This window comes from Lygodium microphyllum, chromosome 2 (assembly GCF_053477565.2).
Source record: "Lygodium microphyllum isolate KBCC chromosome 2, Lygodium_microphyllum_v1.1.10, whole genome shotgun sequence".
Lineage (NCBI taxonomy): Eukaryota > Viridiplantae > Streptophyta > Polypodiopsida > Schizaeales > Lygodiaceae > Lygodium > Lygodium microphyllum.
In genome coordinates this window covers 184,805,191-184,949,369 of record NC_141136.1, presented here as the reverse complement: position 1 = coordinate 184,949,369, position 144,179 = coordinate 184,805,191, and positions in this window count along the sequence as shown.

Genomic DNA, 144,179 nt, shown 5'->3' with positions numbered 1-144,179 from the left:
AATGCGTAGAATAATCTATGTCAGGATTGTATTGATGACACTAGGGCATTCCTAAGATAATGTCACTAGACTGCAAAGGTACAACTAGGAAATTTCTTCGTTCAGTATAATCACCAATTTTAATTTCTAAATTATGCACCTCTTGTGTTCCATTATATCTCATGCCTAGGAATGCAGCCTTGATGCGACAATGTGTAGAAACAGTTTGTAAATTCAATTCTTTGACTAATTTTGCAGAAATAAAGTCATGTGTGCTCCCATTATCATGTAAAATAGTCTTTTCTTTACCATGCACAAAACATTTCATTGTTAATAAAGAATGGGGAGTTGGCATACCTGACAAAGTATCCGAAGTAGTACCAATGTCGTCATCATCTTCCGTAAAGTCCAGCATTTTCTCACGTTCTTCTTCTTCTATTGCTCCCAAATAATTGATATGTATGGATGGCTCTTTGGATTGGCAATTGGCTGCTAGATGTCCAGATTGATGACATTTGTAACAAAATATGGGTTTTTCTTTAGATACATTATTGGTAATGGCAGGAAGTTTAGGAATGCTATGATTTGACTGTGGGGATGGCTTAGGATTTGGATTGGTGTTTGATGGCAAGATAGGTGGTCGTGTCCAAGATTTACGGAATGAAGATGGAAGAAAACGACTTTGATTGAATCTTCAAAAATTTGAATTGAATTGTTTGGAACCAAAGTTACCATTAGTTGGAAATTGTTGTGATCGCTTGTCTCGTCCACAAATCTTGTCTTTAGTGTCATGGGCCAAGGAAATTGCATCTTCAAGGGTTGTTGGCTTGAACATATTGACTTCCGCATAGAAATGTCCAAGTAGGCCAGACATAAACTTGCATTTATGAGCTGCTTCAGGTACATCTTCGAGCATTCGTAGTTGAAATAGAGCATTCTAGAAACGTTCAGTATATTGGGAAATAGGTTCACAATCCCTTTGTTGTAGAAGATCCCATTGCTTGATGGCTTTTTCATGGAATTGAGGAGCAAGGAAAATCTGCAAAAATTTCTTTTGGAAAGTCTTCCATGTAGTGGGGCAATCAATGCTCTTGCGAACCACAGTCCACCATAAGGATGCTCGGTCAACTAAATGGTTAGTGACACATTTAATTTTGTCTTTCTCGGCATATGTTTCTTCATGGAAGTAATTATCAAATTGGCTAATAAAAGCAAGTACAGTCTTTCCATTGCGCGATCCATTGAAAGTACGAAATTTGAAGTTTCTTTTACTTATCTTTGTTTCTTTGCGGATGGATTGGCCTTCAAGTGTTGCATCGATGGTATGTCGTATAAGATCTTCGGGTTGCGATCCATCTTGGTCGGTGATAGATCGTTGCAAATTGGCCAATTGAACTTGCAAACCTTGTCAGGCTCTTCGTTCTTCTTCAAGTTGCATCATAATCAAATCCAACTTTTGCTCCATCGTTGGTTTGGGTAAATCACCTTCAACCATAAGATCTTCCATGTTTTGATTGGTCCTCCTGCAAAATTCAAAAAGACCTCACACTCTCGAAATCTTATTAGCAGGATGAGCGTAGCTCAAAGGTGGGTTTACAAGGCTTGTATATTTTGTTTGGCTTTTGTAGTATCTCTCCTTTACAATTGTGAAATTCGTTGTCACACTCCTATTCCAAGAGAATAGTGTTGTGTATAGATTGTGTATAAACTGCGTATAGTCTGTGTGTGAACTTCTGCTTTTGCTGAAACTGGTTCAACAAGACTGCAAGTGTGAACAGGGTCTCCCAGAGAGCAATAGACTGATTCATGTGCTTCTAAGTACGAACTGCCGCTATGGTAATGGTTGAAGATGACTTTTGTGACTTTGATGACTTGGAGAACTTGGAAAACTTAAAGCTTAAAGCTTTATTGTCTCTGCGTAATTTTTGTGGACTTCAGTATGTTTTCGCTAGCGTTGATGGCAGTCAGTTTATACTAATGTCGTAGGCAGAAAAATTCGTGTAATTAAGCTTTTTAATAAGCTTATTGTAAAGCTTAATAAGCTTATTGTTAAAGCTTTGAAAGCTTTGAGCTATGGAGGAAAGTTTTCTTATCTGTATCACGACTTGATGAAGGAAGTATCCGCATGGTCCTCCACCTACAAAGACTTGTCTCTTGCGATCAGAGGGTGCAGAAGGGGGTTCTTGACTACCAGGAACACGCTGGTATCGATGGTTCATGACGAGACTGACTGTAGAGCTTGATCAATCCAGGAGCTCCGCCTTCACGCAAGATGGTAATCGATTGAAAGCTCTCGATCTCAGCTTTGCTCTGATACCACTACTACACAGATTGGATGTTGTATGCACGTGTAGTGAGCGTCAGAAGGTCCCCAAGAACAAAAGAACTCTACTTTTTACACAAAAACCAATGAAAAAAGCTTACACGACATGAACAAGAGACCAATTGGGTGCAATCTCCCCCCATGCCTTGTGTGAGCGCTCCGCAAAGCATGTATTTAATATATTATTCATCTTCAAGCTCAAATAATAGCCCAATTTACAAAATAGCATGCTTTAGCTTTTGAGTTTACTTTTGTGCCAATAAAGAATTAAAGCTAATGGGCGCCCAAGAAGTCAGGCGATACCCAAATACAATGTCCAATACAAGTATTTAAATCGTGCGCCCATGCGCATAAAAAAATAATAAATAAATATCAAATGCTTTGATAAATAAGCGCGTCAAAATATAGGCACCATGCCTAAGATACGCACCCATAAAAATTTGATGATAATTTGAATACATGCTATCCTCCAATGCTTCCTAATCTCATCGTTGCTCACTCTACACATCAAACTGAAGCATTCACAATTATTAGAAAAATAATACAATTAAACCGACAAAAGTGAATACCTAGCAGTCTTCAGCTCTACAAAAATAAATTGGTTAGAAATCAATCCTAAACTTAATTTATTACGAGTATGCACTCTAAACTCACAAACGTTTATTAATTTAAATATGTATTTTGCGGAATCACATGCTATGGAATCACCCATACACATAAAATTAACAAAACGCCCGAAAAGGATAGGCGTCCCCATCGACTTTTCGCACAAAGAATGCACTTTGTATATGAGCCCCGGTAATAATAAAATTTTATGGAATCCATTGCAAAACCTCACGGAATCCACCGTGGAATATGCCTTCTAGCATCATCATCTTGAAGCAATCAGATCATCATAGCCAGACAAGCATTCTTCAGCCCCTCTTCTTCTTGATTTCTTGCACATGAATAACCTCTATGCAGGAGAGAGAGGGAGGAGAGAGAAAGATTGATTTTTGTTCTCCAGAATCAGGCATCCAATTGATAGGCGGAAACCGGTGATGGAGAGCGAAGATAGGAAGAAGATCACCCATGAGATCAGTTGGGGGGGTTGTTCACAGGCCCAGAATCCATCTCTCCATCCATTCGTGATGATGTGCCCTCTTCCCTGATCTCTTGAAAAAAAACACAACCCCACCCCCTCCCCCCCCCTCACAATTTTTCAAATTTTGGGCTCCCAAGGGGAGCCCCAAAGGGTCACACCCTTTGGGCTCTCCTAAAGTCCATTTCCATCTATTGCCAATTTGGGCTTAGTCTCCCGGGCACTCCCTCTTCCACATCCGATGTCTGATTCTAGATCTGAAAATTCGTGGGCGTCCCTCTTGAAGTCCTCCACTGCCGGGCATCTCCCAGGGTCTTTTCTCACACACCAAAAAATTATGAAAATTCTCCGACCGCCGTCCAGTGGCTCTTTTAAGCCTTTCTGGGACATTGCCTCTTAAAATCGTACTGATTGCCACTGCCGCCTTCGACGAAGTTTATTTTTCCCTGGATATTCGTAATTTTTGGCTATTTTTAAGTACTTCTCAGCATAAAAAATCATATGTTCAGTGTTCATCAAGATTTAGCTATAAGTGGTGTGGTGTTCAGTACTTTCCTAGAAATTGCCCTATTGTCAAATGCAATATATGTGAGAAGACTACCCACTTAGCTAGTTTTTGTTGGAGTAAGATCAGCTCCCTTCAGCAAGGAAGTAAGTAACTAGGTCTAATTAATCATTGAGCAAAAGGAAATAACCTTTAGTAAGATGAGGGACCAAAGAAAATATTGCAGAGAGAAAAAGCTATTGTAGAAGACCTACCTAGTGGTAGTGGTGTTTGTTAGCAGATATTAGTCAGCTCATGGTGTGAGTCTGTGTGCAGAGGCTGGGCATTTTATGTAGCATTTTATGCAGTATTTTATGGCACATTTTTGTGGCCATTTATGATGTACTTTTAGCATTTATTGCTGGCCGACCAGCATTAAATGCTGGCCAACCTACATTTTATGCTCCCCACTTTTGTGGCTATTTATAGGGCTCCTCCTCCACAGTCTGTGGTACTTCAGCCATCAGTGGAGATCCTTCTGGGAGAGAGGAGCCGGTGTTGAGGAGCCCACGCAGCCAGTGACTCACCGTTGTATGCTGCTGTCTCGTGTTCGATATGGATTCTATTTCCCGAGCATACATGTGAGTTCTCATCTGTCTACTGTGTTCATTCTTTCTTCTGTCTTGTGTTTCAGCATTTATTTCAGCATATTCTTTACGCTTCCATTGCTGCACCACTTCTGACAGTGTTAGCCTTATCAAAGCTGTGTGTGTCAACACTAGTGAGGCTTCCAATTTAAGAGCCATTACAAGAGGATACAAGGTTAAAGAACAAGAAGGTGATAGGGATAATGTAAAACTTGTTGAGGCAAACCCTAAATAGGATGATAAGGGATGCAAGTCCTTAACACTGATGTGGAAGCCAGTCCTCTAAAGCCTGCTAATGGAAAAGTTGACTCCAATAAGGAACTTCCAAATAAGAAGGTAAAAGCCAAGAAAGAGGCACCTAAGCCTATTTAGTGTAACCAAGAGAAAAAATGGTTTTGCAAGAAAAGAGAACCATTGCTAATTATCATGAATTTGACTTAGATAACTCTCTCTGTGAGGTAAAAGCCTTATGTGAATCTCCTATAGCTGATCAAGTTATCTCTAGGAGTGTGCAAAGAGTTTAAGAAGATCCTTTGTACTGGATATATTGTCCAATCATTGGGAATAGACCATATGGGAGATGACTAGTTTGAACAAGTTGAAAAGCATTAACCAAGGGTGGCAGCATATGTTGATGGGATATTAATGGGAATAGCCCATATGGGAGATGACTAGTTTGAACAAGTTGAAAAGCATTACCCAAGGGTGGTAGCATATATTGATGAGATATTAATGAATCATGCCATTGTAGATACCAGATCCTCTATCAATATTATGAGTTTAGAATTGATGGAAAGGCTAGGACTCGAAATTCAAAAGGATGCCTCCACAATTCTGTGGATGGCTGATATGATAGTTTAACTCAAATATTGCAATACCAAAGTCCATGTGATTGTTGCTAATGTGAAATGCGTTTTGGAATTTAGGGTTATTAGGTTTGTAGAGCAAACAAGCTATCAAGTATTATTAAGAAGGCCATGGATCTTGCAATTTGACTGTCAAGTTGATATATCCGCTAGTCATTTGACTTTCAGCAAAGGTACCAGACGTGTAATAGTGGATGCATATTCTGAATCTCCTCAAAGAGATAGAGTACCCTTATCTTCGACAAAATTAGAGGCATTAGAGGATCATTCTAGTAGTGAAACTTCGTTAAACGATGAATCAAGAAAATAGTCCACTAACAAAAGATATCTACTAAGTGACTTTGAATGAGCCAATAGAAGCTTAAGATAGAATCGGAGACACATATGTGATTGAGCTACATTTTAGTAAATTGAATGAGCTACAGCCAATTAAATTAGGATCTATGCTTAGTTTGAAAGAGAGGAAGGACTACGTGTCCTTGATCCAAGAATTTTGTGATATTTTTGCTTAGAGCTATGATGATCTAAGGGATATTCCTCCTAGTTTGGTTGTGCATACTATTTCCCTAAAGGAAGGTAGCCATCTTGTTCAACAAAAAGTGAGGTGTATGCCTTGAACTAAAGGATGTATTATCGAGGAGCTATAACAATTGCTTAAGATTGGCTTGATATTTCCTGTACAACACACATAGTGGTGTTCTCTCCAATAGTTATTAGAAAAAGAAAACTAATCAAATCTAATTTTGCATAGATTTTAGGGAGCTTAATAAATAGATGATTAAATATTACTATCCATTCATTGATCAAATATTAAAATAATCGGTTTATTTTTTTGTGTTTACATTGTCCCGCAAGTGGATTTTTATGTTTTGAGGGGGCAAACGAACTCTGATTTGCAATCTGATTGGACAGATGACTTTATGCGTCAAACTCCATCAATCTAGCCTCTCGCATGAACTTTTTGGCTTCCCGATTTGGTGTTTGCTTTATAACGCCGAACCTTGTGGGGATTGAATTGGGGGTCAAACGACCTCCGATTGACAAACCGAGACTTGCATTGGGTTCCTGATGTCGAAATGCATCTAGGAAAACTCTAGCTCTACCATCCGCCCCCGTTTGATTTTTCATAAAAATGGGCTCCTTAATGCCTCTCAAGCACTTTTTGGCTCCAAACTGGGCTCTCATTGGCAACCATGGGATAGGGCGACTCAGCACGTCAAACCCCACGAACATATCTACATATCAACACAACCACAAAGAGCATCCAGTTGATACAAAAAATACTCAACAAAACACATCACAGCTTTCACTCTACCCCTTGACAAAACCAAGGCATGAAATCCATGAGGAGTAGGCCTAGCATAATCTGATAGAAAGCCCAAAGCTAGTCAATAATCAACATCTCCAACACAGCCAAGCTAAAAAGAATTATCAAAGAGTTCATCCTAAGTGGTGGTCTGAACTACCTACCTAACTCAGGACAACTCAACCAGGAGCTCCTCCTAGGCGAGGAATCCTATAGCCTGATCAAGAAATATTATCTTTTAGCACATTGTCCATTTAGCCATTTATTTTCCATACTGAGGCATGTAAAAAGGAGGGAGCTAAGTGTAGTGACCCAAGGAGAACAAGGTATTGACCTCAGGTCCTGTCTCGGTACCCAAGAACCTACCATGTCCTTGCAAGGAGACACTTAATCATTTTCTAATGCTCACTTTATTTTCGCTCCAAACATGTTGTATTCTTATTCTTATTTTTATAGCTAGCTGCCACCCGTAGGAAGACAAGGCATTAGCCTCGGGTCTGACTTGTCCCTAGGAACCTACCAAGCCTTTGCAAGGCAATGAATAACTACTCAAGGATTTTACTTTCGTTCCTTTTCTATTTCTATAGGGGTTAGAACCCCTTTTTAAACACCTCCGTATATTCATATATTTTCAGCTATTTAGGATTTTGCTTCTTTGCATCATCATTTTGTATGACAGACTAGGTCTTTTAATGCTTGACAATGCCTTTACAGGCGGCAACAACTACTCAGACCTCCCACATATATACTAACCTATACCTAGGACTTCATGCCTTGATTGCCAATCCCCAACAAGAAAACACAATCCCTCACAAGTACACAAATGCATATAACATAAAAGAATGGTACTCGTAAAAGGAAAGATATCACCTGGATTGGGCCACAAGAAGCTTTGTCATAGCAAAGGCTCCCGTTGGTTCCACGTAATCTATTTGGCACAACACTAAAACAAGAAACCATAAAATGCACCTACACTATAGAGACAAATGGCCCTCTTAGCCTAAAATGGATAGGTCATTCTAATGCATGCAATACATGGTCTTCTTGGCATATACACCACATCCTATCAAACTAATTAGGATACCAAGGATAGCATACAATAGGACAGCTAGCCCCATACTACTCATGCCACGCAACTCAAGGTTTGATCTTGGGCTCTTGTAAATCCACTAGCCCAAGCCTTTCTACTGATATAACCTTGATATGACCTATCCTTCCTTGGGTACCATTGGCTAGGTGAATGACATTATTGGACTCGCATGTCCCATATTTATTGTCATGTAAATGAGCTGGTCTTTCAAGCAGCTTAGAGGCTCCTTCGGCAGAAAGAATCACAGCTTGGTGCTCATTCAAACCTTCCCTATTTGGGTTTTGGCAAGTTAGTGTTGTAACCCAAAATAGGTAGGATTTCAATCTGAAACCCATCACATGATTGTATCCTAGAGGGGTGCATATTGTTTGATGTATCATTATGGCCTTTTATCACACCTACATGAGAATTGATCACAATATATCCGCATGGTGTTATCGACCTTGTATCTAACACACTAGCAACATTTTGAGAGATCTTGGGTTTCCAACCCCATCTCGCATCCGTTCTTTCATTCTTAGCCTGCCTTGACTGCCCACATTGGTCGAATGGACTCACTTTGAATTTATCACTATTACCAAATGGCCTCATAGCCTTATGGCTTCTATTTAGTACATGTGGCCCTTTGGCATGCTGCATCTTCTCTATGCGAGATGTCTTTACTTGCCTTTGTCCACTCTACAATTGCCTATTTATAGAAACCATGCTCTTACTAGTAGGAACAACATCTACTCGAAAGCATGACTCATTAAAGATGGAAAAGGTCTCTCTAGAGCCTTTCCACTGGCAAAACTACAGCCTCTCATAGGATACTTATCCACACTCATAGGCCCAATGGTTCTATCAATGTTAATGTCACAATTATCTCTCATGGAAGCATTGCAAGCCTTGATGGGACTTACTGGGCTTGGAATATCTTGATCCCCAGGGGGTATATTATCCCTACTATTGCCATTTTCTGCTTGGAGATTTTGGCTACCAAGGTTCCCCTCATAGGTTGCCTTGGTATCAACAAGTGAGTTATCTCCATGTAGAAATGGTTGGAAGCTGGAATGCACTTGTACTGAGCAGAGAAAACTCCAAAAGTTTTCCCAATATCTCCGAATATGTCTATCATAATCAATGGCATGCATCTTTGCTTCCCGTAATGACTTAGGATTCTGCATTCCCACTTGGATTTTCATGTTAATCCCTAAGCCACTCAAAAAGATCTCACATAGCACATCACCTGGCAATGCAGTAGCTCTTTTTGGCCAAAGCCTTAGAATATCATCAAAGTCTCTAGCGTATTCTTTAACAGAAGGGTAAGACTCTTGCATTATCTACATAATCTGCCTTAAGACTTGGGCCAGAGGCACCTTCTTTTCATATTCATCTAAAAATTTATCATGCAGCTCCTCGAATGATTTAATTGACCCTCTTGGGAGGCTCCAAAACCATTTTCTAGCCTTGCCCTTCAGGGTGCTAGAAAATACAAGCATCCGATGAATATCATTGAACCCACTTGTAAGGCAAGTTAGGCCATATTCTTTTAAGTGCAACATTGGGTCCTCATTTACCAACCCATGAAATACTGGAAGATCCCTATAAGGAGGAGGGAATTTAGTCCTCTCCTTTGGGATTAGCACTGGGCCATTAAAATCTTCACATTCATGACCTAACTCTAGTGTCTTGGGGTCTCCAACCTCTTGTTGAGATATCGAGCTCCACTCGTGATACGCCAGGGTGACCGTTGTGTATTTATGTCATCGACTTGTCAGTTTGCAGATGCGGTTGGTACACCGCCCATGAATAATAGCTACATGATAGCTATCCTTATCTACTCTAGTTCGTGGCTCAGTTAGTATGCCACCTTAGTTAGTTGAGTTTGGTTTGAGACCCATATATAGGGTTCTTCTATTTCTTTGTACTTGAGTTCTTTTGGCTTACACAACTAAGAATAGGAAAATTGTTTTCAGCCTCCACCTCTGTGTGTATTCCCCCATTGTGCAAGCAAGAAAGCTACAAGTGAGACTCCTTCCTTCTCTCCCACAATCTTGACATGGTATCAGAGCCTTGTTCATGGTAAGGAGCTCAAGAAAGCAAGCCAAGCTCGCGGTGTTCTGGTAAGAGGAGCAGTGTTGCTTTCATTTTTTGTTTTGGGAGCAGATCTCTGCAGGTAGCACAGCCGAAAAGTGCAGGAGTGCATTGTCTCAGGTTGAGATGCCCTTCGTGGTAAAGCAAGAGGGCGACCTTGTTTTTTTGATTTGAGGCCATTTCGGGGCCTATTTTGGAGGTGGAAGTTTTCTGCACGCACTCAGGAAAAGGCCCAGTTTTATGCTGTGCAGCCACTGTTCTACAGATTGGTGAAAAGTTACTGTAGAAATTGCATCATATGCTTGTGCGCAGAGACATTGGGAGTTACAGAATCATCCCTATTGCCTGTTGATGCAAAATCGTCACTAGGAAGTGACTGTGTGGTCAAATACCACTTTCGTCAGTTTTGCAGATTTGCCTTTGTGAGGCTGAAGCTGTGTTCTTTGCAGTGACATAATTTTTTGCAGTGTTCTATAATGGCGTCTGATTCTCTCTCACAGATTGTCATTGAAAAGCTTGACAAGAACAATTTCCAAGCATGGAAGTTTAGAATGACGAATTTCCTTATGGGAAAAGGATATTGGGAATTTGTTGCAGGAAATGAAGAAGAACCAATTCTTCCTAATGTTCCCAATCAACAGCAAATGCAGGCATTTAAAGTGTAATATTTCCGCGTACTGCCTACCGTAAATATTAACTCCCCGCTCTCATCGTAAACTCGTGCAAAGATTATCACCAGTGCCAGCAGCCATACGCGGGAAATGGAGACACTCCACCTTAGGAAAATAAGGCCGGGGATTCAAACCGCATAGCCGCGGGAAAACAGCCTCTTGGGAAGAGGTCAAGAGGATAAGATAATTACAAATTTTTTTATTATCTTCCCCAGCCGATGTGTGGCTGGGGGAAAGGGATGGGCTGGTATGGGCCGCATGAGGAGGTGGGGGGAGAGAGCCATGCAAAGGGCCACGTGGGGAGGACCCCTCTCCCCCCTTGGACTATAAGAACCCCCTCTTGGGGGGGGGGGTGCAAAAAGGGGAGACGGACGTGGGAGCTGGAGGGAGGTGCCGGACGTGGGGGCTGGTCGCCGTGCTGGAGAAAGGACGGGCTGCTGCCGCCGTTGGGAAAGGGGAAGGAGACCAGGCCGTCGCCACGTGAAGGGAGCCGCCAGCTCCCAGCCACCCGCCTGACTGCCCAGTCTGCCGCCGCCTGGAATTTGACTCCCCCCCCCTGGGACGTGCTGAGAGAAGCTTCTTAAGAAGCTTCTCTAGGAAGCTTCTAAGGGGGCTTCTTAAGCCCCCCTTCCCACTACCTTTTCCCCCCATAAGTCTATCCACACCCCCGGGACTGTGAGAAGAAGGAGGCGACGAGCCTTCTCACCTATCACCCAATAAGTCCACCCCGGGACTTTGAGGAAGAGGAGGCTACAAAACCCCTTCCCACCAGTCATCCATGGGCCAAGATTTTGAAGAATAAGAGAGGAAGCCCATAAAGGCCTCCCACTAATCACTTACAAGGCCGGTCCTTGGATTTTAGGGAAGGAGAAGAAGAACTCTAAAGTCTCCATTCTTGCAAGGCCCACTCGCAAGAGCCCTTTTCCGCGAACATCATCGTAAGGCCCACACAATCCTTCCTAAACCCGGAATTTCAAGGTGGATTAAAGCTCTCAAATCTCCATTGTCCAAGGGACCTCATAAGAACCCTAAGGCCTTCCCAAGGCAAATTCCGCAAGTCGGAACTTCGGTCAAGGAAGCCATATATCAAAGAGAGTTGCGCATACAAGGGAGACGGACCAAGGTCATAAGACTGCAAGCCAAGGCCAAAAGTTGAAACCCACAAAGGCTAACTGGAGATCGAATTCGCGATGGCCTCTAAAAAGATCACAAGGTGCGATGCGGAAGGTTCACCCCGAGCATACGTGGATATTTCGTGGAGTCCGCAAGTCCAGGTTTTTATCTATTTGGATTCCACACAAAAGTATTGAATTATTCACGATAACTTCACGGATTAGGAAGCACTCATGCATGTTCGAATTCAACTAGTCAAGTTAAATGCAGTTGGAAAATGAATTGGCTATTTGAACATTTATTAGAAATAGCTTAAGATATGAAAATTGATCATTGGTACATTCAAAGGAATGAATGAAAAGAGCATAAGGTGTCTATGCATTTGTAAGACCTTATCAGCAAGTTTTCCTTTTGTGTATTCAAAAGCGACGAGCCTAGGACAACCGTTGCCTCATTACAAGGCTGAAATTATTGAGGTACACCTTTTTACTAGGCATGGAAAGATTAATGGCATGTCCCATTTCTAGATAGATCTTCCTTGTAATGATTCAGGAGGAAAAGTTAACACCCATAAGACGTTATTCCAAAAGGAATAGAGGGGCACGAAAATGACCTATGGACTTGCAAGTGGCATGACTATTTGATGTAAGTCCTAGTAGGACCTAGGAAAGTTAGTGTCTAGATTATCAGGCATTTTTACCTTACCAAGGAAGGATAGGGTTACTGTGAACCATGTGATGCGTAGAAGCAATGAATCGCATGTTTATACGTATTGGAGTAGTTGTAACTATTGACCTAGTTTATTACCTTTGGGATAGGTTCATCCTTGTCGCAAGAGAAGTATATTGTGTTGTCTAAGTCACCTAGACCACAAGGGATTCATTTGGGCATGGTTCAGTCAATATGATAGGTAGCCCAAGTGCTAACTAGGGTTTAGTGCGGTGAGAATTCGACCTAGTTTTACACTTGTTGCCAAGTCTAAACCCGCAAACCCAAAGATCTTACACACGTTCACGAAATGTCGAATCAATTGGATGTTCATGCATAAAATGATCTAAGGTTTTATCCTAAGGATCATTCGAGCTAATGATGAAACTCCGACTGAGTTGGAAATTCCTAGGGCCGTGGGCCAATATAACTAGGAATGGATTGGGTAAGAAGATACCCTAAACCCTGTTACTCGGCTGGAGGTAAATTCCGTGACCGGAAAACGCTAAACAATGGGTAGAATAATCCCGTGGAATAGATGCAATACATGTGCAAAAAGCTGCAACTTTGTATAGACTTGAGATTTGTCCACAAGAGAGTTTTGTCATCTCTCGAAATGAGGTTGGCAAGTTATTGAAAGAATTTAACTTACAAGAGGATGAGTAATCATCCTGTTACTCACTTTTCTTGGGGGATAATTGCCAAGGAAAAAGGAAAGTTAGGTACTTGCCTTGAAGCAAATAACCAGACAATAAACTAAAGCGACATGGTCACTGGAACCTACCACAACAAAACCTAAAGTATTGGTAGGGTATGACCCTAACCCAAGAATGATAGGAATCTTGCCAAGTTGCAATTGATTCCGGATCGAATGCGGGTTGCATTCGGGGAAAAGGAGTCACTCCTTAACAGTTTGCCAGCTAAACGACCATTGAAATTGATTGTGTTTGTAACAGTTTAGAAAGGACTGTTTGCATTGTTTGCTCAATGAACTAAAGGATGAAAAGATATCTAAATACTTCAGGTTGAAGCCTGAAGGGAGAGGCAGCTTCAGTTACCCCCGACTGCCTGCCTAACCCTAACCAAGGGGGTTGTTAACCGCGCCGGGAACGTGGACCGAACCCGCCGTGAGAGGTCTCTCCGTTGAGTTCTACTTGGAGCAGGAGGACGCTTGGGTGCCAGGGGGGGCTCTGGCTGTAAATCCCTCGCCTTCCGGGCCCTGCACAAGAGGCTAACGTGACTCGGGATTGGATCTCGAGGCCCGCATACTAGTCTACGGGCGGAAACTTGGATTAGTGATCCCTGGTGGATTACTGGATAGCCTTCGGGCGGATTATGAATACGCCTACGGGCGGGAACTCCTTGTATTTCAAAGATAAAATGATAAAATGATAATAAAGGAGTTGTTTGACATTGTTTTCTTTATGTCCTGTGATAAGATTACGTGAAGGAACCCGTGCTTAACAGGGTTAATCAAAGAAGCTGTTTTTATATGTCAAACTAATGTGGTAGGTAATTACATAACTAAAACAAACCGAGAAAAGTGCGGAGGATGGACCATGGGTCCGTCCTATGGATGGGTGGTCCCGGTTAGCCGGGAACTTTTCTCAAAGTCTTCAACGAACAGAGGATGATCGTCATCACCGAAACAAGAAACGAGAACAATGACTTAGAATTAACTATTGCCCGATTCGCGCTGTTTTAGGGGAACGGAATGGGACTATGCCTTGTGGCAGAGAGGTCGAGCCTTGCATCCCTCTCATTTCCCATTCTCCTTGAACCAAGTGTAGCTTTAATCCGCTTCAGACCGGGCGTTTCTACGTAAAGTAGTTCGATCGGGGCTGACGCTAGTTGCTGCTAGCTAATGACCAAACAGGAAAACCCAAATTCAGGTCGATCCTAAGTGGGAACGGCCAGGATACTTCCGCTACGTGGCAGACGCGGGAAGACCTAGATCGCAAGTCCCGTAACATTCCATGGGAGTGCCGGGCGGAGCTTTCTAGACATCCTTCCCGATGGACTGCTAAGACGTGTCCGGGATGATTCTAGTGGACACGTTACAGTTGGTATCAGAGCAAACCAACAAAGGACTTGTTTTTAGGAAATTTTAATAAGAGGAAGTAAAGCAAATGTTGTGTCCCAAACATTTCCTTACTTTGATTGCTGTCTTCCAGAATTATGAAGCATGGAACAGGTTCTTAGTGTTCCAAGTCATGTTTATGACTGCGATGCATTCCACGAATTATCGACAAAGGGTTGAGATGATGAACATCCTAGACCGCATTTACAATCCATCACCTGTGTACGTGGAATGGAGATGGATGGGTGTTACAGGGATCTATTACATAACTGCCTATCAACCTGCGTACCTTCAAATTAACTTGAAGAGAATCAAGTGGATGGAGGATTTGAAGATTGTAAAGCTGTTCGTCTTTATTGAGGCTCACGCAAACGCGACCCTACAGGTTGGAGGTCGAAGGGTTAACCAGAATAAGTATGTGTACGGGGAAGTGATTCAAAGAATCCCTGCCGATCGAATCAAGGTTTTGGGGCGTCGTGAGAAGAATGGATATCGAAGGAAGAGATACCCTAATCTTCCAATGAACTATCGATTCCTGAAAATCAATGACCCCAATCCGTACTACTACTCAGTTCCTGTAGCTGAATGCAATAATATCTTATTCTCCTCGAATTAATGTATTAACTTGTTCCATCGGCCCAAGAAATAATTATACCATGAAAGGGCTATGCTGATATGAATGGAATAAAACTTTTTCCCGATTGTCTTGACTGTGAATATTGATAAAAGTAGTAAAGTGAATTGGTCACTTGGCTGAAGGAATACGTGGACGTAGTTCTGAAGAGTTAACAGAACTCCCGCTTTAAAGAGAAGTAAATCATGGGATCAAGCTAGTAATAGGAGTTGCGCCAATTGCGAAGAGACCCTATAGAATGTCTATATCGGAAGCTATTGAGTTAAAAGAACAACTCAAGCAACTATTAAACCAAGGCTACATTCGACCTAGCAATTCACCATGGGGAACTCCAGTCCTATTCCAGAAAAAGAAAGATGGGACACTTCGACTATGTATTGATTACCGTGGGTTGAATTAATCAACATTCAAGAACAAATATCATATTCCTAGAATAGATGAGCTTCTTGATAGCCTTCAGGATGCTAAGAACTTCTCCAAGATTATCTCAGGTCAGGCTACTATCAAATCAGGATCAAGGATGAGGATATTCCAAAAACGGCCTTCAATACAAGATATGGGCACTTTGAATTCTTGGTTATGTCATTCGGGCTTACAAATACACCTGCCACCTTCAATAGATTAATGCAAGATATTTTTAGACCATATCTTGATGATTTCGTGCTTGTCTTCTTCGACAACTTTTTAGTCTATTCTAAACAGGAAGAAGATCATGAACCTCAACTACGGATTGTGTTGGAGACAATAAGGTCTCATAAGTTGTATGCAAAAATGAAGAAGTGTGCATTCTTCAAACGTCAGATCGAATATCTAGATTTCATAGTATCATCAGAAGGAATATCAGTAGATCTAGCCAAAGTCAGAGATGTGCTTGAATGGCCAAATACCAGTATCTGTCAAAGAGATACGTAGTTTTCTTGGCTTGACAGGGTGGTATAGGATCTTTATCAAAAACTATGCCTTGATTGCGGCACCTTTGACAGAATTATTGAGGAAGCAAACGTCCATTGCATGGTCAACTGCCGAACAAACTAGCTTCGATAGGTTGAAGCAAAGTTTGGTATCAGCATCAATCCTAAAACTTCTAGACCACAGTAAGGAGTAGAGGTAGTAACTGATACTAGCATGCTTGCCTTAAGATATGTGCTCATGTAGGAAAATCATCAGCATATTCTTCAAGGAAATTGAAGAGTCACGGAAAGAATTATGCCACGCATGATTTGGAGTCATTAGCTGTCATCCATGCTCTAGAGCTTTGGAGACACTACCTGTTGGGTAACAAGTTTACTCTAGTAACAGATCATAAGAGTCTCAAATGGATTTTTACCCAGAACGAGCTCAACATGAGGCAATGTCGATGGATTGAAGTATTGGAGGAATATGATTTTGAAATCAAGTATCGACCAGGGGAAAAGAATGTAGTTGTTGATGTACTCAATCGCAAGGCATTCCTTAATTCACTAATCTTGAAAAAAATCTATCAATAGCTAGATCTCTAGCTACAGAGGTGTCCATGCCAAACGATCTAATACTTGAGCTAGCTAGAGAGGAAGGATGCCATGACTTAGCCTACCAAGCAATGATAAAAGAAATATCTACCAAGGATCAGAATTTGAAGCTACAGGCCAAGTATCATGAATTTTCTGTTGACAATGGACTTATTTACTATAGAACAAGGCTATGTATACGAGCAAGCCCGTTATTTAAATAGAAGATATTGTGCGAAGCTTATGATTTCACTCTATCGGGACATCAAAGCTGCGAAGGATAGACAGAAGGCATACACGAAATTGAAGTGTCAAGATAGAATATTTGAGGAACGAGACATGGTCTTCATTCACGTATGCCCAAAGAAGAGTTCTCTATCCTTAGGAGATTGCAGGAAGCTAAGTCCAAGGTATTGTGGACCATACAAGATCCTCAAGTGTTTAAGACCTAATGATTATAGACTGCAATTCCCTGAAAACGTAAAGGTTCATAAATGTATTCCATAACAGTCTATTGAAGAATGAAGTATGTACCTAATCCTAGTCATGTACTTGATGACCAACAAATTGTAATGCCTAGTCAAGGAGTTCTTGAACTAAGGCCGGACAAGATTTTAGATGCTAGGGTGAGACAACTGAGATCCAGAACCTTGAGAGAATGCCTCGTCCAGTGGAAAAATTATCCCAAGGAGGATGCTACCTGGATGGATGAAAGCTCTCTCAATCTTGATATCCCCAGTTTATCTCGAGATGAGGACATCTCGATTCTTCTAAGGGGGAGAGAATGTAATATTTCCGCGTACTGCCTACCGTAAATATTAACTCCCCGCTCTCATCGTAAACTCGTGCAAAGATTATCACCAGTGCCAGCAGCCATACGCGGGAAATGGAGACACTCCACCTTAGGAAAATAAGGCCGGGGATTCAAACCGCATAGCCGCGGGAAAACAGCCTCTTGGGAAGAGGTCAAGAGGATAAGATAATTACAAATTTTTTTATTATCTTCCCCAGCCGATGTGTGGCTGGGGGAAAGGGATGGGCTGGTATGGGCCGCATGAGGAGGTGGGGGGAGAGAGCCATGCAAAGGGCCACGTGGGGAGGACCCCTCTCCCCCCTTGGACTATAAGAACCCCGTCTTGGGGAGGGGGTGCAAAAAGGGGAGACGGACGTGGGAGCTGGAGGGAGGTGCCGGACGTGGGGGCTGGTCACCGTGCTGGAGAAAGGACGGGCTGCTGCCGCCATTGGGAAAGGGGAAGGAGACCAGGCCGTCGCCACGTGAAGGGAGCCGCCAGCTGCCAGCCGCCCGCCTGACTGCCCAGTCCGCCGCCGCCTGGAATTCGACTCCCCCCCCCTAGGACGTGCTGAGAGAAGCTTCTTAAGAAGCTTCTCTAGGAAGCTTCTAAGGGGGCTTCTTAAGCCCCCCTTCCCACTACCTTTTCCCCCCATAAGTCTATCCACACCCCCGGGACTGTGAGAAGAAGGAGGCGACGAGCCTTCTCACCTATCACCCAATAAGTCCACCCCGGGACTTTGAGGAAGAGGAGGCTACAAAACCCCTTCCCACCAGTCATCCATGGGCCGGGATTTTGAAGAATAAGAGAGGAAGCCCATAAAGGCCTCCCACTAATCACTTACAAGGCTGGTCCTTGGATTTTAGGGAAGGAGAAGAAGAACTCTAAAGTCTCCATTCTTGCAAGGCCCACTCGCAAGAGCCCTTTTTCGCGAACATCATCGTAAGGCCCACACAATCCTTCCTAAACCGGAAATTTCAAGGTGGATTAAAGCTCTCAAATCTCCATTGTCCAAGGGACCTCATAAGAACCCTAAGGCCTTCCCAAGGCAAATTCCGCAAGTCGGAACTTCGGTCAAGGAAGCCATATATCAAAGAGAGTTGCGCATACAAGGGAGACGGACCAAGGTCATAAGACTGCAAGCCAAGGCCAAAAGTTGAAACCCACAAAGGCTAACTGGAGATCGAATTCGCGATGGCCTCTAAAAAGATCACAAGGTGCGATGCGGAAGGTTCACCCCGAGCATACGTGGATATTTCGTGGAGTCCACAAGTCCAGGTTTTTATCTATTTGGATTCCACACAAAAGTATTGAATTATTCACGATAACTTCACGGATTAGGAAGCACTCATGCATGTTCGAATTCAACTAGTCAAGTTAAATGCAGTTGGAAAATGAATTGGCTATTTGAACATTTATTAGAAATAGCTTAAGATATGAAAATTGATCATTGGTACATTCAAAGGAATGAATGAAAAGAGCATAAGGTGTCTATGCATTTGTAAGACCTTATCAGCAAGTTTTCCTTTTGTGTATTCAAAAGCGACGAGCCTAGGACAACCGTTGCCTCATTACAAGGCTGAAATTATTGAGGTACACCTTTTTACTAGGCATGGAAAGATTAATGGCATGTCCCATTTCTAGATAGATCTTCCTTGTAATGATTCAGGAGGAAAAGTTAACACCCATAAGACGTTATTCGAAAAGGAATAGAGGGGCACGAAAATGACCTATGGACTTGCAAGTGGCATGACTATTTGATGTAAGTCCTAGTAGGACCTAGGAAAGTTAGTGTCTAGATTATCATGCATTTTTACCTTACCAAGGAAGGATAGGGTTACTGTGAACCATGTGATGCGTAGAAGCAATGAATCGCATGTTTACACGTATTGGAGTAGTTGTAACTATTGACCTAGTTTATTACCTTTGGGAAAGGTTCATCCTTGTCGCAAGACAAGTATATTGTGTTGTCGAAGTCACCTAGACCACAAGGGATTCATTTGGGCATGGTTCAGTCGATATGATAGGTAGCCCAAGTGCTAACTAGGGTTTAGTGCGGTAAGAATTCGACCTAGTTTTACACTTGTTGCCAAGTCTAAACCCGCAAACCCAAAGATCTTACACACGTTCACGAAATGTCGAATCAATTGGATGTTCATGCATAAAATGATCTAATGTTTTATCCTAAGGATCATTCGAGCTAATGATGAAACTCCGACTAAGTTGGAAATTCCTAGGGCCGTGGGCCAATATAACTAGGAATGGATTGGGTAAGAAGATACCCTAAACCCTGTTACTCGGCTGGAGGTAAATTCCGTGACCGGAAAACGCTAAACAATGGGTAGAATAATCCCGTGGAATAGATGCAATACATGTGCAAAAAGCTGCAACTTTGTATAGACTTGAGATTTGTCCACAAGAGAGTTTTGTCATCTCTCGAAATGAGGTTGGCAAGTTATTGAAAGAATTTAACTTACAAGAGGATGAGTAATCATCCTGTTACTCACTTTTCTTGGGGGATAATTGCCAAGGAAAAAGGAAAGTTAGGTACTTGCCTTGAAGCAAATAACCAGACAATAAACTAAAGCGACATGGTCGCTGGAACCTACCACAACAAAACCTAAAGTATTGGTAGGGTATGACCCTAACCCAAGAATGATAGGAATCTTGCCAAGTTGCAATTGATTCCGGATCGAATGCGGGTTGCATTCGGGGAAAAGGAGTCACTCCTTAATAGTTTGCCAGCTAAACGACCATTGAAATTGATTGTGTTTGTAACAGTTTAGAAAGGACTGTTTGCATTGTTTGCTCAATGAACTAAAGGATGAAAAGATATCTAAATACTTCAGGTTGAAGCCTGAAGGGAGAGGCAGCTTCAGTTACCCCCGACTGCCTGCCTAACCCTAACCAAGGGGGTTGTTAACCGCGCCGGGAACGTGGACCGAACCCGCCGTGAGAGGTCTCTCCGTTGAGTTCTACTTGGAGCAGGAGGACGCTTGCGTGCCAGGGGGGGCTCTGGCTGTAAATCCCTCGCCTTTCGGGCCCTGCACAAGAGGCTAACGTGACTCGGGATTGGATCTCGAGGCCCGCATACTAGTCTACGGGCGGAAACTTGGATTAGTGATCCCTGGTGGATTACTGGATAGCCTTCGGGCGGATTATGAATACGCCTACGGGCGGGAACTCCTTGTATTTCAAAGATAAAAGGATAAAATGATAATAAAGGAGTTGTTTGACATTGTTTTCTTTATGTCCTGTGATAAGATTACGTGAAGGAACCCGTGCTTAACAGGGTTAATCAAAGAAGCTATTTTTATTTGTCAAACTAATGTGGTAGGTAATTACATAACTAAAACAAACCGAGGAAAGTGCGGAGGATGGACCATGGGTCCGTCCTATGGATGGGTGGTCCCGGTTAGCCGGGAACTTTTCTCAAAGTCTTCAACGAACAGAGGATGATCGTCATCACCGAAACAAGTAACGAGAACAATGACTTAGAATTAACTATTGCCCGATTCGCGCTGTTTTAGGGGAACAGAATGGGACTATGCCTTGTGGCAGAGAGGTCGAGCCTTGCATCCCTCTCGTTTCCCATTCTCCTTGAACCAAGTGTAGCTTGAATCCGCTTCAGACCGGGCGTTTCTACGTAAAGTAGTTCGATCGGGGCTGACGCTAGTTGCTGCTAGCTAATGACCAAACAGGAAAACCCAAATTCAGGTCGATCCTAAGTGGGAACGGCCAGGATACTTCCGCTACGTGGCAGACGCGGGAAGACCTAGATCGCAAGTCCCGTAACATTCCATGGGAGTGCCGGGCGGAGCTTTCTAGACATCCTTCCCGATGGACTGCTAAGACGTGTCCGGGATGATTCTAGTGGACACGTTACATAAAGCATGGCATGAGAGAGCCAGGAAAGTTATGTACTGGCTGTCTATCAGCATTTCAGACTCTATGATTGTGCATATTCAAGATGCAAGTACGCCAACGGAGGCATGGGATACTTTGTGAAAAATGTATAGCACAAATACGCAAGCCAGGAAAATGCAGCTCAAGCAAGAGTTGCATAATGTGCAAAGAGAAAATATGAGCATCAATGACTACCACATGAAGGTGAAGAAGATTGTAGATGCACTTGCTTCCATTGGGTCCCAATGGAAGATGATGATTTAGTTTCTGTGACCTTGAATGGTCTAGGAAAGGATTATGCACAGTTCCGAACATCCATTTCCGTCCGTGAAAGATTTCCTGATTTTGAGGAGTTGATTGCTCTTCTAATTTCTGAGGAGCAGAGAAATGGTGGTGCATCTTCTTCAAGAGGAACTTCAAAAGAAGTTGTCTTCTACTCAAATGCTAGAAGAGGTAGAGGCAGAGGTAGAGGAGGCTGATATGGAGGCCGTGGTAGAAATCAGAATATGCAGCAAACTCAAGAAAACCAGTCCTATGGAGGAGGACGTGGTAACTCTAGAGGCAGGGGGAGCCAAAGAGGTCGTGGTGGATGGCAAAGAGGCCAAAATACAAATAGTAATATTGAATGCTACTACTGTGGTAAAATGGATCATATGGCTAAAGACTGCTATAAAAAGCAGAATGATATCATGAATGGAAAACTGCAACAAGGGAATTATGCATCTTCTAGTAGACAGGGTGATGACATAAATGAGCACTTGTTTATGGTGCGGCACATGAACAATTCTATGACAAGTGCAGAAGAAAGCAATGATGTATGGTATGTTGACTCAGTGCATCAAACCACATGACAGGTCATGCAGAATGGATGGAGGATGCAAGAAAAATGGAAAAACCAGGATTTGTGGAGACTGGTGATGATACTGCACATCCTATTGTGCAGATTGGAAAAATTCCTTTGTCTATGCAGGATGGGAAAAAGAAATACCTATCCGATGTATTTCATGTCCCAAATATCACCAAGAATCTAGTTTCTGTTGGTCAAATGGTTGAGCAGGGCTTGCAGGTCAGATTTAATCCTCATGGATGCTTTGTTGAGGATATGAAAAATAAAGGTCGCTTGATAGCAAAAGGAAAGAAGAAGGGCAGAATGTTTACATTGAATGCAGACATGTCTTAATTGAGTGCAGCAATGTTTGCACATGGGACCAGTGTAGTTGCAGATATTGATATCTGGCATAAACGCATTGGTCATGTTAATGTACAGTGACTTAAATCAATGCAGGCCCAAAATATTGTTGCAGGTTTGCCTAAATTCAAGGTTGCAAAAATGCATAAGGTATGTGAAGCTTGTCAGTTTGGAAAACATGCAATGAAACCATTTCCTAGACATGTTCAAGAGAGTGAGAAGCCATTGGAATTAATCCACTCTGATGTGTGGACTACTAAAGTTGCATCTCTTGGAGGCTGTCATTATTTTGTCACTTTTATTGATGACTATAGCAGAAAAGTTTGGGTATATTTTATGAAAAAGAAAAGTGAAGTTATTGGGCATTTCAAAACCCTTAAAGCTATGGTTGAAAAAGAAACAGGCCTGCGAATAAAATGCCTAAGGTCAAATGGAGGGGGAGAGTACCTCTCAAATGAGTTTGCAAGGTTCCTGCAGGAGCATGGCATAAAGCAGCAATATTCATGCAGTCATACCCCACAACAAAATGGAATTGCAGAAAGGAAAAACAGGCATATTGAAGAGGTATCTCGTGCCATGCTCAATGAAAAAGACTTGCCAGATTTTTATTGGGCTGAAGCAGTTGCTACAGTAGTCTACATAATGAACAGGACTCACACTGCAGCAATACATGGAATGACTCCAGAGGAGAGGTATACTGGTAGGAAACTAGATATTTCTCATTTGAAAATTTTTGGTTGCATTGCCTATGTACATGTGCCAGATGAGTTGAGATCCAAGTTGGATCCAAAAGCTGAGAAGTGCATCTTTATTGGTTACTCTCTGCAGCAAAAAGGATATAGATGCTATAACCCTTCTACTCGTAAGTTTACAGTGAGCAGAGATGTTGTTTTTGATGAGATGAGTAGCTGGTATAAAACAGTAAATGTGATTGATGATGTAGATGCACAAAATAGTAATGCTGCACAAAATTCACAGCAGCAGTCACAAAATATTAGTGGACCTGGAGCGTCCTCTAGCAGTGGTTCACATTCTTTGCCATGGACAGGCAGATTGAGATCAGGAGAATCTTCTCAAAGCAATGCAGATAGTGGTATGCAGGTATCACAAAAAGGAAAAGAGAAGGTTGATCAGCCTATGTTTGATGTGAATGCAGGTCACTCTTATGTGGATGGTGAATCCAGTGGCTCAGAACAAAGCATTGATGATGAGTTGGGTATTCCTTCTATTGTTACACCTGGAGTAAGGAAGACTAGGGATGTTTTGAGAGCACCTGGGAGTGAACCTACTTTGCGCAGGTCTACGAGAGCTAGGTATCCTGTGGATGGGCTGAAATATGATGGATTTACAACCATTCACTATGCATATATGGTCAAAGTGATACAGGAACCAGAACCCACTTCTTTTGAGCAAGCCATGGGAAAAGAAAAATGGGAGAAAGCCATGGATGAAGAAATGGATGCCTTGGAAGCAAATGCTACATGGAAATTGGTACCTTTGCCTAAAGGTAAAAATGCAATTGGCTGTAAGTGGGTTTATAAGGTGAAGCACAATGCAGATGGTTCTCTGAACAGATACAAGGCAAGATTAGTAGTCAAGGGGTATGCACAAACATATGGCATTGACTATGAAGAAACATTCAGTCCGGTTGCAAGGATGGCAACCGTAAGAGCAGTCATTGCTATGGCTGCATCAAAGGGATGGTCTTTACATTAGATGGATGTAAAGAATGCCTTCTTGCATGGTGATTTGCAACAAGAGGTCTATATGGAGTAGCCACCAGGTTATGTGCATGCTGTTCATCCTGAGTTTGTTTGCAAGTTGAAGAAAGCCTTGTATGGCTTGAAGCAAGCACCTAGAGCATGGTCTGACAAGATAGGACAGTATCTTGTCACTATTGGCTTTCAGATTTCCAAGGTAGATTTCTCACTTTATGTGAGAAAAACAGAGAAAGATATTATGCTACTTGTCATTTATGTTGATGATTTGATTATGACAGGTGACAGTGATGAAGATATCCTTCATGTGAAAATGCTATTGAAGCAGAAGTTTGAGATAAAGGATTTGGGAGAGCTGCATTATTTCTTGGGCATTGAGGTGATTAGATCACCAAGTGGGATACAGCTGTTGCAGAGGCAGTATGGATTGGACATGCTGTCCAAATATGGGATGATAGGCCGTAAGACTATTTCAGTTCCTTTGGAGCAGAATGTGAAGCTGAGCACATATGCAGGTGAGCTTCTAGAAGACCCTACTATGTACAGACGCATAGTAGGAAGTTTGATTTATATGACTATTACCAGGCCAGATTTGAGCTATGTTGTTGGATTGGTAAGTCAGTTTATGCAGGCTCCAAGGAGACTGCATTTGGATGCGGCTAGACGCATACTCAGGTATGTGAAGTCCACATTGCAGTATGGACTATTTTATGAGACTGGGGTTCAGATACAGTTGCATGGATACACTGATGCTGATTGGGCTGGTAGTATTTCTGATAGACAATCTACCAGTGGATATGTGTTCTCTTTTGGGAGTGCTGCAGTCACTTGGAGCAGCAAGAAACAACCTACAGTTGCCTTGTCGAGCACAGAGGCTGAGTACAGGGGTGCAGCAATGGCTGCATGTGAGGTAGCTTGGTTGCATAATCTACTTTATGATATGCATCAATCTACAGATGGGCCAGTTGTCATTTATTGTGACAACATGAGCAGTATACACTTGGCAAATAACCCAGTCTATCATGCTAGAACAAAGCACATTGAGGTGCATTATCACTTTGTGCGAGAGAGGGTTTTACTAGTTCTTATTGATCTAGTTTATGTCAGCACAGAGGATTAGGTAGCTGACATATTCACGAAGGCATTGGGCGCAGAGAAGCTGCGCAAGTTCAGAGACCTGCTTGGTGTGCAGGAATTGGGATTGAGCTCGAGGGGGAGTGTTGAGATATCGAGCTTCACTCGTGATACGCCAGGGTGACCGTTGTGTATTTATGTCACCGACTTGTCAGTTGTAGATGCAGTTGGTACACCGCCCATGAATAATAGCTACATGATAGCTATCCTTATCTACTCTAGTTCGTGGCTCAGTTAGTATGCCACCTTAGTTAGTTGAGTTTGGTTTGAGACCCATATATACGGTTCTTCTATTTCTTTGTACTTGAGTTCTTTTGGCTTACACAATTAAGAAGAGGAAAACTGTTTTCAGCCTCCACCTCTGTGTGTATTTCCCCATTGTGCAAGCAAGAAAGCTACAAGTGAGACTCCTTCCTTCTCTCCCACAATCTTGACACCTCTTCCATTTCCACCTTTACTGGTATAGGGAGGTTAATATTATAATTGCCATCTATTTCTACCAACTCAGAGAGTGGTCTAGGGAGTCCTATAGCTCTTAGCATGTCATTCCGATCATTTCTTAGAGGATCTTCCATATCTTGCCCCTTCCTAGAAACTTCCATGATGCCTTTATCCAAGAACTTTGTCCCCTCATCAAAAGAAAAATTATCCTTAGCACTTAGGACTTGGGGACCGTGCCTTTTATGTAAGAAGCTGGGAAGAATAAGGATTTAGTGTGTAAATAATATTGATGTTATGCCATGCCACATTGACATTGGTATAAAAGGAGAGGACATGTAATTTTTCTCATCTTTTGACACATTAATACATTAATGTCCTTCTCCTCTCTCCTTGCTCATAGCTTATATGGCTTCTTTCTCTTTCCTATCTTTCTCTCTCCAATTCTCGTATTTCTCTCTCCTTGTCACTCTCTTTCTCTCTCTGCCTACAGTCTTTCTCTCTTTTCTACACACACACTCTCTCCTCTTTATCTTTCTCGAGTTCTCTTCTTGACAAGTGGTAACAGAGCATTGGTCTTTGATCCATTTTTCTTTCTATTTTTAGTCCTATTTTCTCCATCAAAAATCAATTTCAAACAAGTATTTGGTAAAGAGAATGACTAATGAAGGGTTGCAGACCGTAAGAGACTACATTTGGAGATCTTCAAGGTCAGATATGGCAGAATAAGGCTAAAGTAGAAGGCCGTCATCAAAATTTCATGCAATTTGGAGGTAACTAGGGTAAAGGAGGATTAATTGGGCTTAGTTTGGGAAGAGACTGTGGTTACTTTGAAAAGAGGGAGTTCTCTTTCCCCTTTCTTGGAGCTTCCTACAACTTTCTTTCAGCTCAACCATCGTTCTTTCTTGATTCTCCCTGCTTTAAAGGTCACATTGATTACCAATATTGCTGGAGATCTTGGCCACGTGGACAGTAGTCTGTTGGCGCAATTTGCGGTGATTTTCAACCCTAAAACTCTTGCTGAGATGCTGCTCTTCTTCCTCCTGCCCATTTTGATCAATCTTTGGGCATTTGTAACTTGCTTTTTGAGGTCACTTTGGTCTGGATGTTGAGATATCGAGCTCCACTCGTGATATGCTAGGGTGACCAAACAGGCATATTGGAGAGGTATCTCGTGACATGCTCAATGAAAAAGACCTGCCAGATTTTTACTAGGCTGAGGCAGTTGCTATAGCAGTCTACATAATGAACAGGACTCCCACTACAGCAATACATTGCATGACTCCAGAGGAGAGATATACTAGTAGGAAACCAGATATTTCTCATTTGAAAATTTTTGGTTGCATTGCCTATGTTCATGTGCCAGATGAGTTGAGATCCAAGTTGGATCCAAAAGCTGAGAAATGCATCTTTATTGGTTACTCTTTGCAGCAGAAAGGGTATAGTTGCTATAACCCTTCTACTCGTAAGTTTACAGTGAGCAGAGATGTTTTTTTTAATGAGATGAGTAGGTGGTATAAACCAGTAATTGTGATTGATAATGTAGATGCACAAAATGGTAATGTTGCACAGAATTCACAGCAGCAGTCACAAGATATTAGTGGACCTAGAGTGTCCTCTAGCAGTGGTTCACATTCTTTGCCATGGACAGGCAGATTGAGATCAGGAGAATCTTCTCAAAGCAATGCAGATAATGGTATGTAGGTATCATGAAAAGGAAAAGAGAAGGTAGATCAGCCCATGTTTGATGTGAATGCAGGTCACTCTTATGTGGATGGTGAATCCAGTGGCTCAGAACAAAGCATTGATGATGAGTTGGGTATTCCTTCTATTGTTACACCTGGATTAAGGAAGACCAAGGATGTTTTGAGAGCACCTACAAGTGAGCCTACTTTGCGCAGGTCTACTAGAGCTAGGTATCCTGTGGATAGGCTGAAATATGATGGATTTATAGCCATTCACTATGTCTATATAGTCAAATTGATACAGGAACTAGAACCCACTTCTTTTGAGCAAGCCATGGGAAAAGAAAAATGGGAGAAAGCCATGGATGAAGAAATGGATGCCTTGGAAGCAAATGCTACATGGGAATTGGTACCTTTGCCTAAAGATAAGAATGCAATTGGTTGTAAGTGGGTTTATAAGGTGAAGCACAATGCAGATGGTTCTGTGAACAGATACAAGGCAAAATTAGTAGTCAAGGGGTATGCATAAACATATGGCATTGATTATGAAGAAACATTCAATCTAGTTGCAAGGATGGCAACCATAAGAGCAGTCATTGCTATGGCTGCATCAAAGGGATGGTCTTTACATCAGATGGATGTAAAGAATTCCTTCTTGCATGGTGATTTGGAAGAAGAGGTCTATATGGAGCAGCCACCAGGTTATGTGCATGTTGTTCATCTTGAGTTTGTTTACAGGTTGAAGAAAGCCTTGTATGGCTTGAAGCAAGCACCTAGAGCATGGTCTGACAAGATAGGACAGTATCTTGTCACTATTGGCTTTTAGATTTCCAAGTCAAATTTCTCACTTTATGTGAGAAAAACAGAGAAATGTATTATGTTGCTTGTCATTTATGTTGATGATTTGATTATCACAGGTGATAGTGATGAAGATATCCTTCATGTGAAAATGCTATTGAAGCAAAAGTTTGAGATGAAGTTTTTGAGAGAGCTATGTTATTTCTTGGGAATTGAGGTGATTAGATCACCAAGTGGGATATGGCTCTTGCAGAGACAGTGTGGATTGGACATGCTGTCGAAATATGGGATGACAGGCCGTAAGCCTATTTCAGTTCCTTTGGAGCAGAATGTGAAGTTGAGCGCACAGATGCATGTAAGCTTCTCGAAGACCCTACTATGTACAGACACATAGTAGGAAGTTTGATTTATATGACTATTACGAGGCCAGATTTGAGCTATGATGTTGGATTGGTAAGTCAGTTTATGCAGGCTCCAAGGAAACTGCATTTGGATGCGGCTAGACGCATACTCAGGTATGTGAAGTCCACATTAGAGTATGGACTATTTTATGAGATTGGGGTTCAGATACAGTTGCATGGATACTCTGATGCTGATTGGGCTGGTAGTATTTCTGATAGACGATCTACCAGTGGATATGTGTTCTCTTTTGGGAGTGCTGCAGTCACTTGGAGCAGCAAGAAACAACCTACAGTTGCCTTGTCGAGCACAGAGGCTGAGTACAAGGGTGCAGTAATGGATGCATGTGAGGTATCTTGGTTGCATAAGCTACTTTATGATATGCATCAGCCTACAGATGGGCTAGTTGTCATTTATTGTGACAACATGAGCAGTATACACTTGGCAAATAACCTAGTCTATCATGCTAGAACAAAGAACATTGAGGTGCATTATCACTATGTGCGGGAGAGGGTTTTACTAGGTCTTATTGATCTAGTTTATGTTGGCACAGAGCATTAGGTAGTTGACATATTCACGAAGGCCATGGGTGCCGAGAAGCTATGCAAGTTCAGAGACCTGCTTGGTGTGTAGGAATTGAGATTGAGCTTGAGGGGGAGTGTTGAGATATCGAGCTCCACTCTTGATATGCTAGGGTGACCGTTGTGCATTTATGTCACTGACTTGTTAGCTGCAGATGAGGTTGGTACACCGCCCATGAATAATAGCTAGATGACAGCTATCCTTATCTACTCTAGTTTGTGGATCAGTTAGTATGTCACCTTAGTTAGTTGAGTTTGGTTTGAGACCCATATATAGGGTTCTTCTATTTCTCTGTACTTGTGTTCTTTGTTGGCTTACACAACTAAGAAGAGGAAAAACTGTTTTTAGCCTCCACCTTTGTGTGTATTCCCCCATTGTGTAAGTGAGAAAGCTACAAGTGAGAATCCTTCCTTCTCTCCCACAATCTTGACACTGGAGGGCTGTCTATTTTTCATCCTTTCACTCTCTTGAAACCCTATATGAATAGTCCATGGGCAGCCATGAAAGCTTTAGCCCAAGCTTTCATTCTTCAACAATTTCTTGAAGAATCTTCATCTTTTCAGCCTGTGGGATCATTTTTGTAAGGATTCTTCAACAAATTGCAAGGATTAAGCACGATTGAAGCTCAAGAGCTTTCATGGAGCTAAAATTTTGGGGGAAACGGGCTTAATGCTTCAATATCAAGCATCTAAAGCTTCAAGATTCTCTCAAGCATTAAATACACAAGTCTTGAAGATTTTTTTGGCAATGTTGGACTTCTAGAGGCTTTATCAAGCATATGAGGATTGATCAAGTCATCATCAACCATGTCAAAGGTACTCTTCTTCAATTCTTAATCTCTCTCATTAATCCATTTACTGAGCTTAATCCACTTGATTGAGAGATTAAAGAATTGAATAATCTCTATTAAATTTCACCCAATCCTTGCTTGAATCAATCTATTCATGCAATGCAATGTTTGCTCTATGTATATTAGTTCTAATCAGTGAATTAGAGGCTTCAATCTAAAATTTCTAGCATAACATTTGAATCTAGTTGATTAAATCGATTGATTGATGAGTTTACTCTAATCCATTGATTGGCTGAATTCTTTCACCCAAGCTGAAATATTGTAAAAGGATAAGTACTAGCAAGCATTGAGTCACTGAATTGCATTGGTAAGACCCTTATCCTATCCAATTTTTCAAGATTCTATCCAATTGCATCTCACGAAAGGGGATGAATGAATATTTTAGAAATGCATTTCATGCTGATTGATTAGCATAGAATGTTACTGCCATGTTGATATACCCACCGAGGAAAAAGGTGGATGCCGGGGGAGATAGTGGGACAAAAGAGAGGTGACCCTTCCTCACTATCAAAGATCTCGAAGGGATGCAACCAACCGACCCAGGGGGAACTTTGCCCATCTCCCAATGATTTGGAGCCCTGTAGGGAGCCTATCATGCTATTTTATCCCTAACATAGGTATAATGAAGGGAGAATTTAAGATTAAAGAGTTTGCAAAGGCTCAAGTACCTTCAGGATCAAAACATGGTAAAATAGGGATTTTACAGGACATTGCAAGGCATTTATAGGTCTAAAGTACAGGTGCAACTACTATAGGGTACTCACAAGTCCTACTCAGCCTTCTATAGGGTTTGGTAGCCATTTGGGGTTACTATTTTACCTTATAGGGTGTAAACAGGGCATGCACTAGTTAAAATAGGATGTAGGCCTGGACAATTTAGACTCAAAGATTGAGTTGTAGAATTTTCTATCCTAAACTTGTTATAGTGTGCTATAGCTCATCTCGAAGAGGGAATTCTTAGCTTTGATTTGAACTAAACAATTTTGGAATCAAAGTTTCATAGCCCAAGTTATAGACATTTTTCTCACAGGGGGTACTGCAGGACTGCACTATTGTGGCAGGGCATAAAGGCAAAAATAAGATCCAAGATGATTATGCTTAGTAAATCACAGATTCCATATTGGAGAATGTGCCCCAAGAGAACCCTGAAGAGCCTCAACAACACGGGAAATTTAGTGTAATCAATGATACCTTGTGTGCACATTAATGAAGGCATAGAGAATGTCATGAGGCCCTATTATCAAGAATGGAGCAAATGGTTTTATCTCTACTGATCAAAGAAAGTCTTCCATTGAGAAGTTAGTGGATTCAACAACTCAAACAAAGGCTTCTATTGACAAGTTGGTGGAATCCAGTGCTCAAATTATGGCTCAATTCTCCCAATGGATGCAAATGCAAATGGGATCTAAAGAAGCGAAGGAGAGAGCTTATTCAAATAGTGAGCCTTCAGTTCCACTTCAGCCACCTTACCAAAATGGTAATGGTCATGGAATTATTGGACAAAGAGGCATCCCAAATAGCCAATATGAAGTAGTTGAGACTTCACAAAGGCATGATGACTATTTGGGTAGTTTAAATGGAGCGAATTCTCAAGCTTTTGGGCTGAATACTCAACTTCCTAGGGATCCTCTAGCAATGGGAAGATTGCATAATGGTTCTTAGCCACCTATTGAGAGATTTTCATCTCACTTTGGGGGCTCAATGCCTGGAAATCCTGATCAGTCTATTTTGGGACAGCAACCATTCCATGAAAGGGAACTGAAATACAATATCTTTTTGGCCAAGTTCAATGGTCACTCATCTTTACCATCTGATTTAGAGGAGCGGATCTCTAAAATGGAATCTTACTTTGACATATTCCCTAGAACTGATGACATGAAGATTCATTTTTCTTCCTTGAACTTGGAGAGATTTTCTCATACTTGGTGGAGGTATATTAAAAATAGAACATACTTCCACAGAATTGGGAAGCTTTCAAGACACTCATGGCTGAAGTCTTTGTCTCCCCTCTTGAAAAAGAGAAATTGGCATGGAGATGGTATGGTTTGGAGCAAAGAGGTCTAAGTGTAAGAGAGTACACTAACCAATTTATCAGCCTAACCATGTATGTAGAGAGCATCAGTGATGAGGCTAAGCTCCACAAATATATGTATGGCTTAGAGCCATCTTTATCAGCTGATGTCATGGCACAAAACCCTACTTCTTTCTTTAAAGCTATTGAGCTTGCGGAGCGCTATGGAAGGAAATATAGAAGAGAATCTTCATTTCAGCCTAGTTTTGGATAGCCAAGGATTTTTTTAAAATAGGGACAAGTTAATAAAATTTATGGCAACAATCATGTGCCAAATGGGGGCTTAAGAGTGCCAACTTATCCACCATTCAATGCTTCAATACCTCAAAGCGATTTCAGAACAGCAAGTAGTCCTAGAGTTGACTTCAAACAAGGGGACAACAAGCCTAAATCCATTTCAATCAATATGAATCCTAAGTCTATCCCTATGGATCTCTACAAAGAAAGAAAGGAAAAAGGCTTATGTTTCAAGTGTGGGGAAAAGTATACATTTGATCATGCCACAAAGTGTGTATACAAAAATGTCAAACCCAAGCTTCAGAGTATGTTAGTCTTTGAGGATCTTGAAGATGAGATTGATGAAGCTAATGCAATTGCACCTACTGCTAAAAATAAAGATCTTGAGGAAGAAGTTGGGCAAGAGTATTTTTATGATCCAGTCGACTCTTTTCCTTTTAATCTAGGTGGGAGTGTTCCTTTTGATCATGATAGGACTTCTCATGAGCCACTTGCTGCCACTAGTTGTTCCATTTTTATGGATGCATCGACAGGTTCTAAGAGCCCTAGTACACTCCGTATGAAGGGTAACATTCATGGAAAGGCTGTGTTTGTTGAGATATTAGCAATCACACCTAATGTAGCTTCTTTGTATGAGGTAGTTTGGGATAAAGACATGTAGGCTGCAGGAATCTCATATGCACAGAAAGGGAAAACTCTACCCATCCAACAACTATAAAGCATTGTACTTGACTAGCACTTTTGATAGATGAGTGAATACATGATGATGCTTTTCTTTATCAATTAGTGTCAGTCTTGTAATTGTCAGCTCTCCACAAGATTGTATTTATGAGTCCAAGCTTCCATCTTGGAAGCTAGTTCACTTGTGTAACAGTTGTGGTCTTTAATCAATGTCATCATGAGTTTAGTCTCTGCTTATAAGCCGCTATAGCCATGCTCTAGATTTAGCATATTTTCACATGGTATCAGAGCTCAGTTGAGCATGGCCCAATGCTCCTTTCACTCCTCTCAGCTCCTTTCCATCTTTGCTGAGCTCACTTTGAGTACTGGACCCTATCTCCAACTTCATTTGCATTCCTACCTTCAATGAAGCTTCCATGACAGCCATAGCTAACAAAACCCTGTCACCTTGAAGCTTTTATATCTCTCTCCATAGGCCAAATATCTTTGAACTTCCTTTTGGAGAAGTGTTTTTCTACTTCCAAAGCTCCTCTTTGGTACCTCAATCACTGAGATTGGGCAACTATAGCTTCAGCATTGCCTCTTTTCAGAGTCGCTACCATAACTGTGTCTGTGGACAGCACCTACCTACCTCTGTTGGAGCAACCATATCTCATCAACCAAGTCATATCTCTTTAAGATTTCTTCTCAAGAGTTGTTTTTCAGGTCAAGATGCAACATCTTGACACAAAAATCAAGGAGATTGATGCACACCATGCCTGGCATTTGCATTTTTCTGAATCTGGGTGCAGTTTTGATAGCGACCACTTTGGAGGCTTAGATCTCTCAACTTGGGCAAAACGAGTACAAACCTTTTTAGAGGGAGTTAGATCCATTAGTGAGGGTCCTCTACCTTAAAGGATTTGAGCATATTTGACTTGTGGAGCTTGTGGGAGCTCATTTACCAGTCTCTGGTCCCCGTTTTGATAGGACAACCATAGCCACTTACCTTCAAGCTCATTTTTCATTCATTTTCTCTCTCCTGCCACTTAAACCAAGCCAATGCCACTCTAATATGAAGTTTTCAACAAGTATTCAAGCATTAAATCACCAAGGAGGGAAATCTACGAAGAGTTTTTGAGGATCATCAAGTCAAACTCAAGCAACAAACATCAAATTTCAAACTAGTATCTTTTGATACTTCACTGCCATTGCTTGTGTCTTTTGACACATACAAAGATCAACTCATTGCTAGTTATTATCAGTCATTTGAAGCTGATTTCCATAATGGGAATGACCAAAATCAAGACTTTTATGAGGATGCTTCTCATGAAGGAAGAGTAACATTACTCTTGTTGCTCAATTCAACTACATGGAAGACCTGTTTATTTCACTTGCAGGGAGGAATGGATTTACTTGTTTTGAAGAGCAATCGATTAATTTATTTGAAGATTTTGAAGACATTCTACTGTCTCAAAGATAATGATACCTTTTCTTGAGGGGGACATGGACATAAAGACTAATGCAACTATTGCAAGTAAAGTCAATGAAGAAGCGGATCAAGAGGACCAAAAGAACAAGAATAAGAAGAAGAAGCAAAAAAATCATGAAGACTTTGAAGTGGCAAACAAAGTGAAGTACAAGTAAAAAAAGATAGACAACAAGAACTGCAATGAGTCAAATATCTATGTCAAAAGAAATGCTAAAAACTATAAGGGTCTCACGGTCCTTGATCTTATTTTTTACTGAATTTTTTAGCCTTGTAATGTCTAGCCCAAATGTCTTTATCATAAGCTTGTAAAACTCCTCAAATAGCCTTGTCCTACAACCTCTGTAAGGCCCTTGCTACAGTCTCTCGATATCCACCATGTTTGTGGTACCCACACTTAGCCTTTTCTGCGAGAGTCTCTAGTGTTTTGCCATGTTCATGGTGTGCCCACACTTTGCAAGTTTTACTTTCACTAAAGCCTCTACACACTTTCTACTTTCTAGTTATGATTGAGGAGGGGTGTTGAGATATTAGCAATCACACCTAATATTGCCTCTTTGTATGAGGCAGTTTGGGATGAAGACATGCAAGCTACAGGAATCCCATATGCACAGAAAGGGAAAACTCTACCCATCCAACAACTATAAAGCAATGTACTTGACTACCACTTTTGATAGATGAATGAATACATGATTATGCTTTTCTTTATCAGTTAGTGTCAGTCTTGTACTTGTTAGTCCTACACAAGATTATGTTTATGAGTCCAAGATTCCATCTTGGAACCTAATTCACTTGTGTAACAGTTGTGGTCTTCAATCAATGTCATCATGAGTTTAGTCAATGCTTACAAGCCACCATAGCCATGCTCTAGATCCCGCGTATTTTCACAGTGTTTATCCTGATAGATAGTGGCAGTACCCATAGTTTTGTGAATAAGTCCATTATGGACAAGCTGAATTGTATTCCCACTAATTTATAGCAGCCCATTAGAGTTCAAGTGGCCAATGGTGAAGAAGAAATCAGCACACAAATATGCCCATAGGTTCAGCTGGCTAAAAATTTTCAAGCCAAAGTAAACCTAATTACTTTGGAAATGGGGCCTATAGACATTGTACTCGGTTGTGATTGGTTGATGATATTAGGCAAAATCACTATGGATTTCGCACAGTTGTATATGGAGTTTATCTTCAATGGACAGCTCATCCATTTACACGGATTTCCTAGTACATTAGATTTTCAGCTTATCACCATTGAACAACTCAAAAGGGAGTACAAGAGGTGTTCAAAAATATTTGTTTTGCATTTGAATAAAGAGATGGATGATTAGTCCAATAATTCATCAAGTCATTCAACCTTGACAGCTCTTCTTGAGGAGTATAGGGATTTGTTTGAGGTGCCTACTTCATTGCCTCCCAAGAGAGCAGTAGATCACCCTATTGATTTGGAACCCAACTCAAAGCCAATCAATAAGCCACCTTACAGATTATCCAAATGTGAGAAAGAGGAAGTGGCTAAGCAAATCAAGGAGCTTCTTGAGATGGGATTCATTGAACCAAGTTCTTCACCCTATGCATCTCTAGTTTTGTTAGTCAAAAAGAAAGATGGATGTTTTAGAATGTGCATTGACTACAAGGATCTTAATAAGATCACAGTGAAGAATAGGTATCCGATACCTAGGATTGATGATTTTCTTGATGAGCTCAAGGAGGCTCAATTCTTTATGAAGATTTATTTGAGGTCAGGGTATCATCGGATCAGCATACGAGAGGGTGATGAAGTCAAGATTGCTTTCAGGACTAATCGTAGGCTCTATCATTTCTTAGTGATACCATTTGGACTTACAAATGCTCCAGCTACCTTCTAGAGCTTGATGAATCAGATTTTGGATCATTTCCTGTGTTCTTTGATGACATTCTAATTTACAGTAAGACTTTACAGGATCACTTAGCACATATGAGGAGGGTTTTTGATATATTGAGACATCAGAAGCTTTCTGCTAAGGAGAATAAATGTTCTTTCATGCAAACTGAAGTGGAATACTTGGGACATATTGTCAGTGAAAAAGGGGTATAGGTTGACCCCAAGAAGGTGCAATGTATCAAAGATTGCCCAATACCCACTACTACTTCTCTTAGAGGATTTCTTGGTCTATCTTCATTCTATCACCAATTCATCAAGTATTATGTGGCTATTGCAGCTCCTTTGACTGAGAAGTTGAAGAAGGAGGCTTTCTTTTGGGATGCTCTTGCAGATAGTAGCTTTAACCAATTAAAGGGTGTTGGGGGTAAAGGCACCTCCGCTGTTCTGCCCCGTATATTACTACACTGACAGTACCTGCCACTGCACATTGTAGGTGGCGGGCGCCCGTCACGTCACTTTATTCTTTATTCTTTTAGTGACAATTTGAATAAAGGAAGGCCCGGTCACACATTGTGACTGTTGGAGTTCCCATTTCTTGTCTCTCTCTTTCTTGCTCTTGCTCTCCCGCCATAGCTCGCGTGCAAGCTTCGATCCTCCTCACCTTTCAACTGGTATCAGAGCTTGGCATTCTCTTGCTCGAGCTCGACTTGGTGCTTCCCGACCTTTGCATCGACTCACTTCATGCTTTGGATCTCCATCCCGGCAGCCATATCCGATCTCCCCGAGCTCCCGTCACTCCCCGGCTTCCCGAGCACCTTCCCAGCCTATTGAGGCACCTTCAAGGCATTGATACTGAGGTATTTGATCATTCTTTTAGGGTTTTATTTCAGTCTACAGGTTGCAAATAGCAAGGGCAGCCATGGCTTCAAACCCTTGAAGCTTATTCCCCTCATATTGTGCCTTACACCTATCAAGGCTCAAAGAGGCTTGTCATAGGCCTTTGATAGGCCCTTCTTGAGCCCCCCATTACCCCCTTTTCAGCCCATGTGGAGCAGCAGCAAGTTCAGCACCAACAGGGCAGATTGCATCATTTTTTTTCCAGGCTGTGAGCACTCATCTACTTCAGCTCCACACTTGGCCATTGCTTCTTGCTCTCTACCTTGATCAAGAGGGCTATAGACTTCATGTTTGATGTCATTCAAGCTTTGGGAATTGGTCTTGATCATTCAGGGCTGATCTCTTCAGATTTGGGACTGTCATAAACTGTCATAACAGGCCGAAAATAGGGCAGCACCATTGGCATTAGCATTTGTTACTTATACTCCATTCCGGTTGTGCTATTTGATGCCCGTATGCGGTCTACATGATGCCTAGTGCCTTGGGAATGTATGCACATGATTATGCCGTGATTTTGGCCTAAAATATTGGCTGATTTGGGACTGTTATTTACTGTTATACAGTGCTGGAAACAGGGCAGCCACACTTGGCACTGGCATTTGATGCTTATACTCTACTCCGGTTACCTTATTTGATGCCCGTATGCAGCCTACTTCCTACCCGGATGTATTGGGGATGTATGCATTTGGTTTGACCATGATTTTGGCTTGAATTTGGGGCTGAAATCTACTATTTAGAACAGTAAATACATGCTGGAATAATAGTGGGCTGAAGGTACTTTACATGCTTTGGCACTTACCTACCGATACCAGATGTATGCTTTAAGCTTTGGCATGATGTCTCTGACATTTGGGGACGACTTGGAGCATATGTATGAGATTATGGGATGCTTTTGAGCTTCGCATTAGCTCCATCTTCACTGGCATTTGGACCGACTTGGCATGCTCGTGGACCGCCTATGCCTCATGTCTCTGCTTGACAGTTAGGCTTTTGCATTACATGCTTTGGTTCGTGACATATGTTATTTGGTTCGTGTATTCCATACCAACATTTGGAGCTTGGATTTGAATGTATTTGAGCATTCCCAGCTTACTTGATGACTGATCTTGGTTGCTATTTGGATGTCATGGAGTTGACCGAGAGCTTATTTGGGCTTATGTATTGCTTCATGGTTAATACGACCGGTGCTTCATGTATGTCATGCTCTCTTGGATGCGCTTGATGCATTGACAGGGTCACTTATCACTGGTGCTTTCTCTTGGGTTGTTTGAGCTTCTGAGCTTGCTTTGTACGCCTTTTGTGCCAGTGGGAGCATTTTACATGCTTGCTTGACCTTTGATAGTTGCATGCTATTGGAGCACTTACATGTATTTGGAGCAGTTTATGTCTTGAGCAGCTACATACGCATTGAGACTTTGGGATCATACTCCGATCTTTATGGATATGCATTGATGTACTCTTGGTTCACAGGATGCTTATGAGTTGAGTCTCATATTTGGATCTTTCTCTTTGAGCAGACACCTATTTGTGTCAGGTTTTTGCAGTTACAGGAACACTTTGCCTAGAGTGTCTGGGGGTGTGCCTTTCACTGGCAGATGTTATTTTGACATGCTTCGGTGTTGAGCTCATGTTCTTTTCACTATCATTGGCCTTGCCTATGTTCGTTTCATGCCGGCTTTGGACCTACCATTGTTTGCTTGACATTGGATCCTATTTTGGGACAGTTTGCTCTCTAGACTGCATACCTGCAATTTATTACAGCAAGCAATTATTGGTGGACTGAGGTGTATATGCCTATATGTTATGGGGTCTCCCTCTGAGGAGAAGGGATGGTGAACATTGGACTATGACTCAATACAAACACAGATCGATTAGTGTAGAGTGAGGCTCAGACGCTCCTCGCCGTGAGGCCGCGTGGTGGGGTTGTCTGGTGTGTGCATGTGTCCGACTAGTGCCATAGCTAGTGCCGGCCCATTTTAGGTCCCATCAATGGTGCATTTTCCAGGAGCTACCTATAAGTGGCGGTTTCTAAATCCAGGTTGTAAAGGGACCTAAGTTTATAATTTCCATTAGTAGTGTGCTAAGTTGCCCATAAAATGGGATTCGTTCAAGGATGGAAAACCTTGGCTTTCCCTATACAAAAATTACTAATGGATTTAGTTAGTTATGTAGAGCATGAGTCCTCTACGGAAGATAATTTAGGTGATGAGAAGAGTAACCAGTTAGCAGTTACCCCATCCTCTAATGAGATGGCATGGGTCAAGGTTTGCCTTGGTGTGGTCTCTACCCAAGAGAAATCATGTATAACCATCCATCAACTTAGAGGGCATGGAACAAGTATGTTGGAAGCTATGGCAATCATGGCATCAACAAGTGATTATGCTAAAGCCGTAGTGCCATGGGAAAACTCGACATACAGTGGAGTGCAGTTATGACTGAAACATCCCATGTGGTGGGGCATCATGCCAAAATTTTAGGTATCACAAGGATGCTAGGAGCCGTAGTTGTAAATGTCAAGAAGAGAACTAGAGAGAGAGAAAGAAGAGAGAGAGAGAGAGAGAGAGAGAGAGAGAGAGAGAGAGAGAGAGAGAGAGAGAGAAAGATTGCATGAAGAGAGAGAAAGAGAGTGATGAGGAGAGGGAAATACTAAAATTAGAGAGAGAAACACAAGAAAGAGAAAGAAGCCATAGAAGCTGTGAGCAAGAAGAGAGGAGAAGGAAAATAATTGTATTAATGTGTTAAAAGATGAGAAAAATTACATGTCTTCTCCTTTTATACCAATTTCAGTGTAACATGGCATAACATCAATATTATTTACACACTAAATTCTTATTCTTCCCAACTTCTTACAAGCCATCCCGTCCCAAAGGTTTTTGCCCTCAAAAACAAACTTAAAAGACTAGAAAAGGATGGATAGAACAGAGTACTACTCTGTTTTGACAGCTTTACAAATAGAAAAATGACCAACATATGGACTAGAATGGAAGAAAAAGAGTGAGCCTCAACTATATACATGATCATGAATGCTGCAGAAGTATATGGAGGCATAAAATCTTCAACTGATGAACTCAAAATGTAGTAGACAGCTTACTATGAAAACAAATCCTACTGGACCAAATCTTCCATAACTTCTAGTAGAAGTGTCCAAATGAGGCATACCACATGTCAAAACATAGCTCTTAAAAGAGTACTTTAACCTTATGTAAGTGGCTTAATTCCAAAAATTAGACACAATAAAAATTGTTCTAAAATAGCATGCTGTCTTGACCCTGTTTGCACCATAACTAGCTCCATAAACATTAGGCTTCAGCCACCAATGTATCTGGTAGGAAAGGAAACTCATCTAATATAGAATCAAGCCTCCAAGAAGCTTCCTCAGGTGGTAAACCTCTCCATTTAATCAAATGTTTGATGATAGAATGAGATCAAAGCTTCTTCTCATGTTGACCTATAACAGCCTCTGGAATGTACTGAATAAAACCTTCATCAATAGGTGGCAGCTCATCTATTCTATCAACTGAATCACCATAGAAAGGCTTGAGCTGACTAACATGAAAGACATTGTGAATCTTTGTGGAAGAAGGAAGCTCTAATCTGCATGCGAAGTCTCCAATGCACTTTAGGAAATCTGTGAGCAAGCTTGTTACTAGGCACCTTCAACAAAACCAACTCTCCTTCTTGGAACTCTAAAGGCCGCCTCTTCTCATTAGCATACATCTTCATCTAGCCTTGAGCTTTCCTAAGATTTATTTTACATTGCTAAAGAAGGGTTTGCATTCTTTCCAACTCTTCCTTCCCATGAGGGTTGATCCTTTCACTAAAGATGACTGTGGGTAAGGGCGCTTTATAGCCATACATAACCTGAAAGGATGAAACTCCAATACTAGCATGAGTAGAGTTGTTGTGGGCAAACTCAGCCAAGCGGAACCAAGAATCCCATGAATTTTGGACATCATAGAAGAAATGGTGAAGATAAGTCTTCAACCATTTATTTACTCTTTATGTTTGTCCATTACCTTGTGCATGATAGACCATAGAAGGAGCCAATTTAGTACACATAGATGTAAATACCACTTGCCAAAATTTACTCATGAACTTTGAGTCTCTATCATGAACAATCACCTATAGTAATCCATGTAATCTAAATATCTGCTCCATGAACTGACTGGCCACTTGTGAAGCAATAAACTATGTATTGGTTGGAATGAAATGGGATGCCTTGGTGAGTCTATCCAATACTACATATATACTATTCCATCCCTTTTTGGTAGTAGGCAAGCCAGTAATGAAATCCATGGTAATGTGCATCCATTTTCCTATAGGAATGGGTAATGGCTGCAACAAATCTTGTGGTTGCTGATGGGTGCTATCCTTATTCCGCTGGCAAGGCATACACTTCATGACAAAGTCCTTGACATATTTCCACAGCCCTTTCCAATAGAAACTTTTGCTAATCCTATCATAGGTCTTGAAAACTCCAAGATGTTCAGCTATAGGTGAAGAATGTAGTTCCTCCATAATTTTCTGTGTAAAAGAAGAGGTAGAAGGAATGACAATCTTGCCATTTAACCAAATAAGGCCATTTTTAAGTTGATAATGTGAGTTTTCTTCCATGAGACCTTCCTGTAATTTTTGAAAAATATGGTTGAGTTCTTCATCCAAAAGATAAGCCTCATGTAGTTCTTCAATCCAGTCACTATGCAACTCAATCATTGCTAAAACTTTGCAAGCCCACATACAAGAAAGAGAATCAGTCACTATATTGTCTTTATCTCTCGTATGAGTGATGTCAAAGTCATAATTTTGTAGTGTAGCTACCCACCTATGGTGCTTAGAAGTAAGATTGGACTGGGTAAGAAAATACTTAAGAACCTTGTGATCACTTTGGACCTTGAATCGGCTACTATACAAATACTGGGGCCATTTCTTTATTGCATGCAAGATACCCAACATCTCTTGGTCATAAACATTCATGGTCATAAACATTCATGGTCATTTCTTTATCTGTAAGCTTACAACTCTCAAAGGCAATCACTCCATCCTCCTGTAACAAAACATCCCCAATGCGACAACCACTAGCATCACACTGGATCTTAAATTCTTTGGAGAAGTCCAGGCATACTAAGATAGGAGTAGAAGTGAGGAGTCCCTTTGAAAGGTGAGAAGGATCGAAGCTTGCACGCGAGCTATGGCGGGAGAGCAAGAGCAAGAAAGAGAGAGACAAGAAATGGGAACTCCAACAGTCACAATGTGTGATCGGGCCTTCCTTTATTCAAGCTGTCACTAAAAGAATAAATAATAAAGTGACGTGACGGGCGCTCGCCACCTGCAGTGTGCAGTGGCGGGTACTGTCAGTGTAGTAATACACGGGGTGGAACGGCGGAGGCACCTTTACCCCCAACAACCTCCCACTTAAAGGTGAATCTGCCCTAGTGAGAGAGAAAAGAAAAAGAAAAGAGAGTACAAATGTACATAGGTACAAGGGATGAGGAAAGGCGACATCTCATCCAACGCCCATCAACCTCTTGAGGAAGGCAAAGCGCTCAGTAGTGAGGCTCTTCGTGAGCAAATCTGCAGGATTCTCGTCAGTGGAGATTTTGACAAGGTCAACAAACCTGTCCTCCACGACACCACGTATGAAGTGATACCTCACCTCAATGTGTTTTGTCTTCGCATGGAAGACCGGATTCTTCACCAACTGAATGGCACTCATAGAATCCGAATGCAGTGTAGGTGTAGCATCAATCCCAAGGTCAATAACTAGACGGCCTAACCATATGGCCTCCTTGCAAGCCTCAGTGGCTGCAACATACTAGGCCTCAGTGGTAGACAAAGCCGTACACTTCTGAACCCTAGACATCCAAGAGACAGCCCCTCCACCATAGGTGAATACATAGCTAGAAGAGGACTTCCTACTATCTGCATGTCCTGCATAATCGGAGTCAGTGTACCCCAGGACCCCTGTATCTTGGCTGCCATAGCAAATACACATATCTGTTGTGCCCTTTAGGTACCTCATGATACCCTTCATGGCATCCCAATGTCTGCTGCCAGGTGTAGCCATATAGCGTGCCTCAACACCAACTGCATGCGCAATATCTGGACGAGTGGTTATCATCACATACATCAAACTGCCCACGGCTGAAGCATAAGGGATCTTGGCCATCTCGGCCCTCTGCTCATCTGTCTGCGGACAATCGGCCTGTGATACCTTCACATAAGAAGGTAATGGACAGCCAATAGGCTTTACGTCCTGCATGCGGAAGCGCTCAAGGACTTTATGAATGTACTCCCGCTGTGAGAGATACAAAAGCCCATGATGCCTATCGCGCTTAATGCGCATCCCAAGTATATGTGAGGCCTGTCCCAAATCCTTCATCTCAAAGCTCTTCTTCAACTGAGATTTAAGAGCATCTAGCTCATCATGAGCTTTCCCTGCTATCAGCATATCATCAACATAGAGTACCAAGATAAGCAAACTGCCATCACGGGCTTTCTTCGTGTAAAGACATGGATCCAAAGCACTCCTGCTGTAGCCGTGTGACTGCATAAAGGCATCAAACTTATGATACCATTCCCTAGGTGCCTGCTTCAAGCCATACAAGCTCTTCTTCAACTTGCACACTAGGTGCTCCCTGCCAGGTTCTGCAAAGCCCTTAGGCTGATCCATATAGATCTCATCATGCAAGTCCCCATGTAGAAAAGCCGTCTTGACATCCATCTGATATAGATCTAAGTCAAGCTGTGCAACCAAAGCTAAGACTAAGTGCAGGGTGGTCATCTTAACCACAGGAGAGAAGACCTCATCAAAGTCCACACCATGTTCCTGCTTAAAACCCTTTGCTACCAATCTAGCCTTATATGCCGGCTTGGGGTGTCCAGGGGTACTTTTCAGCTTGTACACCCACTTGCATGGCAAAGCCTTCTTGCCCTTAGGCAAGGCAACCAAATCCTAAGTCTCATTCTTATGCAGGGAGTCTATCTCAGACTGTATAGCCCTCTCCCAGGAGTGACTGTCACCCCTGCGCATAGCCTCATCATAAGTGAAAGGCTCTCCTGCATCTGTAACCAAAACATAATGCATAGAGGGCTGAAATCTGTCAGGTGGGCGTCTGTCTCTAGCAGACCGTCTCACCGCAGGCTCTACTGCCTATCTAACTGCCTGTCCAACACCCTAGCCCTGTGGAGGAACTACTGCAGGCTGTACAACAGGCTATGCTGGAGCTCTAGGCTCCTCCTGAAAGATCACTCTGCGGATCTCAACCACCTTCTCAGGCTGCCTGTGCATCTTGTCTTCATGGAAGACGACATCATGGTTGCGTACTATTTTCCGCGCCTGCGGATCCCATAGGCGATAGCCCATCTCTCCTGACTCACCATAGCCAAGGAATATGCATTTAATGCTCTTTGGATCCAATTTACTCCTCTTGTCCTTGGGCACATGGCAGAATGCCTCACATCCAAAGACACGGAGATGCGCATAAGAGGGTGGCTTACCAGCCCAAACTTCCTCTACAACCTGGAAATCCAATCCATTGGAAGGCGATCGGTTTATGACATGCACTGCCGTACTAACTGCCTCAGCCCAAAAACTCTGGGGTAGGCCTGCATGGCTAAGCATAGAGCGCACACGCTCTTGAATAGTCCTGTTCATGCGCTCAGCCAAACCATTCTGGGGTGGGGTGTAAGGGGCGGTCAACTGACGCTTAATACCCATGTCATCACAAAACTGCTCAAAAGCATGCAAGACATATTCTCCCCCACTATCTGTCCTAAGGCATTTCAGCCTATACCCAATCTGGTTCTCAACAAGAGCAAGCCTTCTCTGAAAAACTGCCAAGACATCAGACTTCTGCTTTATGGGATAAGCCCACACTTTACTAGAAAAATCATCAATGAAGGTAACGTACTTCGCGCCACCCATAGACATGCAAGGCATAGGCCCACAAACATCAGAATGCACCAATGCCAAGGGCTCAATCATGCGTGGCCTACCCGATTTCTTATATGTAGACCTATATCGCTTACCATAAAGACAATGATCACACGAGTCAAAACATGCATAATCCAAAGGCGGAAGATACTGCAAACTAGATAACATTTTCATTCCCTTCAAAGACATGTGCCCTAAACGAGCATGCCAAAGTGATACATGTGGGATAGAACCCACTGCCAAAACATGGTCAACTGAGGACCCAGATACAACAAGAGGATAGAGGCTGCCAGACTTGGCGCCTCTAGCAAGCACAAGTCTGCCACAAGTAATCTTCCAGGAAGAATCCCCAAAACATACATGAAATCCTGCATCATCCAGCTGTCCTGTAGACATAAGACTGCGCGTAAGCGCAGGTACATGATGTACATCCCTAAGTAAAAATGAACTGCCAGTGGAAAACTGCAACTGAATATCACCCATGCCCACGATGTCAAGAGACCTGTCGTCTCCAAGTCTGACTGAACCAGATATAGTGCGGTAAGAGTGGAACCACTCACGGTAAGGCATCACATGGAAGGATGCTCCGGAATCCAATAACCAGCACTGTGCATACATACTAGATGTCTCAGTCAAGTGTGAAGCATCAGAAGAACTAGCTGCAAGTATAAGCTCATCACCACCATCGGACTCCTCAGTCTGTGTGACATTAATTTCCTCAATCTTGACGCTGGACTTCGCAGGTACTATGCTGCAATCAGAGGACTTCTCCTGCACTTTATCTTTCCCCTTATCCTTGCGCTTCTCATTGCGCAACTCATGACACTGTGGTCTAATATGGCCCTTTTTCCCACAATGATGACAAGTGACATTTGCATTGTGCCCACGCGACTTACTACGCGACTTGCCACGAGATTTAGACCGACCCTTCTGCGAGTCACGACCACGGTTATTACCACGATCATTCCTGTCATTCCTGCCTCTAACTATCAAAGCATGACTACCACGAGAGGCATCCAAGTTTTTGCGATTCACCTCTTCCTGAAGAAGAGCACTCTCAACATCTGCCAATTTTAGAGTAGCACTAGAGGCACAAAGAGCAGTACGAAAAACATCCCATGACTCATTTAGAGTCCCAAGCAAGAAAAGAGGAGTTACTTCCTCTCCAAAGGTGATATCCTGCGAAGTCAGGTTCTTCGGTATAGCATGGAACTGGCTCAAGTGAGCAGACATAGTCACATTATCCTTCATGCGCAGATCCATAAGCTGCTTCAACCAGTACATCTGACTCGTCGGACTTTTCTTATCATAAAGATTCTTGATCTTATTCCATATATCCCATGCACTCTGTGCTTCCTCAAATACATTATAATGTACCTATTCAGTGAGAGACAATACAATCATGGACTTGCATAGCTCATCAAGTTCAAGCCAGTCGTCATTGTCCATAGTTTCAGGCTGCTCCCCACTCAACCGAAGTGGCTTAATCTGAGATTTCTGCACCAAGACCTGCCAAATTTGACTCTTCCAATAAGAGTAGTTGGTACCATCCAACTTTGTAATGTTAAAGATGGCACTATCATGCGAAGATGACGCCATTATGCGGGCTGGAAATGCCCAAACAGTCAAAAACTGCTTGCTGTTTTACTGTAGAAACTGCCCAAAAATGACCAAAACGGGGTCCAAAGGGGGAGCAAAGTGTGCCAAAAGTTGCTGCCCACTTAGTACTAGGTGCGGTACACGATACCATGGTTGATATGCACATGCAAAAGTGGATGATCCTAATGTGCTCAACCATAATTTGCAATCAGAAACCTATCGTGCACAACTAGGCTTTTCAATGCTCATTCACTAACTCGTTGTGGCAATGTAAGGATAGCACCGAGACAATGCTCATGCTACTATCCTCTTAATTAAAATACTACAAATCCTATATCATGATATGCATAAGAAAAATTAGCAATAAATAGCACCCAAATCGCATCATTCAAACACTCCACCCCCTACTTTTAGGTAGTGCTTCCATTGCATAGATGTAGGGGTTCATTTTGTCATGTTTTGATGCATGAAAAGCAATAAATCATGAACTTTGACAAAGAGATAGGGCAAACTGAGGCTAAGCAATAAAAATAAGGAAAAACCTCATGCTCCACTACCATACGGCTTCCCGATTGGATAGATGGCTTTGTGGTGTCGAATTTCATCAATTTGGCCTCTCGCACGCACTTTATGGCTTCCCAATCTGGTAGCTACTTTATAATGCTGAACCTTGCGGGGATTGAATGGGGGGTTAAACGACCTCCGATGAACAAACCGAGACTTGCATTGGGTTCCTGATATCCAAATGCATCTAGGAAAACTCTAGCTTGGCCATCCACCACTATTTGATTTTTCATGAAAATTGACTTTTTAATGCCTTTTGGACACTTTTCGGCTCCAAAACGGGCTCTAGCACTCCAAGAACAAGTCCAAATCGTGTCCTAAAATCTAGCTCTCATAGGATGACTCAGAGACAAATAAACCCCCTTATTGGTTCCTATGTTGCTTTTGGCCACGATAAATCCAAAAAAACCTTGGAGATATCACCTTTAACCATGATACATCTTGATGTTAATACAAGAAAACTCGAGTGTCATACCAAGACAAGAACCCTGGACTAAAGGCCAGCAAGGTAGGGTAGCTACCATCCAAGAACTATTGAATATGGATCCATTCGCATAATTTCTTGCTCCTATCACATAGGAGTGGGGTTGGAAAGGGGGTATTCTCTATCCCTCAGAGGATAATGGAAGTTAACACCAAGGCAAGAAAGACCCAACAAGGGCAAACACTAAGCGTCAATGATAGGGACTCCACCTTAGCAGATGTCATAAGCACTCACCAACCCTATTGTTTGTGCTTATAAATCTAGGAACACTATCTATGAAAGGATTATATGACCCAAAGCTCACAAGAAATTGGAATAATGAATCAAGTTGAACTCATGGAGGGGGTGCCAAGCCACCCCGAGTTGGCCACCAACCCTAACCAAGCGGGTTCCAAATAATCGTGTTGGGAAGGTGGACCGTCGATCCCGCCACGAGAGGTCTCTCCATGGGATAGTTTGAATGTGGGTAGATGCTTAGATGCCAAGGGGGCCCCTAGTTGTAAATTCCTTACCTTCGGGTCCTACTCAAACAATCTACGTGACTCGAGATGGACCCTCGAGGCCCTGTTACTAGTGTAAGGGCCGGAATTTGGAAGAAATAAGATGCATCCTCATGGATTGCGGTAAACGTCCTTTTTGGATAAGATTTGTATCTTAGTTAAAAATGCTAATATAAAGTTGTTTCCAAGGAACCTATTTGATTTGTTTTCATGTTAGTGCCGTAAGCTACGTAAACAAACCTTGGTTCTCTAAAGGGCTTAATTAAGGAAGCTAATTTTAAATGTCACCCTCAAATGTGGTAGGACCTAATTAGATAACTAAAGAATGCCTATTGAGGGAAGCGGGTGGCGACAGGTCCATCCTACGGAAGGGTGGTCCTAGAAAATTGGGAGGCTTCTCACAAGATTCTACAATCGTACGAGCTTTAGATAATATTAGGTTAGAACTTGATTTCATGCTATTTTAGGGGATTGGGATGGGACTATGCCCCATGGGCAAAGAGATTGAGTGGCACAACCCTCTCATTTCCCATTCTCTTTGAACCAAGTACGGCATGGGTATCTTTGCATAAAGTAGGATGTCCGGGTTCGCGATGCTAGAATACTGTTAAGAGACCTTGGCAACTAGGAACCTAGATTTCAGGTCGATCCTAGTTTATTCGGCCACAAACATTCTATTGCGAGGAGGACTTGAGAAACCTTAGGCGACAAATCCTAAAACATTCCATGGGAGTTTCGGGCACAGCGACACTTAGATTCGTTTCTCAATGGACCACTAAAAACGTGCCTGGATAGTCGGCACATTACATATGATTTGTAGTTAGATTAATTGAGATTCCAAATCGTAGAATCATGATGCAAATAGTTGTAAGAGTTTATTGCACATTTGACTTTATGTGCACTTGATATTAGTAAAATCACTCAATATAATTATTGTCAAACGTAACAAGGTTAAGTGTTGACTAATACTTAAAAAGTGAAACTCTATTTAAAGGAATCTGTTAGTCATCTCGTTAAGTTATAGGCACAATATAGTTCTTGAAGGAAGTTCAGTTATGTTTGGTAAGATAGCCCAAACGCGAAATTCATTCCTTGCTTAACATGTTGTAAGAGATGTACTCAATACTTCTTTATGGGGAGAAGAATCCTCATTAGAATGTAAGGTTACCTTAAGATAGGGGCTACCTTGGCTATGGAAGCTATGAATTGCACAATGGTGTTCTTGTCATTGCATCATCTGATATACATTTGAAAGGACTATTTGTGTTTGCTAGAATTTAGATCTTTGGTTGAAAATATCAACAAACAAGATAATAGGAAGGATCGTGCTAGGCTACCCCCAAGCTAACTACATACCCTACTCCAAGGGGGTCATGGTTATGGCTTTGTGAGGCTTAGACCAGCTTCATTAGCAAAAGGTCTCTCCGTAGGGATAGTCTCAAGTAGTAGAAAATGTGGGTGCTAGGGGGGCTCTGGCTGTAAATCTTGCATCATTCCGACGAGCCCCTTTGTGACCCAGGATGGGATCCTTGAACCCTAAATACTAGTTACAAGGGTGGAATATTGGTGGATAGAATACCTTGTGGAATTTTGTGTATCTTCTGTAGGGTCGAAAAGATGAAAATTGTAGTAAGCTTTCAAAATATAATAAATAAATTTTCTTATTCAAGGATTGTTTGAATTGTATGTGTATCAGTGAGATAAATTACATGAAGAAACCTATGATTTAACAGACTAATGAAGGAATTTGGTTGTATATGTTCCAATAAATGTGATGTAGGTAATTGAAAAACTAAAGATGATTCTGTCATCAAAGGAAAGTGGGTGGGTGTGACCCTCGACGGTGGGTCTGTCCAATGGTAGGGTAGTCTCAATTAGCTGGGAGCTTTTCTAAATTGGCAATAGAAATAGGAAGACGATAAATTGACTAACTAGTCGTTAGGTAGAACCAAATTGCATTGTTTTAGGGGGCCGGAATGGGATTTTTCCTTATGGGCAGGAGGGTTGATCTACCGCAATCCCCTCCATCTCCCATTCTCTTTGAACCAAGTGCAATGGCAAGTTTGCTTCAAATCGTGTAATCCTATAGAAGTGGGAGCTCGAAATTACTAATGCTAGCTAGTTGCTAGGAGACCCATTTGATTTCAGAAACCCAAAAATTGAGGTTGATCCTAGTGGGTTCGACAGTCGGAACCCTTCCGTTGCGAAGAAGACTTAGTAGCGCCTAAGTGACAAACCCTGTGATGCTCCCAGGGAGCGTCGGACAACATCATTTTTGGAAAACCTACTAATGGACTACTTAAAGGTGTGTTGTGGATTGAGACTGGCCAACACATCACAATTTTGGGGAAATGTTTAGGAGAATACATGTGAAAAAAATGTTATAAATTGTCAAGTGCTACCATTATATTACTCATAAATATTATCCTAAAATTTATTTTATCAATATAACAATAAAAAAGTTTCAAAATTAATGTTAATATCATTATCCAACTATACCAATGTGAGACCAATGCCTATTTAATCAAGTATACTTATGAATATAGAAAAGCATATAGATGCTAATACTAATGATTATAGAGAAAAAAAAAATGTAGCTAGGCTAGGTCCCTATTTTTGCCCATGTCTTCTATTCTATCAAACATGAACTATCTGTTTGTTAAATATAGAAAGGACAATATCACATTTTGAAATAAATTCAATACAATGAGAATTAGATTTATAATATGTATTCACTAGTTAAAGATTGCTACTATACATGCACATATGACAAAAATGCTAAATCTTGTATACACCTTGGTAGCACATGTAGAGCTCACACTCCACAAAGGACTTGCTATTGTAGGTTATGAGGATCCCCTTCTAAAGATGTATACATGGTGCATGGTGTGGCCGCTCCAAGTGGATGCTTAGACTCTCATAAGCTTCTTGTATGAACAAGCTCAGAAGACATGCTAAATTGGCACAAATAAGGATCACATCAATGATGCTATAAAATACCAAATCATCCTTTATGTGCATGTATTAGCACCTTATATGCGTATGTGTATATGCACTCTCTCTATCTCTCTTGCTCTGTCTTTTTCTTTCTCCCCCTTCACTCTCTCCCTCCCTACTTGCCTCCCTTCCTCCCTCCCTAAATGTGTCTGAATGTGTGTGTGTGCATGCAACATTTTGGAAAAATCAGAAAGGAAAAGCTTAAACCTACCTACATTGCATCATCATCTTACACAATAACGTCAAAGTATCAATGAAGAAAGAATGAGAAATGGAATGACGAGGTATATATATATATATATATATATATCGTAAGGAATCAAATTGAAAAACAAGAAGACAAAGAACTTGATTATTTATTACAAGAAGAGGCAGTACAAAAATATAATTATTTGTACAAGGTTGGTATAATTACGTTTACAATAAGACTAGATTCTTCATACAAGAAAAGATCCTAATAAAAGAGGAGATAAAATACAAGACAATATAAGAATTGAATATACATGGCTTGAATTGAAACTAGAGGGGACTTACCTTACAAGAGCCTCGTAAAACTAACACTGGAAAACTTGAAAGGCTTGTAGCCTATTGGAATTGCAACAAGGAGAGTGGAGATTACATACATAAACATAGAAGGCACTATGTTTGTGATGATACCCCCAATAGTTCTCTTGTGAGTAGCACCTTTTTGCACTATCACTCAAAGGATAAAAGATAAGTGACTAGCCAGACAGCCATGTTGGTGTTTGCTCCAATAATCTCCCACTTAAAGGATAATGTGCCTTTAAGAGATAAAAATAATGAGAGAGAATGTGTGAGGTATAATACATGTTACCCTCACCCAAAGCCCATCAACTCTCTGCACTATACAAATGTTTCGAAGCATAGGCTCTTAATGAGAAAGTTTGTAGGGTTATTATCAGTATACACTTTGATAAGCCCAACTTACTTATCCTCAAGTACCTAATGAATGAAGTGATACCTCACTTGTATGTGTTTGGTTTTTATATGACACACAAGTTCACTACAAGATATAGGCCTTATACTGACGTTAAAGCGACGAAAATGTAAATAACAAAATTTGCCCCCATTGTTGCAAAAAGCGTCGTTATTGGCAATGCCAAAGAACAGTCGGTATCAGCGTCGTTATTTGCATCGGTATCAGCATCATTATTTGCAATGTTGATACCGACGCAAATAACGACGCTCTGCAACGCTAATAACAATGCCAATAATGATGTGTGCAGTAAATTTGTGATGTTAATAGCAACGATAACAGGGAAAAAAAAATTTGTGGCAGGGTAGTATAGCATTGTGTGCTTTATTTGGGCCATACAAAATAGTCTCTACACTGTGTATAATGCTAGTGCAAACAAAAATAAAGTATACTGAAATCATAACACTGATATATGAAATAAATATATGATCGCATAATGAAAGCGACTGGTACAATCATGACAAGATATCACTACTACATAGAAAATGTCTACATAGATCAGGTGACCAAAAAAGAAAGGTGTGTGAGCTCCACGGATCCAAGGGCGAGCTACATATCCTCGCCATCCAAAACCTCGTCCCACCGCAAAGGAGCATCAAATGGAATCTCCAAAAAAAGAAACAACAAGACATCAGTCCACCATACAATAATACATTCTAATTAAACATGCTAACTACGGATAAGAAACATGAGTGACTTACAAGGCCGCCACATCTATACAATCAATCGATCAATGTAGTGAGACCATGCCTCTCTTCATATCGAGTCTCAAGGCCGGTCGGATCGTGATTTGTAATGGAGTGCTGCAAAGAAAACAAAATACTAACTATTAGAAACATGATTGCTAGTACAAATAATATTGCAAAAAAATAAGCAAGCAAAATAAAAGAAAAACTTACAAAGTCCTCCAGATATGTTCTACGGCCTCCACTCCCAAGATGATGGACAACTCCGGCCTCTAGTCATGCCCTCGCCTCCTCACACTGCTGACTCCAATGTCCTGGAGAATCTGTAGCCTCCTCCCTTAGTCAGCGCCACTTGTCCGCATCTAGCCACTCGGGCTTTGCATGCCCACTCTTGAGTGCCTTGCATGCGTTCGATCGTCTCTGTGACATATATGCACGCATACAGTCCATCATTTAGCCCATAGAAAATCTATGTATTGAGGCTAGAACCAGAAACTCCTCATGTAAGAATGCTACTATGTAGTCCTTGCTCCCCTTCGGTATTTTTTTCCAATGATCTAAGACATTGTGCCAAAAAACTTGTTGGCCCAATGCAACTCTCTCATGCAAGCCATCACTCTCCTCCCCTCATTATTCATGATGATGGATCCTGACCTATCATCTTCAAGATAGGCATATCCCCTTGGGGTATGCCTAAGATGGGTCCTCTCCCACCTGCGTCCATGCTCCTGGGCATATCTAGGAGACCCTTGTACATCCCGTGTACCAACCGGGGTAATATCTATCCGAATGGCACCCATAGGGCCACCTACAGACAGCGGAGTAACTAGAGTAGACGTCCCCACAGGTATGACAAATCCTGGAGGTGATGCAACTCCAGTAGAAAGACAAGACGGAGACACCGCGTTCATGCCTCCACGGCATCCACCTGAGCCAGCTCCTTGGAACCGCCACGAGAGCGAGGAGTTGCACCTGTATCATGTGCCGACCGTGGGCTCATTGTCTCCGTATCTCTACAACATTCCCATGACCCTAAAGGACTCCCTCCCTCTGGCCCAAGTTTGGAGCGCCGACCTCGTCTGCTCAAAGCTGAAGCATCTGATCGTGTCGAAGTAGATCTAGTAGAGCGGCCTGACGATGTCCGAGATAGATCCTTGTCAGCCCCATGTCTTTGAATCTCGCAATTTGATATGGAGACATGCGCGTGAAGATATCCTACAACTCCTCATTGCTCATCCCTCGACTCATCCTGAAAATGTCACCTACACAGACAAAAAAAGATGTTAGCATAATCAATTTAAATCATACAAAGCACGATAATATAAATCCTTAAAAAATGATCTCACTTAAAATGCATTTACCCTTATAAGCGATTAGTCAATGAATTGAGTAAGTGGATGCTCCAAGTATGAAGTATCCTATGGTCCCATGTCAATCTCCTGATACAACTCCGCATACACTAGAAGGTCGATAGACATGTTGCCACAAAATGATGAGTCCATCTCGTTCTCAAAGAAATCTTGGACTCTTGTATTTCCATCATTGTTAACTGATGTTGGCTCCTCTACATGCACCAAGCTTTTGGTGGCCTCCATCCCTTGCAATATTGACCCCTCTATTTGCATATTTTTGTCATCTATGCTCGGAACATCTGATGGGACCTCAAATGGGCCATCACTAGCTATGGCACTAGCCGGACCTCATGCTCATAATAGACAAACACACCCACATGGCCTCGTGGGCCAGGAGCGTCTATCTACTGCTAAAGGATGAACTGTCCTAAAGCCTAATCTATGCGTTTATAAATTTGTAGTCCAACATTTCCCTTTCTATAAACTCCACAGAGGGAGAACCCATACACATTGCCAATAAATGCCACGATAATCACGTACATGGGAGGCAACCTCTCGGTTGAATCACTGCGGCTCCACTGCAGCTCTCCTACATCGCATGGATTAGCCCCTTGATGCGCTGCTCAACATATAGAACAAACAAACAAACTCCACTCTTTCATTTTGAAAGTATTCTAGGAGATACCATGTGTCCTTACCAAATGATTCCCCAAGAAACAAACGTCTATCCTACAGCTTAGGTTGCCTCTCCACACTCAAGCGTGGATCATCATAATCGAAAACAAGTGCTACGCATCGAGTCCTTTGTATTTTGATACCATGGTTGGCATGCACATGCAAAAGTGGATGATCCTAAAGTGCTCAAACATAATTTTCAATCAGAAACATGTTGTGCACAACCAGGCTTTCCAATGCTCATTCACTAACTCGTTGCAGCGATGTAAGGATAGCACCGAGACAACACCTGTGCTACGATCCTCTTAATTAAAATACAAAAAACTCTATGTCATGATATGCATCAACAAATCAACAATAATCAGCACGCAAATCACACCATTCAAACATCCCAACCCCCCATGTTTAGGTATTACTTCTGTTGCATAGGTGTAGAGGTTCATTTTGTCATATTTTAATGTATGAAAAGCAATAAATCACAAAATTTGACAAAGAGATAGGGCAAACTGAGGCTAAACCTCATGCTTTTCCACTACCACACATCCACAAACAATCATTATATTTTTCCTTATTTTTGTGAGGCATATTTCTATTTTTCCCTTATTTTTTCTATTTTCTTGATTTATTTGCCAATAAAATATGCTATTTTCTTATTTTTCTTGTTCCAATCACATCAGCATACTAAAATTTAATTTATTTTTCATTTTTTCCCCATAGGAACACATTTCATCCACCCGAAATGACAAAACTGCCATTTTACCGCTTAAAAACTACATTTTGGGTTTACGGGATTTAAACAGCACATGTATATCATTGCAAAATCAAGATTTTCTTATAAACAACAATTAATCATGATGCAACCATTACTCACACAAATTTTCATCCAATAAGAACATCATTACCATCATAAAATACCAAAAAGCCTTCATTTTCTTCATAAAAATGGTCATATTGTGTTTTTACGAAACCCAAGATATATTAAATGACTGCATGATCAATGGACGGAGCCTCCATTGCTCTCAATCCAATGCTGCACATTAATCTTTAGCATCTCCATCAATCTCCATCACGGTTTCCTTCAATCTCTCTCTCGATTCCTCCTTCAAGATAGTGCACATGAACAGCCCATAGAGAGGAGAGAGAGGGAGGAAAGAGAAATACTAGATTCTGATCTCTCCATTCAGCCAACCATATCTCGCGCGAGGACCGGCGATATGATTAGGGAAGAGGGAGAAGTTGGTGGCCAATGTCTGCTCCATGGGTTCTTTGTAGCCCCAAAATCGAGTTGGAGGAGAGGGGGGGTCCGATTTTTGCGCGCGCTAAGTGTAGCCGTTGCCATATCTCCACGCCATGAGAAAATTGAGGGAGGGGGGGTTAAGGTCCCAAAGGGCACCCCCCCTTGGCCTAAGATTTGTCCACCTTTTCAAATTTGGCCCATTTTTGGCCTCTTCCGTGTCCGGGCTCCATTTCAGTCTCTAAAAAATCCTGCACGTTCGTCTCGGCATCCCGCATTGACTGGCATCTCTCGGCATCCTACACGACAGTCAAAAAAATTATCAAAAATCCACAAGTGTCGCTCGCGCACCTTTTAAAAGCCGTCTTTCACTTGGTGCTTAAAATCGTCCTAGCTACAACTGCCGCCTTCGATGTTGAATATTTTTTCCCTAAATTTTGAAATTTTTGGCAAATTTTAGGCACATCCCAGACTCAAAACTCCGCTCTCATTGGCGACCATGGGATAGGGCGACTCAACCCATCGAATCCCACAACAGATCTGCACAAAACAACCAAAGGAAGCATCAAACTGATACAAAATAGAAACATATTAAAACATAGCACAATGCTCACCCTACCCCCTGACAAAACCAAGGCATGAAATCCACAAGGAGTAGGCCTAGCATAATTTGATAGAAGGTCCGAAGCTGGTCACTAACCGACTGCTCCAACACGGCCAAACTAAAAAGAACTATCAAAGAGGACACCCTAAGTGGTGGTCTGAACTACCTACCTAACTAAGGACAACACAACCATGACCTTCTACTAGGCGAGGACTCCTATAACTTGGTCAAGAAGTCTTTTCTTTTAGCACATTTCTTCTTTTATATTTTTTATGTTTCCATACTTGGGCGTGTAAAAAGGAGGGAGCTGAGCGTAGTGACCCAAGGAGAACAGGGCATCGGCCTCGGGTCCTGTCTCGGTACCCAAGAACCTACCAAGCCCTGGTGAGGCAACACTTAATCCTTTTCTGACGCTCACTTTTATTTTCGCTCCAACCTTCCTTACTTTCTTCTTTTCCAGTGAGATGCCACCCCTAGGAAGACAAGGCATTGGCCCTAGGTCTGACTCGTCCCTAGGAACCTACTAGGCCTTCGCAAGGCGATGAGCAACTGCTTATAAATTTTCATATTTCTATTTTTATAGGGGTTAGAACCCCTTTTTACACACCTTTGTATATATTTATTGTCTTTGAGATATTCAGGGTTTTTTTTCCTCTCTATCTATCATCATCATTTTTTCCTCTTGTAGGCTTCTCTAACTGCCTCACAACTAATAAGAACTCCTACAATGGCTGCCTAGTAGGCTAACAGAACATGGTTACTAGAACTGCCTTCTAAAATAGGTCTTTCGGTGCCCTGGCAATGTCTTTATAGGAGCCAACGACTACTTAGCCCTCCCTTAGACAGGCCTAACCTAAACTTGGGACTTCATGCCTTGGATGCCGGTCCCCAATCAAGAAAGAAAAATCCCCTACAAGTACACAAACACATATAGCATAAAAACACCTGGATAGGGCCATGAGAAGTCTCCACGCGACATAGGCTCCTCCCAAGCTCTGCTTTAAACCTATCTAGCACAAGACTAAAATAAGAAACCATTAACTGCACCCGTACTAAACAGATGATTGGCCCTCTTGGCCTAATGAAATAAAGCATTTCACTATAAAAAAAAAGATCGACCCTCTTGGCCTAGGAAATAAATCATTACAACCTCGCAAAATTGGCCCTCTTGACCTAATGGGATCAAACAGAATAGCATCTACACATCCCTCCCTGAAATAGTATAGATATACAATAAGATGCTCCTTTCCAAGGACAAAAAATAGGGCTCACAGCCCTAAACTAAATGCATAAGATTATGACCCATCCCTCCTACATATATAGCAAGAGGCGTACGCATAACATGTTGTCTAATCAACTTATGGGTCCAGGATAACAATGGTAGATGGGTCTCGGCTACTCTTTGCATCACCCATATCAACCATTGCCTACCATATATTGTATGCTCTGATAACATTCCCCACAAGCGACCAAGTCCTGTCTCATTATTGATAGCAATATCCAAACTAGAACCACAGTTGAAGAAAATGTCTTCTTCATAAGCAAGGTTTGCCATTGAATCCGCAAATTGATTCCAATAACGTGGAATCAGCTAAAGAGACACTCTCTCAAACTCCTCAAGTAGGGTCATGGCAATTCAATGATACATCCAAAGGATGGGATTCCGCATTGTCTATGTCCCATCTAGCTGATTCAAGATCAACTGGGAATCCCCTTTTACTAACAACTGTCGAATACCACCTTGCTTGGCAATATGCAGTCCCATAATCAAGGCTTTATAGTCCGCCATGTTGTTAGTGAATCCTACCCCGAGATAAGCAGCTAACTTCATCGTAACTCTATGTTGGGGATCTCGGATTACTACTCCAACACTCCCTTTTTTAGTAGGGCCCCTGGACACTCCGTCAAAATATAATGTGTACGTCCACAATGGGTTTACACAGCCTACCATCAGGAACTCCTCTATTCGAAATTATGATAGTCAAAATTTAGCATGTTTAGAGGATGAACTCAAGACTCCATCCCACCTTCTTCATTAAACTCAACAGGGATACTTGTCAACACTCGTAAGCAGTGATGGTAGAAGACTTTGATCTCCCACACAAAGGTTCCATCTTCTTGCTCAATCACTTTATATCCTTTGCTCCACAAAATAAGTTTCCCCTGATGGTATCTCTGCTCTAGATATGGATACTTCAAATAAGGAATTAACCGCCCCATCAACTAGCTTTAAGCTCTTTTGCAGGTCTCAAATCAGCCCCATCATGGACCTACAATGCATTTCTCTGTGTTAGCATACTTAGAAATAATAAGGTTTAATCTTATTAATATTAACCTTATTTTTAAATTCTACTCCCTGCAGATTAGCTAGTAGAGCCGTAGACCTATTTTTTCCTATTCTAACAATCTTGTAGGGGCCATCCCATCTAGGTTCCAGCTTCCCTGGAAACAGCTCCCTACGGGCATCATAGTACAGAAATAATTGCCCGTTTTTAAAGGTATACTTCTTTACTTTAAGGTCATGCAACTGCTTCATCCGATGTTTAGCTACCTCCTGGTGTAATAAGCTCTGCAATTTCAATTCATCCAGGTCGGCTATGGTCGTGAAACATTCAAAGAGTGTATCCTCAGCTCCAAAAGAGTGGTTAATTGCAAAACGTATGGTTGGTAACTCGATTTGGAGGGGTGACACACGCTCTTTCCCAATAAACTAATTTAAATGGAGTATGGCCGGTAGCTTGCTTGAACGTTGTATTGTACGCCCATACTGCTACATACAACTTCTTGTCCCAGTCTCGTTTCTTCTTAGAGATGATTTTAGACAAGATACCCACAAGCTGCTTATTAGTACTTTTGACTTGCCCGTTGGCTTGCAAATTATAAGGGGTCGTTTTGTTATACTTGATTTGCCAAGCTTTAGTCAGGCTTTTGATCACTTTATTCAAAAATTGGGTTCCACAATCCGACACTAGTTCCTTCGGTGGACCGAAAGGCAGATAATCTACTCTAAAAGGAAACTTGCAGTCTCTTTTGCATAGTCCTGTGTAATATTTCCGCATACCCCGTACGCAAATATTAACTTGCCGCACGCCGTGTACACCTTGTGCAAGAGTATTCCCCTACTTCGTGATTATTGGTAACCTAATCCACACCCTGCACGCTCGAAAATGAGGTCCCACGTCGAGAATTAAAGGCCGGGGTTGAGGACCGAAAAACCGCAAGGGAACGACCGCTTGGGAAGGGTAATAGGATAAATTAAGGCAAATTTTTTTACTATTATCCCTTCCCCCAGTCGATGCATGGCTGGAGGAGAGGGAGTGTGGAGGGGGGATGGCCAAGTGAGGGACTGCATGAGGGGAGTCCTCCACGTGTGTGAAGGCCCTCTTCCCCACCCCCATGCCTATATAAACACCCCCATCAAGGGGGTGTGCTAGAGGGGGAGAGAGGGAGAAGCTGTGGGAGGGAGAGAGCTAGAGGAGGAAGAGGTCGTTGTGCCGACGTGAAGGGAGGAAGGGCCACCATCGTTCAGGAGCCGCCGCGCTGCCGCCAGCTGTCATAACCACCGCCAGTCCAGTCCGCCAGTCGCTGCCGCCCTGTCCGCCGGCCAGCTCAAGCTGCCCCGCCACGTGGATCACGACCCCCCCCCCCCCCCACGTGTTTCTGTTGAAGCTACAGAAGCTTCTTAGAAGCTTCTTTAGAAGCTTCTAAGGAGGGGCCTCCTTAAGGCCCCTTCCCACCCCATTTCCAAGAAGATCTCTTCATACCCTTCCCGGGACTTTGAAGAGGGGACGGTGAAGCCATAAAGACCCCCGCAAGACCCATCGAAAAGGCTTTCGCAAGAATATTTTAAAGCCGCAAGCCGTCCGAGATTAAATTCCGTGCCGATTCGAGTTTTCTTGAAAGACTCCTAAAGCCTTTGCCGCAAGCACCATCCCGAAAAGGAAATCTCCCGCATACAAGGATAAAGGCAGAGGTCGGAAGACCGCATTCCGAGGGCCGTCACTCCGTAGACCACAAAGGCAAAACGGAAGTCGAATTTACGACTACGATGGCCCCAAAAAGATCACAAGGTGCGACCGCGGAAGGCTCATCTCCGAATGTACAAGTGGACATCTCCCCGAGCCCACAAGTCCAGGTTCTTTCCAGTTATTCTCGCATGATTGGACGCGCTTAGCTCATAGAGGAAATTGCATTTTTATGTTTAATTTTAATGCATACAGAAATTGGAAAGAAATACATGTGATAAAGCATCTCTTGAACATTAGGCAAGATTGAAAAATATCATGAATTTGAACGAGTTATCCACCTTAGAAGGCTAGTGGCATGTAGTTTTTTGGTGCATTATCAAAGTAATGAGTCTAAAATTAGGCAAAGAAATGGAATTTATAAATGCATTCTCTTTCGTCCTAGACATGGTAGGAATAAGTGTGTGCCGCACATTAGGCAACATACTTCTCGCAATGATTTCATAGGAAAAGGTTAGCACCATAAGGTATTATCCGGAAAGAAATAATAGAATACTAAAATGAACGTATGGTCTTGCAAATAGCATGTAAGATGGAATAAGTTAACACTAGCTTTGTATAAGTTTCATTAACTACTTCGTAGATAGGAGAATGTTGCATATTGCATAGTCATCATGCGATAACGTCATTCATTAGAAACCGCATTTAGGAAAGATTGCATGGTTCGTCAAAGCATAGGATTCGAAAGTATAGACTACAAAGTAGTAGGCATGATTAATTGGTAAATCCTAGCAGGACCTAGGAAAGTTAGCGTACAAATTGGCAAGCATTTTACCTTACCAAGGAAAGATAAAGTTATCATGAACCATGTGATACGTAGAGGCAATCAATCGCATGTTTACGCGTATTGGTGGAATTGTATCTATTGCTCTCCATTAGATCTAGTTTATTACCTTTAGAAGGATCATCCTCGTCGCAAGATAGGTATAATTGAAGTGACTAAGTAACCTAAACCACAAGGGACTCATAGGGGTATGGCTCCGTCGGTATGATAGGTATTCCAAATGCTAACTAGGATTTAGTGCAATAATAATTCGACCTAGCTTTAGACAAAAACCGTGAATCTAAAGATCCTACACACGTTCACAAAATGCCGAAGCAATTGGATGTTCATGTATGAAATGATCTAAGGTTTTATCCTAAGGATCATGATGAAACTCCGACGGAGTTGCATATTTCTAGAACCATGGGTCAACCTAATTAGGAATGATTTGGAGGATACCCTAAAACCCTGTTACTCGGCTAGGGTAAATTCCGTGAACGGAAAACACTAAGCAATGGAATGATCCCGTGGAATTAGATGCAATACATGTGCAAAAAGCTCTGTTAGATATGATCAATGCCCCACCCTCATTAGGTGCTACCAATGATCCATGGTGCTCAAAGTTGTAAGGCCCCCATTATGAGGAGAAGCCAAATGTGAGCCCGGACATTGGTTGAGTCCTGACTTGTATATCAGATGAGGTCTATGTGACCGGATGGCAAAAAGGTGACTGTTGTGGGTCTAATCTTTGGGTTAGACGGAGTGGTTAAGCTGGTAGCAACTCGAGGCACATTGCATTGAGTTGCGTGGTAAGGGAGTTAAAAGGGGCCCCTATTGTGGGGTCCGGGGGCCGCGGAAGCGGCCCCTGGCTGGGGGGTCCCAGGGGGGCCAGCGGCCCCCCTGGCGGGGGTCCGGGGGCAGCGCCCCCGGCCCGATGGTAAAGGGAATATTCCCTGGAATATTCCCTGGCCGACTAGTGGAGGCTCATATGGTAGGTCGGTCAGCAGGCCGACCTAACGACCTTCGCGGGCTATAAAAGCTAAACCCCTTCGCAGCCATCTTACACTCATCTTTCACCCAGACAGAGTTGTTGTTCCAGCTAGCCTTAAGCTCTTCACCTATCTTCTGTCTAGATCGCCATCTAAGCTTCACACAGTGGAAGCGCACGGGTGGACAGAGCCATCTTTGTATCAGTTGTTTGGAGTTAAAGAATTTTACTGATTCTTCTCTTTTCTGTTGTGTACTCTCTATCTCTTTCTCAGATTCTGTTCGCTGCGCCGTGTAATATTTTACATGGTATCAGAGCCCAGGGGGCTCTAGAGATCGGAGAGCGTGCAAGAGGCAAAGGCTTCAACAGCAAAGAGAAACGATGTCGACTCCGGGAAGCAGTTCTGGCGCATCAGGAAGCGGTGCAGGAGGTGGTGCTGCTGTACCGGCTATTCAAACACTGAGGATTCGTCCACCAACCTTCAGCGAAGGCAAGTTAGATGGTACAAACTACACCTTGTGGAAGTTCAAAATTACTACTATCCTTGATTCTTATGAGCTTCTGGAGACTGTGCTGGGGACTGACGCAGAACCACAGCCTACCCCCGACCCATCAAATCCTAGTGTGATGATTCCTCCGAATGCAGATCTTCTACGAGCTTGGAAACGAAGGAATGCAGATGCATTGTGTGCCTTAGTTACAAGCTGTTCTGACAGTGTTTTGACTCTGATTCAGCATACAACCAAAGCGTCAGAGGCTTGGAATGTACTAAGGAGTCAGTATGAAACACGAAACCAAACAAGGATTCAAAACTTGGAGAATCAACTAGCAGCGGAGAAGTTTGCTGAAGGAGAGACGGTTGAAGCATTCATCACTCGGATTAAGAATCTGCGCGACCAGATGGCTGGCGCTGGGATACAAAAGACTAGCGAAGAGCTAGCTCGGAGGTGTCTTCGGATTTGTCCACAAAAGTTTGATGGACTAGTAACTGCCCTTAATACTCAGGTGAGACCTCAAGCTTTGACTTTTGAGGAGTTTTGTGCATTATTAATGGAGGAGGAGTTGAGGCTGAAAGCCCGAGAAGGAAGCAACAATGGAGATGCTGCATTCTCTGCCAATGCAAAAGGCAAAGGTGTTTCCTCCACCAAAAATGATGGTGACAAAAAGAAAAAGGGCGGCAAGAAGAGGTTTCAAGGAGAGTGCTTCTACTGTAAGAAGAAAGGACATGCAATTGCAGATTGTCGTGTCAAGAAGGCAGATGAAAAGAATGGTACCCTTAAAACTAAAGGGAAAGAGACAGCCAATACGGCTGAAGCAGAGTTGGAATTATTCATGGCGACCATTGAGGAAGTGTGCTCCTCGGCGCAAGAAGAATCTACCACTGACTCTTGGGTGTTGGATAGTGGGGCCTCCCGTCACATGACCAACAAGAAAGGTCTATACAGTTCTATGCAGCCTCTACAAGAATCCATCACTGTGACGGTTGGAAATGATGCTAAATGCCCTGCTGCGGGCACAGGTACTATTTCTTTTGTTGCTGCAAATGGTGAAGTAAAAAAGCTTTCAAATGTGTTGTATGTTCCCGAAATCAGGAGAAATCTCTTATCAGTTGCTGCCATAACTGATCTTGGTCATGAAGTGAGGTTCAAGAAGACAGGTGCAGAAATTATTGATAGTGCTGGCACAATTGTTGGCAAAGGAGAAAGAAGGAACAACCTGTATGAGCTAAGTGCTCTTACAGCCACCGCTGGAGTGGGCACAAGTAAGCTTTGGCATGAAAGGTTTGGACACATCGGATTTGCAGTATTGAAGGAGATGCAAAAGCAAGGTATGGTTGCTCACCTACCTACAATAACTGAATTGAAGGAACCATGTGAAGCTTGTATGATGGGCAAGCAACAGAGAAAGGCATTTCCACAAGAAAGCAAGAATAGAGCACATGCTCCTCTAGAGTTGGTGCATGCTGACTTGTGTGGTAAGATGCCTACACAGGCCTTGGGGGGATCTTCTTATTTTATGTTGATTGTCGATGACTACAGTAGGAAGATGTGGGTGTACTTCCTTCGTGATAAGGCTCAAGCTTTTGGTAAGTTTAAAGAATGGCTAATACTTGTTGAGAATGAAACAGGGAAAAGTGTGAAGAAATTTAGAACAGATGGTGGTGGTGAGTTCAACTCAAAGGAGTTTGAAGGCTTTTGCAAGAGCAAAGGGATCAAGCGTCAATTGACGACGCCTCACACACCTCAGCAGAATGGTGTTGTGGAACGCAGGAATCGTACCATTGTGGAGATGGCAAGATGCATGCTAAAGGGCAAGGGATTGCCTAACCATTTTTGGGCTGAAGCTGTTAATACTGCAGTCTACATTCTAAATCGGAGCTACACAAAGGCTCTCAAGGGAAAAACACCTCATGAGGCTTACACTGGTAAGAAACCATCTGTTTCACATTTCAGAATTTTTGGATGTGAATGTTATGCACATGTTCCAGATGAGAAGAGAAACAAGTTACAACCAAAAAGCAGAAAATGTATCTTCTTGGGTTATAGTGATGAGCAGAAGGCTTACAAGTTATATGACCAAGAGGCAAAGAAGATCATCGCGAGCCGTGATGTGGTGTTCAAGGAGGAGCCGCATACAGTGGAGGAGGAGAAGGCAAGGTCTTCCACTTTATCATCAAGCGAAGAAGTAGTCCACTATGAACCTGTCCCGAGAGCTATCCCTATCCTTAAGGAGGAGGAAGCATCATCTTCAGATGATGAGGAAAAAGTTCACCAACCTGACATCACCCCACCGGAAAAGCCATTGCCGCGCTGGGTGAAGCAGCTCTATGACCACAATAATCCTATGCCTGCATCTGTTGAGGAGAAGGCAGACGGACCAAGGAGGTCTCAGAGAATAGAGGAGCAAAGGAGGGCTTCTGCTCACATAGTCAACATGGCCTTGATGGTTGAGATTATGAGAGAAGTAAAGGAGCCAACTGACTTAGAAGAAGCACTTGCAGATCCATCATGGAAGGCTGCTATGCAGGCGGAGTATGACAGCATAATGAAGAATGACACTTGGGAGCTAGTGGATCGGCCAGCAAAGCGGAAGATTATTGGCACCAAGTGGATCTGGAAGGTAAAGTACAAGGCTGATGGTACCTTAGAAAAGTACAAAGCTAGACTGGTTGCCCAAGGATTTTCACAAGTTGAAGGGTTTGATTTTCAAGAGTCATTTGCCCCAACTGCCAGAATGACCACTATTCGCACGGTACTTGCAGTGGCTGCCCACAAGAAGTGGCCAGTGTACCAAATGGATGTTAAGTCAGCGTTCTTAAATGGTGACCTCAAGGAGGAGGTGTACGTGGCTCAGCCACCAGGGTTTGAGGCCCCCCATTCTGAGAACAAAGTGTGTAAACTGAAGAAGGCATTGTATGGGCTGAAACAAGCCCCCAGAGCATGGTACCAACGGATAGATAGGTTCTTTTTAAACCTAAACTTCAAAAGATGTGCCTCAGATGCTAACTTGTATGTTTACAGGGATGGTAAAAAGTCTGCAGTGATTGTCCTATATGTGGACGACCTTCTTATTACAGGTGACTATGAAGATATGATCAACCAAACTCGAAAGGCTTTGAGTTTTGAGTTTGAAATGACAGACTTGGGCTTGCTGCACTATTGTTTGGGGATTGAAGTCTGGCAAGAGCCAGGAAAGATCTTCATCTCTCAGAAGAAGTATGCATGGGAGATCTTGAAGGCATTTGGCATGACCGAGTGCAAGGAGATAGCTACACCTATGGAGGTGAATGTAAAGTTATCCGTTGAGGATACATCAGCACTAGCAGACATTGGGAGGTATAGGAGGTTGGTCGGCAGTCTAATCTACTTGTGTAACACCAGACCAGATATCAGTTTTGCTGTTGGTGTTTTGAGCAGGTTCTCAAACAAACCTCATGAGAGTCATTGGAAGGCTGGGATGCGGGTGCTCAGATACTTGAAGAAAACTCTTGACTATGGTATCACATACAGTTTCGGAACTTCTCTTGTGGGGAACTGTGACTCAGATTGGGCAGGAGACATTGATTCCAGGAAGTCAGTTTCTGGTTATTGTTTCTCTTTGGGTTCAGGAATTTTCTCTTGGATTAGTAAGAAGCAACCAACAGTGGCATTGTCTTCTACCGAAGCAGAGTACAAGGCAGCTTGTTTTGCTGCATGTGAGGCCGTATGGTTGAGAAGGATTCTATGGCATATGGGAGTGCAGGATGAAGAACCAACTGTGCTGAGATGTGACAATCAGAGTTGCATCGCCATTGCCAAAAATCCAGTGTTTCATGCACGCACCAAACATATAGAGATCCAGTATCACTATGTGCGTGATTTGATGGAGGATGGGATAGTGGAATTGGTCTACTGTCCAACAGAGGAGAATGGAGCAGATATCTTCACCAAAGCACTTACGAAGGATCTGCTTCAAGTTCATCTTCAGAGACTCGGCATTGGGCCGAGGAGATAGTTCACCTATAGGTGGACATTGAGGGGGGGTGTTAGATATGATCAATGCCCCACCCTCATTAGGTGCTACCAATGATCCATGGTGCTCAAAGTTGTAAGGCCCCCATTATGAGGAGAAGCCAAATGTGAGCCCGGACATTGGTTGAGTCCTGACTTGTATATCAGATGAGGTCTATGTGACCGGATGGCAAAAAGGTGACTGTTGTGGGTCTAATCTTTGGGTTAGACGGAGTGGTTAAGCTGGTAGCAACTCGAGGCACATTGCATTGAGTTGCGTGGTAAGGGAGTTAAAAGGGGCCCCTATTGTGGGGTCCGGGGGCCGCGGAAGCGGCCCCTGGCTGGGGGGTCCCAGGGGGGCCAGCGGCCCCCCTGGCGGGGGTCCGGGGGCAGCGCCCCCGGCCCGATGGTAAAGGGAATATTCCCTGGAATATTCCTTGGCCGACTAGTGGAGGCTCATATGGTAGGTCGGTCAGCAGGCCGACCTAACGACCTTCGCGGGCTATAAAAGCTAAACCCCTTCGCAGCCATCTTACACTCATCTTTCACCCAGACAGAGTTGTTGTTCCAGCTAGCCTTAAGCTCTTCACCTATCTTCTGTCTAGATCGCCATCTAAGCTTCACACAGTGGAAGCGCACGGGTGGACAGAGCCATCTTTGTATCAGTTGTTTGGAGTTAAAGAATTTTACTGATTCTTCTCTTTTCTGTTGTGTACTCTCTATCTCTTTCTCAGATTCTGTTCGCTGCGCCGTGTAATATTTTACAAGCTCCAACGTTGTATAGACTTGAGATTTGTCCACAAGAGAGTTTTGTCATCTCTCGAAATGAGGTTGGCAAGTTAATTTACAAGAGGATGAGTAATCATCCTGTTACTCACTTTTCTTGGGAAATAATTGCCAAGGAAAAGGAAAGTTAGGTATTTGCGAATGACCCGACAATAAACTAAAGCGACATGGTCACTGGATCCTGCCACAACAGGACCTTAAGCATTGGTAGGGTATGACCCTAACCCAAGAATGATAGGAATCTTGCCAAGTTGCAATTGATTTCCGGATCGAATGCGGGTTGCATTCGGAGGAAAGGAGTCACTCCTTAACAGTTTGCCAGCCAAACGACCATTGGAATTTGATTGTGCTTGTAACAGTTTAGAAAGCACTGTTTGCATTGTTTGCTCAATGAACTAAAGGAGGAAAACATATCTAAATACTTCAGGTTGAAGCCTGAAGGGAGAGGCAGCTTCAGTTACCCCCGACTACCTGCCTAACCCTAACCAAGGGGGTTGTTAACCGCGCCGGGAACATGGACCGAACCCCCCGTGAGAGGTCTCTCCGTTGAGTTCTGCTTGGAGCAGGAGGACGCTTGGGTGCCAGGGGGGGCTCTGGCTGTAAATCCCTCGCCTTCCGGGTCCTACACAAGAGACTAACGTGACTCGGGATTGGATCTCGAGGCCCGCATACTAGTCTACGGGCGGAAACTTGGATTAGTGATCCCTGGTGGATTACAGGATAGCCTTCGGGCGGATTATGAATACGCCTACGGGCGGGAAACTCCTTGTATTTCAAAGATAAAAGGATAAAATGATAATAAAGAAGTTGTTTGGCATTGTTTTCTTTATGTCCTGTGATAAGATTACGTGAAGGAACCGGTGCATAACAGGGTTAAGTCAAGGAAGCTGTTTGTATATGTCAAACTAATGTGGTAGGTAATTACATAACTAAAACAAACCGAGGAAAGTGCGGAGGATGGACCATGGGTCCGTCCTACGGATGGGTGGTCCCGGTTAGCCGGGAACTTTTCTCAAGGTCTTCAACGGACAGAGGATGATCGTCATCACCGAAACAAGTAAGGAGAATGATGACTTGGAGGTACCGATTACCCGATTCAGGCTGTTTTAGGGGAACGGAATGGGACTATGCCTTTTGGCAGAGAGGTCGAGCCTTGCATCCCTCTCGTTTCCCATTCTCCTTGAACCAAGTGCAGCATGAATCCGCTTCAGACCGGGCGTTCTACGTAAAGTAGTTCGATCAGGTCTGACGCTAGTCGCTGTTAGTAAATGACCAAACAATTCCAGTCGATCCTAGTGGGAACGGCCAGGACACTTCCGTTACATGGCAGACGCGGAAAGTCCTAGATTGCAAAACCCGCAACATTCCGTGGGAGTGCCGGGTGGAGTTTTCTAGACAACCTTTCCGATGGACTGCTAAGACGTGTCCTAGAGGTTTCTAGTGGACACGTTACAGTTGGTATCAGAGCCGACTTATAATGGAATTATTTTCATAAGATTTCATTAGAAGTGAAGTAAAGAATTTGTTCCTGTCCAAACATATTCTCATCCTCAATACTGTCTTGCAGAATTACGAGGCGTGGAATAAGTTTTTGGTGTTCCGGATCATGTTCATGACTGCAATGCATTCTCCGCATTATAGGCAGAGAATTGAAATGATGAACATCTTGGAGCAGATTTATAACCCATCACCTCTATATATAGAGCGAAGATGGACTGGGTCTTCAGGAATCTACTACATAGCTGCCCACCGGTTCGCTTATCTACAAACCAACCTGAAGAGGATCAAGTGGTTGGAAGATTTGAAAGTCGTGAAGCTGTTCATTTTTGTGGAAGCTCACGTGAATTCAACTTTGCATATTCGAGGTCGTAGAGTTGAATTAAACTCATATGTTTATGAGGAAGTAACCCGTGTAATTCAAGCTGATAGAATTAAGGTATTGGGCCGCCATGGGAAGTATGGTTTCCAGCGGAAAGGATATCCCGAACTTTCGATGAATTATCGATTCCTAAAGATACATGACCCAAAACCCTACTATTACACAGTTCCTGTAGACAAATCCAATACAATGTTGTTCTCCCCAAACTAAATGTAATGATTGGATTATCTTCACTCGAGATGTTGTATGAGGCTACGCCATATATATATAAATAAGGACTTCTTTTATCACTATCCGATTGTGCATCAAAGTTGTTGAAAAAAGTTAAGTAACTTCATGAGTTACGAAATAGTTGAACTAAGGGTAAGCTAATGTCAATTATTATATAATAATGTTAAGAAAACTTTTTACCCAGGCGCAACCCCAGGTACAGGTTCCAAATTCGCCCCCTACAGCAAGTACGACTGTGATCGAGGAGAAGAAGTTCCTCCTCAAACAGATTAAGCCACCCGAGTTTGACGGGAGAGGCAGATTCGTCCAGTCAGACGCTGAGATTTGGATTGAATCTATGGAGGACTACTTCGAAGCCGCTGGCACTGCACCTACCAATCAGGCCATGCTCGCCAAATTAAAACTCACTGGTGAAGCCAGACTATGGTGGAAACAATGGTGCAGGGATCAAGGGATTTCAGAGGGGTCCGTTACCTGGGAGAAGTTAAAGCAAGCCGTGCAAGGGAGATATTTGCCACCCGCATATCGTACTCAAAAAATGAATGAGTTCTATGAGCTAAAACAGTTAGGACTCACGCTTGACGCATACTACTCTAAGTTTGTCTCACTCTTGAAGTATGCACCACAAATGGACACGACACAGCAGGTGTCCAAATTTTGCGCAGGCTTAAATCCACCTGTAAATACCCGTCTCGAATCTATGAGACCATCAGATCTTCAGGATGCACTCATTCGAGCAGCACCTATAATTCAGGAAGTGCAAGCTAAACCAAGGAGTATTAAGAACTGGACTTATAGCAACCCAAGCAGAGGAGCATTCAGACCTCAGGTTAAGAGAGTTCAAGGCCACAATCAGGGACAAAGGAAGAAAGCAAGGACAAATAACATCAACAACTTTGTTCTTACTCACGGTAATGGCCGAAACATCCGATGTTTCCACTGCAATGAACTCGGTCACTTCAGAAGGGAATGTCCCAAGCTTAGCGAGGGACACCATCAAGGTGCTGGCCGCGGGCAGGGAGCCGCCACCCGTGGTAGAGGAAGAGCTGCCTGCATTACCACTAGGCAAAGATGTAATGCGGAAGAAGAGGAAGACCCGACTATGGAAGCGGAATTCGAAAGAGCAACAGTCCATGCCGCTTTACACAGGAAGGGCCCGAATCGCCAGTTCTCGGTAATTCAAACGCCGTCAGACTATCAAGGTAAAAGTTTCAAAACCTTGATTGATTGTGGCAGTACGCATTCCTTTATCTCACCAGCGTGTGCTAAGAGATTAGGAATAGCCACAGTAGAAGCACCTATCCTACTTGTGGAATTGGCAAACGGTCGTGAGGTAACTTGTGCTAGGCAAACTGCTAAGGAGGAGTTCTATCTGGGAGGGAAGAAAACCTCAGTCAAATTCAGAGTCATGAACTTAGGCATCCATGAGTGTCTACTCGGGATGGATTGGCTTAAGCCCAATGACGCCCACATCCACTGTAGAAAGGGTCAAGTTTCCTTTCGAAACTCTGACAGAGAGTTTGTTACGACTCAAGGTGAGGCAGGAGTGCCGAGAATCCAGCTAGCCAAGGTATCGCGGATCATAAAAGGGGTTAGGAAAGGATTACCTGTTTACTTGATCAAACTCAACAAGTTAGATCAAAACCAAGAGTCTCATGAGGGACCCTCTTGGCTAAAAGAATATGATGACGTATTCCCTGAGGAATTAACTGAACTTCCACCTCCAAGAGAAGTTGATCATGAAATAAGGCTAATACCTGGAGCTGCGCCAATTGCAAAGAGACCTTATAGAATGTCTATTCCGGAAGCTATTAAGTTGAAGGAACAACTCAAGCAACTGTTAGATTAGGGCTACATCCGGCCTAGCCATTCACCATGGGGAGCTCCAGTCCTATTCCAGAAAAAGAAAGATGGGACACTTCGACTATGTATTGATTACCGTGGGTTGAATCAATCAACAGTCAAGAACAAGTACCCTATTCCTAGAATAGATGAGCTTCTTGATCGCCTTCAAGGTGCAAAGATCTTCTCCAAAATTGATCTCAGGTCAGGCTACTATCAAATCAGGATCAAGGATGAGGACATTCCAAAAACGGCCTTCAATACAAGATATGGGCACTTTGAATTCTTGGTTATGTCATTCGGACTTACAAATGCACCTGCCACTTTCAATAGATTAATGCAGGATATTTTTAGACCATATCTTGATGATTTTGTGCTTGTCTTCTTCGACGACATTTTAGTCTATTCTAAACAGGAAGAAGATCATGAGGCCCAACTACGGATTGTGTTGGAGACAATGAGGTCTCATAAGCTGTATGCAAAAATGAAGAAGTGTGCATTCTTCAAACGTCAGATTGAATATCTAGGATTCATAGTATCATCAGAAGGAATATCAGTAGATCCAGCCAAAGTCAGAGATGTGCTTGAATGGCCAATACCATTATCCGTCAAAGAGATACGCAGTTTTCTTGGCTTGACAGGATGGTATAGGGTCTTTATCAAAAACTATGCTTTGATTGCAGCACCTCTTACCGACTTACTAAAGAAGCAGACTTCTATTACATGGTCAACTCTCGAGCAAAATAGCTTCGACCAATTGAAGCAATGTTTGGTATCAGCACCTATTCTGAAACTTCCTGACCTCAGTAAGGAGTTCGAGGTAGTAACTGATGCTAGCATTCTTGCCTTGGGGTGTGTTCTTATGCAGAAAGGTCATCCAATAGCATATTCTTCAAGGAAATTGAAGAGTCATGAAAAGAATTATGCCACTCATGACCTGGAGTTATTAGCTGTCATCCATGCTCTAAAGCTTTGGAGACACTATCTGTTGGGAAATAAGTTCACTCTAGTAACCGATCATAAGAGTCTCAAATGGATTTTTACCCAGAACGAGCTCAACATGAGGCAACGTCGATGGATTGAAGTATTGGAGGAATATGATTTTGAAATCAAGTATCGGCCAGGAAAGGAGAATGTGGTTGCCGATGCACTCAGTCGCAAGGCATTCCTAAACTCCCTAATCTTGTAGAATCCATCAACGGCCAGATCTCTGGCTACAAAGGTATCTATGCCAAGCAACCCTATACTCGAATTAGCTACAGAGGAAGCATGCCATGACTTAGCTTACCAAGCAATGATAAAAGAAATATCTGCCAAGGACCAGAATCCGAAGTTACAGGCCAAGTATCATGAATTTACTGTTGACAACGGACTTATTTACTATAGAACAAGGCTATGTATACCAGCAAGCCAGTCACTTAAGTAGAAGATATTGTGGGAAGCTCATGACTCCCCTTTCGGAGGACACCCCGGCTATGCAAAGACTCTTAATGCAGTCAGGAAGAGCTATCATTGGGAGAGGCTCGAAGGTGACGTCCTCAAATATGTCACTGAATGTTTGTCTTGCCAACGCATCAAGGCTGAACATGTCATGATGCCAGGAAAATTACAACCACTTGACATTCCCCAAATGAAATGGAAATTCATCAGTATGGATTTTGTGGTGGGCTTACCCCAAGTCCAAGGAGGATACAACTCCATTATGGTTGTAGTTGACATGCTTACTAAGGTTGCACACCTGATTCCAGTAAAGACAAACTATAAAGCTTCCGATATTGCAAGAGTGTTTATCAAAGAAATATTCAAGCTACATGGGTTACCTAGAAGGATCATTAGCGATCGAGATTCTCTTTTCACTTCTCACTTCTGGAGAGCTATCTTTGAAGCTATTGGAACCCAACTCTGTTTTAGCACTGCCTACCATCCCCAAACAGATGGACAAACAGAGCGAGTAAATCAAATCATTGAGGATATTCTTAGGGCTTACTGCTGTCGAGAGCCAAAGAGATGGATTCAATACTTGCCGTTAGTAGAATTTGCTTACAATGCTTCTTACCAGCAGAGCATTCAAATGACTCCCTTTCAGGCATTGTATGGTCATGATTGCCGAAGTCCTCTAAATTTTTCAGATCCTACCCTGAGAGTGGAAGCTTCAAGACAAATGTTGGAGGACATGGATGACCAAATAAGGTCAATAAGACAAGACATACAAGCAGCCAAAGATAGACAAAAGGCATATGCGGATTTGAAGCGCCAAGAGAGGGTCTTCGGAGAAGGAGACATGGTCTTCATTCGTGTACGGCCGAAAAAGAGTTCTTTATCTCTAGGTAAATGCAAGAAGCTAAGTCCAAGGTATTGTGGGCCGTATAAAATCCTCAAATGCCTAGGACCCAATGCTTATAAATTGCAACTTCCTGATAACCTAAAAGTTCACAATGTATTCCATATTAGTCTCTTAAAAAAGTATGTACCCAACCCAAATCATGTACTTGATGACCAACAAATTGTAATGCCTAGTCAAGGAATCCTTGAACTAAGGCCGGAAAAGATTTTAGATGTCAGGGAGAGACAGTTGAGATCTAGAATCTTGAGAGAATGCCTCGTCCAGTGGAAAGATTATCCCGAAGAGGATGCTACCTGGATGGATGAAAGCTCTCTCAACCTTCAATATCCCCAGTTTATCTCGAGATGAGGACATCTCGATTCTTCTAAGGGGGAGAGAATGTAATATTTCCGCATACCCCGTACACAAATATTAACTTGCCGCACGCTGTGTACACCTTGTGCAAGAGTATTCCCCTACTTCGTGATTATTGGTAACCTAATCCACACCCTGCACGCTCGAAAATGAGGTCCCACGTCGAGAATTAAAGGCCGGGGTTGAGGACCGAAAAACCGCAAGGGAACGACCGCTTGGGAAGGGTAATAGGATAAATTAAGGCAAATTTTTTTACTATTATCCCTTCCCCCAGCCGATGCATGGCTGGAGGAGAGGGAGTGTGGAGGGGGGATGGCCAAGTGAGGGACTGCATGAGGGGAGTCCTCCACGTGTGTGGAGGCCCTCTTCCCCACCCCCATGCCTATATAAACACCCCCATCAAGGGGGTGTGCTAGAGGGGGAGAGAGGGAGAAGCTGTGGGAGGGAGAGAGCTAGAGGAGGAAGAGGTCGCTGTGCCGACGTGAAGGGAGGAAGGGCCGCCATCGTTCAGGAGCCGCCGCGCTGCCGCCAGCTGCCATAACCACCGCCAGTCCAGTCCGCCAGTCGCTGCCGCCCTGTCCGCCGGCCAGCTCAGGCTACCCCGCCACGTGGATCACGACCCCCCCCCCCCCCCCCCACATGTTTTTGTTGAAGCTACAGAAGCTTCTTAGAAGCTTCTAAGGAGGGGCCTCCTTAAGGCCCCTTCCCACCCCATTTCCAAGAAGATCTCTTCATACCCTTCCCGGGACTTTGAAGAGGGGATGGTGAAGCCATAAAGACCCCCGCAAGACCCATCGAAAAGGCTTTCGCAAGAAGATTTTAAAGCCGCAAGCCGTCCGAGATTAAATTCCGTGCCGATTCGAGTTTTCTTGAAAGACTCCTAAAGCCTTTGCCGCAAGCACCATCCCGAAAAGGAAATCTCCCGCATACAAGGATAAAGGCAGAGGTCGGAAGACCGCATTCCGAGGGCCGTCACTCCGTAGACCACAAAGGCAAAACGGAAGTCGAATTTACGACTACGATGGCCCCAAAAAGATCACAAGGTGCGACCGCGGAAGGCTCATCTCCGAATGTACAAGTGGACATCTCCCCGAGCCCACAAGTCCAGGTTCTTTCCAGTTATTCTCGCATGATTGGACACGCTTAGCTCATAGAGGAAATTGCATTTTTATGTTTAATTTTAATGCATACGGAAATTGGAAAGAAATACATGTGATAAAGCATCTCTTGAACATTAGGCAAGATTGAAAAATATCATGAATTTGAACGAGTTATCCACCTTAGAAGGCTAGTGGCATGTAGTTTTTTGGTGCATTATCAAAGTAATGAGTCTAAAATTAGGCAAAGAAATGGAATTTATAAATGCATTCTCTTTCGTCCTAGACATGGTAGGAATAAGTGTGTGCCGCACATTAGGCAACATACTTCTCGCAATGATTTCATAGGAAAAGGTTAGCACCATAAGGTATTATCCGGAAAGAAATAATAGAATACTAAAATGAACGTATGGTCTTGCAAATAGCATGTAAGATGGAATAAGTTAACACTAGCTTTGTATAAGTTTCATTAACTACTTCGTAGCTAGGAGAATGTTGCATATTGCATAGTCATCATGCGATAACGTCATTCATTAGAAACCGCATTTAGGAAAGATTGCATGGTTCGTCAAAGCATAGGATTCGAAAGTATAGACTACAAAGTAGTAGGCATGATTAATTGGTAAATCCTAGCAGGACCTAGGAAAGTTAGCGTACAGATTGGCAAGCATTTTACCTTACCAAGGAAAGATAAAGTTATCATGAACCATGTGATACGTAGAGGCAATCAATCGCATGTTTACGCATATTGGTGGAATTGTATCTATTGCTCTCCGTTAGATCTAGTTTATTACCTTTAGAAGGATCATCCTCGTCGCAAGATAGGTATAATTGAAGTGACTAAGTAACCTAAACCACAAGGGACTCATAGGGGTATGGCTCCGTCGGTATGATAGGTATTCCAAATGCTAACTAGGATTTAGTGCAATAATAATTCGACCTAGCTTTAGACAAAAACCGTGAATCTAAAGATCCTACACACGTTCACAAAATGTCGAAGCAATTGGATGTTCATGTATGAAATGATCTAAGGTTTTATCCTAAGGATCATGATGAAACTCCGACGGAGTTGCATATTTCTAGAACCATGGGTCAACCTAATTAGGAATGATTTGGAGGATACCCTAAAACCCTGTTACTCGGCTGGGGTAAATTCCGTGAACGGAAAACACTAAGCAATGGAATGATCCCGTGGAATTAGATGCAATACATGTGCAAAAAGCTGCAACATTGTATAGACTTGAGATTTGTCCACAAGAGAGTTTTGTCATCTCTCGAAATGAGGTTGGCAAGTTAATTTACAAGAGGATGAGTAATCATCCTGTTACTCACTTTTCTTGGGAAATAATTGCCAAGGAAAAGGAAAGTTAGGTATTTGCGAATGACCCGACAATAAACTAAAGCGACATGGTCGCTGGATCCTGCCACAACAGAACCTTAAGCATTGGTAGGGTATGACCCTAACCCAAGAATGATAGGAATCTTGCCAAGTTGCAATTGATTTCCGGATCGAATGCGGGTTGCATTCGGAGGAAAGGAGTCACTCCTTAACAGTTTGCCAGCCAAACGACCATTGGAATTTGATTGTGCTTGTAACGGTTTAGAAAGCACTGTTTGCATTGTTTGCTCAATGAACTAAAGGAGGAAAACATATCTAAATACTTCAGGTTGAAGCCTGAAGGGAGAGGCAGCTTCAGTTACCCCCGACTGCCTGCCTAACCCTAACCAAGGGGGTTGTTAACCGCGCCGGGAACGTGGACCGAACCCGCCATGAGAGGTCTCTCCGTTGAGTTCTGCTTGGAGCAGGAGGACGCTTGGGTGCTAGGGGGGGCTCTGGCTGTAAATCCCTCGCCTTCCGGGTCCTGCACAAGAGACTAACATGACTCGGGATTGGATCTCGAGGCCCGCATACTAGTCTACGGGCGGAAACTTGGATTAGTGATCCCTGGTGGATTACTGGATAGCCTTCGGGCGGATTATGAATACGCCTACGGGCGGGGAACTCCTTGTATTTCAAAGATAAAAGGATAAAATGATAATAAAGAAGTTGTTTGGCATTGTTTTCTTTATGTCCTGTGATAAGATTACGTGAAGGAACCGGTGCATAACAGCGTTAATTCAAAGAAGCTGTTTGTATATGTCAAACTAATGTGGTAGGTAATTACATAACTAAAACAAACCGAGGAAAGTGCGGAGGATGGACCATGGGTCCGTCCTACGGATGGGTGGTCCCGGTTAGCCGGGAACTTTTCTCAAGGTCTTGAACGGACAGAGGATGATTGTCATCACCGAAACAAGTAAGGAGAATGATGACTTGGAGGTACCGATTACCCGATTCAGGCTGTTTTAGGGGAACGGAATGGGACTATGCCTTTTGGCAGAGAGGTCGAGCCTTGCATCCCTCTCGTTTCCCATTCTCCTTGAACCAAGTGCAGCATGAATCCGCTTCAGACCGGGCGTTCTGCGTAAAGTAGTTCGATCAGGTCTGACGCTAGTCGCTGTTAGTAAATGACCAAACAATTCCAGTCGATCCTAGTGGGAACGGCCAGGACGCTTCCATTACGTGGCAGACGCGGAAAGTCCTAGATTGCAAAACCCGCAACATTCCGTGGGAGTGCCGGGTGGAGTTTTCTAGACAACCTTTCCGATGGACTGCTAAGACGTGTCCTAGAGGATTCTAGTGGACACGTTACATCCTGCCTTGTCCCACTCGCTTCTGACCATTTTGTAAAATAATCAATTGCTACTATAATGTACCTCTTTCTAGGTAGTAGACGACGGGGTGATAGGACCCACAAAGTCAATGCCCCACTTCTCAAATGGAAGGATAGCCATGATAGGCATAAGTGGGCGTTTCCTATTCTCTCTGCTGTCGTGTCTTTGACAGATATCACATCTCTTAACATACTCAAAGGAATCTTGGAAGATGGACAGCCACCAATATCCAGCTCTTAAAGCTTTCTGTGCCATCAACCATCCAGTGAAGTGCCCTCCACACGCAGAGTCATGGCACTCTTTCAAGATGAAAGGAACCTCATCATGCATCACACATCGGTGATAGATATCATCAACACCCTACCGATATAGTGTTCCTGCGATCAAGGAAAACTTCAAAGCTTGTTGTTTTATTTTTCTCTTTTCTGATTTTGATAAAACAGCTCCAGTCTCTCCTGTTGATAGATAATGCGTAATAGCAGCAAACCAAGATGGAATAGAAGTTGTATCAGTTTTAAACATTTCTTCGATATCACTTCCTTCAGCCAAAGTCTCTTTCGGCTCCTCGAAATTTAGAAGGCATTCCACAATCCCTTGCAACCTCGGTGGCTTACTCTTAATCTCATAATCGAACTCCTGCAAAGTGATTAACCACTTTGCAAGATGATAAGGCGATTGTAGCTTGTTCATAAGCAATCTAAGCCCTTCCGCCTTTGTATAGAAAACTACCTTCTCATAGAGGATGTAGTGCCTGAAGTTTTTAGTCGCAAAGACCATCGCAAGGCACAACTTCTCCATGTAGGTGTAGTTGATTTCTGATATGCCCAATTTTTGACTAGCAAAATCTATCAGATGATACCACTTTTTCTCCCATATTTGGGCTAAACAACAGCTGATACTATGCATGGTGGCTGCTGAAAATATGTAAAATACCTCACCTCTTTTAGGTGCTTTTAAAATTGGTGCTTTTACTAGCTCCTGTTTCACATCCTCGAAAGCTACCTTACAAGGGTCGCTCCATACAAATAGATAGCTAAAGGATAATAAGTTTGTTAATGGCAACGTCCTTTCTGCCAAGGCATTTATAAACCTCCGATAGTACCCTATCAATGAAAGAAAGCTATGTACCTCTTTCGGAGTGCGTGGTGGACTCATAGCGACTATAACCTTGATCTTTTCTGGGTCAGTTGCGATCCCTACTGAACCGTGGTGGACTCATAGAGACTATAACCTTGATCTTTTTAGGGTCAGTTGCGATCCCTACTGAACTGACTATATGGCCTAGCAATAGCCCATAAGGCACTCCAAAGACACACTTCTGTGGATTAAGAAAGATACAAAATTGTCTGCAACGCTCAAAGCACTTTCTTAAAATAATCAACATCCTTTCTCTTACAGTGGCTACCCCCAGGTCATCGATAAATACTTTCAACTCATCTGGGGAGATGTCACCAAAAGTCTTGTCTGTTGTTCGTTGCCATGATCCAGGTGCATTGCACAATCCAAAGGCCATCACATGGTATGCAAAAGTACCAAAGATAGTAATGAAAGTTGTTTTCAACTTGTCCTCTTCTGTAATTGCCATTTAGTTGTAACCCGCAAAGCAATCCATAAACGAATATATTTTCCTACCTGCTAATTGATCCAAAATCTGGTCAATAAATGGCAACGGGTAGTAATCCTTAACCGTCTACTTATTCAGCTCTCTAAAATCTAGACATAGTCGAATCTGGTTGTTTTTCTTCTTCGTGATAACAACTGGTGAATGCCATTCTATGTGTTGTACATGGAAGATTAAACCAGCTTTCCGTAACTTCTGTAACTCCTCAAGCAGCCCGTCCCTCAATTCAAAAGGTATATGCCTTACCTTTTGACGCATAGGATGAATTCCTTCTTTTACAGAAATAGTATGAATAGCCAGGCTGGGAGAAATGCCTCTCAACTCATCATAACTCCAAGCAAAGATGTCATGGAATTCTTGAATATAGGACACATAGTCCTCCCTTTCTGCTGAACTGAGCATGAAACCTAATTTAATTGGCCGCGAATCATTCGGCGTGCCAAGGTCCAACTCAATCACATCCGTGTCTCTTATCCTATCTTGCGGCTCTATCGGCTCATTTAGAGTTATCTGATAAATATCCTCTGTAGTGGACTCCTCTTTAGATTCATCACTAGATGATGTCTCACTACCATATGGATCATCTGCTATTTCTAATTCAATAGAGGATAAAAGAGCTCTCTCACTCTGAGGCGACTCAGGGTAAGCATCCGATTAGCACTTCTACATAGAACCACTCGATCGGCGGGTATATCGACTTGACAGTCTGTTCGTAAGATCCAAGTCCTACCTAGCAGGACTTGATAGCTAGGACGTCATGCAAATCTTATTACCCTAAAGTCCAAGAAGCATTCTACACTTGCAACTATAACATGGACTTTAGTAACACAACCTTCTGGTTGCCTTAGGATATCATTAGCCGTTCTAAGAAGGGTGGGGCTATCTTTTTGAATGCCTAGACCCAACCTCTCCATCAACTCTGAACTCATGATATTGACGGAGGACCTAGTGTCTACAATAGCATGCTCCACTAATATTCCATCCACGTATGCTGGAACCCTAGGGAAATTCTTTTCAGCATGATCAAACCAATCTTCCCCTACTCGTGCTATGCCCAAAGGTTCTACAATATACCCAATACGTAGGATCTTCTTGAATTCCTTGCATATTCCTAGAGATAATTTTATCAATTGTAGGAGGTTTACATCTGGTTTGACTTCGCAAAGAGAACTTGCTAAATCAAAATCATGATAGGTAGCCAAAGCTCTCTTTTCTTGCCAAACTATTCTCTCTTTTGGTCTTAGGACCGGCTTTGGTGCTTCTCTTTTAGCTCTTGCCTTCTTTCTTGGCACTTTCTCATCCTTCTTAGGATCGACTTTTTTGTCAACAGGCCTTAGAGGTCCACCTTCCACGCTAGGATTCAGGATTTGCGTTTCCTTATCCCGTTGCTTAGGGTTTTTCTCGACCAGTTTTGCATTATCTTTGTCAACCTCTTTAGCCTTTTGGCCTCTTGTCATGGCTCGTAGATTAGAGGTTTTAGCGCCATTGACACGCACAGCCTCGATAAGGCTGACTCCATTGCCTTGTGGCAACTCCTTCATAGTGGTCTTTCCCCTTTGCAGTATTTGTCTTGGTCCATCATTTTGCTAGAGGTTATTACCTTGCACTCTATGATTAACTGGACCTGGCTGTTTACTCCCTTGTTGGAGGGAACTAATATTACTCCAATAGGTAGCGGCTAAGTGGCCCGACTTCCCATAAATATCACATTTAACATTTGGATAGTTTCTAGGGAAATGTTGTTCACCACACCGCTTACAGCTGAATCTTAAGGGACCACCCTCTTCAGGGCATCGACTCCCTATCAGATTCTGCTACTTCTTCGAGAAATTGATGTCAACAACTATTTGCTGATATTGTTCAGAAATCATGTGAGTGTAGTGCTTCATCATATCCTTAACTTCGCCAAGGACATTAGATGCACTTGACTCATAGCCTTGATCGTCTATCTGTCGTTCCATTGGCCTAACAATTTCATTGGGCATTGGTTCTTGACTCACACGAACAACATTAGGGTTCGAAACTTGGCCTCCAACATTTGGTGGAGCCAATTGACTAGCCATAGGCATAGCCACACTGGGAGGAGCTGGCAGCAAATGTACATTTTGAACCATGCTTCCTCTCCCATTAGGGTTATTCATAAGTATCCCTTGAATTCCATTTATCAATGGTAAATTGCCTCCACGTACTGATCCGGGTTTTTTACAACCTGGATTATTACCACAAAATTTGGCCAAAGCCTCTATCAAGAGCTTACCATATCACTTTGGGTTTACTCTTCAAGCACTAGGTATGCTACATTGCTTCTTGATTATGATAACTCTAGCAAATGGGGGGAACAAGTTCTTAGAAGGCATGTCAATGTAAAGGGTCAAAGGGATGGTTATCTTAGTGAAGATGAAAATGGATTACACCTAAGAGTTGAGTGAATGCATAGATTTTTCAAAGGACTAGCCTCCAACTACACATGGGCTCCGTCTGCATCACTAAGATTTGGAATCTATCACCATCATTAGAGGATACCTCACCCTAGCACACAAGTCAATATCCACATCATGGTGTCATTTGGATCTTGCACAAAAGCTTACAAGCATAGACCCCTTTTGTCACATGCTTATATGTATTTATATACATATGGGGGACTAAAGTCAAAGCAGCTTTTGAAAGCCATTTTTTATAATCTCAATAATTCCCAAGAAAAAGCAAATTTTAAGAAAATTCCCGCAGCATCCAATCGGTTTCGACCTGGTCTACAAAGTTACAGAAGAAACTTTTTTCAATTTCCTCACGGATTTGAAGTTACGAAGGCGTAGACTGCTGGCTACATGCAATTTTTCTTCTCTCTTTCACCACATCAACTTTCCACTCTGTCCTTCTTGTAAATATATTATAATAATGTGCTTTGAGCACCCACCTCTTGTAATCTAGCTCAATTTCTCTATTTTGTCTACCACCACCCTTGGCTTCTTGCATGATGACCAAGGTAGGGACTTGTCCCATCCACTATTCTCCATATTTTCAAAGATGCCATACATCATCTAAGATTATGTTAATCAAGAAGATTAGATTAATTTATTCCCTCATGGAGGCTATATAAAGAGCCCATGGAGAATGAAGAGGGGGAGAGAGGACAATGACAAGTCCATGAGAGCATTCTAGAATACCCTCATCTCTTTGAGGTAAGCTATGAGTAAGTTCTTTTATTATGTAGTATAATGGCAAGCTTCCTCTACCTCTTCTCCTATTATCTCCCTCTCTTCTCATCTTCTCATTCCATGTAGCATAATGGAAAGCTTCCTTTACCTCTTCTCCTCTTGTCTCCCTCTCCTCTCATCTCTCTCTCTTACATCCCAATATGGTGTCTAGTACATATATTCTCTCTTGTAAATTTCTGTCTTGGTTCTCTTGATTCTCTTTGAGAAAAGGGATGTCCTAGCCCATCCTCCCTTTGGCTAGGTGGTGCCCATCTTTAGTTCTCTTAGTGAGGATTGGAGGTTGGATGGGTAAGAGGCAAACGGGATGCCTCTTACCCATCCAACCTCCAATCCTCACTAAGAGAACTAAAGAGGGGCACCACCTAGCCAAAGGGAGGATGGGCTAGGAAATGAGGGCTGAAATGATGAACGGGTTGCCTCTTACCCATCCAACCTCCAATCCTCACTAAGAGAACTAAAGAGGGGCACCACCTAGCCAAAGGGAGGATGGGCTAGGACATCCCTTTTCTCAAAGAGAATCAAGAGAACCAAGACAGAAATTTACAAGAGAGAATATATGTACTAGACACCATATTGGGATGGAAGAGAAAGAGATGAGAGGAGAGGGAGACAAGAGGAAAAGAGGTAAAGGAAGCTTGCCATTATGCTGCATGGAATGATAAGATGAGAAGAGAGGGAAATAATAGGAGAAAAGGTAGAGGAAGCTTGCCATTATACTACATAATAAAAGAACTTACTCATAGTTTACCTCAAAGAGATGAGGGTATTCTAGAATGCTCTCATGGACTTGTCATTGTCTTTCCTCCCCCCTCATGGGCTTGTCATTGTCCTCCTCCCCCTCTCCATTCTCCATGGGCTCTTTATATAGCCTCCATGAGGGATTAGATTAAGCTAATCTTCTTGATTAACATAATCTTAGATGATGTATGGCATCTTTGAAAATATGGAGAATAGTGGATGGGACAAGTCTCCACCTTGGTCATTATGCAAGAAGCCAAGGGTGGTGGTAGACAAAATAGAGAAATTGAGCTAGATTACAAGAGGTGGGTGCTCAAAGCACATTATTATAATATATTTACAAGAAGGACAGAGTGGAAAGTTGATGTGGTGAAAGAGAGAAGAAAAATTTCATGTAGCCAACAGTCTATGCCTTCGTAACTTCAAATCCGTGAGGAAATTGAAAAAAGTTTCTTCTGCAACTTTGTAGACCAGGTCGAAACCGATCGGGCATCGCAAGAATTTTCTTAAAATTTTCTTTTTATTGGGAGTTATTGAGATTATAAAAAATGGCTTTCAAAAGCTGCTTTGACTTTAGTCCCCCATATGTATACAAATACATATAAGCATGTGATAAAAGGGGTCCATGCTTGTAAGCTTTTGTGCAAGATCCAAATGACACCATGATGTGGATATTGACTTGTGTGCTAGGGTGAGGTGTCCTCTAATGATGGTGATAGATTCCAAATAGATCCTACCCATAAGGTATTTATATTTGAGTCATCAATGCAAAAAGAGGTAGCAATGTGGCTTGCCACAAAAACAAGTGGGCAATGTTTAACATTGCTTAGATAACATTCTATTCATGGTTCCAGCTAAATAGGATTGAAATTCCCATAAATTATATATTTTGTGTAGTCTAAAACAAGGTAGTGCCACAAACTAGAGCTATGTAGATCACTTTAGAGTCTTGAGAGGATGTATGTCCCCAAACACCCAATCCAATGGTGAAATGTTGCACTCTTTGTATGTGCAAGGCTTGAATTGAGATATGGAAGCTAAAAGGAAAAGAGAAGAAGCCCACAAGCATTTCATGGGCTGAGGATGAGAAAGTCCCCCACTAGATGGCTACATGATGGCAAAAGAGTTAGTAGTATTGCATGACTTACAGGTGTGGAAGGGACTAAAAGAACATAGGCATTGGAGTAGATACTACCACCAATTCTATGTTCCAAATGGAAAAATTCCAAAGTGGAAGTGACCATCAGAGTATCTTTGTGATGTAGCATCCACTACTGCCTTTGGCTCTAGTACAACTTACTAGGGTAGAAGGCAATTAGCCTACTATTAAAGCTGGAGCTTCATCCTCTACTACACAGGAAATTCCAACCAAGCCCAATATGAAAACTTCATAGGGTCCAATCTCAATTACCGTTCCCTTGGGAAACCTGTTGAAACTGATCCTAGCATTCAAGGACCACTTGCTAAAGATTATCCAATCACAAAATTTGGCCCTAAGTGTATCTATACTTGAGGAGGAAGTTCAAAAGGTGTAGTAGGAGCTAGTTTTTTCAAGGTGTCAAGGTCTAACCCTACCATTCCGATTATCTCTCTTTCATTTTGAAATCAAGTCATGAGCATTTGAAATCAAATCATCAGCAATGTTCTACTAGATAGTAGGTCTGGATTCAGCATCATCTCACTCTAGACACTTGCAAAGATTTTGGGCTATGGAACTGGGAGCCAATCCCATTCTTGGTCCAAATGGATAACCAACAAAGACTACGACCACTTGGTGTCATCGGATTTTTTCTCATGGAGGTTTCTAGTATGCCTTTATTGATTTCCTTGGTAGTACTCAACATGGAGCATGTAGGTAAAGATTATCGCCTATTGCTTGGATGGCACTAGTTGCAGCAAGCAACATGGGTCAATCTCACAATTGTTGGCTAATCATCCATAGAGGTCAAAATAATATTTGAATATTATTAAACAAAATTCCACCTCTATGGACCACTAGTGAGGTTGGCCAAACATGCATGACCTATAGCTTAGTTCTTTTTTGTATAAGTGCACTTTAGTTATTATGTAAAGTTTAGTGTCTATTAGAATTAGTGCACTAGTAGTTATTCAAGTGGAATGCCATTTTGTATCAAGGGAATGAATAAAAAAGAAGTGACCAATTATTTGCTACGTTATTATTTTTGTACACTCTGTGTGGTGTTTTTGCTATATTTCTTATTCAAGTTCTAATGTTTATGATGTGCCAAAGTTCCCTATATTATTTCGGTTTCAAGATGTGTCTATGTTTAGTTTAGTATGTAGCAAGAACAAAAATACTTTGTGATCTTGCCTCAATTTGTTTCTATGGAATAGATGAAAGACAAGTGTGAAGGAAATTCATTCAATTATATCATGCAAATGCAAGTTCATGTAGTGCCTTATTGCACTTGGGTAGTGCTAGAGATTATGGAAATTGTAGCCCATCAAGAGGTGCATCTAGTGAATCTGCATGACGGAGAAGTTTCCTGCCATTCTTACATGCCCTAAAGTGAGATGACTCCATACTCATGCCAACCATAGATGGAAACAATTACTACATTCAAGGATCTTTGAGGGCAAGGAGAAACAATTGCACACATCTAAAGAACAAGTGCAAACTACTAACTCGTCATTAGAATAGGCTTCATGTTAGGGCACTTATGTGGATTCTTTTATGAATATAACTCTTGATGTATCACATTTACAGTAATTTTTCTTAGGAAGTCACATTCTCAATCAAATTGTTAATCCTCGAAAGTAGTTGCAACTTAGTCCATTACCATCTAAATCATCTAAGAAGCCAATGCCTAGAAATATGGCTCAAGCTAATCTTGTAGTTAAGTAGACCAAGTTCTATGGTGAAAAGAAAGAGGATCCAAATTGGTATATATCACAATTTGAAATCCAATGGGTTGTAAGCCATCATGATATCTTATTCAATGATAAGATTAAATAGAATCAATTTGCAGCCACTCTACAAGACAAAGCCACAGACTCGAATAAGTTACTCGTGAATACATGTGTGCATCCCGTGGGTTCAAAATAATGTATTTTTATAATACCATTTTTATACATTTTTTACATATAGAAGGGTATAATATAAAAGGGTTATTTATAGATTGAATAGAAAATGTTTATGTTCTATTTAAGAAAAATTGACAGATAAGGATATTTATAATTAGGCCTTGAACACATGTGATGTAGAGGATATACATATAGTAACTTCCCGAGGTCATAGATTGGTTCAATGCCTATGGGTTGGCCCCAGATATATCTAGTGATTTGAAGAATGCTATCTTGTAGCGGTTTTGTAAGGATAAAAGCACTAGATATATCTTAGAAAAAATTAAAGTTATCAAGCTGAAAAAGTTGTTGGTGAGAAATTATGCCTAGTAGTTTAAAATTTTGTTAAATAGGCTAGATTCCAATAATTAGTTATCATTAGATATGCAAACATATTACTTCTTGAAGGGATTGAGTGGTAAGATTTCAAGGGCACTTGCAAATGCGGAGTTAGGATATTAGCAAAATTTAGATGTTCTGATTGTGGCACCAATAGCAACTAGCTTGGTTTCGCCCATTCTTGTAAAAAAACAAATGCAAGATCTAGTTCAAAAAGTGATATAGATAGTGAGGATGATGATGATGAGGAGTTGGAAGATGAAAGTGACTACATTGACTCAAAATCTGATTCATAATCTGATTATTCTAATGATGAAGGCTAGAAGAAAAAGAAGAACGAGCGTGTCAAGAAATCTAAAGGTAAGAAGTCCTTGCATAAAACCTTTAAATCGAAATCACCATCCAAATAGAAATTTGAAAGTAAATTGGATTGGAAAATAGCTAACAAATTAAAAGCTTTTGGAGTTTCTAGGACAGGGAAATAGAAGAAAGTTTGGTAGATCTATAATAGAATTGTTCAAGAAGCTAAAACTTGTTTGGTACAATCCCAATGTGAGAAATCCATAGCCACTTACTAGAGTACCACAACTAGTAGTCATTATTTAGGTTGTTGTAGATAACAAGATGCAAAGAGGGTTTAGGAAACTTCGAAGATTTTTGAATAGATAAATTAAAATTGAGGGCCAATGGAGGGGTAGCAAGGAGCTTGTCACTATTATGGAGTCCAAGGACATTTCATGGGGCCGCAATGTGAAGGGTGGGTTAGGCATAGAGCTTATCACTATTATGGAGTCCAAGGACATTTCATGGGGCCACAATATGAGCTGTGGATTAGGCATAGAGGTAAGAGAGGAATGCCAATAGCAAAGACCATAATGAAGGACAATTTATTAGGAGCACTTCATCTACAACCCCTAGCCCCAATTATCGCAGTTATCACATATTTGCTCAAGGAGTAGGCAGACATGTTAGGCTTTGAAAAATATGAGGATACAAAATTATTTTAGGAATTTCCTAAAGATGAGAAGTTTGGGATGGCATCAATTTAGCATGTGAATAAGGTTCCAAAAATTAATCTTCGGTGTGATTGTTGTATGTGTATGGCAGTTGAAGACTGTCAAGAGGATGCTAAGGCAATGGCTATGACAAGAGCTCAAAAGAAGAAGAAGTTAGATTGCTAAGTTTAGAATGATGTTTAGGATCAAGAAGTTTGTCAAGTACAATGGCTCTACAAAGATAGGAATGAATTACAAAAATAGACAATGAGGTTCAAGAGGAGAATTCCTTAAAAACTCCTAAAGAATTTTAGTTCAAAAAAGCTGCTATTTCAAAAATAGCAGCACTTGAAGCATGTGGATATGAAGTATTATTCCAAGCCTTAGCTACATCATCATTGCAATTGGCACTTGAACACATTTTAGACCTAATTCTTAGTTTCAAGGAGAAACTATCTCATAGAAGTTGAAAGAATAATGGAGGAGCCTTAACAATCATGAACCAAGTCTAGAACTTGTGGATGCTATATATCATGTTGTAATCTCTACTCAACAATTGGTGGTCAATTATGAAATCTCCATAATTTAGGTGAAGTATATAGAAAAGATGTTAAATGAAGTTCTTTTAGATGGTGGATCCTCAATTAGTATTCTTTCAAAAGAATTTTACTTATCTCATAAATATTTAGAGTTGGTTTGAGCTCCATTTTAGGTGAAGATGGCTGATCAACAAAGATTACAACCATTAGGCATTCAAAGAAATCAATTAATCCAAGTTATTGGTTTGAAATGCAAGATGATTAGTGTAGTATTGCATATGGATGAGTTTGAGGATGGTTATCAAATGCTACTTGGAAGACCTTGGTTTAATTTGGCCGAGATAAAACAAGATTGGGATTCACGATTTGTGATTATTTTGCATGGCAAAAAGGAGATTAAAGTTTATACTCATAGCAAGATGCTGGTCAAGCCTGGCTATCAGTCTATAGTAGCCTTAACAAATACTTTAGCTCATGAAGTTGAGGATGATGAGGAATATCTTTTCCTCCAAGCTAATTCTACAATAGTCCCTATTTTTGAAATCAATGTAAAAAGGATAGTACATGAATAATTCACTATTTCTAATGTCCAAGATTGACTTTCTCTAAAAAGCATTCATGAAATAGATACAAACCTACAAAATTCTATCCTATAGACACAACATGTTTAGGATCTGATAGTAGAGTAGTTTCAAATTACTGAAGAGTAGAAGGAAATGGCCAAGAAAGCTATATTAATTAAGAAAAAGATACAATTTGAACATACAATGTGACACTTAGCCCACGTTATAGAAGATGAAGTGGAAAAAGTGAATTTGGGTTTTGTTGATGTCCCTAAACCTATTAAGGTTAGTATTTTGGTTGATCTTGAATTTAAGAAAGAGTTATTGGCATTATGCAAGGAATTTTTAGGTATTTTTTCATGGGAGTATACCAATATGCAGGGTTTTGACCCTTAGATTTGTCAGTATCTCATAAATTTGCAGAAGGATACCAAACCTATTGTGCAACATTGTTACAATATAAATCCTAATTATGTAAAATAGTTTAAGGAAAATCTTGATAAATTGTTGTGGGTTGGATTCATTAAGCTTGTTAGTCAGGTTGCTTGGCTATCTCCAATTATTATAGTTCCAAAAAAGAATGAGAAAATCTATGTCTATGTGGATTATTGGAAGCTAAATGTAGCCATGACTGTAGATCCGTTTGTGCTTCCTCTAATGAGTTCTTTACTTGATAATGTAGTGTGACATACCCGCCTTTGATTATGTGACGAGTAATGTTTTAGTAGTTACCCAGAGTTTATCTTCCAGCTATCACCTAGAGTTTATCTTCCAGTCGTCGCCATCCGTACTCTAACCAGAATGATCGGATTTTGTCTGGCTAGTTAACCTTAGGTCTACCCCACAAGGGAAGCGTCCTACCGTTACCCACACAGTAGGATTGACCTGAAGGTTCCTAATTGACCTAACAGTCACCTATCAACAACTAAACCACATCCGGAGGTGTCCTTGAGAGGCTTCTTGTCCAGAAGGAGCAACTGCCATTACCCTTGGTTCATGGAGTACAACGCTTTTTTCCAATAGCAGGCTAAGGATTTATAAAATCCCTTGCCGTCGTCCCTTTCCCCTAAGATAATTTACAGTTCAGGTTCTGAGACCAAACCCTAAGTAAGTCAACGAATCAACCCTTCTCAAAGTTTCTTCCTAGTGTTTGTTTTTGGGGAAACCTCTCGGCTAACCGAGACCACCTTGCCATAGGACTAGACTCGTCAAGAATCCATCGTCAGGAATCCATCCACCCGCTTCCCTCTATGGAAGTTCTTAGTTATCTAATTACCTACCACATTACGTGAAACATATAATAATAGATTTATTAATTAATATACTTATATGCACAGTTGTTCGTTTACGTAGTCTACTCACGGACATACAATCAAAATAAAACAATTCATTAATTATATTCCATAATGTGTGTTCTCCTCCTGCCCATACAGGAGAAAAATTACAGTTTCACGTGATGCCTCATCCGGCGTATCTGCACGTCAGGTGCTGCCTCATCTGGCGCATCTGCATGTCACCAAGATCAAATCCACCTATAGCTAGTGTTCATAGGTGTCCCAAGTAGAACTCGGGCCATACAAGGGTCCAAGTAGTTCCTAGGTGCAAAAAAGGATTTACTAGCCAGAGCCCCCTGTTACCCTTCCACCTCCTACTTAATATGATCCCTGCTAGGAGACCTCTCACCATCCGAGCCGGTCCATGCTTTCGCTGCGGTAAAAACATCCCCTCTTGGTATGGAGATTTAGCACCTATCCTTGTGGGAGATATAGGGCTCCTCAAATCTCATCTGTTCCAATTTTTAATTCAATCAGGATCTAATCTAGAAGATCACAAACAAGATTGATGTTTGCAAGCAGTTATGACTTCAATCAATCATGCAACTTTCAAGTGATGCTTAATTCTAGTAGCAATTGACACTTGAGTTTCACATAATGAAATCTTCCGCTTGGAATTCAACTAGGGGCATCTAGATTTTGGGATCTCCAACTTCCCAGTTGTTATAACCAAGTTTCTAGGCCTTAAGTTAGTATTTCTCAAGAGACTTATCTTATTTGGATAGAAAATTTTAAGAATAACCTGTGGTATCGCGGTTGGTAAAGGGGCGTTATCCACGCCCGTGACTCCGTTTGTGAATCCCATGCTTGCAACTCCAACTGTTGCTTCTACCTTGGTAGGGTTATTTGTGATTTCTGCTTCTAAATTCTTTTTCTTTGGGGCCATGATGGAATAGAGATGAGAGTAGAGGTATGATAGAATAGGATAGAGTTCTTCAGTGTCTTCTCTTCTTGGATCAGAGTAGAAGAGGATGAGAGACCTTCAGCATATCTCAGACAGAGTCTCCTCCTTATCGATCAACATCTCGTCCTCGTCAAGATTGCTCTTGTTACTCCTCCTTCTTGATCAGCGTCTCGCCCTCGTCAAGATTGCTCTTATTGCTCTTTGTGGTCATTTCCAAACCCTCAATTTATATTTTTTGCAAGGGGGGGATAAAGAGAGAGCGCCTGCTTTTTGCCATTTTTGATGACATCATCGATGACAAGATTTTGTTTTCTTTTTTTGTCCTACAACTTGTTTGGATCATAACTTTGTTGTATGAACTCCAAATATAGACATTCGGGTACTTAAAATGGTCGGAACGCATTTGGTCGACAAGTTTGCGCGGGCAAAATTACAAAAATCCATCAAAATTAGGTGAAAATGATAATGTTTATAAATCATGTTATTTTTATCCATCTTTTGTCTTGGACGACTTATTCCCTTCAAAATAAGTCACAGTATATATTTGAATCCATCTAAAGTGGAAATTAAGTCATCTAAACATAATATTAGAGATTTCAGACTATTCTAAAAAACTAATCTTGCTTCTTGTAAATCTTGTAGAGATTCTGCAGTTTTTTATTTTCCCATGTGTGGACGTACAACACCACGCATACACACTTTAAAATAAACTAAGTAATGGGAACATTACATGTAGCAATTCATCAGATGCATAGTTTCATTGATGGATTTTTTGGATAGAACCAAATTTGTATGCATCTAGAGGACATGGATAAAACCACATTCATAATGGAATGGGGTGCCTTTGTTAGGATTGTTCTAAATTTTGGCATAAAAAAGGGTCATGTAGGGTTTCAAGAGATAGCAAAAAAAACTTTTGATCCTTACTTGACTACTTTCATGACATATTTTCTTGATTATTTTTGCGTATTTGGGAAGGAGGACCATCTGCATCATCTTAAACTATGTTTTGAAAGGTGTCACTAGTTTGGGCTTTCCTTGAATCCTTTCAAGTTTGTATTTTTAATTAAGCATGGAGTTTTGCTTTGCCATATTATTTCTAAGGATGATTGTAATAGAGTGAAATTTCATTCATACCTTAGCCAATATTTAGTCTATTAGGGTTAAGTATAAAAGGCTAAGTTGTAACTAGCCAAGGATCTTTTTGCCATTTTACAACATTTCATATTTGAGGTCTCAACCTCCCACCTTCTAAGAGGGTGCATACTCTTGGCCACCATAGCTTGGGGTGCATACCATGCTGCAGCCTCTCATCACTTGATTCTTCTTAGCCATTCATGGTAATATCATTTCATGCCTAGCCACCTTGGCTATGGTTTCTTGGCATTTTAGTCTATTTCTTTGTATTTTCAATTTAATGGTTTCTTGTGGGAATTATCTTATTTATATTGGTATCAAAGCACATCTTTGATCCAATGGAAAGGTCATTTTCATGGTGAATGTGGTTACAAGATTAGGCATAGAGTAATTGGAGGACAAGAACTAGTCACGAGATTTGACATAGTTGAAACTGTGACTAGTTAAGGTCTTTTGCAATGAATCGTGACTAAATTTCATGGTCTTGAAGAATGTCCAAATAAATAATGGAGGATTTGAGGTCATTTTGGTGGTCCGTTGTCGGTCTATGGTCAAATTGGGGCCATTTTGAAGGATCATGGACTTAATTGAAGACTAAACAAGGTTTAGAAGGGCTAAATTGTGGTTACTTTTTAAAGCAAGCTTCTTTTTCCTCTTTCCAAGATTCTTGCTGAAAATTTTTGTGGAGTTCTCTTCTCATATCTCCTTGCCATAGCCATATCTCTTCATGAAACCCTGAGAGAATGATTCTAGGCCTTTTCCTCTTGAAGAATCAACAACCTTCTCCACCATTGAAGCTCCTTTCTCATTTGGCTGATCAATGGCAGCCTGGACATGAAGTACTTCTCACCTATTACTTGATCTTTCACTCTCCTTCAGCCCCTTGAAGCATTCTTTACAACCCTAGCTATAGAAGAAAATGGATTGCATGAAGATTTCAGTAATTTCTTGAAGTTTTGAGTCAATCTTAGTACCTTTTAAGTTCAAAAAGTGAAAGGTAAGCATCTACAACTGGCATTGGGCAAACATTGGATCTTCTAAGCAAGATTGAAGCATTTTCCTCATCTCAAATTGGGGCAAAACATGGAAGCCATTAATCTTGATCCAAATTTTCTTCCTTGAGGCTTCAATTCATGGGGCTTTTGTTGTCTACAACTCGAAGAAGGTTTAATTAAAGCTATTTTATCAAGATTGGGCTTACATTGGAGTATTTCTTCAAGATTGAAGGTATTTTTAGCCTATTGAACATGGCAATGTCTAAAAAATTTTGGAATCCTTGATTTTATCAAGAGTGCAACGTGTCCACCTGTTCACTTGCAGGACACGTCTTAGCAACCCATTGGGAAGAGAGTCTAGAAAGTGCCGCCTGGCACTCCCACGGAATGTTACGGGGTTTGCGATCTAGGTCCTCTCGAGTCTGCCACGAAGCGAAAGCATTCCGGCCGTTCCCACTTAGGACACGTGAATCAAGGTTTTCCTAGTGGTCAATTTCCAAGAAGGGCAGCTAGCATCGAACCCAGGCGAACTACTTTACGCAGAAACATCAGGGTCGAAGTGGACTCATACTGCACTTGGTTCAAGGAGAATGGGAAACGAGAGGGATGCAAAGCTTGACCTCTCTTCCCATAATGCATAGTTCCATTCCGTTCCCCTAAAACATCATAAATCGGGGTTCTAGTAACCTAGACTCTAAGTCAACATTCCTTGCTGTTCATTTTCTTCGAGAAAAGTTCCCAGCCAACTAGGACCACCCATCTGTAGGACGGACCCATGGACACATCCACCGCACTTTCCTCAAGGTTGCTTTAGTTGTCTAATTACCTACCACATTTAGTTTGACAAGAAAAAAATAGCTTCCTTAATTAGCCAATTAGTCACTGGTTCCATCACGTAATCTTAGCACTGACATAGAAAAACAATGTCAAACAAGTTACTTTACAACTACTGATCTCATTTATCTTTGGAATACATCATATAATCTAGCCCGTAGGCTAATTTATAATCCGCCCGAAGGCAATCCATAATCCACCCAAAGGCAATCCAGCAATCCACAGGGATCACTAATCCAAGATTCTGCTCATAGACTAGTATGCGGGCCTCAAGATCCAATGCCGAGTCACATTGGCCTCTTCTTCAGGACCTGGAAGGCAAGGGATTTACGGCCAGAGACCCCCTTGGCACCCAAGCGTCCTCTTGCCTCAAGTAGCGCCCAACCGAGAGACCTCTTGCAGTGGGCTCGGCACGGCTAACAACCCCCTTAGTTAGATTCAGGCTGATAGTCGGGGGTAACTGATGCTGTCTCTCCCTCCAGGCCTTCAACCTGAACCATTATTTATTTTTCTATCTTTAGTTCTTTGAGAAAATCAATACAAACAGTGCTCTTAAACTGTACAAACACAATCAATCCAATGGTCGTTTTATTTGGCCAACTGCTAAGGAGTGAATCCTTTTCTCCGAATGCATCCAACATCCGATCTGGGATCAATTGCAACTTGGCAAGATCCTCAAGGGTTTGTTTGTTTACCCTTTTGTCCTTGGGTTAGGGTCATACCTTGTCAACCCAAATTAACCAACACCTCAGGTTTCTTAAAAATAGACAATAAATCTTGGCGACCTTCTCCCTCTAACTTGATTTGTCAATTGCTTGCTAGGCAATACATAACTTCCCTTAACTTGGCAAATCAGCCCAAGAAGGGTGATGTAGCAGGATGACTACTCATCCTTTTGCACAATAGGCTTGCGCTAGAGCCTACCAACCTTATTCCAAGGAGTGGCAACTCTACTTTGTGTTTTAACACAACCATGCGACGTTGCAACTTGTTGCGTAGGAGTCGCATCTGACTTGCGGGATCATCTTTCCCATCAATCGGCGTTTCTTGGTCAAGAAATATGTTTAGTCAAGACGTAGTGTTTGGGGTGTCTTCTTACCTAACCCAATGCTAACCTTGCTAGGCCAATAATGTTTGGACCTAGGGTTTCTAGGCTCAATCGGAATTTTAGTATTAGGTCGTTTGTTCCTTAGGGTAGAACCCTAGATCGTTAGTGTATGGTCATCCAATTAACCCAATAATTCTGTGAATGTAGGTAAAACCTTTGGGTTTGAGGGTCTCAACGTGCAATACTAGGCAGAATTTCTAACATGCTAAACCCTAGCTAGCCCTTTGAGGTCTTCATTGTACTAACTAGCTATGCTTATACGAATCCCTTGAGGGTTATACCCTTACAAATGATCTAACCAAATTGGTGTACTTGTCTTGTGACAAGAAACGATCTCTTCTTAGAGATGCTAAATGTGTTCTAAAGGTGTAAATCATAGCAAGACATCACATTACGTGCAAATATGCGATTCATTACCTCTATGTGCAATAAGGTTTGCAATAACCCTTTCTTTGCTTGCTAAAGTCATGACGAATGACAAATTTGGAGGATAACTTACGTAAAACCTACAAGGATTTACGTCAAGGAACTATGCCTACAACCTTTCGTTTGATGCAATTGAATTCCATGCTTTGATATGACATGCAACATTTTCTAAATGCAACTTCGATGAATGAAATTTACGCATGAGGAATATGTAACATGCAATCCTTTTCGAGATACAAGATCGTTAATGAAGTTCATGAAAAATGAATATTATAAGACTAACGTTGACTTAATCCATTTCACAAGCATCTTCACATGCAACTTGCAAGTCCCTGGTTTCATTTCCATGCTATGCAATTTTTTGGACAACATCTAACGGATGTTAACAATTTTTCCTCATGCGAATCACAACAAGGAAGTTATTTCCTAATTGCAATATATGCTTATTCTTTCCACGGCCAATCAAAGATGCACTTAACAATTTCATCTTTTAACCCTAAGCAATATGTGTTTCAGGCTTGTCACTTTGGAAATGCACAAAAAGGGCAACATGCGACTAAGCTCGTAAGATGAATAAGTAATTTATATTCATAACTTTCCTATGAATTTTAAGCATGCCCAACGCAGAATTAAACTTCCAAGAACCTGGGTTTGTGGACTTGCGGTGACCCCCACATGTAAACTTGGGTCCAAGACTTCCGCGCGTGCGCCTTGTGACTTTGGCTTTGGAGCCATTGTTGATGACTTGAACTCCGCGATATGATCTCACTTTTATGCGATCTCCAAACTCCCTTTGAGCTTGGAAACTCAGCCTCATGATTTGCCCACTCCTCTTGCGCAGCAAATTGCTTCACAAAACGCGGTTTTAAGAAATCTGGAAGGCTCGTGGAAACGGGGCTTATGGGAGCCCAACCTTAGAAGCTTCTAAAAAGCTTCTGTTTCAATTAGAATCAGGTGGAGGGAGGTAATGATTGATGGGGATAAGATTAATGACAAGAGGGGGGAGATTATGATGTCATTGATGGTAGTGGGTAGGTGACTACAGCGCCGCAGCAAGCGGTTGTGTGGCGGGATGGCGACCGTAGTGGCGGCACGGCACGGTAGCCAATCGTCCTCTTCCTTCTCTCTCTTTTTTTGTCCCTCTACCCACGCTTAAGGGTGGTTTTATAGTGCTAAGGGGGGGGAGAGGTAGCCACACACATGGCTTGTGCATGCCTCCCCCCTCATGCTCCCACACACCACACTCCCTCTCTCCACTTAACTCACTCCTCCCCACACTCCCTCTCCCCTGCCATGCATTGGCAGAGGAGAGGGGTAATTATTTAAAAAAATTGCCTTAATATTACCCATTATCCAAATTGCCCCTTTTTCCAAGAGGGGTGTTCTCATGTGGCTTTGTGGTTTTTAAGCCCCGGCCTCATTTGCACAATGGGGATGGGCTCATTATTGCGTGTGTGGGGTAAGGATTTAACTGCCAATATTTACGATGTGGGAGATAACTTTACATAGCTTTTGTGCGGGTGTGCAATGATCAAAGCTCTTTAATATTTCGAGCAGAAATATTACATTCTCTCCCCCTTGGAGGAATCGAGATGTTCTCATATCGAGAAGAACTGGGGATATTGTTGGTTTAGAATATTTTCATCCATCCAAGTGGCATCCTTCTCGGGATAATCTTTCCACTGGACGAGACATTCTCTCAAGGTTCTGGATCTCAATTTTCTCTCCCTAACATCTAAGATCCTGTCATCAAGGACTCCTTGGCTAGGAATTACAACTTGTTGATCATCAAGTACATGGCTAAGGTTAGGTACATACTTCTTCAGTAGACTGATATGGAATACATTATGAACCTTTAGGTTCTCAGGGAGTTGAAGTCTATAAGAATTAGGCCCTAAGCACTTGAGAATCTTGTAGGGTCCACAATACCTTAGACTTAGCTTCTTGCATTCACCAAAGGATAGGTAAATCTTCTTGGGGCATACGCGAATGAAGACCATATCTCCTTTAGCGAAGGTTTTATCTTGACGTTTCAAATCCGCATATGCCCTGTCTATCCCTGGCAGTTTGGATGTCCTGCCTTATTGACTTCATTTGGTCATCCATATCTTCGAGCATTTACTTTGAAGCTTCAACCCTCAAGGTTGGATCCGAGAAGTTTAAAGAAATTCGACAGTCGTGCCCATACAATGCTTGAAAAGGGGTCATCTGGATGCTTTGTTGATAAGAAGCATTGTAGGCAAACTCAACCAGTGGCAAGTATTGAATCCACTTCTTGGGTTTACGACAGCAGTGTGCCCTTAGCATATCCTCAATGACTTGGTTTAATCACTCCGTTTGATCATCGGTTTGAGGATGGTAAGCTGTACTAAAATAGAGTTGAGTCCCAATGGCTTCGAAGATAGCTCTCCAGAAGTGTGATGTGAAGAGAGAATCATGATCATTAATGATTCTTCTGGGTAACCCATGTAGTTTTAATATCTCCTTGATGAATAGCCTTGCAATGTCTGAGGCTTTATAGTTTGTCTTAACGGGAATAAGATGTGCAACTTTGGTGAGCATATCCACCACAACCATAATGGAGTTGTAACCTCCTTGAACTTGGGGCAGGCCAATAACAAAGTCCATACTAATGAATTCCCATTTCATTTGGGGAATGTCAAGTGGTTGCAACTTCCCTGGCATTTTGACATGTTCAGCCTTAATGCGTTGACAAGACAAACACTCTATGACATATTTGAGAATGTCACCTTTAAGGCTCTCCCAATAATAGCTCTTTTTGACTGCATTGAGGGTCTTGGCATAGCCAAGATGTCTTGAAAAAGGGGAATCATGAGCTTTCCAAAGTATTTTTTGTTTGAGTGGTTGGCTTTCCAGTATACATAATCTCGTTCTATAGTAGACAAGTCCACTATTGATAGAGAATTCTTGATACTTAGCTTGTAGCTTCGAGTCTTGATCCTTAATAAGGATCTCCCTTAGCAACTTCTTATAGGTTGGATCATGGCATGCCTCTTCTCTAGCTAGCTCAAGTATTGGGTTGTTTGGCATGGATACCTTTGTGGCCAGAGATCTAGCTATTGATGGATCTTGCAAGATTAGAGAATTTAGAAATGCCTTGAGACTAAGTGCATTGGCAACTACATTCTCCTTTCCAGGCGAGTATTTGATTTTAAAATCATACTCCTCCAGCACTTCAATCCATCGACGTTGCCTCATGTTGAGCTCATTCTGGGTAAAGATCCACTTGAGACTTTTATGATCCATCACTCGAGTAAAATTGTTACCCAGTAGGTAGTGTCTCCAAGGCTTGAGAGCATGGATGACAACTAATAGCTCCAGAGCATGGGTAGCATAATTCTTCTCATGGCTCTTCAGTTTTCTTGAAGAGTATGCTACAGGATGACCTTCTTGCATAAGCACACATCCTAAGGCAAGTGTGCTAGCATCAGATATCACTTTGAACTCCTTACCAAGATCTGGAATTTTAAGGATAGGTGATGATACCGAGCTTTGTTTTAGTCTATCAAAGCTAGATTGTTCAGCAGTTGACCATACAATCGATGTTTGCTTCTTTAGTAGATCTGTCAGAGGCGCTACAATCAAAGCATAGTTTTTGATAAAGACCTTGTACCATCCTGCCAATCCAAGAAATTTGCGTATTTCTTTGACAGTTGTTGGTATTGGCCACTCCACAACGTCTCTGACCTTGGCCGGGTCTACTGAGATTCCATCCACTGATACAATGAATCCCAGATACTCAATCTGTCGCTTGAAGAATGCACACTTATTTTTCTTAGCATAAAGCTTGTGTGCCCTCATTGTCTCAAGGACAATACGAAGCTGGGGTTCATGATCTTCTGCCTCTTTGGAGTAGACAAAGGTGTTGTAAAAAAAAGAGAGTATGAAGTCATCAAGATATGGCCTAAAGATATCGTGCATTAACTTGTTGAAGGTGGCAGGTGCATTCGTCAGTCCAAATGACATGACTAGGAACTCAAAGTGCCCATATCTTGTGCTGAATGCCGTCTTTGGGATATCATCTTCCTTGATCCTTATCTGATAGTATCCAGACCTAAGATAAATCTGGGAGAAGATCTTCGCACCTTCAAGACGGTCAAGAAGTTCATCTATCCTTGGAATAGGATACTTGTTCTTAATGGTTGATTGATTCAACTCTCTGTAATCAATACATAACCGAAGTGTTCCATCCTTCTTCTTCTAGAACAGCACTAGAGCTCCCCATGGTGAAATACTAGGATAGATGTAGCCCTAATCTAATAGTTGTTTGAGTTGCTCCTTCAGCTCAATCGCTTCCGGGATGGACATCCTATATGGCCTCTTTGCAATTGGTGCAGCTCCTGGCACTAGCTTGATTTCATGATCAACTTCCCTTTGAGATGGAAGTTCTGTCAGCTCTTCAGGAAATACGTATATGTACTCCTTTAGTCATGAGGGTTCTTCACTAGACTCCTGATTTTGATCTAGCTTATTTAGCTTAATCAAGTAGATAGGTAGTCCCTTTCTAACTCCCTTTATTATTCGAGATGCTTTGGCCAGTTGAATTTCCGGCTTTTCAGTCTCTCCTTGAGTTGTGACCAAATCCCCTTTAGAATTTTGAAAGGAAACCTGGCCCTTTCCACAATGAATGTGGGCATCATTAGGTTTAAGCCAATCCATTCCGAGCAAACACTCATGGATACCTTCATGACCTTGAATCTGACCGAAGTTGATTTTCCTCCTAGTAAGAATTCCACCTGAGGATGTGCTTGGGCAATAAGTTTCTTTACGTTAAAACTTACTAAGCGTTCCTCACATTACATTTCATGCCCAATTGAGCTTTCAGCCAAAATAACTAATCACTTAACCTTTTTATCAATACTCACAGTCAAGACAATCATTGATAAAAAGAGTCTTATTTCATTCATATAGGCATAGCCCTTTTGGAGTACAATTACTCTTGGAAAGATGGAACAAGTTGATAAATTAATTTGAGGAGAATAAGATTGTGTTACATTCAGCTATGGGAACTTAGTAATAGTATGGATTGGAGTCATGGATTTTTAGGAATCGATAGGTCATTGGAAGATTAGGGTATCCTTTCCTTTGATACCCGTTCTTTTCATAACGTCCCAACACCTTGATCCTGTCGGTAGGGATGACTTGAGTCACTTCTTTATACACATACTTGTTCTGCTTAACCCTTCAACCGCTGCTGACATGTAGGTTTGCGTTTGCGTGAGCCTCAACAAAGATGAACAACTTCATGATCTTTAAGTCCTCCATCCACTTGATTCTCTTCAAGTTGATTCGAAGGTACGCAAGTCGGTGGGCAGCTATGTAATAGATCCCTGAGTCACCCATCCATCTCCATTCCATGTACAGGGGCGATGGATTGTAGATGTGATCTAGGATATTCATCATATCGATCCTCCATCGATAATCTGAAGCATGCATTGTGGTCATAAACATAACTTGGAACACCAAGCATCTGTTCCATGCTTCATGACTCTGCAAGTCAGCATTAATAAGTAAGTAATGAAATGATCTTAACAGCAACATTTGCTCTACTTTTCCTTATTAAGTTTTCTTGTAAAAGGCAAATCCTCATTGGTTCGCTCTGATACCAACTGTAACGTGTCCACCTATTCACTTGCAGGACACGTCTTAGCAGTCCATCGGGAAGAGAGTCTAGAAAGCGCTGCCCAAAACTCCCACGGAATGTTACGGGGTTTGCAATTTAGGTCCTCCCGAGTGTGCCACAAAGCGGAAGCATTCCGGCCGTTCCCACTTAGGACCGGCCTGAATCAGGGTTTTCTTAGTGGTCAATTTCCTAGAACCGCAGCTAGCGTCGAACCCCAGGCGAACTACTTTACGCAAAAACATCAGGGTCGAAGCGGATTCATATTGCACTTGGTTCAACCTCTCTGCCCATAAGGCATAGTCCCATTCCGTTCCCCTAAAATAGCATAAATTGAGATTCTAGTGACCTAGACTCTAGGTCAACGTTCCTTACTATTCATTTTCTTTGAGAAAAATTCCCGGCCAACCGGGACCACCCATTCGTAGGATGGACCCATGGCCACATCCACCGCATTTTTATCAAGGTTGCTTTAGTTGTCTAATTACCTACCACATTTAGTTTGACACGCAAAAAATAGCTTTCTTAATTAGCCAAGTAGTCACCACTTCCTTCATGTAATCTTAGCACTGACATAGAAAAACAATGTCAAACAAGTTCCTTTACAACAATTGATCTCATTTATCTTTGGAATACATCATATAATCCAGCCTATAGGCTAATCCATAAACCGCCCGAAGGCAATCCATAATCCGCCCAAAGGCAATGTAGCAATCCACAGGGATTACTAATCCAAGATTCCGCTCGTAGACTAGTAATTGGGCCTCGAGATCCAATCCCGATTCACATTGGTGGCCTCTTGTGCAGGACCCAAAAGGCAAGGGATTTATGGCCAGAGCCCCCCTTGGCACCCAAGTGTCCTCCTGCTCCAAGTAGCACCCAACAGAGAGACCTCTTGCAGCGGGTTCGGTCCAAGTTCCCAGCGTGGCTAACAAACCCATTGGTTAGGGTCAGGCAGACAGTCAGGGGTAACTGATATTGCCTCTCCCTCCAAGCCTTCAACTTGAAGCATTATTTATTTTTCCATCTTTAGTTCTTTGAGCAAAGCAATGCAAATAGTGCTCCTAAACTGTACAAACACAATCAATCCAGTGGTCGTTTTATTTGGCCAACTGCTAAGGAGTGAATCCTTTTCTCCGAATGCGTCCAACATCGGATCCGGGATCAATTGCGACTTGGCAAGATCCTCAAGGGTTTGTTTGTTTACCCTTTTGTCCTTGGGTTAGGGTCATACCCTGTCAACCCAAATTAACCAATACCTTAGGTTTCTTTAAAATAGACAATAAATCCTGGCGACCTTCTCTCTCTAACTTGATTTGTCAATTGCTTGCTAGGCAATACATAACTTCCCTTAACTTGGAAAATCAACCCAAGAAGGGTGATGTAGCAAGATGACTACTCATCCTTTTGCACAATAGGCTTGCGCTAGAGCCTACCAATCTTATTCCAAGGAGTGGCAACTCTACTTTGTGTTTTAACACAACCATGCGACGTTGCAACTTGTTGCATAGGAGTCGCATCTGACTTGCGGGATCATATTTCCCATCAATCGGCATTTCTTGGTCAAGAAATATGTTTAGTCAAGATGTAGCGTTTGGGGTATCTTCCTACCTAGCCCAATGCTAACCTTGCTAGGCCAATAACATTTGGACCTAGGGTTTTTAGACTCAATTAGAATTTTAATATTAGGTGATTTGATCCTTAGGGTAGAACCCTAGATCGTTAGTGTATGGTCGTCCAATTAACCCAATAATTCCATGAATGTAGGTAAGACCTTTGGGTTTGAGGGTCTCAACTTGGTGTCCAAGTGCGATACTAGGCAGAATTTCTAATGTGCTAAACCCTAGTTAGCACTTTGAGGTGTTTGTTGTACTAACTAGCTATGCTTATACGAATCCCTTGAGGGTTATACCCTTACAAGTGATCTAACCAGATCGGTCTACTTGTCTTGCGACAAGAAACGATCTCTTCTTAGAGATACTAAATTTGTTCTAAAGGTGTAAATCTTAGCAAGACATCACATTACACGCAAATATGTGATTCATTACCTCTATGACCTATAAGGTTTGGAATAACCCTTTCTTTTGTGGCTAAAGTCATGACGAATGATAAATTTGGAGGATAACTTGCATAAAACTTACAAGGATTTACGTCAAGGAACTATGCCTACAATCTTTCGTTTAATGCAATTGAATTCCATGCTTTGATATGACATGCAACATTTTCTAAATGTAACTTCGATGAATGAAATTTACGCATGACGAATATGTAACATGCAACCCTTTTCTAGATATAACATCGTTAATAAAGTTCATGCAAAACGAATATTATAAGACTAATGTTGACTTAATCCATTTCATAAGCATCTTCACATGCAACTTGCAAGTCCTTGGTTTCATTTCCATGCTATGCAATTTTTTGGACAACATCTAACGGATGTTAACGATTTTTCCTCATGCAAATCACAACAAGGAAGTTATTGCCTAATTGCAATACACGCTTATTCTTTCCACGGCCAATCAAAGATGCACTTAACAATTTCATCTTTTAACCCTGAGCAATATGCGTTTTAGGCTTGTCACTTTGGAAATGCACAAAAAGGGCAACATGTGACTAAGATCGTAAGATGAATAAGTAATTTATATTCATAACTTTCCTATGAATTTTAAGCATGCCCAATGCGGAATTAAACTTCCAAGAACCTGGGTTTGTGGACTTGTGGTGATGTCCACTTGTAAACTTGCGTCCGAGACTTCCGCACGTGCGCCTTGCAACTTTGGCTTTGGAGCCATCGTTGATGAATTGAACTCCGCGATATGATCTCGCTTTTACACGATCTCCAAACTCCCTTCAAGCTTGGCAACTCAACCTCAAGATTTTTCTGCTCCTCTTGCATAGGAAACTCCTTCACAAAACGTGGTTTTAAGAAACCACGAAGGCTCGTGGAAATGGGGCTTATGGGAGCCCACCTTAGAAGCTTCTAAAAATCTTCTGTTTCAATCAGAATCACGTGGAGGGGGGGAGATTATGATGTCGTTTATGGCGGTGGGTAGGCAACTACAGTGCGGCAGGCGGTTGTGTGGCGGGGATGGCGACGGTAGTGGCGGCACGGCATGGTAGCCAATCATCCTCTTCCTTCTCTCTCTCTTTGTTTGTCTCTCTACCCATGCTTAAGGGTGGTTTTATAGTGCTAAGGGTGGGGAGAGGTAGCCACACACGTGGCTTGTGCATGCCTCCCCCCTCATGCTTCCACACACCACACTCCCTCTCTCCACTTAACTCACTCCTCCACACACTCCCTCTCCCCATGCCATGCATCGGCTGAGGGGAGGGGTAATTATTTAAAAAATTTCCTTAATCTTACCCATTATCCAAATTGCCCCTTTTTCCAAGAGGGGTGTTCTCACGCGGCTTTGTGGTTTTAAGCCCCGGCCTCATTTGCAAAATGCGGATGGGCTCATTATTGTGTGTGTGGGGTAAGGATTCAACTGCCAATATTTACAATGTGGGAGATAACTTTGCACAGCTTTTGCACGGACGTGCGATTATCAAAGCTCGCCTCATTTGCAAAATGCGGATGGGCTCATTATTGTGTGTGTGGGGTAAGGATTCAACTGCCAATATTTACAATGTGGGAGATAACTTTGCACAGCTTTTGCACGGACGTGCGATTATCAAAGCTCTTTAATATTTTGAGCGGAAATATTACAAAGAGTTTTCACTCTTCAAAGCTCAAAGGATATTCTCCAACAAACCATTGTAGACTTCTATCAAAGCATTGGATTCTCTTGATGCATTGGAGCAATATTATTGATCTGAAGCTAAAAATTACACGGGAGCAATAATATTGGACAAAGCTTCCTTGAAGCTGGCTCTATGATCTTTAATCTTGATCTATGGATGGTGGTTTATGCTGAATATTGATTGGTTGGGGTTCATCTAAGTACCACTCTTCATCAACATTAAAGAGGCAGTTCAATTGTTTTCAGCCGAACCTCTCTTTTCATCCAATTGTTGAACCAATCCTATTGTTGATAAAGAGAGATTGAGTATAATAGATCCTCCTAATTCCCATTGAAGGGTATGTAGAACTCAACCTAGGACTGATTATGATTTCTTGATGAATTCTTCTTTCTGTCCATTCAAATGTTGATGCCAAATTGATTGTATAAATTCTACTCCCTGCCTACTTCACTTGGATTTTTGTTGGATGATTGAACATTGATGCTATAAAACTGAAATAATGATGAAAATGGTAAGTGGGAATATTGTAAAAGTAGTGAGTCACTGTGCAATTTTAAAATTTAGTTATAGATGCATTCCCCATTGTTAAAGTATGGTAGTAGCATAGGAGTGATCAGCCCTATTCAGGATACCACATGTGGTTAAAGATTCCATTGGAACAAAATTGGAAGAGATGCAAGGTATCTCCTATTCTTAGGATATCTATAGGTGGTGGTCACAGTTTTACAGGTTTTTTACAACAAGTACCTACAAATCTATAGGTTATCCTTGAGACCTATAGGTTCCCCATAACCCTCTTTAGATTCTTACAAAGGTTTATAAGGGTTTCCTACACCTAGGGTATCCCCACAAGGTCAATCAAGGTACTTACAGGTGATGGCAATGTACAATAAATTTCTATTCAAAATTGAAGATTTAATTACAAAAAATTATGTAATGATTCAAATTGGGGAATTAATAGCTCCATTTTAAGAGAGGATTCTAAGCTGCAATTTGAATCAAAGATTTTGTTGATCGGATATTAGGAGCTCAAGTTATTGCTGATTTACTGACATTAGGTACAATGAGACAACACCTAGATAGTATACATGGGGACACTATTTACTATTATTCCACCCAAAATCTCCAACTTAAGTTCATATTTTTTAAAATATATATTTTTCCATATAATAAGCTTTCCATAGAGCTATTAAGCATTATGATTCGTGCTATATTCTAAGACAAATAGGAGATTTATTGACAACTTGTCTACTACTATAGCACTGTCTTCTAATGGCCAGGAATAAAAAGAAAGACCCCATTACTAAAACATTTAATGATGGTGTCAATAACTTTCAAGTGGATCAAAACTACACAAATAAAGCCCAAATTTTTGAGTAAATATATGAAGACTTAAGCATTGGGATTGCTTACATCACACACCAAGAAAGGGATGACACACATGAAGTACATGATGATTACCTTTTACTATCAAAAGAGTTGGGACATGTGAATGAAGGCCTTTTTAAAGATTTGAAGACTTTGAATGAAGGCTTAGTAAATATGAATCAAGGTTTGTTACAAGGGATGGCCTAAGTAAAAAAGGGTATCTCTGATTCGTAGCAAAGCAACAAATCTTCATTCCAAGAACTCATGATTTTAGTTCATAAAGGAAATTGGGAGCAAGCCACAAAGGGAACCTCAAACTATTGAAGATCCACATGCAACCCCTCTTATTGGAAATCCTTCCCATCTAAACAAAGAAATTTCTCAGCCAGCTATGCATGCTTTTGAAAGGGGAGAACCATCAAGAGTGAGCGATAACCATCACCCTTCACAAATCCATGGCATTCATACCACAAGGCTTCAGTTTAGCAACCCAAAAGATAGTCTTGGTGGACATGAAAGGGAATAAGATAACAAATGATGAGATGATGACTATCATGGATGTGACCCCTTCTATAAGTCTTTTTACCATCAACCCAAATGTAAAAAAAGTAAATGTAGTCAATAATCAAGTTCATGAAGGTTGAAGATATGATGAGAGAAGGTTAGCCCGTGATATCTCAAATAAAGAGCATGTTTCAAATAGTCAATCCTCATCTCATAGTTTTGGGCTCTCTACTCTTAGGCAAAAATCTTGGAACAAAGATTCGTGGAAGTAACATTCTTATGGGTAGCCATCTTACAATGAAAAGGAGTATAAGGAAAATATCAATATCACTAATTTCATAAGGGATAATGCTTCACTTCGGAGTCAGAGAAATGGATTAATAAGCTTGTATTGTACTTCATTCCTTATCCTAGAAGTGAAGAAGCCAAGATTTATTTCGTGACTCTTCATCTTGAAGGTTACACCCATACTTGGTGGCATTACATGCACAGGATTAGGCAAAATTTTCTCACTTGGGGGGATTTCAAGCAAGCAATGATTGATGTTTTTATTTTCCCTTTGAAAAAAGAAAGACTCTAAAGAAGATGGTTTGCATGTGCTGAAAAAGGAATGTTTGTTAGAGACTACTCCAACACCTACTTGAATCTCTCCATGTATGTTGAAGGAATTTTTAGATTTTCTTAAGATGAATAAATACATTTTTGGTCTTGACCTTGCCCTATTATCAGAGGAGGTAGGAGCTTAATAACCAAAAAATTTACATGAGGCCATACAATTGGCTGAAAGATATTTCTTGAAGTACAAGAGAGATGCAAAAAATTTCCAACAAAGGAATGTGGGTAATATTTTTTTCAACCAACTAACAAAATATGGGCAAGTTTTCAACCAATCTAGAGACACAATAAAGCAAGAAAATAGGGGTTATAAAAGTCTAAATAGTTAGAATAGTAAAGTGCCAATTTTTTCCATTGTTTATGCATCTAAACAGGGTGGAAATTATGCACAAAAATAGAGGCAAACTCTTAAAAATATGGATGAGACAAGAGGCATTTTTTCTAGAGTTGAAAATGCTCATTTAATATCCCAAAATAGTTCTAATAGCAACTTCGTCCCTCACAACAAGCTTAGAGAAATGCATGCCAAAGGATTATATTTCAAATGTGGGGAGAAGTGATCACAAGATCATAATTTGAAATACAAAGCCAAGATTTCAAAAATCAATATGGTGATCACTCAAGATGTTGAAGTTGAAGAAGAAGAGGAACATGAGGAAAACCTACTACGTGTTGATGCTTACCCAATGTTTGATGAAGTTCATGAAGAAGAAGATGCCACTAATGTAGGGTTTTATGATCCCATGGACAAATTTCCATTTGATCGAGGTGGAACTCATGATCCTCATGCTTCCTTGTATACTATTTCATGTGATACATGGACAAGATGCAAAGGAGAAAGTTCACTTAGACTCAAAGGTATCATGAATGGCAAGGATGTACATATTTTAGTAGATATAGGCATCACAAATAGCTTCATCAACACCAAATCTTTGAATGGGCTGAAATTGCCATCCATTGACATGAAATCCTCCTTGCGGATACAAGTTGCCAATGGTATATATGAGTCTAGTAATGAAGTGTGCCCATGTACTCCAATTGAACTATCGCCCTCTTGCACAGTACAAGTGGACTTAATTACTTTGGATTTGGGGCCTATTAACATTGTTATTGGATGTAATTGGTTGAAGACATTTGGGAAATTCACTCTAGATTTGGAGCAAATGTAAATGGAATTTAATTGGTAAGGACATCACATAGAATTGAAAGGCATAGACCACAAACATATAGAACTCATCTCCATGAAGAAATTGTAAAAAGAACTCAATTCCAAGTCATGCATCTTAACTCTTTTACTTGAGAAAGTAGATGAAGAGCAATCATAAAATTAGCAATCTTCTTCTACAAAGAAAAAGGATCCAAGATTGGGAGAGCTATTGGAGGAATGAAAGGATTTATTTCAACCACCATCATATTTACCTCCAAAGCAAGAGATTGACCATTCTATTGATTTGTTGCCCAATACAAAGCCCATCAATAAACCTTGCTATCGCTTGTCCAAGTTTGAGAGGGAAGAAGTGGAGTGACAAGTCAAAGAATTATTGCAAATGGGTTTACTTCATTAGAGTCAATCATCATTTTTCTCTCTTGTGCTCTTAGTCAAGAAGAATGATAGATCATTTCACATGTGCATTGATTATCGGGACTTAGATAAGTCAACCGTCATGAATAGATATCCTATTTCCCAAATTGATGATCTTTTGGATAAGCTTAAAGATGCAAAGGTCTTCATCAAAATAGATCTTTGATCAAGTTATCATCAAATTCAAATGAAGGAAAGATATGAGTTCAAAATAGCTTTTAGGATTGAAAGAGAGACCACTTCTTGGTTATGACAATTGGGCTTTCCAATGCACAACTACTTTTTAAGTCCTCATAAATAAAATATTACAGCCCTTCTTGTTCAAAAATATATTTGTTTTCTTTGATGATATTCTCATCTATAGCAAATCCAAGGATGATCATTTGAAGTATATATGAGAGGTCTTTAACACATTACGAAAACACACACTCTTTGCCAAGATGACAAAGTGTTCTTTCATGGAAGATGAAGTTTAATACTTAGGTCATGTTGTGGGAGAGCAAGGCATTAGAGTGGATCCCAACAAGGTGAAATGTGTTAAAGAATGGCCTACTCCTACGAATGCAACCTCTTTGAGAGGATTACTTGGGTTATCATCCTTCTATAGAAGGTTCATTAAGAATTATGCTCATGTGGCAACTCCATTGAGGGAGAGACTTAAAAAGGAGGCTTTCTTTTGGGACTACATCATTGATGAAAGTTCAATGAGCTAAAATATCTTTTAATTTTAGCATCTATCCTTGTATACCCGTATTCTCCTAAGGAGTTTATCATACACGGATGATAGTGGAAGAGGAATTGGGGCTGTTTAATGTTAAGATCATGGAGTCATAGATTACAAAAGTCAGAAGCTTGATGACAATGAGCATTAATTACATGTTTATGAGCAAGAGATGTTGGCAATATTGCATGCTATTAAAAATTGGCATCATTATGTATATGGTAGCCATTTCAAGGTCAAAAGTGATCATCATGTTGTGAAACACTTCCTTTCACAACCAAATTTTTCTCCCAAGCAGCAAAGATGGATAGGTACTCTTCAAGAATATGACTTTGAGATATCTTATATAGCTAGAAAAGACAATGTGGTGGCAGATGCCATATCAAGAATGTGGGCATGTTCTATCTCTACCATTTCAACCATGCATAAGGATTGGATCCATGACATTTAAGAAGAGTAATTACTTGATGAGTAAGCATCCAAAATGATGAAGGAAATGCAACAAGGAAAAGTATAGGGGTATCCAAATTATAATGGCATAATGGTTTTATGGTATGAAGGACGGGTTTTCTTGACTCCTTAATCATCTCTCAAAGATGGCATTTTATGAGAGATGCACTCTTTACCTTTAGTGGGACATTTGGTTTGTTCAAAACATTTGATAACATCCATGAGAGCTTTTATTGGAAAGGGATTTGGAGAGACATTAAATACTATGTTATGAGTTTCCTTCGGTGTCAACAAAATAAGGATTCCACACTTCTACTTGGTGGTTTGCTTTAGACACTACCTATTCCTCATGGGAAGTGGACTAATATTAGCATGGATTTCATAATGGAATTGCCTACAATAAAACATGGGTGGAATAGCATTTATGTTGTGGTAGATTGGTTGAATAAATGAGCCCATTTCATTCCAAAAAAGGTTCAATTTACAACAAAGTAAGTGGATGATCAGTTTATCGAATGTGTCTTTAAGCTTCAAGAGATGCCAATGAAGATTATGTCCGATTGTAACACCAAGTTTATGGGTAGATTTTGGAGGAGTCTTTTCTCTTCTATGGATACTATTTTGACTCTTAGTACAGCTTATCATCCACAAACGGATATGCAAACTAAAAGGGTCAACAGCAAATGGATAGAAGTTTATTTGCGTCACTTTTGCCATGACATAAAAAATGCATGGGACCATTGGCTTCATCTTGTAGAATTTTATTATAATAATACTCATCATATGAGCATTGAAATGTCTCCTTTTGAAGCATTATATGGCTACAAGGTTCAAATGCATTGGGCATTGTTTCTTGATGGTGTGAATCCTAATGCACGTGAAGAGTTAGATAAGATGGAGCCTCTTATGAAGTAATGCAAGGATAACATTGGAAAATCTCAAGAGACAATGAAGGCCTATGTGGATGAGAAAAGAAGACATGTGGAGTTTGATAAAGTTGAATGGGTTTTCTTGAAGGTTCCAAAATCTTGTTATGCTTCTTCTAAAGGAGGACATGATAAACTTGCTCATAGGTATTATGGTCCATACCAAATAATTAAGAGAGTTTAGTATCTTTCCTATCACTTGATTTACCTTCAACTACATGCATCCACAATGTCTTTTGTGTGTCTTAGGTCAAGAAGTATGTTGGTCCTGAAATCCAAGTCCTTGAAGAACTACATTTCCTTGATAAAGATGGTTTGATCATTTATGATCTTGAAAAGATTATTGTTGGTAAGTGGAAGAAAGATCTAAGAAACAGAGTTCTTATGGAGTACCTTATAAAGTGAAAGGGTTTTCCTATGAAAGAATCTTCTTGGCATCATGCTTAATATTTGTAACAATTTCCATGGCTTCTTCAAGGGGATAGCTCATTCACTAGACAATGATCAACTTGTAATAATTTTTTCTTTTGAAGTTAAATGCTTTATCTTCATCAAATTTTGATTTTCATGGGATGAATAGATACTGCATATTGTCCTCGATATTTCTATACCTCACACATGGAAGTTGGACACTTCTACTGCAAGATATGGCCAAATTTGTACTGCATCATGTTTTGGATAGCCTATAGTAGTTTGTTCCACTTACATGGTCTTTCTTTATCGAATTATTTGGTCTTCTTCAGCATGGACTCCTATTTCAGCATGACTTCATCTATTCCAAGCTATTCTTGTACTCATCCTTGTATCTTGTCCCAAATTTAGCTTTGAGGACAAAGCTCTTCTAGGTTGGGGTGGCCTGTAATATATTAAAAATGCCTTCATACCTTAGTTAATATTTAGCTATAAGTATAAAAGACTAAGATGTAACTATGTAACGTGTCCACTCGTCCACTTGTGGGACACGTCTTAGCAGCCCATCGGGAAGAGAGTCTAGGAAGTGCCGCCTGACACTCGCAAGGAATGTCACAGGGTTTGCGATCTAGGTCTTCTCGAGTCTGCCCCGAGTGGAAGTATCCGGCCATTCCCACTTAGGACCGGCCTGAAGTTAGGGTTTCTTTCCTATCAACAAAGTCTCTAGTGGTTCATGGAGAATGGGAAACGAGAGGGATGCAAAGCTCAACCTCTCTGCCCATAAGGAATAGTCCCATTCTGCTCCCCTAAAACACCATAAATCGGGATTCTAACTCTATCAACTCCAGGTCTTCACAGTTTTGTTATCACCTCTTTTGAGAAAAGTTCCCAGCTAATCAGGACCACCCTTCCGTAGGATGGGCCCAAGTCACGTCCATCGCACTTTTCTCGGTTTTCTTAGTTATCTAATTACCTACCACATTATGTTTGACGTGAAAAAGTAGCTCCCTTAATTAATCAATTTAAACACAAGTTCCTTCACGTAACTTAGGCATTGAAACAAAAACAATGTCAAGCAAGTTCCTTTTTCAAATATCTGATCTTTATTTATCATAGTCTCGGAATACATCGAGTATCATGCTCGAAGGCTATCCCAGAAATCAACACGATTGCTTCTCCAAGTTTCGCCCGTAGACTAGTACACAGGCCTTGAGATCCCATCTCGAGTCATGTTGGCCTCTTATACGGGGTCCGGAGGCAAGGAATTTACAACCAAAGCCTCCCCTGGAACCCAAGCATTCTCCCGCTCCAAGAAGAACCCACAGAGAGACCTCTCGTGGCGGGTTCGGTCCATATACCCAGCGTGGATAATCAACCCCCTTGGATAGGGCAAGGCAAGCAATCGGAGATAATTGAACCTACCTCTCCCTTCACGCTTTTAACCTAAATCATTAAGTGTTTTGCCTTGAATTAGTTCCTTCAGCAAAGAAGTTCAAACAATGTACCTAATTGTACAATCACAGTCATTTCTGAGGTCATTCAAATGACCAACATCTAAGGTGTGATTCCTTTTTCCAGAATACTCCCATCATTCGATCGTGGATTGTTTGCGACTTGGCGAGATCCCAGGTGCTTGGCAAGCTAGGTAGCTTGTTCCCCCGTTTTCTTTGGGTTAGGATTTGTACCCTACCGACCCTAATTATCCTTACCTTAGGTCTCCTTGTAAAATAGATCATGGACAACCCCCTCGTCCTTGATTGGTCAACTTGCTGATTATCTCCTAGATCCCTTGGAGCACCTATGTACCTTTATCTTTGATCTTAATTGATCAAGATTTTCTATCCCTTTGACCATGGTTCTATTTAGAACAGTTCCTACTCCGTCTTAAGTATAATATTCTTAAGCCCTCTTAATAATGCTCACATGCACTAAGCTTTTACCTATCCCTCTTGAAGTCACCAAGGGCTTTGACATGGGACTCATGGATCGCAGTCCCATTTCCTAAATTACAAACAATGTTGAATTTTCCCAACAACTTTAATGCATGCACATACGATTTTGATATAATCCATAAGATATGTTATGCCACACATGCGAAGGTATTTTTGATGCATGCAATCTTAACATTATCCTCCATGTAATTATTTACATGATATATAACATTCTTGAATGATCTGATCTTTATAACTTTATGTGATTATTGTATGAGTCTAGCTGCACTTTAATCTTTTCTGCATCTGATTACATGTACCTTAAAATCCTTCTTGCGATATGGAGATGCACTTTGTTCCTTTCAATGTCCTTTTGAAATGCAATTTAAGCAAGAATTTGTGCAAGGAGCAATGCACTTTATGCAAGCATTCATGCAAGACGTTTTTGATAATTTACAATGCAAGTATCTAATCAATTTCACCTATTATGATGTCATCTTACAACGAAAATTATCTTGTTTGTTACATACATCACAACTAAGTTCATACCTAGGAAATTATCAATTGTGCAATTACCGTGATGTATGTGAATATGATTTTCACTGTGATAATTATAACCTATGATTTAATAATAGAGCAACCTAGGTTTGGAGTGATGTCTTGATTCTAGTGGTATTGATGCCTAATGAACTGTTCGCGGTTGCGGTGCCACCTTGATTCGAACCTCCATTCACACTTGCAGGGTTTTCGGCCATCCTTGTGGAACTATGCTTCGGGGCCATACTCGAAGATGCATGTACAAAAGATAGACTTCTCGCACTCTCCTATGAAAAATTCTTTCTGCCTCTCCTTGAGTGGAGAAAAGATAATGAAGGGGAGGGGTGTATTTTAAAAACTGTTGAGGGGTGTGTGACCTCCCTTTAAGAGAAGGAAAGAATAAACTTTCCTCTCTCTCTCTCTCTCTCTCTCTCTCTCTCTCTCTCTCTCTCTCTCTCTCTCTCTCTCTCTCTCTCTCTCTCTCTCTCTCTCTCTCACAACGATGATTGGGGGGGGGAAGGGGGGGTTAAATCACGGCCAGGGGGGGCAACGCCTACTGGAGACCACGGGGGGGGGGGGAGCGGGGCTGTTGTTGGTGATGAGGGAGGGGGGCACTGCGTATTGATGACTAGGGAGGAGGGGGGGGGGGGCTTCCCCTTTATAATGGGAAGGAGGGCTTCACTAGGTGAGGGAGACAGCCCTTAATGGCTGCCACCCTCCAGTTGGGGGAGCTACATGCCCCCGTCTCATTACTCACACACATACACACACTCTCTCTCTCTCTCTCTCTCCCCAATATGCTGTCGGCGGGGAGAGAGAGGGAGAGTAAAAAAATTATCCTAAATTTTAAAAAAAATCTTTTAAAGGGGGGGTTCTTATGGAGGCAGCGGGGAGGGGGATATTACATCCTCTCCCCCTTAGAGGAATCGAGATGTCCTCATCTCGAGAAGACCTGGGGGTATAGTTGGTTGAGAGTATTTTTGTCCATCCAAGTGGCATCCTCTTCTGGATAATCTTTCCACTAGATGAGGTATTCTCTCAAGGTCCTTGATCTCAATGCCTCTCCCTAACATCTAGGATTCTATCAGTTCATAGCTCAAGGACTCCTTGGCTAGGCATTACAATTTGTTGATCATCAAGTACATGATTCGAATTAGGTAGATACTTTTTCAATAGGCTAATGTGGAATACATTATGAATCTTTAGAGTTGCAGGCAGCTGTAGTCTGTAAGCATTAGACCCTAGGCACTTGGTGATCTTATAAGGTCCGCAATACCTTGGACTTAGCTTCTTGTACTCTCCCAAGGACAGTGAACTCTTTTTAGGGCGTACACGGATGAAGACCATATCACCTTGAACGAAGGATCTGTCTTGCTATTTCAAGTTAGTGTAAGCCTTTTGTCTATCCTTGGCAGCTTGAATGTCTTGTCTTATTGATTTGATTTGATCATCCATGTCTTCCAGCATCTGTCTAGTAGCTTCTACCCTCAAAGTTGGATCCGAGAAGTTCAAGGGGGTACGACAATCATGCCCATACAATGCTTGGAAAGGGCTCATATGAATACTCTGTTGGTAGGAAGCATTGTAGGCAAACTCAACTAGTGGTAAGTATTGAATCCACTTTTTTGGTTTGTGACAACAATATGCCCTAAGCATATCTTCAATGACTTGATTGACTCCTTCTATTTAACCATCATCTTGGGGATGGTAAGCTGTACTGAAATAGAGTTGAGTTCCAATAGCCTCAAAGATAGCCCTCTAGAAGTATGATGTGAAAAGAGAGTCACGATCACTAATGATTCTTCTGGGTAACCCATGAAGTTTGAATACTTCCTTGATGAATAATCTTGCGATGTTTGAAGCTTTATAGTTCATTTTGATAGGGATTAGATGTGCGACCTTAGTGAGCATATCTACTACAACCACAATAGAGTTATATCCTTCTTGAACTTGGGGTAAGCCAACAATTAAGTCCATACTAACGAATTCCCATTTCATTTGGGGAATGTCAAGTGGTTGCAATTTCCCAGGAATTTTAACATATTATGCCTTAATGCGTTGACAAGACAAACATTCTGTGACATATTTGAGTATGTCTCCCTTAATCCTTTTCCAATAATAGCTCTTTCTGACCGTATTAAGGGTCTTGGCATAACTAGGATGTCCTGAGAAACGGGAGTCATGGGCTTCCCAAAGTATCTTTTGCTTGAGAGTTTGGCTTGACGGGATACATAATCTTGTCCTAAAGTAGACAAGCCCACTACTGATGGTGGAGAATTCTTGATACTTCATCTTTAGCTTTGGGTCTTGATCCTTGATGGGGATTTCCCTTAGCATTTTCTGATAGATTGGGTCATGATATGCCCCTTCTTTTGCTAGCTCAAGAATTGGGTTGTTTGGTTCTTTGTGGCTACATACCTTGCTGTTGATGGATCTTGCAAAATGAGAGAATTTAGAAATGCCTTGCGACTAAGTGCATCGGCAACTACATTCTCTTTTCTAGGCCTATATTTGATTTAAAAATCATATTCTTCCAGCACTTCGATCCATTAACGTTGCCTCATATTGAGCTCATTCTGGGTGAAACTCCATTTAAGACTCTTATGGTCCATTACTAAGGAAAATTTGTTACCTAGCAAGTAATGTCTCCAAAGTTTGAGAGCATGGATGACAACAGCTCCAGGTTGTGGGTAGCATAATTCCTTTCATGGCTCTTCAACTTTCTTGAAGAATATGCTACGAGATGACCTTCTTGTATAAGTACACATCCTAAAGTAAGTACACTAGCATCAGTTACCACTTCAAACTCCTTACTAAGATCAGGAAGTTTTAGGATGGATGCTGATACTAAGCTTTGCTTTAGTTTCTCAAAGTTGGTCTGTTTAGCAGGTGACCATACAATTGCTACTTGCTTCTTTAGTAGATCAGTCAGAGGTGCTGCAAATCAAAGCATAATCTTTGATGAAAAATCTATACCAATCCTTCAACCCAAGAAAACTACGTATTTCTTTGACAGAAGTTGGTATTGGCCATTCCAGAACATCTCTGGCCTTAGTTGGATCTACTGAAATTCCTTCTGCTTATACAATGAATCCTAGATATTCAATCTATCACTTGAAAAATGCACACTTCTTCTTCTTGGCATAAAGCTTGTGTGCTCTCATTGTTTCAAGAACAATGCAAAGCTAGGGTTCATGATCCTTTTTCTGTTTTGAGTAGACTAGGGCATCGTAAAAAAAGACGAGTACGAAGTCATCAAGATAGGGCCTAAAGATATCCTGCATTAGCCTGTTGAAGGTAGTAAGAGCATTTGTCAGCCCGAGTGACATCACTAGGAATTCGAAGTGTCCATACCTTGTACTGAGTGCAATCTTTGGAATATCTTCTTCTTTTATCCTTATCTGATAATATCCAAATCTGAGATCTATCTTTGAGAAGACCTTTGCTCCGTGAAGACGGTCAAGTAATTCATCTATTCTTGGAATGGGGTATTTATTTTTTATGGTTGCTTGATTCAACCCTCTGTATAGTCAATGCATAGGCGAAGCGTTTCATCTTTCTTATTTTGGAACAACACTAGAGCTCCCCATGGTGAAGTGCTAGGATGGATGTAGCCTTGATCTAACAGTTGCTTGAGTTTCTCTTTCAATTTGATAGCTTCCAGGATGGACATCTTATATGGCCTCTTTGTGACCGGTGCAGCTCCTGGCACAAGTTTCATTTCGTGGTCGACTTTCCTTTGAGGAGGAAGTTCCGTCAGATCTTCAGGAAATATGTCTGCGTATTCCTTTAACCATGAAGGTTCTTCTCCAAATTCCTGATTCTAATCTAGCTTATTCAGTTTAATCAGATAGATAGGTAGACCCTTTTGAACACCTTTTATTATCCGTGTTGCTTTTGCCAATTGTATTTTTGGCTTACCAGCCTCACCTTGAGTCGGGACTAGTTCCCCTTCAGAATTTCGGAAGGAGACTTGGCCCTTCCCACAGTGGATGTGGGCATCATTGGATATTAGCCAATCCATTCCAAGTAAACATTCGTGGATACCTTGGTTCATTACCCTGAATCTCACAGAAGTTGGCTTCCCACCTTGTAGGAATTTCACCTTAGCACATTGCCTAGTACAAGTAACCTCTCGACTATTTGCTAATTCCACAAGTAAAGTAGGTGCATCTATTGTGGCTATCCCTAATATTTTTGCACAGATTGGTGAAATGAAGGAATGTATACTGCCACAGTCAACTAGGGTTTTGAAGCTTTTACCTTGATATTTTGATGGAGTTTGAATCACCGAGAATTGGCGATTTGGACCCTTCTTGTGAAGAGTAGCGTGAACCATTGCCCTCTCAATGTCAGCATCTATGGACGGATCTTCTTCATTGTCTAGCTCCTTGTGGGAAACATTGGAGGTTCTCCCTCTCCCCATAACGGTGGTTCCTTGGCCGTGAGTGGCTCTATTTTGACCTTGAAATTTCCCTTGGCGATGCCCTCTGCCAAGCTTGGGGCACTCCCTCTTGAAGTGTCTAGGCTCGTTGCAATGGAAGCAATGCGGGTTGTGATCATTGCTTTGTGTTGGAACAAAGTTGTTAACATTATTGACTCTAGCTTTCTTTCTCTGGCCCTGATTCTGACCGTGTGCTCTCTTAGTCTGAGCCTTAAACATACCCTTATTCTAATCTTTGTAAGGCCAAATCATGTTGTTCCTTGGTTTGGTCTGTACCTCGTGTATTATTGGAGCAGCTCGAATGAGTGTGTCTTCTAGGTCAGTTGGGCGCATTGTTTCCAATTGAGTGTTTATGGGTGGATTCAATCCAACACAGAATTTTGACACCCACTGTGTCATATCCATTGGGATTGCATACTTTAGGAGTGAAACGAACTTTAAAATAATATGCTTCAAGGGATAATCCTAGATGCTTCAAGTCATAGAATTCATTCATCTTTTGTGTGTGGTAGGCAGGTGGCAGATACCTCCCTCGCACAGCTTCCTTAAGCTTATCCCAAGTGACTGTCCCCTCTGAGATTGCTTGGTCTCTGCATCACTATTTCCACCAAAGTCTCGCTTTGCCTGTAAGCTTAAGTTTGGCGAGCATGGCTTGGTTAGCAGGTGCAGTTCCTGCTACCTCAAAATAGTCCTCCATGGACTCAATGTAGATCTCGGCGTCGGCTTGAACAATACTTCCCTTACCATCAAACTCGGGTAGCTTAATTTGTTTGAGAAGGAATTTCTTCTCTTGAGCCACAGCTGGACTTAGTGCAGGGAGTCAGATTTGGAACCTATGCTTGGGGTTGCATCTGAACAATAATATTCTTTATGTTAACATCTTATCATACATTCCCATATTATGTTAATATGACTAGCATAGCTTTTTAGCTAAGTGGGTTAATCACTTAACATCTCAGCTAACATTTATGATCAAGATAGACAATTGTAAAAAGTCTTATTTATTCATGAGAGCTAACCCTTTTAGTACATTTATTTGGATAAGTAGGACAGGATGATTGATACATCACTTTGGGAAAAATAGGATTGTGTTACAATCAGCTACAGGGAGGAATAATAATATGGAGTAGGGTCATTGATTTTCAAGAAATGGTAAGTCATAGGAAGATTGGGGTATCCCTTCCTTTGATACCCGTTCTTCTCATAGTGCCCTAACACTTTGATTCTGTCAGCAGAGATTACCCGTGTCACTTCTTCATAGACATACTTGTTTTGCTTGAATTTCTGACTACTAATGTGCAAGTTTGTGTTTACGCGAGCTTCGACAAAGATGAATAGCTTCACAATCTTTAAATCCTCTATCCACTTGATTCTCTTCAAGTTGGTTTGAAGGTACGCGAGTCGGTGGGCTACTATGTAGTATATTCCTAAGTCTCCAGTCCATCTTCTTTCAACATATAGGGGTGAAGGATTATAGATGTAGTCCAAAATATCCATCATGGCAAGCCTCTGATGATAATTCGAAGCATGCCTTTCAGTCATGAACATAACCTGGAACACCAAGAACTTGCTTCATGCTTTGTGACTCTACAACCCAGCATCCATAAGTGAGTAAAGAAATGTTTTCAACAGAAAACACTGCTTTATTCCACTTATCTTCCCTTGTTTATCCCCTTATTCCCTTTATTTTTCTCCATTAAGTTCCCTTGTAATCTTTAGATCTCGTTAGTTTTCTCTGATGCCAACTGTAATGTGTCCGCTCGTCCACTTGTGGGACATATCTTAGCAGCCCATTGAGAAGAGAGTTCTAGGAAGCGCCGCGTGGCATCGCAAGGAATGTCATAGGGTTTGCGATCTAGGTCTTCTCGAGTCTGCCCCGATTAGAAGTATCCGGCCATTCCCACTTAGGACCGACCTGAAGTCAGGGTTTCTTTCCTATTAACAAAGTCTTTAAGAAGTAGCTAGTGTCGAGCTCCAGGTGAACCACTTTGCGTAGGAACAACAAAGTCGAAGTGCATTTATGCTACACTTGGTTCATGGAGAATGGGAAACGAGAGGGATACGAAGCTCAACCTCTCTGCCCATAAGGCATAGTCCCATTCCGCTCCCCTAAAACAGCATAAATCAGGATTCTAACTCTATTGACTCTAGGTCTTCACAGTTTTGTTATCACATCTTTTGAGAAAAGTTCCCAGCTAACCCGGACCACCCTTTCATAGGATGGACCCAAGTCATGTCCACCGCACTTTCCTCGGTTTGCTTAGTTATCTAATTACCTACCACATTATGTTTGACGTGCAAAAGCAGCTTCCTTAATTAATCAATTTAAACACAGGTTCTTTCACGTAACTTAGGCACTGACAAAAAAACAATGTCAAGCAAGTTCCTTTTTTAAATATTTGATCTTTATTTATCACAGTCCTAGAATACATCAAGTATCATGCCCGAAGGCTATCCCATCAATCAATACGATTGCTGCTCCAAGTTTCGCCCGTAGACTAGTACACGGGCCTCGAGATCCCATCTCGAGTCACGTCAGCCTCTTCTGCGGGGTCTAGAGGCAAGGAATTTATAGCCAAAGCCTTCCCTAACACCCAAGCGTCCTTCCGCTCTAAGCAGCACTCACGAAGAGACCTCTCACGGCGGGCTTGGTCCATATACCCAATGTGGCCAATCAACCCCCTTGGATAGAGCCAGGCAAGCAGTTGGAGATAACTGAACCTGTCTCTCCCTCCACGCTTTTAACCTAAAGCATTAAGTGTTTTTCCTTGAATTAGTTCATTGAGCAAAGAAGTTCAAACAATGTACCTAAGTGTACAATCACGGTCATTTCTGAGGTCATTCGTATAACTAACTGCTAACGTGTAATTCCTTTTTCCTGAATACTCCCAGCATTTGATCCTGGATCGTTCGCGACTTGGAGAGATCCTAGGTGCTTGGCAAGCTAGGTTGCTTGTTTTCCCTTTTTCTTTGGATTAGGGTTTGTACCCTAGTGACCCTAATTATCCTTACCTTAGGTCTCCTTGTAAAATAGATCATGGACAACCCCGTCGTCCTCGGTTGGTCAACTTGCTAGTTATCTCCTAGATCCCTTGGAGTACCTATGTACCTTTATCTTTGATCTTAATTGATCAATATTGTCTATCCCCTTGACCATCGTTGGTCAAGATGGTTCTGTTTAGAACAAGTTCTACTCCATCTTAAGTATAATCTTCTTAAGCTCTCTTAATAATGCTCACATGCACTAAGCTTTTACCTATCTCTCTTGAAGTCACCAAGGGCTTTGACATGGGACTCATGGATCACAGTCCCATTTGGTAAATTATGAACAACATTGAATTTTCCCAACAACTTTAATACACACAATGTAATGCCATGCCTTCATTTCAATGCTTACAATTTTGATATAATCCATACAATATTTTATGCCACATGCGAAGGTATTTTCTATGCATGCAATCTTAACATTATCCTCCATGTAATTATTTACATGATCTATAACCTTCTTGAATGATCTGATCTTTATAACTTTATGTGATTATTGTATGAGTCTAGTTGCGCTTTAATCTTTTCTGTAGCTTATTACACATACCTTAGAATCCTTCTTGCGATACGGAGATGCACTTTTGTTTCTTTCAATGTCCTCTGAAATGCATTTTAAGCAAGAATTTGTGCAAGAAGCAATGCACTTTATGCTGGCATTCATTCACAACTAAGTTCATACCTAGGAAATTATCAATGGCACAATGAATGTGATGCATGCCAATATGATTTTCACCGTGATAATTATAACCTATGATTTAATAATAGAGCAACCTGGGTTTGGAGTGATGTCTTGATTCCAGTGGTATTGATGCCTGATGAACCGTTTGCGGTTGCGGTGCCATCTTGATTCGAACCTCCATCCACACTTGTAGGGTTTCTGGCCATCCTTGTGGAACTACGCTTTGGGGCCATACTCGAAGACGTGTGTACAAGAGATAGAATTCTCACATTCTCCTATACAAAATTCTCACCACCTCTCCTTGAGTGGAGAAAAGATAATGAAGGGGAGGGGTGTATTTTCGAAAATGTTGAGGGGTGTGTGACCTCCCCTTTAAGAGGGGGAAAGAAGAAACTTCCTCTCTCTCTCTCTCTCTCTCTCTCTCTCTCTCTCTCTCTCTCTCTCTCTCTGTATGATGATCACGGGGGGGGGGGGGGGGGGGGGGGGGGGGGGGGGGGGCTTTCCCCTTTATAATGGGGAGGAGGGCTTCATGAGAGGAGGGAGGTGGGCGTTAATGGCTGCCACCCTCCACGTGGGGAGGATGGGGAGGAGGGCTTCACGAGGGGAGGGAGATGTCTATTAATGGCCGCCACCCTCCATGTGGGGAGCTGCATGCCCCCCTCTCATTACTCACACACTCTCTCTCTCCCCAACATGCTGTCGACAGGGAGAGAGAGGGGGAGTATTTTTTTTTTCTAAATTAAAAAAATCTTTTAAAGGGGGGTTCTTATGGGGGGAGGCATGCGGGGGGGGGGGGGGGGGGGGGGATATTACAAACTAGCCAAGGATCTTGTTGCCATTTTACAACATTTCATATTTGAGACCTCCCACCATCTAAGAGGGTGCATACCCTTGGCCACCCTAGCTTGGGGTGCATACCATGCTGCAGCCTCTCATCACTTGATTCCCACCATTCATGATAATATTATTTCATGCCTAGCCACCTTGGCTATGGTTTCCTTGCATTTTACTCTATTTATTTATATTTTCAATTTAATGATTTCTTGTGGGAATTAGCTTCTTTACAATGGCATGTCAATCAATCTATGGAAGATTGAGGTTGTGAGCAAAGTTTAGCCTCCCAAGTTAGTTTCAAAGGTAACATAATTTGTTGGTTAGATTAAATGGCATACTAGGTATCCCCACTACTTGATTGACATTTGTGCTTCAGTTACCATGTTGACACGTAAGGGGATACATTTTGTACGGAGAGATTCTTAGCAAAAGTCTTTTGATGGATTTAAGAAAATGCTGGTGGTTATGCCTATTGTAAAACCTCTTGAGTAGCACCTCCCTTTCTGTGTTTTTTTGCATGCCTCCAATGTTGCACTCACTGCAATTTTAATGAACGATGGGACTCCACGATGGTTCTATCCAAATTTTTATGTGAGGAGAAGGCTAAGTGCTGTAGAGAAGAGCAATTCAGTGAGATAAGAAAGAGACTTTCGAGATGGTGTTTGCTCTATAGAAGTTTAGGCATTATTCATTGGCTACTAAAGTTATTTTTCATGTAGATCATCAAGCCTCACTTTATTTGCTAAACAAGCCCTAGTTCACTAGTTGTTTAGGTCATTGAATGTTGCTTTAACAAGAATTTGATTATTCTCTGGTGTATACATTTAAGAAGGATCATGTAATTGCTAATTTTGTGAGTAGGCTAGATGGATAGGAACCACAGGCTTGCATTGATGATCAATTGCCTAATGTTGATCTATTTGAAGTCCAAGTGTACAATCTTGATGCATATTATGATTAGCTCCTAAAGTTTCTACTTTCAAGTAGCATGCCTAATTTGCTAAGTTCTGACTAGCAAAAAAAAGGTCGCATTGCAAAGTAAAACCTTTCAAGTTACATTTGGTCAATTATATAGGCAGGGTCTTGTTGATGTTTTGAGAAGGTGTGTGCTAAAGGAAGAACTGTGGGTAGTACTTCAAGAGGCTCATGCTACTATTTCAAGGGAGTATTTTTTATGTGAAGTTACAAGCTGAAAGATTTTGCATGCTAGATTGTGGTGGCCTATAATTTTCAAGGATGCATATCAATTTACTAAATACTATTTGATCTATTCTAAGGAGGGACAACCTTAACTGTATGATTGCATGAAGGATCACCCTATGTTTCCCTTGGAACCTTTCCAAAAGTGGAGGATTGATTTTGTGGGCCTAATTAAACTTGGAAAGCACACCATGAATAGGTATCTTCTAGTTTTTACTTATTACTACACCAAATGGGTGGAGGCTAAATCCTGAAGGATAACACTACTAGGAGTGTTGCCAACTTTCTATATTCTAACATTATGACTTGCTTTGGATATTCAATTGAGCTAGTTAGTGATTAGGGTGGACATTTCTTGAATAAAGTGATTAAAGAGTTGACTTCTAAGTATATGATTTTACATAAGAAGTCTACCCCATATCATCCACAAGCAAACAGTCATGTAGAAAGTTCAAACAAGATTTTGATGCAGATTCTAAGGAATATGGTGGTAGATAATAAGGTGGATTGAGATCAAAAGATGGATCTTGCTTTATGGGCTTTCCAGATAGCATATTGGAGCCCCAAGAGGAACACCAAGGAAAAGAGAATTCTCTTGCAAGAAAATCTATCTTGTAACCTCAACAAGCTTTTATTTCATTCTTTTGATCATCAAAACAAAGAAAACAGTAATTCTTCACGCAGCATCATAGTAGATTTCTCCCACGGATTTGATAGAATCAACCATAATCTTCAACATCTTCATAAAATTATTCAATAGAACAAAGAACACAAAGTAATACACCATATTTGAATGGAAATCAATCACATATTATACTTCTTCAATTTCTTCCTAGTTCTCTCTCTCAATCTCTCATATACAATTATATTATTTTGATAGAATTGACTATCTCTCTCTCTCTCTCTCTCTCTCTCTCTCTCTCTCTCTCTCTCTCCATCAATAGTATATCATATCCTCACTACAATGCTCTCATAATAACCCTTAATAATCCTTCTTAGGTTGTGAATTCTCCTCCCAAGAGGTATGTCTGATATGAAGAGTCACCAGAGCCACTACAGTGTCTTTTCACAGCTCACTACTATCACTGTCACTTAGTCTTCTCTTTAGTCTTCAGTAGTTGTTTCTTCCACTTGTTTTAGCTCTTTTGAACTTAAATTCATCCTTTCAAAAGGTTAGAAAACTTTCCCAAAGTCACACATACATTCTATAGAACACCTTACAGAAGGTCTACAGAACAGTCACAGTTCAGCACCAGAACAGCTACAGTACAGTTACAGTACAGAGACAAAGCAAAGACAGAGCAGAGACAGAGGCTCTACAGAAGATTACAGAAGGTCATCAAAACCTCATAACTCATACTCAAACCATTCCAAACTATCAAAAACTATTGAATAAGCTTTCAAAAGGTCTCAATCTTCATCAATCAATCCATGCTTCATACAGAAGACAATCAAAACAAAACAAAAGCTATACAGAAGGTATACAGAACCAATCAAAACCTATCAGAACATCAGAGAACCTCATATCTCCACTGAGAATCATCATGAACTTCCAAAACATAATCAATATCATCCAAAACACTCTCAAATACTTTCGTTAATAATCATACATCACTCTAAGTCCATCAAAAATCAATCATTCAGTCCTCAAAAACAACAAAAATAAGTCAAAAATTCAGTCTTTTTCCACTCTCAACATATCCCCACACTTAGAAAGGAAGCATCCTCGCGACCTAAGAAAAAGAGGAATATAAGTTCACTAAAGAGCTCAATTTTGTCGTTCGTCATATCTTCAATAATCTTGCCAAAACACGACCCCAACTTATCACCTGTATCTGAGACAAAAAATACTACTAAAGGAAAACTTCCATTATTCATTAACTCCTCAAATTATTTCCATAACAAATTTTTAAAGGATATAAGAGGTTCTCTTCAGCTTTCCACCATAGTCTTTTAATCCACCAGCAATTTTGAAAAGAACTCTCGAACAAGTATTCACAATCAACACAAACTCATCACATACAATTAATACAACACATACACAAACACTAACACAACCATCTGAATGACACCTCCAAAAAAGAGATATATCATTAAGAAGATTCCAAAATACATTGCAAAGGCATCAATGAAGATGATCCCTTTTAAAAGCTTGGTGGTTTCGGAAGCCATCCATGGAGAAGGATTCATCTACAAATATCTTTGGAGGATTTTGAAAAAACTGCAAGCAGCACATCCTTTCTAGCAAGACAAGGTATCTGGTAGGGAGACATAGGGCATGAAAATATAGGACATCCAACTGATGGGGGTCAATGTTCACATTTACATTCATACAAAAATTTGGAATGGCCTTTTGATCATTATGGGAATGCCTATGCATGTATGCTAGATACCAAGCAAAATGAGCTGTCAATCTCAACGAAGGATCCAAAGATTGTGAATATTGGTGAGCAAAATGAAGGTAGTTCTGGTATGCTTGACTGGCAGTTGTCCAATCTCCTGAAATAATTGGCCAATTTATCTAAGGTCTTGTAAGAGAATCACTCAAGCTCCATTCTCTTCTTCTGGGAATCTGCTAATCAAACCCTTCATATTCACTAGCCAACTGAGGGGGTTGAGAGATAGAAGTGGCAGGAGATGGAAGTGGAATAAGTAAAAGTGGATGAAGAGATGGGTAGGCAAAATCATAAAAGGAGGAATAGGTTAAAGAAGGAGTGGCTGAAAATTTTAGGGAATCAATTAGGAAGGGTGTTAATTGATAAATAGGAAAGGTAGAAGGTATATGAATGGATAGGGAAGGGCATGGTGGAGAAGGGGAAAATACTCTATCTTTGATAAAAGAGCAATATGTAAATATAGAAATTTGAGGAAATGATTGAGGTTAGAAAAGAAGGGGTAAGATGGCTGTTGAATTGGTTTGATAGAGGGAAAGATATATATCATAACGGTGAGCCATTTGTTGGTAATACAGTAGGCTAGGAACAGAGGGGCCTAAGATAGATCTTCTCTAATAGGCTTAAAAAAAGGTGGAATCAAATGGAATATTTTTGGAAAGGTGAGCTAAGAGATCCACCCTCAATTGGTTAGTGCTCTATACATATGTAGAAGCTGTGTTTTGTCATTGATTCAGGACCATAGAATCAATCATGGAGTGTCATGAATTATCAGGGTAAGTAGCCACTTTTGAGAAGTAACTGTGGAACATGTCATCTATTCGCAACTCCAAATAGTTGACATACAAAACAGCTTGTAAAACCACATCTCCCATATACCAGGCCATATTCACTTCATCTTGAATCAACAAGTCTCCCCATAGATACATATATGACATCAACATGGTATCTGTCGTGACAGAATCTTCAAACACCATACGGACCACTTCTGTCAGCAACTCAAGAGACCAAGCCCCACTCCAACTATCTTTTGGAAGAGGAAGATCCATCGTTGAAAGCTTCATGTAAAAGGCCAACTTGTGTAGTTGATAGTGGACAAAGAAAGAATGGTCTGGAGGAACATATTCCTGGAAATGCTCAAATGTAGACCATAGCAGATCCATCCTGGACTGCAATCTTTCCACTTTATCTTGGAAGAGAGGACACAAGGTAGCCTGTCTCTGAAGAACTGCCAAGTCTTGCTATGAGAGAGAAGGAATCAGTGGAACATTAGGGCTTGGTGAAACAGACTGTGACTTTGCTAGCTGGTCTTGCAACTGCTTGATTTGGAAAGCTTGTGATTCCACTGTGTCATTAGTAGTCTGTAAGGCTAAAAGTTTTGTATCGAAGAGAGTTTGAAACTCTTGCGCTTCTTTGGACATCCTCTCCTTCTCCTTTGAGATTCTAGTGGCCTCTGATTGAGCCTCTGTTAAACTGAATCTTCAAAGAATATATCTCATCTCGTTGGGTTTCAATCAGTTGGGTTTGTTGCTCCATCTGCTTAAACAGATCTACCAGTGTGTCCTTAGCAGAGGCTAATTATGATGTTGCCTTATGCAACTATTCTTTAGACTGCATTTGTTCCTCATAAAAGGAAGCATACAGCTGTTGAACACAGGCTGTCACTAAAAGTTCAATGGAACTCTAAATGTCTTTACATAGGAAGGGAATGGCATCTCCCGAGACTAGATTGTTCAGTGAGGGGACTAATATGTCCAACGAACCTTCTCGATGTGCTCTGAACAGGTTGTTACATGTGAGATAAGCAGGGAGATCATTGCCAGATGTAGCAGTAATTGGCACTGAAGGAAGAACTGAAGGAGCTTTATCTGCTACCCGCTTCAAGCATTTGCACTGTATGACTAGGGGAGGAGAAGAATCCAAATCCTCTATATCAATTGGTTGGGACTCATCTGAAGGTGGAGGGGGAGGTATTGGATCAGATGGAGGAGGCGGAGGCACACTCTTCTTTAAACATGAGTAGGTCAAGAAGGCAGACAGGTAGGATCCATAGGTGACATTGGTAACATTGCCCCTAGTTACTTTAACGAAATGTTGATCCATCTTTGTGAGTAGGTAAGTGCTCCAATCAATAGCTACTCCTTTTAACACCATCCTTGAAGCTGTAAAGAGCTCTTTGGACAAGTAATGGGATGGTGTTTTTGCAGGCATAAACCTGTCTTGGAGGAACTGGCAGACCAACTTTCACACATGATCAGTGATCATGGAAAAGGAGACTCCTAAAGTGTTGATCACCTTCTTCTCCAAAATTTCCTTGGTCTGTTTTTGTAACAGCTTCAAAATCTCATCGTTAGAGAATAGCTGGCGAGTTGTAACAAAGGGTTCACCTTTGTAGGGAAGAGACAGAGCCTTCCCTAACCCTCAAGGTGTCAAAGTCATGAAAGTACCATGGACCAGTCCCAACTTCTTGTTGTATGAGGCAAGGAACTCATCACACATGGATGGATCTTCTGGAATCAAGGGGAAGGAGGCAGCCACGAAAGTCGTGAGTCCCGCCTTCGTGAGAGGCTCAAAAGTGAGTAGGGAAGAGTAATCCCTACTGACTAGTGGGACATACTGGATAGGGGGAGGAGCGTGAGGCACCATTTAGATGGTAAACACACACACCAAAACACAAACAGTCACAAAGAATGCCTGCAAAGTAACCAAAGGGCTATAAAAAAGGAATCAATCCAAAAGAAGGACACTCATACAAACATAGACGTAACTAACCCAAGTACTACCCCAGACAATACACAACCTAGAAAAAATTCAGCATGACCTCTATACATATGCGACCGAAAGCTTCATGCGATGCAACATTCAAGCACCCATATCCCCGTATCAGGCAATAAAAGAAAAAAAACTACATATCGTACCTATAATCGTAACACATGGACAAATCAAACTACCATAAAAATATACAGCAAGTCTAAACCATAACCTTGACCACCATCAGTGTCAGCTAATTGACTTTTATGCGCCCATCCCACGAAGCGAGTTTATTAAAAAGGGAGAAAAAGTGCAGTGAGGGGGAAATTTTTTAATGAAGGGTTCATTTTAATAAATTATTAAAAATGGGTGGTATTTTATTAGGTGATAAACCTTAATAAGAAAACGACGTTCCTTCTTAAAATTTTAATCATAAATTATTAAGTTGAAACGGTGCTTTAGTGCAACCCGGACTACGATGCCCAGACTGGGTCTCTAAATGCAAATTCCTTAATTAAAAATTATGAGTGATGTGGAGCGCTTTTTTGCCAGCGCGTGCTTTTGTGACAGCTGGTTCATTTTTATTAAAAATTAAAGTGCCTCTTAAGCGCACGTAGCGTGTGTAAAGTGAACGGCTGGTTGAGTTTTATTATTATGAAATGGTGTGTTTAGCGCGAATGCACGTGGAAAATGTGGGTGAATAAATAGTTCATTTTAGCAATTAATTTGTGATTAAGGGGGAAATAAATAAAGCACGTAAAATAAATACTTCGGAGGGGTGTGTACGCAATGGCCTGAAGGCTCACGAAAGAGTCCCCCAAAAGCAATGAATCCAGTCAAAGAAAAGTAAAGACCACTGAGTGAACAACAAATATAACACCTTAGTGGGTTCGTTGATTTGTATTATTATTTCTTTTAGATTATGATTTTTTTAACATTTGATAGTTTATGTGTTTGATATTTTAGGGCTATTGTGTGTGGTGGTTGGAGTTATGTGTGTGTTTCTCAATTTGTATTTTAATAAATTGTATGTGGTTATTTTTAAAAAAAATAATTAATTTTTAAAGGAATAATAATTAAATATGGATATGTGATGAAGGAAAAATAAAATGGCAACTAGTTAGGAAATATCTAGAATTAATGTTAGGAAAACAAGATTTGGATTTTGATGTTGAAAATGGTTTGTTTGTTTGTTGTTTTTTTTTTGTATTGTGTTTTTTAAAAGATTTGTGCCTTGTATGAAAATATTTTAAAGTGAAAAATCAATGCAAAAAAGGTTAGGGGGTGGGTTGGAAATTTCTAGAATTTTTTTTAATTTTTTTAATTTTTTACTAATTTTAAATGAATTTTCTATATTTTTATAGCTAATTTTGAATAAATTGGTAAATATTTAAGTTTCTATAATTTTGGGAGTGGAAATTTCCACCTAACAAATTGCCAAAAATTTACAAAAATCTAATGGAATTTTTAGATTTTTTTTTTGAAACTTTTCTGAGTGGAAATGAATTTGTAAATTAATTAAATCAATTAAATCGGGAAAATCAGGTTAGTTGGGCAAGTAGTGTCAAATTAAGGCAGCTAAGTCCTATTAGTCTGGGTAAATCATGTAAGTCAAACTAAGTCAAGTCAAGTTAGTCAAAGGAAACTAGGTTAGTCTGGATTAGTCTAGGTTAGTTAGGTAGACTAAGTCAAGTCTGTGGGGACTAACTTAAGGTGGGTTAGTTAGATTAAGGTTAGGTTAAGGAGACTAGGGTTAGTTTAACTAGACTAGGGTTAGGGTAACTAGACTAGGGTTAGGATAACTAGACTAGGGTTAGTGTAATTGAACTAGGGTTAGTGTAACTGAACTAGGGTTAGTTAACCTAAGTAGGGTTAGTTAAGTTAATTATGGTTAGGTAGCTTAGGTGTGGTTAGTTAACTAATGTGTGGTCAGGTAAGTAACCTGTGGGCACAGTGAGGAGGAGGAGGAGGAGGGAGAGGGGGGAAGATGGCAGGGAGGGCGGCAGCGCAGAGCGGAGGAGCGTCGGAGGAGGCGGGCGCTGCTAGTGCAGGAGGCAAGAGAGGACGTCGAGGGCGGCGGTGAGGAGGGGAGGTGCTGCTGGGGGGTGGCGCGTGGAGGGCGAGGCCCGGTGGCACATGAGGGGTGTGGAGGGTGTTGAGGAGGACCTGGCGGGGAGGACGCCATCAGGGGAGGAGTGTTAGAGGCAGGGGAAGGCGCCAGTGGAAGAGGCCGAGAGGGGAGGGAGTGTGGGGAGGTTGCAGGAGGAGGAGGAATGGGGGGGCAGGAGGAGTAGAAGGAGGAGGAGGAATGGGGGAAGGGTGGAGGGAGGAGGTGAGAGGGTGGCGGAGATGGTGGGGGAGGGTTGGGGAGAGAGAAAGAGGGGTAGGAGAGAGAAAGAAGAAGAAGAAGAAGAAGAGGGGACGGTTGGTTGGGACGCGGGGAGGTGCCCGTGTGGGTTTTTTTAAAATATAAATAAAAGTAATTAATAAATGAATTAATTACGGGAGAAAGGAAAGAGAGGGAAAGGGGGCACGCTCCCGTCCTGTGCGCGTGCGCGGGGCGGCGATAAAAAAATTTGCGTTGATGGAATTCAACGGGGTGGGGACATCGACATGCAAGTCGCGAACGTGACATGAGCGTCGCGAGACACGGAAAAACGAAAACGCATGCGTTCATGCGCAAGGCGAGGCACACAAGAATACGAAAAAATAAAGAAAAATTAATAACTCATAAACCGTTCGTTGAAACAAAAATCCGTAAAAAGGAAAAATGGGCAGAGAGGAGGGGAAAAAGATGGAAAAGTAAGAGGGGGTGTCCGGAGGAAAAGGAGGGCGTTCACATGGTAAAAATGCAAAAAAATAGGCCCAAAAACACATACGGGAATTAATATGGAAAAATCCGCTCGTCGGAATGCATGGTGGAAAGAAGGAAAAAGGTGGATAAGAACGTGTCCAACAACCCTATCGTGTCAAAACACAGTTCCGATCGAGATAGGACGCGTTCACATGGGAAAAACAGAAAAATGGCACACAAAAACGAAGTCAAAAATTAATAACAAAAAATAGGTTCACCGGAACAGAGGGTAGAAAAAAGAAAAATGTGTGAGGAAAGGGGTGACACAAGGATGTCACATCAAAACTGAGTTCCGAGGGAATTAGGAGGGGTGCACATGCAAAAAACATGAAAAATGGACTCGAAAACAAATGGAAAAAGTAATAACTAAAAATCCGGCAGGAAAAATAGGGGGGAAAAGAAGGAAAAATGTGAGGAAAGGTGGAGGAAACACGGTTGTCACATCAAACGGGAATTCTGATGAAAATACGACATGTTCACATGGAAAAATATAAAAAAGACGCACAAAAATGGCCTCGAAAACCCGTAAAAACATAACGGATGAACCATGCATCGGAATGATAGGGAGTAAAAAGGAAAAGTGTCAGGGGGAAGGTGGAGGTCAGGGCTATCACGTCATATCATCGTTCCGAAGCAATAAAGGCACGTGCATATGGAAAACCGACAAAGTTATGCAAAATACTTCAAAAATTAATAACTTGAGAATCGTCTATCGGAACAAGGGTTGGTAAAAAGAAAAAATGGTCAGTTCAAAGGAATGAACAAGGCTATAAGTTTGGATTGGAATTTCGGTGAACGTAGGGTACATTCACATGGAAGGACAGCAAAATCGGGGAATGAAGGAAAACTGCAAGGGAATGGCCCCAAGGGTGGGTTGAAAATGGACGTGTGAGTGGGGAAGGGACCCCATCAGGGTAAAAGCAGGTCAGGCATAGTTGCATGATCAGGTTAAGGCAAATGCAGAGGGGTATGCAATGTAGACGTGCAGGGACGCGTCCCCACATTTAAAACCTTAATGGATAGGGTTGACCGAGCAACTAGGACCTAATACCACACAACAGACCAACCGCTAACGTCCCCACACTTAAAACATGACCGTCGCTGACAATAGAAGGTGTAGAGTTAGAAAACCTTGGCCCATGTTGTCGAGAATCAAGGTTGACTGTCAATGGCACGTCCACTGCCGTTGTCAACTGCAGGAGGTACCAAGGTATCTGCACAGCACACATCCTTCGTGGCAGGGACCACGCGACAGCACCCAGGGAGGTAGCTGGTTGAAGGAATCATAGGAAATTCGTCGATGATGAGGAATATTGCACTCAACTCACGGTCACTCAACGGGAATGAAAGAACCGTCACTCGCCCCATTACTGACATCACTCGAGTGAATGATAAGGAAACCCAAAGCTCACACCCGGTTTTAGGAATTTACAAAAGAATGATGCAGAGGGAGTATGCCAGGGTGCACAATTGATGGTGCATCAGTGCATTCAACCCGTCTAGCATAGGTGCAAGGAGAAAGGCAAGGGAGCCTTGCAGGGCAGTGTATAGAACAAAGTGATGTGTCATGTGCTTATGGCAGAAACCTAGCCCGTGGGTGCATAGGGAAATGGAAACTTATCTGACTCCAAAGGTCGTAACATCCCTCAATCCTCACCTCTTGATAATTGATTGAAGAAACTCCAGTCACACTCAGTCCACCCTCTGTCTCAGGCTCTGTTGAAAGATACAGAGGGCAGCCATGTCCTGAAACCCATTGATGTAATCCTGACGGTCACTTGTGCAAAAGTTGTATGCCTTGTGTGCATTTGATGGTACAACTGTGCATCCCACCCAGTGCCGGTATACAGTGCAAGAAGGAAGGCCAGGGAGCCCTATAGTGCAGTGCACAGAAACCAATCATACTTTGTGCATTGAGAGGCCCTTCCCTTGCGTGCAACACTCCATTCATACATCTCACCTCTCATTTGATTTGAAAGGAAAGACTGGTCACTCACCCCACCCTCTGTCTCACTCTCTGTTGATAGATACAGAGGGCAGCCTATACTCACATCCCCATCCTATTAGGATGAAAGCTCACATCACTCAAGGGGTTGATGATAAAGATCATGTCAACAGTTGGTGTCATCAGGGTCTTGAAGACGAGGCATACCCAGGGAAGCAGGCTACAAGTCCCGTACTTCAATGATTGGTAAGAAGAGTCGTCTGTTAAGAAGGGCAGACGGGACTAATAATGTAGAGACAGCGCACTTAGGGAGGTGGCTTCAAATTGCTTGCTGAGGAGGTTCTGCTGGTGAGTCAACTATCCTGAATTGCGGGGTGTTACCACCTTTTCCATAGTCAACTTCTCACCCAAGGGTGTTTCCACCTTTTCTTGGAACGAGGCCTGTTATGACAGGGAATTTCTTCCTTTTCTCCCATAATAGTTTTGTTTTTTTTTCTTTTTTTTTCTTTTGCTTTTTCTTTTCTTCTTCTTTTTTCTTTTGTTTTCTTTTTTTACTTTTTTTTACTTTTTTTTCCTTTTTTATTTCTTAATAAAGGGAATGGTAGAAATACCATATATCAGGACCAACCTCGGTACCGTTGTGGGATCAGACGAGAAGAGAACAATGTCGGGTTGAGATGTTTTTGCGAGGGGGTAGAAAAATGAGACCGCCTCATGAGGAGAATCATAAGGGTTATGAGAAGCACGACAAGAAGGATAGTGCGACGCCCAAAAGGGAAAGGGTAGGTTGACTGTGATTGTCAAGTTCCCCAGGGAGGGAAGTACTTCTTTAGGCGATATCCATTAATCAGGAAAGGATCATCAAAGGCATCAATGGTCTACACCTGAACAGAGCCGTTAGGATTGACGACCAGTACCTTGTATGGGCCCATCCACTGTTGTTGAAGCTTGCCAGGAAGCTTACCAAATCTCGAATCATAGGCTAGAACAAGATCAGTATCTTTGAACTCCTTGTGCTTAATGAAACTGTCATGATAGGCCTTGCGTCACGCTTGAGTGGTTTCCATGCATTATAGGGCCATCCGCCGTATCTCGTCCAAGCATTCTAAGTGTAGGAGACAATGTTGTAGTGACTCACTATCTCCCAAGCGTTCTTTAACTGCCACTTGCAAAGAGGGCAATTCCAGCTCAATAGGGAAGACAGCTTCTGTACCATACACTAACTGGAAAGGGGTCTGTCCTGTTGCTACCTTATAAGAAGTTCTGTACGCCCAAAGGGCTTTTGTAAGTCGATCGTCCCAATCGCAACGATGTGCAACAATAGTTCTTGTTAGAATCGAGCAAAGAATGCGATTGGTGACTTCAACTTGGCCATTGGCTCTGGGATAATAGGGAGTGGACTTACGATGGCAGATCTTATACAGTTCCGTCAGCTCCTTCATGATTTTGTTAAGGAAATGAGTACCTATGCCACTTACCAGCTCAAGGGGACTGCCAAAATGGGTGATAATATTCTTGTATATGAACAGTACGACACTATTACCATCGTCCCGCTTCAGGGCTTTAGCTTCACACCACTTTGTCACGTAATCCGTACATACTAAGATGTATATGTTCTGCTTCCGTCTAGTAGGAGGATCAATGGGACCCACAAAATCAATCCCTCACTTCTCAAACGGCTTTAAGGGAAGAATGGGTTGCAGTGGCATGGCACTTGTTTTGGTGGGTTTCCCCATTCGCTGACAAGCATCACATCTCTTACAGTAATCATATGCATCCTTGTGGAGGGTCGGCCACCAGTATCCTACTAATAGAGCCTTCCTGGTTGTCGCTTCTCCTGCGAAGTGTCCACCATATGGTTCGTCATGGCATGCTTTCAATACTATGCCAATTTCATCCCCTGCAACACATCTTCGCAGCACTTCATCTTTGCCTTTCTTGTACAGTGCACCGCCTAGCAAAGTATAGGGGACTGATTCTAAGAGAAGCTTCTTTCTCTCACGACTTGAGATGCCAGGAGGATATTGTTGAGTTGCCAAGAGGTTGGCTATGTCTGCATACCAAGAAGTAACAGTTTTAACTAGAAACAAGGAAGCATCAGGAAGGTCTGGATCATCCTGTTCCTCTTCTTCTGTTTGAGGGATCCGTGATAGATGATTGGCTAGGACATGGGAGCAGCCAGGCTTAGTGACTACTTCGAAGTCGAACTCCTGGAATAGGAGCAACCATCTCATCAGTCATCCTTTAACATCTGCTTTGTTCATCAAGAAGGACAGGGCTTCATGATCCACATAGAACTTGAAATGTGTGGATAATAGATAGTGTCGAAACTTCTCCAGTGCAAACACCATTGCCAAGCACTCAAGCTCTCTCACTGTGTAGTTCCGTTCCCTATCAGTGACCTTTCGGCTTGCATAATATATTAGCTAATCTAATTTTGAGGGGCCCTTTTGACATAGGACAGCACCTAGCCCTTCAACTAATGCATATGTGTGCACATGGAACTCCTTCATCCAATCAGGAGGCAGTAAAATAGGTGCTTGGATCAGGCATTGTTTTAGGGTATTAAAGGCTTCTTCACAGTCATCTGTCCAAAGGAAATCAACTTATTTCCTTAGGAGCTTGTGCAGAGGGGCTGCCTTAGTTGTAAAATGTGTAATAAATCTTCTGTAATAGCCCACATGGCCAAGAAATCCTCTCAATTGCTTGAGGTTTGTTGGTGCTGTTAAGGCGGAAATCTTTTCAATATTTTCCGGGTTTGTTGCAATTCCTTGTGCAGAGACAATATGGCCCAAAAGAACTCCTGAGGAGACGCCAAAGACACATTTGTCGAGGTTGAGAGAAATCCCATACTCACAGCATCTGTCAAAACATTGCTCTAGGTGTCTCCAGTGCTCATGGATCAAGCTATAGACCCAGAAGTCATCAAGATACACCTCAATGAAATCATGCAGATGATTCTGAAAGGCAACCATCATTACTCGTTGGAAGGTAGCATGAGCATTACAGAGTCCGAATGGCATCACTCTATAGGCATAGGTCCCCCATTCTGTGGTGAAGGTTGTTTTGGATTGGTCCTCTTTTGCGATTTGGACTTGGTTATATCCACTGAATCCATCCAAGAGGGAATAAAGCTTATGGCCTGCCACTGTGTCCAATAGTTGGTCTGTAAAAGGGATAGGGAAATGATCCTTCTTTTTCTTCGAATTGAGCTTTCGAAAGTCAACACATATTCGAAGTTTCCCGTTCTTCTTGGGTACTACCACAATGGGCGAAACCCATTCATTGTTAGCCACGGGATAGATGAACTCTGCTTCAAGAAGTTTCAATAATTTGGCCTTCTCCATAGTAGAGTAATTAGGATTCATACGCCTTTGTCTTTGCCTTACAGGTTTGGCATCGAGCTCTAGGTCAATGTGATGTTGGCATACCGTGGGGTTAATCTCCTTTAGGTCTTTATATGACCAAGCAAACACGTCTAAGTTCTCCTTTAGTAGGTCTCGAAGGACCACTAATTCTTCTTCTGGAAGATTGAGACCCACTTTCAGGTGACGTTCAGTTCCTTCAGCATCCAGGAACGTTACTTGTCTTTCACCTTCCACTTCGCAGATAAATGTCCCACGGATTACTTCTGGTAGAGGTCTGACTCTTTCAAGAGAGTCGTATCCTCATCTGATGTCCCACCAGAACTAGTGTCCTCCTTTTGAACAAATGACACATTCATCTATTTAGGTTGCTGGAAGGGTATCAGAGCTTTGTTTGCTTTTGTTTGAGTGGTGACCTCTTTAGGACTCAAGGCTTCATCTTCAGAGGATGCATCCAGGAATGTCACATAGCATGGACTTGCTAGAGGCCATGGCTTTGAGGGCTTGGGATTCTGTTGGCAAGGGGCATCATCATCATCTTTTTTGTTGACTGAACAGTCAAGGCGACAGGAGCCGCTGGTGAACTTAAATTTTATGCTTTTAATCCATTGCTTATACAGATTTTGCATACTTTGTGGTCCATTGACCAACCCAAACGGAACCATGGTCATTCCATCCAACACTCGGAGATATTCGGCCTCTAAGGTCTCTGTAGGAAAATCAATCAGATCATCCTCTATCAGAGAAATTTTTTCATCTCCACTTTCATAGCCTACTTCATTTTCTTCCTCATCAGTTTCATCCTCATCCTCTGGAGGCTCTGTCTCTGCTTCTGTAGAGGCTCTGTAGGAGAAGAACAGATCTTCTGCCTCTGCATGCGCTTTTGCTTTTGTCACCACTTCTGACTCTGCTTCTGCCTCTGGTTCTGGCTTTGTATCTATTACTGTCTCTGTAACTATCTCTGTATCCGCTCTGTCTCTGTTCTGTAGCCGCTTTGTGTCTGCTCTGCCTCTGTACTGTCTTTGCTCTGTCTCTGCGACCGTCATGTAACAGGGAGAACAATACATCCATGCTTCTATTTCCCTATCAGAGGTGATTTCAGAAGTTAATTCTAGTTGAGGCAGGAGGTATTCACCCATGGATAAGGATTTTACATCCCGTGGCAGTTGGCTTATAGTGCCCACTGTTAGGGACTGTGCCTCTATTTTCTTAGGAAAGATCTGCTTAACAACTTCTTCATCTCCTGATGTACCATTTGTTGCCTCGTTAGAGGAGTCAGTTATGACTTCAATGGATGTGGATCCATTTCTTTTTTGCGATCCATATAGCTTTAACACCACTTTATTGGGTCCTCTGCCTAGGGTTAGGGTTCCTTTGAACCAGTCCGTCCTGGCTCTTGCTTCAAAAAGCCAAGGTCTTCCCAGCAGGGTATGAAGTCCCATGAGAATCTGGTTTGACCACCAAATATGTCAGCCAATAGTCTCTTCCTGCAAGGGTTGTTTTTACATATGGGAGGATGCCCAACGGTTTGACTCTACTTTGGTCTGCCAATCTGATAAGCCACTGTGTAGGTTGAATTCCTTGCAACCCTAAGTCCTTCATTGTGACATCTATCATTATGTTTACTAATGAGCCTCCATCAGTCAATGCATCTGAAATGAAGCATCATTCTATCCATACACTAATCTCTAGGGTTCCAGGATCTAGGAAGGCATTAGCCACATCTACTTCCTTTACAGGCTCCGGGGCCTTATTGGTCTTGGTTGCTGTTGAAGGAGCGATCCTTAGTCCACGCCTTCGTGTCAAGATGCTTTTGAATCTCTTTCAATAGCTAGGAGACAGCATCAGCAACTGTTGGAATGTTAAGTTTGGTTTAAAAGTGTCTAGGTCTTTGACCAAGTCATAATCTTTGATAAGATCCACAGGCTTCTCTAGCCTGCTGGGGAATGGGGTTACACCCATTTTCATCTTTTCTTTTCCTTCTAATGATTGCTGCATCGGCACTTCTTCTCTTTCTGGAAGTGCTTCTGTATCATTTATCTCTTGGGCCTCTAGTCCTGTCTCTAGGACTGTCTATGTATCCCTCTGTGGCACTGTAGTGCTCTGTACTACACTATTCTATTCTGTATTGCTCTGTCCCTCTGTAGGTAGGTTGAACTTCATAGTCTTGGTAGGAGAGTCATTTTCATTTTGAAAAACTGGTTTCTTCTTCTTGGTGCATGTAACAGTAGAAACTTCCAACTCTATCAAATTGGAAGTAGGTTCTTGTACCTTCTGTTGGCTATCAGTGGCATTGGCCTTTACAGGGGCTCGACTAGGACAGTCCTTTGCAGTGTGGCCTTCTCCTTTGCATCGATTGTATAAGGGCTTGTAATCCATAGATTGGATAATTTGGGGAGATATGTCCCTTTTCTCCACACCTATAACATTCCACCTTTGATCTCTAACCATTGCCAGACTGTCGTCCTCTGTAACTTTGAGAGGGAAACCTCCTTGGACCAAAATTAGGACCAAATTCCCTAGGCTTTGGTCCAATATTTTGTGTTGTTATTTTGGATTCCAGCAAGTTGAATCTTGCATTTTCATCCTTTTGTCTTCGTTCATGCATCTCTTTCAGAGAGCAAATATCCTCTGTATGGTTCTTCCACAAACAATAGGAACAGAAGGCTCTAGGAATGGTTGGTTTTCAGGTACATTCAGTGGCTAAATGTCCCGCTTGATGACACTTTCCACACCATGTACTAGAGCGCATCACATCTCTTCCAGCTCCTGCAGGAGTGGATAGATTGGCAGTATTCATCTTCAACGTTTGTAGCAACTCTGCAATCACATCCAGAAGCTCCTTCTTAATACTTATAGCTGAGTTGGATAAGTAGTCCTTCAGATTTTCACCTCCTGAAGTGCTTGTGGTAGGGTTTTGGGAAGCTTCTATAATTACTGCATACACTGGTTGGGTAGATCCATAAGGTCCTCTACTCTGGCTCTAATTCAGAGCTCCTGTTGAAACTTGGTGTTGTTGATTCCAGTTGGTAGGATTCCACTATTATTGAGTCGCCATCGGAGGAATGGTTTGAGGCCACTGTTGTTGTGGTTGAACCATCATTTGAGGCACTCTCATCTACGGTGACCACACTAGATTAGGTGCACTATACTGCGGCACTATTTGCATCTAGGGATAGGGGTAGGGAAGTGTCCTTGGGACTGCATTTGGTGGGTATGCCATTCCAGGCATGGGAGGAGGTAAGACTCCTCTTCCTGGAGTCATTGACAGCCTTACTTCAACTTCGTCATACAATCTTGCACCTTCCATTGCAGCTTGCAGATTGACTGATGGTCTTCTCAATTCCACAAACTTATGAAATTCTGGTTGTAGGCCCTTGAGAAACACTCCTTTCTGGATACCTTCATCCAAATGATGGTTAGTCCATCTCTTCAGGACGGATTACATTCGCAAGACATAAGCTTCTACTCTTTCTCCAGAGGACTGACTTAAATTCATGAACTCCTCTCGCATCCGCTCTTCAAAACCTTCATGCCTGAATTTAGTGAGGAAGGCCAACTTCAGGTCGTCCCATGTGCCAAAAGTTCCTACTACTTGTCTCTCATACCACTGAAACGTCGCGCCCTTGAAAGTGGCAGGGAAGATTGCTAACCAATACTCAGGGGTTCTGGCATTGTTAGCCACACATGCTATCATGAATTCTGCTACATGAAGATCAAGGTCTTCATTGTACTCTCCCTTAAAAATTGGCAATGGGATTACATTTGCTGGCCTGTCATCAATATTTTTAGGACGAATCTGACTAGGAAGGGGACCTTGATTCACCATGGGGACTTTTGTAAAGAGTGCTTTTAGGCTGTCAAAGGAGGCTTCTGCTGCGAGCTCGTTCTCAGCTTTGATTTTTGCTTCTCTCTTCTCATGTACCTCTGGGCTCGTTCTAACGCTTGCCTCTTTATTGTGTCATTCATCAGGGGTTGGCTTCAACCAGTTGGTCTAGACTCAAGAGGATAGTATTAGAGGGGGCCTCAGTCTCTGAGGGATTCTCTGGCCAACATCTCCTCTACTTCCTTCTTTTCAACATCTTTGAATTCAGCTTTCAAACCACTACAGAGGGGAAGATATTCTATTCTGAAAGTATCAAAACTCATTCTTCTTAAGATCGTTGTTGCGTCATTATAATAATGCCAGCTTCTGAGGGTTTCAACAGTGTACGTTGTGAAAAACATTCTGTCTACCAACTTGCAGTGGGTTGCTAATTGGACAAACAAAAGATTATCAGTGCACCAAGCATCCCATGTATCTTGCTGTTGAGCATCCACGAACAAATTCCAATTTTTTTCCTTCTTGTCTTCGTGAACCTCTACAGACCAAGACTTCTGAAGCTTCTTCACAATATCCCACTTGATGATGTCTGGAAACTTCTCAATGAATGCCAAATCTTCCATGGATGGTCATTCTCTTTGTTTCTGCTTTTCACTTTGTTCCCAAATAGTTGGCCACCAAGATGCAAGTTTTTGCTGCTTCAACGGGAAGAGGAAACAGTCCACCACATAGAGCATGCATCATGATGGTGATATGTTTCTGCCATTGTGGGATGAACTTCTTGTGGAAAGTGGCCTTGATTATGAGAAATTCCAACTCTTCAGTGGAAAAATGAACTTTACAAACATCCATTAAATTCTTCTCTTCTTAGCAATGCCTTGTAACATCAACAAGCTTTTATTTCATTCTTTTGATCATCAAAACAAAGAAAACATCAATTCTTCACGCAGCATCATAGTAGATTTCTCCCACGGATTTGATAGAATCAACCATAATATTCAACATCTTCATAAAATTATTCAATAGAACAAAGAACACAAAGGAATACACCATATTTGAATGGAAATAAATCACATATTATCCTTCTTCAATGTCTTCCTAGTTCTCTCTTTCAATCTCTCATATACAATTACACTATTTTGATAGAATGACTATCTTTGACTCTCTCTCTCTCTTTCTCTCTCTCTCCATCAATAGTACATCATATCCTCACTACAATGCTATCATAATAACCCTCAATAATCCTTCTTAGGTCATGAATTCACCTCCCAAGAGGTATGTCTGATATGAAGAGTCACCAGAGCCACTACAGTGTCTTTTAACAGCTCACTACTATCACTGTCACTTAGTCTTCTCTTCAGTCTTCAACATTTGTTTCTTCCACTTGTTTTAGCTCTTTTGAACTTAGATTCATCCTTTCCAAAGGTTAGAAAAATTTCCCAAAGTCACACATACATTCTACAGAACACCTACAGAAGGTCTACAGAACTGTCACAGTACAGCACCAGAACAGCTACAGTACAGTTACAGTACAGAGACAAAGCAAAGACAGAGCAGAGACAGAAGCTCTATAGAAGATTATAGAAGGTCATCAAAACCTCATAACTCGTACTCAAACCATTCCAAACGATCAAAAACTATTCAATAAGCTTTCAAAAGATCTCAATCTTCATCAATCATCAATCCATGCTTCATATAGAAGACAATCAGAACAAAATAGAAGCTATACAGAAGGTATACAGAACCAATCAGAACCTATCAGAACATCACATAACCTCATATCTCCACACTCAGAATCATCATGAACTTCCAAAACATAATCAATATCATCCAAAACACTCTCAAATACTTCCATTAACAATCATACATCACTCTAAATCCATCAAAAATCAATTATTCAGTCCTAAAAAACAACAAAAATCAGTCAAAATTTCAGTCTTTTTCCACTCTCAACACATATAAGGTCACTATAGGGATGACTCTATTTTGGTTGATTTATGGATTGAAAGTTGTAGTGCCCATGGAATATGTGGTGCCATTTCCTTATGTTCCAATAGAGTTTAAATTTTCTTGATATGAATCTATTCAATCAAGATTAGAGCAATTACTACAGCTCGGTGAAGATCAAATTAATTTTTCTTTGATGTCTGAAGTGGTGCAGCAAGACAAGCTAGGGTGAGTAACCATCTCATGAAG